The sequence below is a fragment of the Zeugodacus cucurbitae genome, chromosome 5, assembly GCF_028554725.1.
Source record: "Zeugodacus cucurbitae isolate PBARC_wt_2022May chromosome 5, idZeuCucr1.2, whole genome shotgun sequence".
NCBI classification, from domain to species: Eukaryota; Metazoa; Arthropoda; class Insecta; order Diptera; family Tephritidae; genus Zeugodacus; species Zeugodacus cucurbitae.
Window position 1 is genome coordinate 20,940,646 of NC_071670.1, and position 144,179 is coordinate 21,084,824.

The 144,179-nt window shown below is 34.8% G+C and overlaps 3 protein-coding genes and 2 pseudogenes across 7 annotated transcripts; 1 reads left to right on the plus strand and 4 right to left on the minus strand.

The window, feature by feature from the left end:
• Positions 1–8,799: 8,799 nt before the first annotated feature.
• Positions 8,800–17,778, minus strand: Rab40c_1 (ras-related protein Rab-40C). 5 transcript variants are annotated; one of them, XM_029042141.2, is made up of 6 exons: positions 17,592–17,778; positions 17,495–17,526; positions 15,885–15,978; positions 15,631–15,824; positions 13,917–14,139; positions 8,800–9,170 (listed from the first exon to the last, which is right to left on the minus strand). In XM_029042141.2, exons 1-6 carry the CDS (start codon positions 17,614–17,616, stop codon positions 8,953–8,955), a joined length of 786 nt encoding a protein of 261 aa, XP_028897974.1. In that variant the 5' UTR covers positions 17,617–17,778; the 3' UTR covers positions 8,800–8,952. The 5 variants fall into 5 exon arrangements, with proteins under 5 accessions (XP_028897974.1, XP_011187085.1, XP_028897975.1 ...); XM_011188783.3 differs by having other exon boundaries at positions 15,885–16,008; positions 17,592–17,777; XM_029042142.2 differs by lacking the exon at positions 17,495–17,526 and having other exon boundaries at positions 17,592–17,773.
• Positions 17,779–19,906: 2,128 nt separating this feature from the next.
• LOC105215043 (ceramide synthase 5) lies at positions 19,907–90,974 on the plus strand. The gene is made up of 7 exons (XM_011188787.3): positions 19,907–20,236; positions 34,274–34,394; positions 46,635–46,856; positions 52,183–52,404; positions 66,281–66,396; positions 73,682–73,826; positions 90,729–90,974. Exons 1-7 carry the CDS (start codon positions 20,052–20,054, stop codon positions 90,849–90,851), a joined length of 1,134 nt encoding a protein of 377 aa, XP_011187089.1. The 5' UTR covers positions 19,907–20,051; the 3' UTR covers positions 90,852–90,974.
• Positions 90,975–98,610: 7,636 nt separating this feature from the next.
• Positions 98,611–105,013, minus strand: LOC128921982 (piggyBac transposable element-derived protein 4-like). Its single transcript, XM_054231095.1, has 4 exons — positions 104,432–105,013; positions 103,916–104,354; positions 103,323–103,867; positions 98,611–98,742 (listed from the first exon to the last, which is right to left on the minus strand). Exons 1-4 carry the CDS (start codon positions 105,011–105,013, stop codon positions 98,611–98,613), a joined length of 1,698 nt encoding a protein of 565 aa, XP_054087070.1.
• A 3,363-nt stretch (positions 105,014–108,376) lies between these two features.
• On the minus strand, positions 108,377–108,551 carry LOC114804320 (small nucleolar RNA U3; annotated as a pseudogene).
• Positions 108,552–109,103: 552 nt separating this feature from the next.
• Positions 109,104–109,190, minus strand: LOC128922394 (small nucleolar RNA U3; annotated as a pseudogene).
• Between the last annotated feature and the right edge of the window lie 34,989 nt (positions 109,191–144,179).

Consider the following 144,179-nt stretch of genomic DNA (forward strand, 5'->3'; position numbering starts at 1 on the left):
ATCAGCATCTCGGTATAAGGGAACTATGGGATGGCATATCAAACTCCTTACGTACAGCTGCAACCGAAACCATTGGCTTTCGGAAATGTCAAAAAACAGCTGGTATGATGAGGATTGTCGTCTCGCAGTGTAGAGAAAACAGACTGCCTACCTCGCAATATTGCGATCGACCGCAACACGTGTTGGATGGGATAGATACCGGGAGCTGAAGAGGAAAGCGAGACGCATTTGCAGACAAAAAAGAAAAAGGCCGAAATGCGTGAGTATGAAGAGCTTAACAAGCTGGCCGACAGGGGTAATGCTCGAAAATTTTACGAAAAGATCCGACGACTAACTGAAGGTTTCAAGACCGGAGCACACTCCTGTAGGACCCCCAGAGGTGATCTAGTTGTTGATGACCAGAGTATACTGTGTTTGTGGAGGGAACACTTATCCAGCCTGCTGAATGGCAGTGTAAGTACAACACCAGGAGATGGCGAACCCGATTCCCCAATCGACGACGATGGAACAGATGTTCCATTGCCCGACCGTGAGGAAATTGGATGGATTTCCGAACTATTCAAATACGGTGGCGAAGAGCTGATAAGGTGCATGCATCAGCTTCTTTGCGAAATATGGTCGGAAGAAAGCATGTCCGACAATTGGAATCTCAGTGTACTCTGCCCAATCCACAAAAAGGAGGACCCAACAATCTGCGCCAACTATCGTGGGATAAGCCTCCTTAACATCGCTTATAAGGTTCTATCAAGCGCACTGTGTGAAAGACTAAAGCCCACCGTCAACAAACTGATTGGACCTTATCAGTGTGGCTTTAGGCCTGGAAAATCAACAATTGACCATATATTCACCATGCGCCAAATCTTGGAGAAGACCCGTGAAAAGAGGATCGACACACACCATCACTTTGTCAACTTTGAAGCTGCTTTCGACAGCACGGAAAGGAGCTGCCTTTATGCCGCGATGTCAGAATTTGGTATCCCCGCAAAACTAATACGGCTGTGTTAGCTGACGTTGAGCAACACCAAAAGTTCCGTCAGTTTCGGGAAGGACCTCTCCGAGCCGTTCGATACCAAACGAGGTTTCAGGCAAGGCGACTCGCTATTGTGTGACTTCTTTAACCTGATGCTTGAAAAAATAGTTCAAGCCGCAGAGCTAAACAGAGAAGGTAAAATTTTGTATAAGAGTGTACAGCTACTGGCGTACGCCGATGATATCGATATCATAGGAAACAACACCCGTGCCGTTAGTTCTGCTTGTTCCAGACTGAATAAGGAAGCGAATGGGTCTGGTGGTGAACAAGGACAAGACGAAATATCTCCAGTCATCAAACAAACAGTCAGCACGTTCGCGTCTTGGCTCCCACGTCACTGTTGACAGTCATAACTTTGAAGTTGTAGATAAGTTCGTTTACCTGGGCACCAGCATCAACACCGATAATAATGTCAGCCTTGAAATCCAACGCAGAATCACTCTTGCCAACAGCTGCTACTATGGACTGAGTAGGCAATTGAAAAGTAAAGTCCTCTCTCGACGAACAAAAACTAAACTCTACAAGTCCCTCATCACCTACACCTACATGCAGAAGCGTGGACTCGGCTATAATCGCGTAAGCGGTGTCTACGTCAGTCAAGAAGAAGAAGAACATTTGGTTTTGTGATTTGATCAAATCTTGAATCATGTTTTGCACCGTAGACATAAATTGTGTCATCATTGAGTGAGGTTTAGAATCATATTTTCAGTACCTCCATTTGGTAGATTTGGCGGTTGTCGCATTTGCACAGCGCCGCCCTTTACGACATTTGCATAGCTTCCTTGGATAAGACTGAAATCTGGTCTGTGGTTTCTATATTTTCGCTACGAGGGATATTCATCATTTGATCACGGTGAGCTTGAATTCCCAGCGACAATTTTGATTCCAAACCTTTATTCACAGGACAGCCCCTGTAGTTAGCAGTGTGATTTCCTCCACAATTACTAAACTTTTTATTTGTATCCTCTTTTTTAAGAGTACGTTTTGATGTAGGGTGTAAATGACCACATGCCACACAAACACAGCGTAGAGTGCAATAAGATTTGGTATGCCCATACTCTTGGCAGTTGGTGCACTGTACCGGACCATTTCTTTTATGAGGTTCTTCAATAGTTACTCTACGGTGAAGCAAATATTTTAAGTTGTATATGGGTTTCGTTTTTTGTTTAGTTGGTTAGAATTCGGCATCAATTCAATTTTAAACATTGCTTGTGGTATTTTATTTCTGTTGAAGATATTTACCATATTTTTAATTCCAAAGCCGCATTCTTCAAGTGCTTCTTACAATCTATTACATCCAAATATGCCCCCTTCTAGTGAGATCCTTTATACCAAACTTTCATAACTTTATTTATGGCTTAGTTATAACGCTTTATAAGTTTTCGGTTTTCGCAGGGTGCCAAGGAATATGTGTTCCAAGTTTCATTAATATATCATATTTTTACTCAAGTTACCGCTTGCACGGACAGACGGACAGACAGACATCCGGATTTCAACTCGTCTCGTCATGAGATATGGGGTTATATATATATAAATGATCAGGATGACGAGTGTAGTTGAAATCCGGATGTCTGTCCGTCCGTCTGTCCGTGCAAGCGATAACTCGAGTAAAAATTAGGATATCTTAACCCTCAAATTCATGAATTTTTTTAATGTGAGATCTTTTGCAAAAATGTCGGAGTATGTGTTTTACATCATTTTAGTTCTCATGTTCGTTATAATTTTCGAGCGTGTTCATGCAGTGATCGATCTCCGTAGACGAAAATAAAAAAAAATAAATTTCGAAAAAAGTGCATATGGGAAAAGTTCCCAAAAACTTAAAAAACACTATTTCGTCATAAAGTAACGTTGATAATATAAATAAAGAAAGGTAAGTGAGTAATTTACAAAAAAAGAAAGTGGAAAAAGTTATTTCGTTTCTGTGCAATAATTTTATAAAAGTTAAGTTGCCTATAGGCAACATCGGTCAATTGTGTGTAATAAAGTTTTGCATATACTTGTTTACATACTAAGATGCGTCCAAAAGGTTTGACACAAGCTGAAATTGAAGAGTTCGCTAATTTTGACTGGGACGAGTCTGAGGATGAGGGTTGCTACAACAAACACATGGGAGGGGTTGATCTTGCTGACATGCTGTTGGAATTGTACAGAATCAACCACCGTTCGAATAAATGGTACATGAGCTTAGTGTACTGGTGTATAAATAACTAGTCAATAGCTAGCTGCTATACCGCAGAGAACTGGAAAATACGAACGGCGAGTTGAAGCATATGTCTCTTATAAAATTCCAGTTGGATATTGCGATTGAACTTTTGAATGCAAGTCAAACAGCAGTTGTATCAAGGAAAAGAGGACGCCCTTCACTTCTTGCAACAATGAGCTCAACTACTTCATCACCTATGTCATCGTCTCAGTCCTCGCCGGCTCCTTCAATGGCCTCTGAAGAAACCCCATCTAAAAGAGCGTATGTTGCAGAACCTTCAAGAGCAACGCGTTTCGATACATCTAATCACTGGGTGCAATGGGGATCAAAAGGCAGATGCAGGCTATGCCACACTGGACACTTATTTGTGCTACAATCCACAAAAAAATTGCTTCGTATCATACCATACAAAATTTGTAATGTGTTTGTGTCCTATCATGCACAATTTTCAATAAAAGAAGTCAATTAAAAAAAAAAATTATTATACACTGTTGCCCAATGTTGCCTATAGGCAATATCCTGTAACTCCCAAACCAGTACACCTAGGACTATGAAATTTTGGTCAGTTCATATTCAGGTCGAATTAAAACATATCTGTACTCAAATATTTTTTAGCAGTGTCATAACTAAGCCATAAATAAAGTTATGATCGCATTAGGGAGGAGCATATTTGGATGTAATTTTTTTGGAGAAGTGGGCGTAATCCCGCTCCCAAATAGGTTTTATGTATATATCTTAACCAATAAAGCTATATAAACCAAACTTTCTGCAGTCGTTTCTTTTAGCCCTTTCCTTATACAGTCCAAAAATGAAACAAATCGGATAATAACCACGCCCACCTCCCATACAAAGGTTAGGTTGAAAATGACTAAAAGTGGGTTAACTCACTAACGAGAAACGTCAGAAACGCCAAATTTTACATAAGAAATGGCAGAAGGAAGCTGCACTGAGATTTTGTTTACTAAATGGAAAATGGGCGTGGCGTCGCCCACTTATGTGTCAAAAACCATATCTGAAGAACTACTCGACCGATTTCAATGAAATTCGGTATATAACACTTTCTTGACGCCCTGATGACACGGGTGGAATATGGGCGAACTCGGTTCACAACTACCCCTACTTCCCATATAACTAAATTTTGAATTCTTCTGATTCGTTCACTTTATAATACATATATACATAAGGAACCAATGAAGATAGCGAAATAAAACTTTACACAAATACTGTATATGATCCGTGGCATCACTTGTGGAATATAGGTAAATCTCTCAGATATTTTAATGTCATTCATTACCTCTGAATTTTTACTTATAACAGTTCGTCTCTGTACCAAAAATGGTTAAAACCGGGTCATAACTTCCTCCAGATCCCATATACCTAATCATAAAATTAAGTGAGCGTATAGTCTTCGATATTTTGTATCTTGGTGGTGAAAACGAGTGAAATCGGTTCAGGAATTACATCAGTCCCGTTATACAATTTATGATGATTTTCGTTATTCTATTGAACTTTATGCCGAATACATGGGACGAATTGCGTTATCTTTATAAAACTACGTCAATAAATTGCGAAAGAATAAAATGTTCGGTTGCACCCGAACTTAGCCTTTCCTTACTTGTTTATTTGTATTTTTAGGTCTTTTAAACTGTTGAACCGTTCTTTCATTAATCCAAAGCAATGTTCAATTTTAATTCGATACTGGCTAAAAGTTCTGTTGAACAGATTTCGTTGTTGTAAAGTGTCTTCCGTAGCATTTGTTCTAAAGGGAGTTATAAGACTCGCAGTCAATTTATAAGCACTGTCACCTGCAAACCACTCTGCTCCTGTCAATAGTTCAGTAGCATTTATAGAAAACTCGCAATTATTATATATTCTTGCATCATGTACACTGCCAGGATACTCCAATACCATATGACGAATCAGTAGATTGTGGCCCCGGACACGTTGAGCTTTTAGTGAGTATACATGTTTACGGGAAAAAATATGCTTCTGGGTCTTCAGTAAGTTTCTCAGCCAATTTTATTTCCGTGCCGTCTCCATAGCCAACATAATGTGGCAGCTCATTGAGTGTTTTAGCCACTAAATTCCCTCGCTCTGCTGCATCTGGCCAGTACATGAACTTATATTTTCACTTCACAACTGCACAAAATATTTTATTGGTTATGACCTCTGTTATAGAGAAATATAAGATCTAGCATAATTGCGCAATTTAATAGTAAATATCACATTTATTACTCCTCCGACGCTAAAACCAAACAAACTTGCGATTTTCGAAAATTGTGCTCCTTCCAAACTTGAACCCAGTCGGTAAAGAACTAATATAAGTTGTATTTGGACGGGAAATTGCTTACACCAACGCGGTCCAATAAACACGTCATCATATTTTATTAACTTAATGATAAAATCAAACGTTGTTCGGCTGACTCTTGCCTATACCTGTTTTTATCCAAATGCGGCAAAACGTTTATTAAAAATTCTTGCGATTTGGACCAGAATGTTGAACAAAAGGGCATCCATATCTAAAATATCTAGCAGTTGCAATTGCAAGGGCAAAGTCTTTTTTATATTTGTTATCTGGGTTATGATATGATTTTAGTATTGAATACCCAAAATAAACGCAATTATATTAACGTCATTTTTCCCAAAAAGCTCCAACATTAGTAAATCATTTGTAAGGAACTTTTCACAAAATATAAGAAATCTCACTTTATCGCTTACTTTGGGTATTTTAGATTTATGATTTTGACAAATAAACAAGTGATCTATAAAAAGCATTTGCAGAAATAATAATGGATATTGATATCATCGGAAGGGGGCGGTTGCCCTTAGTTCAGCTTTTTCCGCCTGTAAAAGGAAGCGAAGTGAATGGGTCTGGAGGTGGACGAGGACAAGACGAAATATCTCCTGTCATCAAACAAAAAGTCAGCGTATTCGCGTCTTGGCTCCCAAGTCACTGTTGACAGTCATAACTTCGAAGTCGTAGATAATTTCGCATACCTGGGAAGCAGCATCAACAATTCCAACAATGTCAGCCTCGAAAATCCAGCGCAGAATCACTCTTGCCAAAAGGTGCTACTTTGGACTGAGTAGGCAATTGAAAAGTAAAGTTCTCTCTCGACGAAACCAAAATCAAACCCTACAAGTCGCTTATCATTCCCGTCCTGATTTATCGTGCAGAAGCGTGGTCCGTGAGCGAATGACGCAGACGATGTACGAGTTATACCACGACATTGACATAGTTCAACGAATAAAAAAAAATGACAGCAGCTACGCAGGCTAGGTCATGTTGTCCGAATGGACGAAAACACTCTAGCTCTGAAAGTGTTCGATGCAGTACCCACCGGAGAAATCCGAGGAAGGGGAAGGCCTCCACTCCGTTGGAGGGACCAAGTGGAGAGCGAACTGACAACCCCTTTGTCATTGTGTGAATTGAATAAAATTCAAAATGCTTATTTAAAGCCAATTTCTAAATCTATATATATGTATATAAGAAAGTCGTGTTAGTTCAAGTCTTTATAACTGAAGAACGGCTGAACCGATTTGGCTTGGGGGTAGCTTAGCACCGGGGGCAGGACATAGGATAAATTTTTTTCATTTTTCGTGACGAGAACGTGAATAAACTGTGGAATAAAAAACGCAATTGACATTCCATATAAAACACAAACTTATTGTTCAATACATCTGAGTAGGCTTTCTTTTCATAAAAATGAAAACAAAACTGAAAAACAAAACAAATTTCAATCACAACATAAATTTGATAAATAAACAAAAAACAAAAAAATGTATATCACGATGAAAATAAAAATAAGCGCAAATGACAACAAACTCAATGTTGTCTCTGATTGTATATCATGATTCAATTATACAAGGTTTGGTAAGTAAACAGATTTCTCACTCTTTTTGGGTGCTAATGTTTTTCTCGAAATAGTATATTCAGAAAACCGTTCAAAAAGTTTTATATAGTAGCAGATTTACCAAGATATTTTTATAAATTTTAATTAAAAATACGTGAATAGAAAATAGTTCGCTGAAATTAAATGTTTGTGTAAAAACCTTGAAACCGCTTTTTAATTATCTTATTCAGTTGCATATATTGAGATGCTGATCTCTTTACTTCACCGTAATGGATTTCAAACATCTACGATTGAAGCAAACTAAACTACAGTTCAAAAGAAATTGCAAGAACGTGTTTAAAGACACCAAATAAAACTGTTGTAGTAGATAATCGGTCCAAGTCATCCTAAATGTAATCAGTCAAGATGTTGACATTTTGTATCCATTGACCGAACATTCCTTGCCCTTTAATTGTAGCGAAAGCATAATTTTTAGACCAACTTCTGAAAGACCAATTAGTTTGTAATTGTCTGATAATTTATTATAAAAGAAATAATAAAATTAAATGTTTGGTCCATGGAGAAAAAGGTTAAGTATTCCATTCTCTATAATTATTATTATAAATAGATATGAACTCATAGTACTGGACGTGACTCATGTATTAAAAAATTACAATTCAAACCATTATTAGAAGATGATCGATTAGGCTTTCATGCTACTTATTAATTTTGGTTGGAGAGTAGTAATATATTTTATACTACACAAAAATAATGAAGCAAGTCTAAGAATAAAAATTAACCTAAAATACATAATTTAGAATGAGATAATTGGTACACTTCATTCATTCAAATCTATTAAGTGTGTAATAAAAGTCACTAACTGTCATCCAATTGTTTTTTTTTTTGATTCTTGGACGTGTCTGGCTTGCCATCGCACAATTTACGACTATTGGCTCCGTAGTAGTCATGCTTCGAAACTTAAACCAAATAAAACTGGCTAACTGAACGCGTTTAGTGGTAAAGAAAATTTATGAACAATGTGATCTATGCCATGATACTCAAAGGAAAGTTCGAAGGTGAAGAAGTTCTCATTCGGAGGATTCCGGTGATAGTAACCGATTTGCCGTTGGAGTTTAAACGACTTCAATTTGCGATCTGTCTTACATTCTCTATGACTGTTAACAAATGGTCAATTATGTGTATGTGGCATGTTCACGGGACAGACGACCATCTGCGTTATTTGTTCTTGCCTGATTATAAAATGAAAAACGTCTGATTGTAAATTACAAGGTGCTTCACTGAAGAGTGCAACCCATGCACCAAAATACATAGCTAATAAAGAATCATTAAAATACTTATTTTTTTTATTATCATAATCAATGCATGAAAATGAACTCAATAAAATCAAAAATCTTCTCATTTATCGCCTCTAAGGCGGAAGAAACTTCTCCGCTGGGCCAGCTAGTAATTAATATAAAATAAATATGTGGAACGTATGTAGTGATATGTGAGTGTATAATAAGTGCAAAATATGTATGAAAAATTCACTATATAGCGAGAAATTACGTGTTAAAATTTGCCAATTTTGAAACTTTAAACGCGAATATCTCGAAAACAATAACTATACAACCATACACACTCTATCCCCGTAATCGTGGGATGCTATACTAAAGTTTTTCCCAAGTATCGAAGTGTAAAACCCTATTATGATAGCAAAGAATATCCATCCGTAGTTAGATTTACTCATACATTTCTTATTTAAAACTTAATTTATTCATGACGCAAATTCAGAATAAATTAAACATAATAACAAGACTCAGTTTTTTTAATACAATACCAACTTATACAATAAAGGTGAAAACAGATATTTCTATTAACATATTTAATCATGAAATAGCACAACTATTTCGATTATGATTCAATGGATATTTACATTGATATTTAAATCGGGAACCATGACTGATGTTATGAATGCTCTGAGATGTTGTTAGTGCATATGATTTTAGTGTAGACTTCACAGATGATGGTAAACTTAAAGAATCAATCGCATATACAGTTGTGCATCTAACAATTGTCCGGCAGCAAAGCTCTTGTAAAGACAAAACTATAAATAGAAAAATATTTTCAAATATTAAAATCTATTTTTAAGTTAAAAATAAAAATGTAAACTTTTGTAATTTTAATTAAATTAGTTGTATATTCAAACTAGTACATCCGCAACGCCCTGCTGTGGATAATTTATATTTTGTTTAATTTTTTAATACATTTAAATTATTACATAGTCATGCAACATATATTTAGTTGCCCATGAGAAAAATATGGACTATCAAATCTAAACCACAAACGGATAGTTTTTGACCTTGGGGCTTATTAATAGGAATAGAGAATGATAAACACATTAGAAGCTGTAGCCTTCTCAAGGGTATCGTAGATTCTGACGGTATTCTTCTTTATACTTTCCGGTCAAAAATATTCCTCAATAATATTTCTAATGATTTCCGTTGCATAATTGGGGTGGATTCAAATTACCCAGAAGAATAATAGGTGCCCGACTTAACTTAATATTATGTGGTGGCATTACAGCTATAGCAATAGCATTTAGAAATTCCCATGAAAATGTTACACTTTAATTTTCATCATCAATAGTGTCGATTGATTTAAAATACATCACACCTCTTGGCAATAACCGCTGTCTCTTTACGATAATTTCGAAAACATGAACATTTTTTTCTGTCAAAATGGCCCGGTCACTGAATCAGTTATGCTCAGGCATGGGCAAAGCCAGAGATAAAGAGATGTACAACTCTCATATCACTGGAAGTGAGAGCGCAATATTAAACGTCAAAACCACCTAAACTTTGACAGTTTGTCGAGATGAGGAGGTTTTGACGTTTCGCAATTGGGAAACTGGAAAGACCAGATTGAAATGTTGCCAAAAAAATAATGCGACGGAGACATTTTTAGCCGCCTTGCAAGATCACTAATAAGAACTTAAAACAATGAATATAAATGAAAACGCGTAATTTAATTAACCTTATTTATTACTGAAACTTCGAAAACCGGCTATTTTAATATACCATTTTATCGTTAAATGAAATTGAAATATGTTATTTTATATTAAACATTCAGTATATAATAATTTTTAACCATAATAAATGTTGGGTATTTTAATTTAAATGCCCAAAAATTAGTATTTTGTCTGATCTGGTAATAATGCAAAATGTTATAAAAAACGCAAATTTTGAGGCGCTCTCACACTGGAATAAGTTGGACATCCCTTTATCCCTGGACAAAGCCTTAGACCGTTTTCACACGGGCAATTTTTGTCGCGGCAATTCTTAGTTTTATAGGGAAGCGAGAGAGAGAGAAATTCTCCTCTCTTCGTCGCCCCCTCTCCTATAAAACTAAGCTTTTAGCACATGCTAAGACCGTTTTCACACGGGCAATTTTTGTCGCGGCAATTCTTAGTTTTATAGGAGAGGGGGCGACCAAGGGAAGCGAGAGAGAGAGAAATTCTCCTCTCTTCGTCGCCCCCTCTCCTATAAAACTAAGAATTGCCGCGACAAAAATTGCCCGTGTGAAAACGGTCTTAGCATGTGCTAAAAGAGCGTAAGTGATCGTATACGTACACTCACCGATTGACACAAGCGAAGAGGGTAAATCGAGCACCTACGATGGGCGATAAATAATCGACGATAAAATCAGTCTGCAGTCAGCAGTTGACGGAGCAGGTTGATGCGGACAAAGTTATATATTTTACTTATGAAATGAAAACAATTAATTCATTGTAAAATAGCATAACTAAACAATGATTTATATTAAATATAAAAGATTATTATTTTTTACATTCTTTAGTACGTGCACTTATTCGTATTGTGCAATCCTGCGGCATAGACCTGCTCAGTCAACCTCTGCAACCTCTCTTCCCATTGTAAATTTCTGTTACTAAGTCGTCGGCTGCCCGATCAGGTGATGGCATTTCATAATGATTTTGATATTATAAATAAATTTGATATTATAATGTATAATTCCTCAATTAACAATAAGGCTTACATCTTTGTACATCTATTCTGTGTAATCTATGTTTGGACATTGGGGCCCATATAAAATCTTAGCTAAGTATTGTTGTAAAGTGAGTAGTCGGTTGCGTTTCACAGTCAATACTTACTTTCCATAAAAATTTATTATGAAATAGGGTAACACAATGGAAAACATATGTTTTAAAAATGCCATGTATAAAAATATGTTTGTTACAAATTGAAATTTTAATTGATGCAAAATAACTTTGCGTTGAAGGTAAACAATAAAAGAACACCAAATTTGACGCGTCGGGGCGCATATTACTCGTTGAAAAACATAAAACCGTAATCATATTCAAGCGATTCGACATGTCTGTTTTTTTATACTCTCGCAACCTGTTGCACAGAGTATTATAGTTTTGTTCACATAACGGTTGTTTGTGTCACCAAGAAATAAAAGAGTTAGATATGGGGTTATATGTATATAAATGATCAGGATGACGAGTGCAGTTGATATCCGGATGTCTGTCCGTCTGTCCGTCCGTGCAAGCGATAACTTGAGTAAAAATTGAGATATCTTAATGAAACTTGGAACACATGTTCCTTGGGACCGTGAGAGGGTTGCAAAATCGGTCCACTGCCACGCCCACAAAATGGCGAAAACCAAAAACACATAAAGTGTCATAACTAAGCCATAAATAAAGTAATAACAGTAAAATTTGGAATAAAGGATCGCACTAGGAAGGGGCATATTTGGATGTAATTTTTTTGGGGTAGTGGGCGTGGTCCCGCACCCAAATCGGTTATTTGTATAATCTCGCAAACCAATAAAGCTATATAAACCAAACTTTCTGCAGTCGTTTTTTTTAGCCACTTCTTAATACTGTCCAAAAATGAAAGAAAAAATAGGTTGAAACTTACTAAAAGTGAGTTAACTCAGTAACGAAAAACGCCAGAAACACTAAATTTCACATAAGAAATGGCATATAGATGGTTTCCAACTTTCAATGGACTTTATACAATATATATGACGAATATGTGGGTCAAATTGTGTATTATATAATATAAATAAAGTTAAATAAATAAATTGCGAGAGTATAAAATATTCGGTTACACCCGAACTTAACCCTTCCTTACTTGTTCTGTCTTATTTTAAGCACAACCTAAGTACGAACTGTGAAACCGGGCATAACTATTCGCAACATTAATATGAGCCTCATATGGTTTTGAAAATAATTGTCAGTATGGCACCACTGACTGTTTGTGAATAACTAATTTTAATTCCATTCTCAGCATTTCTACGGCATTACATTAGATAACCGTCAATATCCGTGATATCATTTGTATACTTACTTTAAAGTATGTATGTCCTTCCGTGTTGTGATTATCGTTTACAAATATCTTAATATTTTTCTTTATTGATTTTTATAATTGCTGCATTTGTCCGGTTTTGCAATCTCATATTGCTAATTGTAGCGTGTACCAAGTTTCATTAAGATATCTAGATTTCAATTCACATTATCGCTTGACCGAATGGCCAAATGGACCGACGGATGGACATTGTCACTAAAATTTGAAATATAAACTATCCTATCTTTTAAGTTGGACCAAACAGCAGACGTTTATAAAAATTATTATTAGATTACATGAATCAATTATATAAGAGGATATTCACAGCTCTCCTTACATACGATAAATCAGTTATTTATACCAAATTATTGCAATAAAAATATCGATACATTAATGAACTCTCTCTTTAACAAAAAACGAAAATAAAGGAAGATAATTAGACAATTCACAAGATTTGTTGTATGTCTTATGTCATATTTTAATATTCTTAAAAAATACGACACTTGTGAGCACCCTTAACTGTTGTATGTCATATTTTGTCATATTTCTACACTTATAGCGTTTTCTTTTCTCGATGAAAATGCTGCGTTTTTATATTTCAACATTATACAAATGCTGTACTACCTTTTTGAATGTTTTCCATTTTTTACGTGATAAAAGAACAGAGAAATGTCTTACTATTATGCTAGTCAACTCTCATCCACATTTTGAAAATCCGAATACAGGGCAGAATAAATGTTACATTTTTTGAGAAAAGAAAACGTATAAAGCAGCTGATAGTGAAAAATTAAGAAGACAGAAATGCTATATATCCGCGATCCGCGATAAAAAATCATCAATATATATATGCGATCATCCGATTTTGGCCTTAGCAAAAAAAAAACAGCGATTTTTTCTGAGGCCAAAACCAGATATATGTCCGTATTTTCCAGATATATACAATGTGCGGTATAAATCGGTTGAGAAGTGTTCAGGCAGAACGGCACGAGCAAAACCGACCACTGACCGACCCAAAAAAACCGGTTCTTCACAGAAAACCGACTACCCACTCGTCGCCCTCGTTTGCCCCAAAGCCCCACCCACCGCACGCCCACACTGCCACGAGTTTGTCCCAAAAAGTAACCGGTTACTGCAGTACTAGGCATATGCCGCAAAAAACCGAAAAAATTCGGCAGCAAGTGGGTAGGGGTATAGAATAACGAACTCAAGAAACATACCACGCAGTGTTATATAAGTCATATTTTAATTTTTCATGTGAAACAACAACAGTGTTGATATGACAGTCATAAAAAAATATGACAATATGACGATATGGCAAAATATGACACCTTGTGAATACCCTAAATTTAAATTTTTAATAAGACATAGTTTAACTGTTCCTATAAAACTTAAAAATAAAATAGATTTTTATTATAATCTTGCAAACAAGAAAATCAAATAAAAAATAAGAATTATATAAGTATAGATTAATACTAATTTACCTTTATTATTGCGCCAGATCCGTTCCATACCATTTCTATGCAATGCCATTCGGGCGAGTTCGCAAAAAGACTCTCTAATGTTAAAATCACAAAGTGGCGATATTTCAAAACATGACATATTATTACGAGAAGCATAAAGCTCTGCGTGTTTAGATAAAACTTGTCTTTTAAAAGCAAGGTGTAGTCTGTTACCAACTAATACTTTCGGAATACCTGGAGCATGCTGGAACAATACAAAATATTTGAAAGATTAATGTCGTCGAACACTTAATAACAACAGTCATTAAGTTCAAGATAAAAACTAAAATCATATTAATAGTTTTTATAATAGCTGTTACTTCTCGGAGATCGCGATTAAAATGTAGAATTACAAATCGTTTGGTGGTGCTTAACACAATGGCGAGTCATATTAACCTAATACCCAATTAATATGTCTAAAAAAGGCTTAACATAAAAATATCTTGACATCATCTTATTTTTTCTACGCTAACCGGTCGTCCCGGGGCAATAACCATCACAAAAATATATACTAACTCTCTTCCCATCCACCTTTTCAAACTGTCATTGTAGGCATATTAGCATATATGTATATTTTGGGGTTTTTCGTAATGTATTTTTTCTTTCTTTGTCAATAAAATTGCAGTGAGGGAGGGAGAGAAAAAGTATCAATGCCCGGTTTCACAGTTCGTACTCAGGTTGTGCTTAAGATAAGTCAGAAAAATAATGTTTTACAATTCATACTTAAGTTATGCTTAAGTACTGAAAATGGGAGTCTTAAGTAGTGCTTAAGTAATAGCTGATTTTTGTTTTGAAATTCGTAGAATTTTGAATTATTTGTCAAAAATATAAAATAAAAAATTATTTACTGAATAAGAAAATATGGAATCGCTTGAAATCTATGGCGGCTTTATGATTTTCAACGAGTTGTAATAGGTGCCCCGAATCGCATGCGGTCAATATCGGTGTCCTTTTATTGTTTACCTTCATTTTCAATATTCATTTTAATATTTTTTCAACCCAATTTTATTTTTTATCAATAGAAATTTCCATTTGTCAAACATAATTTTATACATGGCATTCGTAAAACATATGTTTTCCATTGTGCTACCATATTTAATAATAAAATTTTATTGAAAATAAGCATCGACTGTGAAACGCAAACGACTACTCAGTATACAACAAGCTTTTAGCTAAGATTTTAATTGGGCAGAACTTAAGCACGAACTGTGACACCGGGCACAAGAGTCCTCACTCTTTGTGAAAGGGATAATTTAGACAATTTATTATCTTTTATTAATAAAATTGACTTAGAACATAGAGTAGACAAACAAGATGATCACCGAAATAAAACCTCTGGTGCTGGAACGGAAAGCATAAGTCTAGTTGTCAGTTGTCAGGAAACATGATGTTTCGATGGGGTCGGACCAAAGGGAAAGGGGTGTTAGATGAGTTGGGTTCCTGTGCATGTTTTGATCGAATTTTATTTATATTCGTTTATTTGTAGAATTATATATATGGATTATATATTATATGCATTTATAATTATCATATATGGCGCAAAAAATATGTTTATACATATAATTGAGAGTACCCGAGATTATGAAAGAAAATATTCAAAACTTATATTACCAAGAAATATTTTCTTCAAGAAAATCATAATATGTGATTAATATTTTGAACATTTGTTACAACATTTTTTAAATAATATCTTTACCTCTTCCACTTCTTTTAACCACCTATCAATTCCATCGAAGCTCCATTTATTAGTAATGTCGTAAACTAATATAATTCCTTGTGCCCCTCTTGAATAGGACCTTATAATGGTGCAAAATCGACCTTGTCCAGATGTATCCCAAATTTGCAACTTAACACGTTTTCCTTCCAAAAGAATAGTCGTAGTTTTATAAGCTAAAAATGGTAAAAAAAATTTAATAAATTACTTTAATACTTTACTTCATTAAACGTTACCGTTTCCGCTACAAAAAGGACTTTCTGATGATGCATCTTCAAGGCAGGATAATATTTCGTGTTTACCAACATCGCTATCTCCCACTAAAAGCACCTTTAATAAGTAGTCGTAGTCTTTTGTCATCTTTATATATTACACAAAGAAGCGATACATGTTTTATGCTGTCGTTATAATAGTTATAAAATACAGTAAATCATTTATAATATTTAATATTAATCTTAACTAGCTTAGTTTAAAATCATATTGGAAAAAGCTACGTGCGAAAGGAAAGGAATAACTAAGACTCGAAAACCTAGACTATGCAAATATTATCCATATATGTAACAACACACATCTTTGATAACATGGCACAAAACCATTACGGTACAAGAAACTGAATCGAAAGTCGAAGAATTAATATCGACAACACCAAAAAAATTTGAAGCTACATCACCTATAGAACTGGAAAATGTGAAATATTTTAGTTACTTTGGCAGTATTATATCTACAAATTGAAGATCAAAGGAAGACAAGTTATCACGGGAAACGCATTTGGGTTTAGAATTACCCAAAACTGTTGCGAGTGGCCTGACTCAGTAGGTTCCACGCTACTTGTTGCGGACGAAAAGCAAATATCCAAATTAAAAAAGTTGCGAGTGCACTAAATCCGCACTTCTGCAATCTCACGTCTGCAGTTGTAATTTGATACAACTGACTGTTTAGCGACTGCACTGCCTGCAGCATCGTTTTAATAGCTTGCAGGGTAGGCTAAGTGATTACAGTTTTGTATTTCTTTAATCAGAATTATTTAGAGTTCTCACCAGTGCAGACGAGCTGCAGAAAAAAATACAAATGTAATTTAATAATGAAATTAAACAAGAAGCAAACTGTATAATAACAGCACGATTTTAGTTACTGGGCGCCATAATTCGAGGCCATTTTTATGTTAATTAACCCAAAATAAACAATTTTTAATAAATAAAAAAACATTATTTAAAAAACATTTATTTTAATAAATAAAAAAATGGATATGGGCGGATAGTGGATCTCCATGTTACGAATATATATAATTATAGCCACCGTAAAATTATTGTTTCCGAAATATTTGCAATTTTTTACATATATTTTGCATTTTTTATTCGATTGTATGTGGCAACACTTATCTTCTGTCATCTTGCAACTCTTTTGTTATTTTACAAATAAACACAATTGTACAAAAAGTTAAATGTTTATTTACAGCAAATTTTGATATACTATGTTAAAAATAAATATGTAGAAACAAATTAGTGAAGTGTAAATATATTTAAAGTGCAAAATATATGTGAAAAATTCAATATACAGTGAGAAACTATAAGTTTGCGGCGGCTATAATTGTTACTATATTCGTAATCTGGAGATCCTCCTCTATCCGCCCATATCCTTTTTAACCCCTAAATCGTGGAACGGTATACTAAAGTTTTCCCGGAGAATGTATTATATATATTTTAAATAAAAAATTCAATGACAAAATAATCAAGTGCAACACTTTTTGAATAAGACACTTTCACGAAAACCTCGTTAAATATGTACTTTGTATTAAATAATACGTAATATCAATATAACATAAATCAGCTTATAAAACAATACCCACATATTTCACTTCACTCAACCACAATAATCCCACTGTTTAAATATTAATATTTGGTGTAAACAGGAAAATTAAAATACAATATTTTCACATCACTTACAATGGATATTGTCATAATATAACATGTTCCTTTAAAGAAAACTTAAATTTAACAAGTTAAGTATATGGTACGAAGCAACCACATAGTTCTAGCATTACAATCGCGAAGAACATAAACAAAACTTCGCCCAAATTATAAGTCAACATAAATTCTTATAGCGATGAGAGTATATTATTTTTGAAACAAAATCAATTGCATATATAATCGATTAATTTTTATTAACATTATTCTGGGATTTCGATTAATTATTTTAACCTGCTTACAGCTTTTTCAGACGGGTCAATTCCTGTTACGTCAGTTCTTAGTTTTAAAAGGGGGGCGACGAGGAGAGGAGAATCGCGCCGAGTCTGCTGTGTTCGTCAACACGCTTTGTGTTCTTATTCGTAACAGTTCGCTGCTACGTGTTGAATTTGCGCACCTTTTATTATTATTATATTATAATTAATGTATCAATATATTTTTTAAGAATTTATTTTTTGTATGTAATTTGCAAATACATATAAATATATGCATAATATAATTAAAATATGTTGGAAAATGAAGAATAACAATACCAATTAAAAGTTGAGGAAATGATATGAGAGAATAACCCGAACAGAGTTTTCGCCTCACGTTGTGGATTTGTGAGAAGTATGGCGAAAACTGTGCAATTTTCAGTTTTGACACTGTCATATATACATCGTACCGTGAATAATGAAAAATACCACAGAAAATGATAAACATTGTGGACGGAGTTTGAAAATCAAAATTTTCGAAGTATTCAAAGTAAGTCAAAGTATTCGATGCAGTACCCACTGGTGGAAGCCGGATAGGAGGGAGACTTCCACTCCGATGGAAGGACCAGGTGGAGAGGGACCTGGCTTCGCTTGGTTTAACCAATTGGCTCCAAACTGCCAGAAGGAGGGATACGTGGCGCGCTGTTGTGGATTCGGCTATAACCGCGTAAGCGCTGTCTACGCCAGTCAAGAAAAAGAAGTATTAATCTTATAATCTTAAGGTATTCTTTCAAGAAATGTGTATGAATGTCAATTTGAAACACCTCAATATTGGTTGATATATCTATATTATCTGTACTACTATTATAAAGAGGAAAGATTTCTATGTATGTTGGTATTGAATAAACTCGAAAACTAATGTGCCGATTTCAAAAATCCTTTGACCATTGGAAAGCTACCCTGCACGACGAGTAAAGTTACTTATCTTATGGTGTATTGGTTACCAGTAAAAAAAAGCTGGTATTATATTAGTGCCCTGCAAGATAGGTACCGGCGAATTCTTCGGTGAAAAGCCATGGAGCGGAACTTGCAGTTTCAATGAAAGTTTCTATGCGATTCTTAAGGGCGAATTGACAAAAGTATACGAAACTCTTGTGTACGTGTGATCGCCCATCCCTTTCTTGCACATTACATTCATCATTTAGCAATGTATATATACCTCTTGCACAATTCTGTGAATGATCTTGGTACAATCACGGATGAAAGACCGAAAACTGCGAACCAAAACTATATGTGCACTTTCAGTACTGTTCTTGGTACTATTACGGATGAAAGTCCCAAAATTGCGAACCGAAAACTCCACGTGCACTTTCAGTACTGCGGCCCACAAAAGCCCTGAAACTATACCCGCTATTTTTGGTTAGTTCTATCTATTCAATCGCTTCGAAAGTTTTACGCTGCTACCATAAGTGACACCAATAAGTTTGCGTACCATGACGCGCCATATGAGGTTTAAAATATCTGTATGGAAAATTAATTCGAATTTAAGGCAAGATAATATTATTATATTCAAAAATTATTTATGTATTCAATGGTTTCGCCCTTGATGTTGGCCATTGTTGGCGTAGCTTCTATTGCGTTCTTCGATTTGACGGTGCAATGAAGTATTACTGTATCACCCTCTTCAATTCCATATTTTGGCTTTAGAAAACTTTTATTTTACCTTTTACTTGTTTAAAAATGCGTGCTTCAATAGTTTAAACTTTAATTAGGCTGCACACGCAAAATAATACTTCACAAGCAGCCATGATATAGCTCAAAACAAAACTTGTTCAAACACGACAACTTTGGTTGTTTCTTGCTATCATTCAGGGTGCTGTACGAGAGAAGAGTTGAGGTAAATGTTTATGCACATTTTGCTCTTTGTTGCATATGTGTGTATGTAGTGGTGTTATTAAAATTTCTTTGAATGTGTTGGAGTTTCTGTACCCATGACTTGCTGGGTATTGACTACCCTAATAGAATGTCAAGTGAGTACTAGAATCGATTGCTTTAAAATTATCATGATATCAGCAAGGGCTTATAGAGACTGTATTTAAGCTAATAGAATCGACAATAAATCGAAAATAGTTAATGATTCTAGATATCATTTTATTTTCAATGACAGTTCTCTTGTAATTTTTTATTAATGAATGATCTGTGTGTAGAAATTTTTTGATTTTCGTGTTAAGTTTTCAAAAGAGATATGGATATTATAAAGGTGGCTGGAGAATCATTTTGGTCAACTCATATATGGTTACCTCCAAATACTACATGGGAGGACATAGCTCCAGGTTCACGCCCGGATGTGACGCATGCTGATTACAGGGATCTTATATGGCCCATACCAATGGCAGTAGTAATTATGCTACTTCGATATGCAGTTGAAAGGTACATGTGTGTAATATATCGTTTACTTTCTTTCAATAAATATGTTTTGTATCCCCCAAATAATGCCGGCGTCTAGCATCATTAGCCTAGCACAAATGCTATGCTAAATTAGGGTTGGTCGATTTTTAAGTAGGTTTATAACCTTAAATAACTGTTCGAATTCTACTCGACGAAAATTTATACCTCAAAGATAATAGTTATCTGACCTGTATGTGTCAAACTTATCATTCAGTTATTCTGTATATGTAAAAAGAAGTAATAATTCTATGTTTTGTCAAATGGCCACTCCCTTTTCGTTATTGAGTGTTTGGGTGTTTACTTTAGTAATATTTTTAAATCGCGTTCTTTACTTTCGTTTTTACTTAATATTGTTAGTTTAATAAGCAACTTAGAAAATGTTTATAAAAACTAAATGATAAACAATTATATACTTATGTATGTGTATAAAATTGAGTCCCATTCTTTACTGGATCAGATACCCATTGGTATGAAGGACAATCTATAGACACATTTAATTAAGTACATGTGTTCCGGTGAAGTATGGAGATTGTAGTGTGCACATGTGAGCTTGAAAAAAGCCCTTACGTATACGCATGTATGTATGTACGCAACGCTCTTATGTTAATTATTTGATTGTTGAAATTGGAGTATAATTATGGCCGAATATGAGCCTCATTAAACTTATGGTTTTAAAGATATTGGCATTTAATATTTATAGGTAAAAAAATATTTTAGCAATTTTTATTGAATACTAACAGACCCGGCCACACGTTTTTATGGTCAAGGTATACATTAAATTTTTCAATATAGTGAAAAAATTCTTACGCATAAAGACGAAAACGTTATTGTCGGAAAATTTGAAAATGATTGTTACACATTATTGTAGATCTGTATTAAGCGTAAATCATCTTAATTTGTTAAACTTTTAATTTTTTAATCGTATTTTGAAGTATATAACAAATGAGCAAATTTCAAAGTTGGCTCAATCTTGGCATCGGTGACGATATTGATTACATTCTTCACAGTCAGTCTTTTTTTATGGCAAAGTCGAGATTGATTTATGTTACGCAGCATGATGACAACTACAACTACTACTACTACTTTTAATTGCAAAGTGAGTGGTGATAGTCCAGGAAATTTTAAATAGTCTGTTGGAAAAGTTATAAATCCCTCGAGGTGTCAACTACGACCCTACTATTATACCTTGGTGGTAAAAATGAGTGAAATCGGTTCAGGAATTTCCTTAGCCCTCGTACACTATATATGACGATTTTCGTTATTCTCTAGGACTTTATGCCGAATATATGGGTCAAATTGTGTGTTATCTTAATAAAACTATACCAATATATTGCTTGAATATAAAATGTTCGGTTGCACCCGAACTTCGTCTTTTCTTACATGTTACAAATTGTTTTGGGCTATTGACACAACCTTATACAATTGCATGATTCAATTGTAAAAGGTTTGGTAAGTAGTGACAGCTTAGATTTGACACTGCTTTACAAAAGGTTGTTTTGCGAAGGAAAGAAAAACGGGAAAAAATCGCTTTTTTTGTGAACGTAGTTAAAAATATATTTTAAATAGTGTAAAATATACTACTATTCTAGATCCAAAATTAATAAGTAGCATGAAAATATGTCCGATTTTCTTCTAATAATGGTTTGAATTTTTTGTACAGGTAAGTCACGTCCAGTGCAGAGAGTTAATATCTATTTTATATTAAGTTATAGAGAATATAAAATTTGAAACTGTTCTCCATGAAACAAACATCTAATTTTATTTTCGGAAAGTAGTATTAAAATTTTATAATAAATAATCAGACACCTACGTACATATTAGTCTGGCAGAAGTTGACCTACACAATCTGCTTTCGCTTCAATTGAAGCGCTAGGAAGATTCTAACAATGGATAAATAACGTTGATTGATTACATAGAGTTACAAAAAGACCTAGAGTTGAGGATATAGTCCCAATTTCCTTCTGTGAAATAAACAATTGTGAAAACAAAAAAGCACGATTGGAAAGTTAGTAGTTAAATAGCAAACATTAAGGTTGACTTGGGCCTATTTAACTATATTAATTATCTCCTACAAACACTATTTTCAAACACGTTCTTGCTATAGTATGCCCTTTTAACTTTCTTATAATTGCATTCATCAGTTTTCTGCCGTCTATTTGAAATTAACCCGCTGTCACATTGGTCTTTGTCACAGTCCATATACTGGAATTTCTTTGGACTATAGATTAGTTTTTCTGCAATCGTACGTGTTTTAAATTCATTAAGTCAAGTAAAGAGATGAGCGTCTCGATATATGCAATTGAATAAGAATAATACCGAAAAAAAGATTTTTTACTAAAACATTTCATTTTATCAAACAATTTTTTCCGTTTGCTCAATGTAAAAATCAAATGTCAATAAAAAAAAATTGAAAAAAAAAACAAAAATGAAACAGTATGCCTACCCCTTGTATTGGTAAATATCTGCTACTATTTACAGATTTTTGAACAATTTTCTGGATAGATTTCCAAAAAAATATTATTGTTTTGCTAACGAAGAAGGGGCGTAAAAAAAGAGTGAGAAAGCTGCTTACTTATCAAACCTTTTACAATTGAACAATGACAAAAATATTTCAACTATGACAATCTTCAAAATATTATTATTTTTCGTTTTCTTATTTTTATATTTTTGTTGTCAACTCAAATAAAATTCTTTAATTATTATCTTCCTCGCGTTTTTTCATATTTACATACTTTCTAATCCTTTTCTGGCCTTCCACGAATATTTCAAGACTAAAATTAACCCGATCGGTTTGGCCGTTCTCGACTTGTTGCGAGACTAACGATAACGCCATTCATTTTTATATCTATAGATAACATTGTTTGTATGGGAGATTAGAAAAAGGTGGATTTTAGACTTTTTCAGGTAATTTTTTTTCTCTACGTAAGAACCATTTTTGTACTTCAAGGAATATTCTAAAAAAGAATTAGAGAAATCGGTTCAGCTGTTCTCGAGTTATGCGCTTAGCAACACATTTAGCGATTCATTTTAATATTATGGATTACATTTCATCCGTTTGGTTTAGTTTATATCACATATGTCTAGCAGGTATCTTAATTTCTTTAAGTGATTTGCATTATGTAATTTGGTACTACAAACTTATGGGTTTTATGGCACGATTCCGATTACTTTGGCGGTTTGACAATTAATTCCGTTATAATTGGGGTATCCGGTGAAAGAGATGGAATATATATAAATACTGTTGATCGGACTTATAGTTATTGAAATATTTGTAATATGGTATTTCACACACTTTAACGCAATTTTCTCACATTTTTCACAATACATATTGAAAATTACAATATTAACATTCAATTTAATTTAAATTCTAGATTTATTTAAGGTTTTTAAGCAAAAATTACTTATTTTAAAAATCATTTAGCACACTAATAGCTGAAAAGGTTTCTGTGTTTACAATTATCTGGAAACCGAGCGATGACACATCTTAGAAGCTATATGTGAAGGATTTTGCAACACTGCGTTTTATTTATTTGCATATCATAGTTTTTTGTCGTAGAACTTTCTTCTGCATCAAGTATGCATATAAAAAATCTTTCCAGGGATGTCTGAATTTTTTTCGCGTAGAACTCCTTTCAGCATTAGCGGCCTTTGGCCGCGTTTTAAAAAAAGAACCCTGGCCGAGCCAAAACTAGGGGTGTCCGAAGATTTTTCGCGTAAAACTCCTTTCTGCATTGACGGCCTTCGGCCGAGCTTTTTAAAAATGAATTTTATTGAATGTTAGTAATGTAATTTTAGATATTGGAAGTGAAAAAAGAGTGTAAAGTGTATTAAAGTGTGTGAAATTGCTTGATGAAAATTTTGATTTTTTGAACTTTAAAGCCGAATATCTCGAAAACTAGGCGTCTGCGGTACCTTTAATCTATATATTTTTTAATCAGGATGATTTCCTCTTTCCAACGGTACCTTCAGATCGAGGCTTTTCTAATTTCGAGAGAATAAAATGTTCGTTTGCAGAAGAAATTATTTCTACATATATTGTATGCATATAATATGAATTGAAACAGTATTCGCGTGTCCGTCTATCAAGTTTTTACGGTGGCAGTATAACTGTCTTTTCAGAATCGGATGGTTATTGTTTGTAAAGAGTGGTTCAGTTAAAACGTCAAGCGAAAAAGGTTGTAGTCGATACGCGGTTAGCCGACGCAAACGGTATCTCAGTAAATATTGGCTGTCATTGGCACAGTGATTTACATTTACTACTTGGGTGTGTGCGTTTTTTTAATAAGCCGTGCTTAGGTTGTGCTTAAGATAAAACAGAAAAATATTGTTTTACAGTTCAAACTTACGTAATGCTTAAGTACTAAAAATTTATTTTTCATCAATAATTATTTCAATTTGCCAAACACATTTTCATAGATGTCATTAGAAAAACATGTTTTAAATTGGGTTACTTTTTATCATAATGAAATTTTATAGAAAAAAAACATCGATTGTGGAACACAAATGACTACTCAGTCTACATCAATGCTTAGCTAAGTTTTCATTTGGTCTTAACTTAAGTCACTGCTTAAGTCTCCCATTTTCAGTACTAAAGCATAACTTAAGTATGAACTGTAAAACACTATTCTCTGTAGTATCTGAAGCACAACCTAAGTACGCACAGTAAAACCGGCCAATAAAGTTTTAATTGTGTTCGCTGTACGGAAATTTGCTGATGTATTTGTAATCGTCAAAATACTGATGCTTCTGAATTCACTTTTTTCGGAACCACTTATAGCTGGTCAAACGAATTTTGCCCGGTTTCACAGTCCGTACTTAGGTTGTGCTTCAGATAAGACAGAAAAATAGTGTTTTACAGTTCATACTTAAGTTAGGCTTAAGTACTGAAAATGAGAGGCTTAAGCAGTGCTTAAGTAACAGCTAATTTTTGTTTTAAATATTGAATTATTTGTCAAAGGAATGAAATAAACAAAAGTTTGCTTAAAAAATAGAAATTCTTGCATTTGATGATGGTTATATGCTTTTCGGCGAGTTGCAATATGTACCCGACTCGTTTGCGAAGAAATACGGAGTCCTCTTATTGTTTTCATCCATTCCCAATACTACAATACCTCAAACTTCTTATTTGCAAACCGGGTTTTCCTAAAAATCTAACGGTACTTTCTAATTGTTAAGGTTAACAAATTAAAATTATTCTTAAAGGATTTTGAAGTTAAAAGTATAATTTTTAACTTGTGAAATTATTTATGTGATTTATGTTTTTTGTGAAATTAGCATTTTATATCACCCATTTTTTACCTTTTTTTGCGTCTTCAATTTGCTTACATAAAGTTTTAATTGTGTTCCCCCGATCCCAATTTGGGTTTATTTTATATTGTTATTATCAGAGTCTTAAGGTAATAACAGTGTTAACGGTATTAAATTCGTTGATAATTTTCTTTTTTCCTACCTAATTTTTTTATATGATATTATTCTTATAGGTGGAATATGGGGGTTAGATAGGGGAAACTATAACGACAAATCATATTCAGCTTTTTTATCCAAATCGCTTCACAACCACGCCTACTTCCTATATACCAGAATTTTCAGACGATCTGAATCGTTTACTTTACAATACATATATAAAGTAAGCACTAGTAAAGATATCGATGCAGAACTTTGCACAAATACTACGTTTATAGTGTGGCAGCCCCATTCTAAAAATCACCGAAATCGGACCCTAGGTTGTCAAGGCCCCATATATCGAATATGAGGACCTCGGTGCTTCTAACCTAATATTAGGGTTTCCAACTTTCAATGGACTTTATACAATATATATGACGAATATGTGGGTCAAATTGTGTATTATATATTATTAATAAAGTTAAATAAATAAATTGCGAGAGTATAAAATGTTCGGTTACACCCGAACTTAGCCCTTCCTTACTTGTTTTACTATATATTTAATTTGTTTTTTTAGATTTTTGGTGAAAATTTCATAGCGATATTTCAATGGGAAGTATTTATGACTGCGCTTTCATACAACCCGAACCACTGTGTCATAAGACCACACCATATGTGATTATAGGTCTCACTGTCATGTTGTACATCCATCTGATGATGTATGGGCTGCAGCCCCATGTTCTACTCGTCAGACATTTGTACACCATGAGTGCTTTGGTTGTCTTCGCAGCCGTACTGTCTACAAGTCTGTTTCATCGTAGCGAAGAGTTCAATGTAAGGGCCAAGTATTTCCCCTCGGCGGAACAGCCAATGTCAATGCCTTAAAGCCGACAGGGATATTTATCTTGGTGATGTTTTAAGCGGGTAAATGTTAGCCCCACTTCGTTACACTATTTTGTTAAGCTAAGTTCTTTGGGGTTATATTGCCAAGGGTATTTTTAAGTTTACGGATACGTTTTTACGTTAACAGCTTTTTCCAATGCGTTGATAATGATGGTAGTGGAGGCGTTGTCGAACGTTCCTGCGATATCCAGAATGGCACATATTGCCACTTCCCCGTTTTCTATCTCTATATGTGTTAACCAACAAATGAAATAAAAAAATGCTATTTACACAATATTTGATCGAAATTCCCAAGGAAAAACTAAAATATTTCTGTCTTTTGTATGATGAATTTATTTTCACACGAAATAAAATTTGGTATCAAAAATTTCATGTGAATGAAAACTTATATTCGAATTAATTCAACTGCACATTTGGTACCAGCTTAATAACCTTGTTCTATCCTAAAATCGATTTTGATGATGGCTCCATAATATCCAGGAATCATGTTACTATTGCAAAATACATTCACCTTTTCCACCAAAAACTTTAACTGTGTTTTGTTTATAGACCCATAAAAGGAGGAATACACGTAGACTATAATGCCAGTACTTTGGCAAGTCAGAAAACCCCCAATTAGATATTACGGCTCAAAAAAGCGCAGTGAATCTCCTACAAATGTTCATATGGTTTTTACTTCTAAATTGGCCAGACACCCAAAATAGTCTAATCGTGAATATATAACTGGTATCGACTGAAAGTGAGGGTAGACTTTTTTATTAGCCTCGCGAGCGTAGTCAGCGAGCACTTACTACCAGAGTGAATGGTCACATCACTGAAGAATGCTACGCTTCGAAGAAATAGATCTACTGATACTTTTTTGGCAGCCACTTTTGCTTTAAAAACACTAAAATAGTCGTGAAGCATTTTGAAGCCTCCAGTACACAAGGATCCCACCGAATATTAATTTAACTTTGGGTTCATGTAGCTAAAGAACTACTTAATATATATATTAAAAATTTTTTGAAATTAATTGAATTATTTCTATTGATACTTGTTCCTGTTTCATAAGATGTGAGATTTTCCCCATGTAAAATTCATGATACGAAAAACACAAATGTATGAGTTTATTCAATGTGTCGTTAATGTGAAGTCTGATGAAATGTTTACATGTTTATCATAAGACTGAATATGAATTAAGGTATGCTAGTTCTTTGAATATATGAAACCATAGTTAAATTAATATTCGGTATGATCCTTGTGTGGGGGAGGGCGCTTCAAAAGTCTTCAAAACTATTTTAGAGTTTTTAAATTGCAAGAGGCTGCTATAAAGGTAGCAGCGTATCTTCGAAGCGTAGCATCTTAGATTAATGACAATTCAGGAAATTGTAGGACTACACTTGCCAGTCTTATCGAATGGAGGATGAAAACAATAAGGAGCACTACCCTATTATATTGTATTGCTTCAGCTGAGCTGCACAAGCGCTAGTAAATAGTAAGATCCTTCTGACCCAAGGAAAATCTCGACATCTTGGAAGTTTAGGAGACGATGTGAAAACTTCTCAACACTTGGAATGATAATTTATGCTTTATGGTAAAACAGTCGCGTAATAGGTTTGATAAAAGAAATCTTAATTTTTAGACCCAATTCGCTGTTCATTATTTCTTTTCTTTTCTGTCTCTCCAATAGCAACAATACGATCCTTCCTGTTAGTGATTGTGATTTTTCAAACAAGTGTTGAATTACTTCATTGCTTACATACTGTTGATGTAAAATAGATGACCCTGATTTCTTGTTGTACAACAAGAGTACTATCATCATCTCGTATCATAAGAATTTCAAAAATGGCGTATGGGTGAAAACTGCAGAAATTTCTAAGAACGTTTTGCTAAGAAACAATGGGTCTAAAATTAATTTCCAGTTCGCGCAGAGCGTCTTTAGATTTTGAGGCCTTACTTATTAAATTGTACTCAAAAACCTACACTTTCATAAGAAGCGATCCGGAAAATTGTTCTATTGCTTCTATGTATGCAGCATACAGATATTCCCATGTTTTTTTTTAATTCTAAAACTGTGGCAAATACGGTGGATCGAAAATAAAATTTTATTATTGGAATTAAGTTTTCAAAAAATTATATGTTTTTGTGGTGCAAGTTACAGATAGTGTTTTTTTTTACTGATGACTGGGAATCTTTTCTAGTTTTAGTTTTTTTAGGTTTTAAAGTCTTTTTTGGATTCCATGCGTGGTATTGTAGTACGACTTTTTATAGTTACGGCCATGATATCGTCTTTATTCTTTACAATAGCGTGTCGGGAAACTGTTGTCAGAAGCTGTACACAACGCTCAGTTTTTTGGGGATATGGAATCCCTGGGTCAGGAACAGAGAACTGCAATTATTCCCTTTTTTGAGTCGTTGCTTGAGTAACAAAAAAAATAGTATTAGTGCATATAAGTCAGAAATCATCAAACACTAATATCCACTAACACATTTACGCGCAGCACTCAAAGCGAGAGTTTGAATAATGAGTAAGTTTCTCTTGATACAAATCGTTGAAGTGCGCAATTGTCTCATGAGCCAATAATTCAGTCAAGTTAAACCAAAATGAGCTATACCTCAAAAAACACCCAGGGTATAGCTGAATGAATAAAGTAATACGAATCTGATCAAAGTAAAACTGACGAAGGCTGTGCCGCCGCTAGGCAAAGGTGCCCTGCGGAAAATTACTAACGATGTGTTTTGTTCTTTGATGTCGTGTATTACATTTAATGTTTTAAGTTATTTAATGACAGTAAAGTTGATGCTTTTAGGTTCTAATATATTTCTCTTAATAGTAATATACAGTATACTCTCGAAAAGTAAATCGATTGGTATTTTGGGTAATTTACTTTTTCGAATAATTTACTTTTCCAAATATATACATAAATTATCTGTTTTTATAATATTAAATGCATTTTTAAACTTAAAAAATTCATTCATTTATTTGCTTCAATAAAACATATGGATTTACATGAAAAACATATTTACATTTACATATGTATTTACTATGTATTTACTATGAAGAGAAAAATCTTGAATATTCTTTTGTTTTTTTCTTTTGCAATATATTTTCTGACCATTTTTGTACCACAATTCAAAAAGTCTGACACCTGATTTGCATCGTTTTCATTTTTAAACCAGTGGACCAAGTAGGAGAGTTTATTTACTAAAAAGACGCGATAAACAAGAGAGTAAGTGTTTTTGCAACATCGTAAAAAACGCTGCTTGCTTCGTTTCGAATTTTTTATCACACTCTCTGAAAAGTAAATTAAAAAATTTACTTTTACGAGGTGCATGTGTAATCTTAAAGGTGATTAACTTTTCCGCGATTATTTACTTTCTGAGAATTTACTTTTCGAGAGTATACTGTATTGAAAATGAATAAAGACGCCCGAAAAGGGATGTTCAATGAAATAATGAAAACTGTAATGTGACAAAGTTCTCGCTGGGTATCTCGTACTCGTACCGATCAGTGTACCGAACTCATTCAAGTTTATTTTCATCGTGACCAATGAACAAGTGAGTAAAATCAAATTGTTCCTATACTCTCGTTTGAGTCATAAATTGACGACACATATAAGTGTAGAAATACTATGAGTTTTTTTTGGTTTGATGGAAATGAGTCTTATACTACGTTCGGACCGACATTGAAAACGTGTTTTCATTGGAAAAAATGGGTTTTCGTACGAAAACTTGTGTTTTCATCCATGCAAAATCTGTCAAACGAAATCACAGTTTTCGCTGAAAACTACTTGAAAACTTACATTCCACTCATTATAATGAGCCTGCTCTAGTTTAGTCGATATTATTGGAAGACATATTTTGCCATCTCTAAATTGTCATTTGATATTGTAAACAAATTCCACTACTTTGTCAAAACAATGGAGAAACAGAAATAAAAATAAGAAAGGAAGAGTTAAGTTCGCGTGTGACCGAACATTTTATACTCTCGCAATTTATTTGTTTAATGTTATTAAGCGCTTTTTTTTCGAATGGTGACTTTTTATATTTCAACATTATACACATGCTGCATTACCTTTTTGAATGTGCTCCATTTTTTAAATGATTAAAGAACAATAAAAACGTCACCCTACTATGCTGGTCACCTCTGACTGACAATTTGATAATTAGAGTACAGGGCAGAATAAATTCAAAATTTTTTTGCGAAAAAGGCGCTTTAAAATTACATGCAACTCGACTCATGTATCGGGCACAAAGTCCACTAGAAAACAAAAATCATTATATGAAAGATGGTGTAATTCCTGAAGTTTCATTAATAGATCAGAAGTTTTACTCAAGTAAACGCTTGTGCGGACAGACGGATTTTAACTCGTCTCGTCATCCTTATCATTTTGATATTTATAACCCTATATCGTTTAGTTTTATGTCTTACAACCAACATGAGAACAAAACTTTGATACTTTCTTAGCAACACGTTGCAGGAGTATAAAAATGCTCAAATGTAAACAAACAAATAAATTTGTGAATTGTCAATGAAAACTCATCGAAAACACAAAATGTCGGTCAGAACGTCTTTGGTTCCACAATCCACAAATTGTATTTTCAAGAGGTTTTCAATGACGGTCCGAACGTAGTATTAGTCATTTTAGATATTAGTATTAGTACTCATTTGCACCAATTTGTTTGGCTTATGAGTTAGTGCACTAATTTCATTAGTACTCAATGCAGATCTCTGTTACCGACTGCGCCAGATATAATATGAGTCTTTATTCGGTCAATTCCAAATAAGAACTGTTTTACAGTTACATGAAAAGCTTACATTCTAGATCTTACAAGCGAATGGAGGATGGAGTAGGAGAGAAAATAAGTGTAGAGTTAAGGATTCGGTATTGTAAATCGTAGGAATATGATAATAAGATGTGGTGAATATCTTGAAACGTAACAATATAAAAATGAATTGCTTTTCGTTAGTCTCGCTAAAAGTGAAGAACGGCCAAACCGATGTGGCTAATTGTAGTCTTAAAATATTCGTGGAAGCCACAAATAGATAAGTATGTAAATATGGAAAAATCGCGAGGAAGATAATAATAAGAGAATTTTTTCAATTGATAACAAAAATATAAAAAAGAAAACAAAAAATAATAATGTTTTGAAGGTTGTCATTGTTAAAATATTTTTGCCATTGTTCAATTGTATAAGGTTGTGTTGATAACTCAAAACAATTTGTAACAAGTAAGGAAAGGCAACCGAATGATTTTCTACTTTCGCATTTTATTGATGTAATTTTATGAAGATAACCGATATATTCGGCATAAAGTCTTAGAGAATCATCATATAAATAGTATATAAGGGCAGAGGTAATTCCTGAACCTAACGGGTGATTTTTTTGAGGTTAGGATTTTCATGCATTAGTATTTGACAGATCACGTGGGATTTCAGACATGGTGTCAAAGAGAAAGATGCTCAGTATGCTTTGACATTTCATCATGAATAGACTTACTAACGAGCAACGCTTGCAAATCATTGAATTTTATTACCAAAATCAGTGTTCGGTTCGAAATGTTTTTTATCGACAAGTTTTGTTCAGCGATGAGGCTCATTTCTGGTTGAATGGCTACGTAAATAAGCAAAATTGCCGCATTTGGGGTGAAGAGCAACCAGAAGCCGTTCAAGAACTGCCCATGCATCCCGAAAAATGCACTGTTTGGTGTGGTTTGTACGCTGGTGGAATCATTGGACCGTATTTTTTCAAAGATGCTGTTGGACGCAACGTTACGGTGAATGGCGATCGCTATCGTTCGATGCTAACAAACTTTTTGTTGCCAAAAATGGAAGAACTGAACTTGGTTGACATGTGGTTTCAACAAGATGGCGCTACATGCCACACAGCTCGCGATTCTATGGCCATTTTGAGGGAAAACTTCGGAGAACAATTCATCTCAAGAAATGGACCCGTAAGTTGGCCACCAAGATCATGCGATTTAACGCCTTTAGACTATTTTTTGTGGGGCTACGTCAAGTCTAAAGTCTACAGAAATAAGCCAGCAACTATTCCAGCTTTGGAAGACAACATTTCCGAAGAAATTCGGGCTATTCCGGCCGAAATGCTCGAAAAAGTTGCCCAAAATTGGACTTTCCGAATGGACCACCTAAGACGCAGCCGCGGTCAACATTTAAATGAAATTATCTTCAAAAAGTAAATGTCATGAACCAATCTAACGTTTCAAATAAAGAACCGATGAGATTTTGCAAATTTTATGCGTTTTTTTTTTTAAAAAAGTTATCAAGCTCTTAAAAAATCACCCTTTATTTCACTTATTTTCACCACCAAAGTATAACGTGAATAGGGGCAACTTGGCCCATGTTAGTAGACAGATAAACGGTACATTCGGCCTTGAAATTACTCCTGGATTGCAAAGCTGACGAACTAATCGCATTTCTAAAATAATCTAATTTGTGGTGACACATAAAGAATTGCCAATTAACATTAACAGACGAATGTTTTCGCAACAATATCAAACTGCGATTGTAGAAGCAGTTACTAGATATTGGAAATGGTAGGGTCGCAGTTGACACCACGACGGATTAATAACATTTCCAACAGATTTCTGTCACTTCATGGACTCGAAAGAGGAGCTTATTCATCGTGTTTTTCCTGACATGAAACCACAGTATAATAACCATAAATGGCTGATTGAATGACCTATATTGGTTGTAAAAAACAAAGATGTCGATGATCTCAATGCGACAATTTAGAATTTAGTTCCAGGAGAGTTGACACAGCTACAAACCAGTATGACGTAGTCAATTATCTCACAGACTATTTAAAATGCATGCTGCGTAACATAAATCAACCTTGACTATGCAATAGAACAAGAGTGGCTGTGAAGAAGGTAATCTATATCGTCACCGAAGCCAAGATTGAGTCAACTTTGAAATTTGCTGATTTGTTACATACTTCAATATACGATTAAAAAAATTCAAAGTTTAACAAATTATGATGATTTATCTTAATACAGATCTACAATAATATATATCAATAATTTTAAAATTTACTACTTAGCCATAAAAACGTGTGGTCGGGTCTGGTAGTTTTATGTAAATTTAGAAGAGATGTTTCCTTTCTCTGTGCTGGAATTTGGAAAAATATGGTGAATACTGCCTCTAGCCCCCATATAACTGATATACGGCTTTTCAAACTTCCGGTGGAATTTATATTGCAAAATTAAGTGAGCGTATAATATTGGATATGAAGAAGCTTGGTGACAAAAGTAATTTAAATCGGTCCAGGATATGCTATATATAACGATTTTCGCTATTCTAGAGGACTTTAAGTTATGTATGTGGGTTAAATTGTGTGTAATCTCAAAAAATTAAGTAAATTAATTGCGACAGTATGAAATGTTCGATTACACTCGAACCTACCCCTTACTAGTTTCAAGTGGAACCAGTATAAAAATTTACTTTAAAAAAAGGCCAATAATTCTACACTTTCACACCGTTTATTTTGGTTACTTCCAAATTTGTAAATTTTTTCGTATTTCTGTATGATATTCCCAAGATTATAATACAAATAACACAATTGTATTGGTGGCATAGGAATCGTTACTGAAATCTAATGTTTAACAGTCCCGATATTATTTTGAATTTAATGTTCAAAATAATTTTTTTTAGCGAATTCATAAAAAGTTATCGATTGTTACTTCTCAAATAATACTAATTTAGAATTTAAAGTTTAACATTGTAATTTTTCAGATTCTGGATAATGCCTATCGGGAAATCATTAGGTATTAAATCGTCTCGATCAAAAAAAGCTTCCAATGTCCCTATTTTGGAAAAAGCTTACCAAAAGTGTAATCGGTTGAATTACAAACTGGTAAGTAAAAGTTGTTAGAATAATAACTGATATATTATGCTTTTGTTACCGAAAATTTATTTATCATTAAACTTGTTTTGTCTAAAATCCAAAGAAATTGCGACCTTTCTATTCTGCTAGCTGTTTATATTTGTATTTACACTGTCTTCAGGCCTTAACTCCTGGCCTCCTCTTTGACTTTAATCCCAAAATCTGAAATAAGTCTTGGTGATCAAACCCACTTTGACATTCAGTTTCCAAAAAGAAAATCGGCATCGCCATAACGTCTTAAAGAATATTTGGCTTCAGGAAGAATTAAAGACTTGTTATCCAAATACGTGGATTTGTCTTGTACTGATTAGATGAAACACAGTCGCAAAAAACGTGCTTTCCTAACAATATATAAACTGTACCTATAAACGTGGCTCCTCCGAAGCTGTATTTTTATTATTTAAGGGTGGCCATAAGTAAATTGCTAAATTTAGTTCGTTAGCTTGGAATCGTCAAAATCTTCATGTTCGAAGGTCAAGAGTTCAACGGTCTTTAGTAAATAACGATTCACTTGTTATAGCCGTTAAGTGGAAAGAGCTGCTAAACAAAAAACAATGTTTGAATTTCGATATTGGGCTTGAAAGGCAATGCAAACAAATCCTTTCTTAGTAGTTATTCCTTTTTCCATATATCAGAATCTGATGGACCAATTTCAAGGAAATTCATTTCATAATATATCCTTGGTATCCTATCCAATGCTATAGTGAAAATGGGAAAAATCGGTTGACAATCACGCCAACTTCTCATATACCACTATTTTGAAGTCACACTGATTCGTTCACTTAACAATCTATAAATTAAGCAGCAGTGAAGATATCATAAAAAAAATTTGCACAAATATAGCGTTTCGAATAAGCAAAAACAACAAAAACCCACTGTAAATTAATTGTTTGCAAACACAAGTCAAATAAAAATTCGTAAGAAATGAAGGTGAACTTATACTACCGAACTATTCGGGGTTAAAATGGATATGGTCGGAAACAGAAGGTTCTCCAGATTAACCCTTCATTAGAGTTCTACCGATAACTACCGATGGCACTATCGATACTATCGATGGTATTGAACAATCGCGACTATCGTTGGAATATGATATTACACTTTTGAACTGCATAAAGGGTATGGAATACAGACGTCAAGGGCCAAACAATAGCAAACTGCAGCAACAAAAATTACAGAATTCATGTTTTAAAGTATGTACATATAAGTTTATGCGAAGTAAATAAATATAACTGTGTATAAATCTATATTTTACAGCATTTTGAAAAGGTTAATGTTTTAATGAAAACTTCTATAACTAGAAGTCTTTCTAACTCGAAGTGTTTTGTGAATTAAAGTGATTCGAGTTAGCAAAGTTAAAATGTAATTACCCTGAAGAAACGAAAGCATAACAGGATCAATATACTTCATTTTTCTTTAAACTTTTTGGACCCACGCTCCAACAGGAGTTAAATAAAATTATATATGTCTCTTTAAAATGTTTTTTTTTTTTGCTGTAATATGCTTAATAACTTAAATTTTAATTTCATTGATTTCCATTGTAATACTATTTTTACATATAACGAGATTATCTCCATTAACGAGCTTAACTCGATAATCTGTAATTAAGAAACGAGATTTCTCATACAAAATTTCTCTTGATAATCCGAAGTTATAAAATTATCTCGTTTTGTACAACTAGATTTTCGGAGTTAGATGTGCAATACAACACATTTGACATTTTATGAAATACAGGATTTTTCGAAATTTGTATAACGCTCATGTTGTCGCCTTTCAACAAAATAGGATCTTCGGAACCGCAAGCTATTTCCTTCAGTAAGCGACGAAGATACTATATAATTAAAGCGACGACATCTTGCTTCTTGGATTGCCAAGAAAATGCGCTGCCGGTTAGAAAGAACGAATAGCCGATGTATGACTTCCTATCTGTAGTGTTGCTTGCCCAATTTGCATTCCTTGGCCTTTCATACTACGTTCGGACCGACATTCAAAACATCTTGAAAACACAATTTGTGGATTCTGGAACCAAAGTCGTTCTGACCGACAAGAAAATTTTAATAATGAAGGTATTGGAACGATGATTCTTCAAGAGAATTGTTAGAGGCTCTTACTACCCAGCATCTTAGTCTTGCAAAAAAGATAGAAGAGTTTATCAAAGAACTGTTAATGCTTAGTTTAATGGCTATTTTTTCTGGGCCCGCGTAGAGCACACACAATTATTTTGCCACAATTCAATTACATAGGAGCGCTTCCTCCCACTCACCACACGATTTTTTTTTTTGTACTTTTGTTTTTCTCCATTCTTTTGAAAATGTAAATAAATATTAACTGACAATTTGGGGATGGCAAAATATGTCTTCTAATTATATCGACTAAACTAGAACAGGCATCGATTATAATGAGTGGAATGTAAGTTTTTAAGTAGTTTTCAGCGAAAACTGTGATTTCGTTTGACAGATTTTGCATGGATGACATGTTTTCAATGTCGGTCCCAACATAGTATTACCGGTTTACCACTGTTGAAATAATGATAATATAATAATGCTTTTAATCTACGGTTTTTTATAAGTACCGCAGAACATGCTTTGCACCAGCTTCATGTTTGATAGTTTGCGTTTTATATTTGTAATCTCTTCTTCACGAGGACATGTTTATATTAAGTCAACAATATTAACTGCTATGTAGCTATACAATGTGCATCTCTCTTTGACATACACACATGGCTCGCTTTTGGACGGATTGAAATCCGAACTCTTCGATACTAAATCGAGTGTATTATTCCACTTTACCACTATTTAAAGCTATAAATAGCTTTGTTTAATTTTAGCACCTTGCCCGGACTTTTAGTGCCTATAAAACCTTCTGTCTTATATAAACTTCTTCAGTTAGATTGCTATTTAGATATGCATTTGAAGTAAATGCAATTCTTTCTCCACAGTAATTGCTAGTAGCATATGAATCGTTTCGTATCGAATTACTGGCGAAAATGTTTCCCAATAATTTAAACTCAGCTGCTGACTACAGCCTTTCGCTACTAATATCGACTTGAATATTTCGATATTTCCATCTGGATTAAGTTTCATACCAAAAACCCACTTTGACCCAATCGGCTTTTGGCCCTTCGGCAGGTCTACTGCTGACCAAGTGTTGTTTGCTACTAACGCCGCATACTCATTTTTCATATCTTATTGTACCATAATGAGCTAGCATGTACCAATAAGCTTTTAGCTATCTCAACGATTTTGCTGTTAACTCTTTCTGCCACCCCATTTTGTTGTATGTAGTACAGTCAATTGTCTTTTAATGCCGCATTTAAATATTTATTAAATTTACATTGATCGTTGCACAAACGTCTGTGTGCACAAGTTCAAATATTTGTTTGGTTACATGGGTTTTGTCGGTTAAAAAAGGCATATTTTCAATATTTGTTTTCTATGTAAAAAATCATTCAAATTTTTTTCTGTCAGACATATTTGAAGAATAAAATCTGAAATTTAAAAAAAAAAAATAAAACTCCTCCATTGTGACGTCATTTCCGGTAACTCCTCGGAAAAAAGGTGCGTCTTCGTTGTCAGCATGACTCCTGACAGGATCATCTAAAATTAAAAAAACAAAAATAAGTGTTTTAGTTAAGGACATAAACTCTTGCTTGAACGAAGGAAAGACAAAAAAGTAAAAATTGGAATTTTGGCAGACATTTTACCAAAAAAATCCTTCATCCAAACACGAGTAAATTCTATCTAGAACATCTGTGCAAAATTTCATCAAGATCGGTTGAGTAGTTTTCGAGAATATTTGACAACCGACTTTGAAAACACGGTTCCGAGAAAAACGCGTTTAAAGTATTGAGGAACAATAATATCTGACTTGAGCGCACACCTTCCAAAGGCTGTATCTCCGAAACTATTATTCGGATCGACTTGAAAATTTAGGATAATATTCTTGAGAATTATAGAACTAAATCAAAAAAAGTCGCCAGGACATGATAATGCTAATAATGTAATACCAGCGCATCAATTCGGGTTTCGTGCAAAACATTGCACGATAGAGCAAGTAAATAGAATAACTAACGAAATAAGAAAAGCATTTGAGCACAGAGAGTTCTGTTCAGCTATATTTCTAGATGTTGCTCAGGCATTTGATAAGGTGTGGCATGAAGGGCTTTTATATAAGATTAAAAACATTCTACCTTTAGAATTGTATAAAATATTGGAGTGTTATTTAAATAATAGACAATTTATGGTTAAAGTAGGAGGCTTCATATCTGATGAACGACAAATAAGGGCTGGTGTACCACAAGGCAGTGTTTTAGGGCCAACTCAGTACATCATATATACTGCTGATCTTCCAACAGCTAATAATGTTTTGACATCAACTTTGGCGGATGACACAGCTTTAGTGAGCCGTAACAAATGCCACATTATAGCATCAAGAATATTAGCGGCGCACTTAAGATCTGTCGAAGAATGGCTAGCCAACTGGCGTATAAATGTGAATGAACAAAAATGTATGCACGTTGCATTTTCTCTAAGACTAAAAATGTGTCCGGCAGTAAAAATGAACAATATTTTGGTGCCCCAAGCGAATGAAGTTACCTATCCTGGTATTCACCTAGATAGAAGGCTTACGTGGAGAAAACATATATCTAGTAAAATAACATGCATGAAGATAAGAGCTGCAAATTTAAATTGACTTCTAAATAAAAACTCTTAACTTAGCCTAGACAACAAAGTGCTTTTATACAATGTGGTCATAAAGCCGATTTGGATGTACGGCAATCAACTGTGGGGTACGACCTGTGCAATTAATATCGATATAATACAAAGGTTCCAATCGAAAATGCTTAGAAAAATCACGTGCTCACCATGGTACATGCGCAATGATAATATCTATAAAGATCTTGGTATCCCTATGGTAAAGAAAGAAGTAGAGGACAGCAGATTAAAATATATATCTAAACTCCTTGATCACTCAAACCCATTGTCTAATGCTTTAGTACAATCCTGTTATAAATCACGTCTAAAAAGAAGAGATATGCCTGCATACTAAAGAGCAACGTTTCACCAAAACAACTCAATCACCTGGTTGAGCTTGTCTAGTTTTAATTAGTTTTAAGATTCTATAACTTATTCTTAGGCTTTAAAGAGCAGATTCAGTAAATAAATGTATTTGCAAAATAAGTAAGGAAGGGCTAAGTTCGAGTGTAACCGAACATTTCATACTCTCGCAATTTATTTATTTAACTTAATTAATATTATATAATACACAATTTGACCTACATATTCGTCATATATATTGTATAAAGTCCATTGAAAGTTGGAAACCCTAATATTAGGTTAGAAGCACCGAGGTCCTCATGTTCAATATATGGGGCCTTGAAAACCTATGGTCCCATTTCGGCGGTTTTTAGAAATGGGCTGCCACACTATAAATACAGTATTTGTGCAAAGTTTTGCACCGATATCTTCACTAGTGCTTACTTTATATATTGTAAAGTAAACGATTCAGATCATCTTCTAAGTTCTGGTATATAGGAAGTAGGCGTGGTTGTGAAGCGATTTGGCCAATTTTCACAACATATTATTGGGAGGTAAGGAAACTATTACAAACCAAGTTTCATTGAAATCGGTCAAGTAGTTCCTGAGATATGGTTTTTGACCCATAAGTGGGCGACGCCACGCCCATTTTCCATTTTGTAAAAAAATCTGAGTGCAGCTTTCATCTGCCATTTCTTATGTGAAATTTACTGTTTCTGACGTTTTTCGTTAGTGAGTTAACTTACTTTTAGTAGTTTTCAACTAAACTTTTGTATGGGAGGTGGGCGTGGTTATGATCCGATTTCTTTCATTTTTGGACTGTATTGGGATGTGGCTAAAAAAAACGACTGCAGAAAGTTTGGTTTATATTGCCCTATTAGTTTGCGAGATATGTACAAAAAACTTAGTAGGGGGCGGGGCCACGCCCACTTCCCCAAAAAAATTACATCCACATATGCCTCTTCATAGTGCGATCCTTCATACCAAATTTTATTTCCATAGCTTAATTTATGGCTTAGTTATGGCACTTTATGTGTTTTCGGTTTTCGCCATTTTGTGGGCGTGGCAGTGGTCCGATTTTGCTCATTTTCGAAAGCAACCTTCCTATGGTGCCAAGAAATAAGTGTGCCAAGTTTTATCAAGATATCTCAATTTTTACTCAAGTTACAGCTTGCACAGACGGACGGACGGACGGACAGACAGACATTCGGATTTGAACTCCACTCTTCACCCTGATCACTTTGGTATATATAACCCTATATCTAACTCGTTTAGTTTTGGGTGTTACAAACAACCGTTATGTGAACAAAACTATAATACTCTCTTTAGCAACATTTGTTGCGAGAGTATAAAAAAAATTACAAGTTAAATAACGTCACATTCTTATTTCACGGGTAATTTTTCTACGCATCAGAATGCAATTTTTATACAATATGGACGATGAAAGTGCGCACATTTCTACATACTCAACTCCAAAATCGCGTTTTTAAGTTACGACACTATTCATGTTAAGGAGCGATATAATTTCAACAATATCTAGTAATATAAAAAACAGCAACAAGTAAAAACAAAAGCATAAGATGGGCTTCAAATAAGCAAGAATAACTAAAATCCGATTGTCAATTAATTGTTTGCAAAATGCAAACACAAGTGAAGGAGAGATTCGGATAATAACCACGCCCACCTCCCATACAAAGGTTAGGTTGAAAATTACTAAAAGTGCGTTAACTGACTAACGAAAAATGTCAGAAACACCAAATTGTACATAAGAAATGGCAGAAGGAAGCTGCACTGAGACTTTTTTACAAAATGTAAAATGGGCGTGGCGTCGCCCACTTATGGGTCAAAAACAATATCTCAAGAACTACTCGACCGATTTCAATGAAATTCGGTATACTTATAACACTTTCTTGACACCCTGATGACACGGGCGAAATCGGTTCACAACTACTTCTACTTCCCATATAACTCAATTTTGAATTCTTTTGATTCGTTCACTTTATAATACATGTATACATTAGGAACAAATGAAGATAGCGGAATAAAACATTACACAAATACTGTATTTGAGCTGTGACATCACTTGTGGAAAAATTGTCAAAATCGAACCATGACTTTTCAAGGCCCACAAAAGCTTTGTGACATCACATTTCAAAATTTAGGGCAATATCGTTTCCCGCTCTGCTGCGCTCCTGGGTGCTAGACGACTGGACGCTCTGCACCTCGCCGATCACGCAGCAGCATAATTAAGGATCTATTATTTCTTGACTAGTTATTCGTTGTTTCTGTACTTTTATATTTAACTAAATGTTGATTTTATTAAAGATTATTCAATAAATATAAGAATAAATAGAATAACCTGTTTTTTATTTTATGATAAATCCATAAAATTGGAAAATGGGTGACGTCACGTCAAGGGGGGTGAGTTCAAAATGTGACAACTTGTGACAAGGAGGGGGTGGGGAGGGGTTAAAAAGTCCTTAAATTCGTGTGACGTAATTAATGGATGGCCCCATATACCTAATTATAAGTAATATTAAATTAGGGGAGCGTATAGTCTTCGATACATTGTATCTTGGTGGTGAAAACGAGTGAAATCGGTTTAGGAATTACCTCAGTCCCCATATACTATTTATGGTGATTTTCGTTATTCTATTGAACTTTATACCGAATATATGGATGGAATTGTGTTATCTTTATAAAATTACAGCAATAAATTGCGAGAGTATAAAATGTTCGGTTACACCCGAACTTAGCCCTTCCTTACTTGTTTAACTATTCTTTTAATATGAACTAATGTATATTAAATAGTTATTTGGCTGTTTAAACCATAGTTAAGTCTATAATAATCTATGGGATTCTTGCGTGGTGGAGAACGCTTGAATATAATTCTCTCGCGAAAAAACTAATAAGCGTTCAAATAACGCTTCGGACCACACCGACCTTGGTAATTAATTTGTAACAGAATAATACATCCGTGGACATAGTTGGAAGGTGTATGGCCGCGAGTTACTATCACACGGACAATAAGGACAGTCTATGTGTACTCTTCTCTTGTGGAGAACAGCCATAGTTTGTAATCCAAGATCTATTATAAAAACATCGTTGATGTTTTTGGACAACACTAAAGTGAAAAATCCCAACATAGTAAAGAGCTTTAAAAAAAATAATGAGAAAGTACATCCATTTTGGAATAGTAACATGATTCCTTGAATATCATAGGGCCACAATCGAAATCGATTTCAGAAATAACGCTTCGGACCACACCGACCTTGGTAATTAATTTGTAACAGAATAATACATCCGTGGACATAGTTGGAAGGTGTATGGCCGCGAGTTACTATCACACGGACAATAAGGACAGTCTATGTGTACTCTTCTCTTGTGGAGAACAGCCATAGTTTGTAATCCAAGATCTATTATAAAAACATCGTTGATGTTTTTGGACAACACTAAAGTGAAAAATCCCAACATAGTAAAGAGCTTTAAAAAAAATAATGAGAAAGTACATCCATTTTGGAATAGTAACATGATTCCTTGAATATCATAGGGCCACAATCGAAATCGATTTCAGAATATAAAAATATTGTCAAGTGGCTCCCCAAGGTGCGTCCGCAAGTTGTTTTATTACATTATTTCTTCAAATGGCACTTCATCTTTTACCGTGGTGGAGAATGCAAGTCCCGCCAACCAGCAATGTATTTTGTAGATAATTTATGTAACATGGCACGGGTATTAAAATGCTAAAAAATTCATTATTTTATGCTAAAAGATTCGCATGATTTGCTTTATAAATTTTCAAAAATTAATTTTCATGTATAGTTCCAATACGAATAAAAAAAAACATGTGGGACAGAATGATGAAATTCAAATATAGGATTTCATTCACATGAAATTCATGATAAAAACTTTTCTTTCGTGTGGAAATAATTGGAATGATTTATTCACGTGAAGTTTACAATAATACTGAACATGTCCCATTGGTTTATTTACATCGGAACTTCATATTTCTTCAGTATTATATATTTTGGTGTTTCTTGGCACCATAAGAATTTTGGTGTCGTTGATGGACGAAATTGGCTCACTGCCACGCCCACAAAATAGCGAGAACCGAAAACATATAAAGTGCCATAACTAAGTCATAAAAGTAAAGTTTGGTACAAAGAATTACACTAGGAAAGGGCATTTGGATGCAGTTTTTTTTTTTTTTTGATAAGAGACGTGGTCCCGCCCCTATTAAATTTTTTGTATCTCGAAAACTGTTAAAGTTATATAACGCATACTTTCTAGAATCAATTTAAACATGTAGGAAATCAACCAATTTCAAGGAAATTTGGTACGTAACATTTCTTTGGCAACCCAATGTTATACAGTAATCCCTACTTAAGAGCCACTGCTAAAAATTTAACACTAGTTAAAAGGCAATTTAAAGAGGAGAATTCCAAACATTTTTTTATTTTTGGCTTAAATTTTACAGGCATTTAAACGGGAAGTTTAAGGGGGAAGTTTATATGCAAATTTAGACTATACCGCAAAATATGGGCACTTAGAGGAAAAGGCACTAAAGCGTAGATCCTGTACATAGTTTGAAAACGGGCAAAATCGATTCGAAACCACGCCTTCTTTCATTATACCTTAGTTGATATCGGTCCAGGGACTACCCCAGCCGGTTCATATAATCTATAATGATGTTCACTATTCAAGTGGACTTTATGCTGAATATGTGAAACAAATTGTGTGTTATCTTAATAAAATTACATGATTACATTACTAGTGTATAAAATGTTCGGTTAACCCTGAACTTACTTGTTTTTTTATTTTATTTTTAATTTAGGTATTTCTTTTATTAATTGAATCTTCTCGTTTGGAACCTAACATTAAGTAAAAAACAAAATTATAATCCATTTGCAAACTAATCACGTTCAAAGAAGTGATTAAACTGTTTTGGTATTATGTTGCACTTTAGTAGGCTGGTAGATATTTTATTTTCAAGCGGATTTCATTACATGAATTTTGGCTACTGGGGTTTAATGATCACGGAGTTTTGACATATATGTTTTTCTGCTGCCTTATACTTATTTTTTCACTTTGATTGAAACCTCTGTATTATGTATGATATGAAATAACTTTGACTTTAGACTAAGTTTGGAATTTGGGGAACATCATAAGCCGGGCTCCTCATTCAGGTTCGCCGGCTGCATCTAAGTTTTCTTTTCCATTATATACCTATATACATATACATATGTATGTATATCACGCTTTTATTGAAAAAATTTCTTCATCTACAGGCAAATGCTCTTTGAATAAAACTAAAGTTATTGTTGAGTGGTAGAAGATTTTATACAATCGATCAGAACAGATATAATTTGACTATTGTCGTTGAAGCGTAATAACTAAGTAATTTGAATTGTTTCGATATAATTATCCATTCGGACAACATGACCTAGCCAGCGTAGCCGCTGTCTTTTTATTCGCTGAGCTATGTCAATGTCGTCGTATAACTCGCCGTTGCCAATGTTCTGAGGACTGTAAATCTTGCGCAAAATTTTCTTCTCGAAAACTCCTAGTGTCGCCTCTCGGGAATGATAAGCGCTTTGTGGAGTTTGATTTTGGTTCGTCGAGAGAGGACTTTACTTTTCAAATGCCAACTCAGACCAAAGTAGCTCCTGTTGGCAAGAGTGATTCTGCGCTGAATTTTGAGGCTGACATTGTTTGTGTTGTTGATGTTGGTTCCCAGGTTTACGAAATTATCTACGACTGCAAAGTTCTGACTGTCAACAGTGACGTGGGAGCCAAGTCGCGAGTGCTGTTTGTTTGATGACAGGAGATATTACGTCTTGTTCTCCTTCTCCTCCAGACCCATTCGATTTGCTTCCTAATCCAGACGAAAAAAACAGAATTAACGACGCGGTTGCTGCTTCCGATGATATCAATTTCATAGGCGTACACGAGCCGCTGTACACTCTTATAGAAGATTGTCCTTCTCTATTTAGTTCTGCGGCTCGTATTATTTTTTCCAGCATAAAGTTAAAGAAGTCACACGATAGTGAGTCACCTTGTCTGAAACCTCGTTTGGTATCGAACGGCTCGGAAATGTCCATGGTGAATATCTGGTTAGTTGTTGTTACATGGATAAGGCAGCCAAGCAGCTTGTTAACAGTGGGCTTTAGTCTTTCACACATTACGCTCGATAGAACCTTATAAGTGATATTTAGGATACTTATCCCAAATAAGCTGATGCATGCACCTTATCAGTTCTTCGCCACCGTATTTGAATAGCTCGGTAATCCATCGGCCCCCGCTTTGCTCTTCTTCAAACGTGTAATTTCTATTCGAATTTCTTCATGGTCAGGTGATGGAACATTTGTTCCATTGTTATCGATTGGGGTAAAAAAAATTTGGTTAAAAATGGTTAAAATCGGGTCATAACTTCCCTAGCTCCTATATAGGGTACTAGCAAATTATTTATTGAATGCAACTTGTTTGCGCTTTTGCTCATTGACATTTATTCAGTAGATTGGTTAGTCATTCTCCGACATATGTAGGTATGTAAGTTATCCTGAAATATTCTTGATGCTTACTAGAGCTGTGTTATTCGCAAAAGTACATGATAATACGTTATTAGCTATAGCTATTGCTAAATATCTGCTGTATACATTATATATTGCGATATGTCTAACACCCTGCACTGTGATAAATAAAATATTTTACTTTAACAGTAAATTTACTATTTTTTTTTTAAATAAGACAATGTTGTATTCAATGCTAAAGGTATTACGTTTTTAATCTTATATAAGAGGCCTTAGGCAACACCTAAGCAACATCTAGAAATATAGCTGAACAGTACCTACTCTCTGTACTTTTTTTATTTCGTTAGTAATTCGATTTACTTGCTCTACTGTGCTATTTGTTAACCGAAAACCAAATTAGGGAGTATAATACCACCAATTATAGCATTTTTGGGGTATTATCGTGTCCTGACGCTTTTTTCGAGTTTAACTGTAAAGTGGAAGTCTTAATAGATACAATAGCCTTTAAAATTTTAGAAATTTAATTTCATTGGAATAAATTACGTTTAAAACTATGTGTAAATATTTTTTTTAATATATCGACAACCAGCATATGTCAGTTACTAGTTTTTTAATTTATTTAATTTAAAACTACAAAATATTTTAAGGTACCGTCTTTAAAAAAACAAACTGATATGTCTGAGCGACAAATTCAACGTTGGTGGCGATTGAGAAGAGCTGCAGATAGACCAACAACTATAGTAAAATTTTGCGAAAATACGTGGCGCTGCATATATTATTCCTACAGCTTTATTTTTGGAATTATCGTCCTTTGGGATAAGCCTTGGTTTTGGGACATAAAGAATTGTTGGTATGGTTATCCACATCAGGTTTGTAAACTAATTCTTAATATCGTATATTTTGCATAGTAATATTAAAAGTTTATTTATAAATTACTTTATATGTAACATTAATTATAAAAAATAGTGAAATGCAAAACCAGGCGACAAAAAAGTCTTGAACGCACTAAATTCTTTTGATTTAGGTCAAAATCATGTATATACAGTATCCCACAAAATTATGTATACCCTATGAATGTTAATACCAAAATGAGTATATCTTTTAAGCAGTGAAATTTATCGCTTTGTTTGTTTTTCTATTTTGCTTATGGGTATATTGCATTAAAGAATTAAATTTATATATTGTACATTTGAACTATTTGTTGCAAAACACGCGATCATCTGAAAAAGGCAAATATTTAATAACGACAAAAGTATGGATACCCCTATATATTATAAAAAAAATAGTGCTTCAATATTTACTGTTGGTATCTTTAGCGTTAATTACATCCAAAAGACTTTGAGACATGCTGTCTACCAAGTTCAGAGAAAGTGATTCTGGTATGTTTTCCCAGGAGTCCTTCAATCTTTTAAAAATGTCTCATTTGGACACACTCCATTCACTGGTATTCAGCATCGAAAAAGCCTTGGAATATAAGGATTCTGAACAGTATCGAGTCAATAGGCGTTGAGACTGCAATACAACGGCGGGTCAAAAGCCTCTTGACTTCAAGAAGGATAATAGCAGAATGGAACGATTCCAGAATGACCAAGGAGGTCCGCAGGGGTACCACACAAGGTGGTGTGTTATCTCCGCTCCTATGGACATTAGTGGTGAATTAATTATTAAAGGAGTTGGACGGCAAAGCCCCTAAGATAATAACTGGGCAACTCATGCAGGCTTGGGGCTGAATGCGGAGAAAACTGACTTGCTTGTTTTTACGAGGAAGTACAAAATTCCCACATTTAGACACCCCTCGCTAAATGGGACAGAACTCCCTCTCAAGGATCGCACCAAGTACCTGGGGATAGTCTTGGACAGCAAACTGCTGTGGAAGTACAATGTAGAGGAGAGAGTAAGAAAGGTCAGCAATGCTTTATATGCGTGCAAGCAGATGCTTGGTACTACCTGGGGGCTTCCTCCCTCTCTTATGCACTGGTGCTACACAGCAGTGGTAAGTGGTGGACAGGCGCACGGAAATCAACGTATCGAAAGCCAATGGAAACAATTACACTCTACATCAAAATGCGCTCTTAAAAAGAGAATACAAATAAAAAATACAATAATTGTGGAGGAAATCACACTGCTAAATTGTCACTGGGAATTCAAACTCGCCTTAACCAAATGATAAATATCCCTTGTAGTGATAATATAGAAATCACAGACCAGATTTCAGTCTTATCCAAGGAAGCTATGCAAATGTGGTAAAGCGCGGCGCTGTGCAAATGCAACAACCGCCAAATCTACCAAATGGAGGTACTGAAAATATGATTCTAAACCTCACTCAATGTATGACACAATTTATGTCTACGATGCAAAACATGATTCAAGATTTGATCAAATCACAAAACAAAATGTTACAAACCTTATTATCTAAAAAGTGAGTATACTAAATATTTGTATATGGAATGCCAAAGTGTAAACCAACACAAACTAGAGATAATACGATTTCTGACTAAAAAAAACATAGATGTTATGCTACTGCCAGAAACTCATTTAACAAATAAAAACAATTTCTTTATACCGGGATATAGACTTTATGTTACAAATCACCCAAATGGAAAGGCGCACGGAGGAACAGCAGTATTGGTTAGAAATCGGTTAAATCACCATGCTTTAAATGCTTCTGCCCAATTGCAAGCTTCAACAATATCCTTAAAACTCGAGGTTCGGACCTAACTCTAACGACTATATACTGTCCATCTCGTTTTAACATTACAGATTGCGAATTTAAATACTTTTTTGGAACACTAGGTCCAAGATTTCTAGCAGGTGGAGATTACAATGCAAAACACATCTACGGGGGCTCACGTCTTATTAATCCGAAAGGACGACAGCTGTACTACACTATTATGAATAAGCACAATAACCTTGATATAATTTCTCCTCGTAAGCCGACATACTGACCCACTGATAGACACAAAATACCAGACTTTATAGATTTTGCTGTAGTCAGAAATACAGATAAATCGCTTATAAACGCAGACACATGTACTGTCTTATCTTCTGAATATTCTCCTGTATTAATAAAGCTCTATTTTAAAGATCTCGAGAGTACATTAAAAATTATGAAAACTGATGGGATGACGTAATTTTTCTTACCGAAGGTAAGTTTAATTTATTTGGCAGCGATATATGGACAATGGTGTGGCGTAAACCCAACACAGAACTTACAAATCGAAACTTACTACCGACGGTGAATTACGCAGGTGGACATGTTATGGTGTGGGGGTGCATATTATCCAAAAGCGTCGGAAATTTTGGTTTTTTGTTGATGGGATTAAGTCTAACCAACACATAATGTTCATAAACACACACGCTTCGTTTTTTATACTCTCGCAACAAATGTTGCTCAAGAGAGTATTATAGTTTTGTTCACATAACGGTTGTTTGTAACACCCAAAACTTAACGAGTTAGATATAGGGTTTTATATACCAAAGTGATCAGGGTGAAGAGTGGAGTTCAAATCCGAATGTCTGTCTGTCCGTCCGTCTGTGCAAGCTGTAACTTGGGTAAAAATTAAGATATCTTAATGAAACTTGGCACACTTATTTCTTGGCACCATAGGAAGGTTGCTTTCGAAATGGAGCAAAATCGGACCACTGCCACGCCCACAAAATGGCGAAAACCGAAAACACATATAGTGCCATAACTAAGCCATAAATAAAGCTATGGAAATAAAATTTGGTATGAAGGATCGTACTATGAAGGGGCATATTTGGATGTAATTTTTTTGGGGAAGTGGGCGTGGCCCCGCCCCCTACTAAGTTTTTTATACATATCTCGCAAACCGACAGAGCTATATAAACCAAACTTTCTGCAGTCGTTTTTTTTAGCCACTTCCCAATACAGTCCAAAAATGAAAGAAATCGGATCATAACCACGCCCACCTCCCATACAAAAGTTAGGTTGAAAATTACTAAAAGTGGGTTAACTCACTAACGAAAAACGTCAGAAACACTAAATTTCACATAAGAAATGGCAGATGGAAGCTGCACTCAGATTTTTTTACAAAATCGTGGCGTCGTCCACTTATGGGTCAAAAATCATATCTCAGGAACTACTCGACCGATTTCAATCAAACTTGGTTTGTAATAGTTTCCTTACATCCCAATGATATGTTGTGAAAATAGGCCAAATCGCTTCACAACCACGCCTACTTCCTATATACCAGAACTTTGAAGACAATCTGAATCGTTTACAATATATAAAGTAAGTACTAGTGAAGATATCGGTGCAGAACTATGCACAAATACTATGTTAATAGTGTGGCAGCCCCATTCTAAAAATCGCCGAAATCGGACCATAGATTTTTAAGGCCCCATATATCGAACACGAGGACCTCGGCACTTCTAACCTAATATTATGGTTTCCAACTTTCAATGGACTTTATACAATATATATGACGAATATGTGGGTCAAATTGTGTATTATATAATATAAATAAAGTTAAATAAATAAATTGCGAGAGTATAAAATGTTCGGTTACACCCGAACTTAGCCCTTCCTTACTTGTTTATTTTGCTTAGCACTTGTTACTCAGTTAACCGTACTTTATAGTTATCTATTCCTCCTAATGGCGGTTAGAATGATGTGCTGAACACAAAGACGACACGACGTAGCGACGGCTGACTACAAATGTCTTGAACATTTTGAAAACGGCAGTGACATATAAAACATATAAAACAGCAATTTCATTATTGCCGTAGTAAAATCTTTCACTTCAATAAAATTTACATATTTAGTTTAAAGTGAAATTATTTGTGCAAAAAATTTAAAAATTGGCAATTTATTTGTTTTCAATAATCCATTGTTATTATAAATTATATATCAAAGCTATTTTACGTTTCTGCTAGCAAAATAACGTCATACTTGTGAGAACTTTGAATAATTTTACATTTCACATATTAGAGGCAGCTCTACAGCGGCCATTGTCGTCGGCAAAATTAGAAACATTTCTAATTTGGTGACAGCGAAGACTTCAACCCTTTTGTGGTGAAGTCGTGCTGTTCTCTAAAAATCTGTGCCCATAAGGACGCGTGTATTTTAATATTTGACAGATGTCGCTTGTCGCATGTCGTCGTTTATGTGTTCAGCACTTAAATTTGTCAATTAGTTAGTGATTCAATTTGGCATTTTTCATATTACAAGGTACCCAATATTACATTTTTAAAATTCCGGGCAAAGGGTTATAGTTTAAGTGGCTCAACTAATGCCCCATAATCACCAATTGGACAAAAACGTTTATGAGCTATCATTTCTCTATTCTATTCTGTTACCACGCATACCAATCATACCGTCAGAATCTACGATACTCTTCAGAAGGCTATAGTTTCCAATTCGTTTAGCAATTGCTAAGTCTATAAAGAAGTCCCAAAACTGTGCGTCTACGGATTTGATTTACAGAATTCATTTTTTTTTCATGGGAATCTATTTGTATTAGCTAGAGACAGGATAACCAAGAATATTATGAACCGATTAGTACTGAATTAAATTAAAATGTTTATAAAAAATATTACTCATTAGGCAACAAAATATATAATATACCATAAATGAAAGGGAAATATGTAACAAATACTTTTTTAAATTAGCGAATATGATTGCTTTTTTATTAACGATAACTAACTTAACTTGCGAAACAATGACAACAAACTAACAACTGTTGAAATTGAATACACAGTAACACAAATATGACAAATATCACGACTTGTAAATTATAGGAAGGAATAAATTGTTTTTGCACTGGAAATAATTCACAATTATATAAAAAATGTATGTTATAAAAATCTAAAGTATAAATAATACTCTTTATTTTTTATCCCATTGCAACATGTGGCACAAATAGATAGGAAATAAATAACTTAACAAGTTTGTTATCATTGAAACTATTAAAGTATTTGAAGAATGGCCAAAAAATCCAGTAACTTATTTTTGACTAAAGTATCCGTTTACGAAGATCTTTAATATCAGTTAAACAAATGATTGATTACGTTTGATATATCCTACCAGAATATAAGTATATGAATAAAGTATACTTAAAAAACCTTTTATAATATGTGTTCTAATCTAATCTAATTGTAAAAATTTGTATTTATTTCTGTAAGTTATGTATAGAAGTTACTATGTTACGTACATTTATTTAATGTTTTTTCTAGTCTATTTCTAGCGATATATGGTGGTACTATATGATATCAATGGCCTTTTATTGGTCCCTTACCGTAACACAGTTTATTGATGTTAAGCGGAAAGATTTTTGGCAAATGTTTGTCCACCATATGGTCACGCTACTACTTATGGCATTGAGCTGGGTCTGTAATTTACATCGTGTCGGTTCCTTAGTTCTTGTTGTACATGACTGTGCCGACATATTTTTAGAGGTAAGTTAAAATTTCTCTAACATTTTTATATTATTATATGGTAAATATTTTTAACAATTAATCAAAATGGTAAATGCCACTTCGATTACTTCACACTTATTCAATCTCTAAGGGACAAAGATGATTCAAAGTTGTTGTGCACCACAAGTTCTATTTGGGTTAATTTCTCAGAATATGTACCGTGTTTCGTCTTTTCGAATGTAAGCAAATCAGCTTTCACATAGTAACCACTTGTGCAGTAAAACTCTCAAATACCAACACTGAACTATATTTTTATACTCTCGCAGGATGTCGCTCAGTGTTTGTTCACCTAACACTAAAAGTTCTTTATTATATATATCAGCATGATCAGGATGACGAGACTACTTGAAATCTAGATGTCTTGAATAAAAATTTAGTTATCTTATGCCCCTATTACGGGGTACAACCTAACTGCTAGATAGCAGTTCTAATTAAGGGGTTATATACAGTTAGAATTTTCAAAAAATCTATTTTTTTTTTATTTCATTTTCTTATGCCCGGTTTCACAGTCAGTGCTTAGGTTGTGCTTAAGAAAAAACAGAAATATTGCGTTTTACCGTTCATACTTAAGTTCTGCTTAAGTACTGAAAATGGGAGACTTAAGCAGTGCTTAAGTAACAGCTGATTTTTGTTTTGAATATTGACTTATTTGTCAAAAAAATAAAATAAAAATTATTTGCTGAAAACATTTTTGGCATTTCTTGCATTCAATGACGGTTATATGCTTTCCTGCGAGTTGCAATAGGTGCCCCCACTCGCTTGCGGTGAAATTCGGTGTCTTTTTATTGTTTCCATCCATTTCCCAGATTCTAAATTTATTTGTCGCAAAGTTATTTTTCATCAACAATAATTTCAATTTGTCAGATGGTATTTGTAAACAAATGTTTTTCATTGTGCTGCCATATATCATAATAGAATTTTATAGAAAATAAGCATCGACTGTGAAACGCAAATGACTACTCAGTCAACAACAATGCTTAGCTAAGATTTTATTTGGGCACAACTTAAGTACGAACTGTGAAACCGGGCATTAATGTACATATACTTAAGAATACACACAGAAAATTTCATATCGTTCCGGTGAATATTTTCAAAGTTACAAGCAAATGAAAAATTTGAAAAGGCGTTTCAGAGTGCTTTTAAGTACAAGATCCAAACTTTAAACGCGTTTTTCTCAAAATGGTGTTTTCAAAGTCGGTGACCAACATTACTCGAAAACGACCTTCTTAAATATATTTTTTAGTAATTAATCGTAGATTTTTTCTCTCCGATAAATATTTTTTTTTATAAACAATTTAAGGCCGAAATTTCGGTTAAAAATCGATTTTTTTTTTTTTGAGAAACCGCCATTTTGTCAAAAAATTTTATTTTGCTTTTTCCTTCGATTAATTACTAAATTTAACATTATTTTAACGAAATCTGTTTGGTTTTTTAATTTCGGATGATCCAGTTCCGAGATATAGTGGTCACCGCAAAACGTCTTTTTTGAGAGGAGCTCCTGGAGATCAGCTGTAGCTCTTTTTCAAATAAATATTTTTACTAAAACTAAGTCTTAAAATACAGTTAAAAGATACCATAATATGTGTATAAATTTTTGGATCAATAAATTAAAAAGTTTTATCGGAAAAAATTCTGGAAAATTCACTTTTTTCGGCCGTCTGACTGTATATAACCCCTTAAACATTGGTGTAGAAGATTTGAAAAATTTTTAACTTAAAATGGAAGGCGAATAAAAAAAATTTAATTATTTCCAAAGCTTGGCAAGAGTCGGCGCAATTCTCAAGCAAAATCAAACTGAGCATTTGGGAGAATAACCCTAAAATGATGATCGATAAGGCAACTCCGGCAAATTTGCATTTTAAAAAAGCAAAGTAAAATGTTACATTTGACGCGATTTATACCCTTTCACTTCGCTCAAAACGCTTTAGCATATTATTTAAAAGCTCCTACGTAGATTTCCCCAGTCTAACGTTAAAATCATTCTCACTGGATTTGTGATAATTACCCTCAACAAAGAAACGAAGAGTGGTCCATAATTTCAATATTGATCATCTTCTTGATTTCCAGTTGCTAAATCCGGTATTATTGTTTAATCTCTCCTGCTATTCGCGCATGCTTCCGCAGTGTGAATTTACCGTTCAGCAAGTTCAGATATTCGAGCAATAGTGAAGTTTCTAAAATTTTGGATATACAGAGGTAGTCAAAATTATTTACACATCGGACGTTTTTTTACATATTTCGCACAAAAAGCTTTTGCTTGTTGTTGTTGTTGTCGCAGGGTAACAAAGTGCTATGTTCTTGTAAACCTTGATCTATTCCTGAGCGAATGAAATCAGTTTGGCTAGAATAGCTAGAAATATTGCGGATATATAAAAAATAAATGAACTACCGACTCACAGTAGTCAAAAGTATTTACACACAACTTGAACTGTATTATCCTGTTATTTTTTCATGATAATTTTTTAATATTAATGTTTATTCTAAGGCGGTAAATTCATAATTGGTTAGATCGCATTTGGCATCAATAACAGCCTGCTTTATGGTCCGAATTGATTCAACACAATTGAGCGCTAAGTTAACTGTTAAATTAGCCAAATGTCGGTAATTTCGCCGTTTTCGGTTATTATATCAATTGTCCTCTGATATTTAACGAAACCACAAATATTTTCAATAAAGTTTAGATCGGGGTACTGCGCAGGTCAACTTTATTTGCTTCACTTAAAAGTTTTGTTGGTAACGATCCTTTTTGAAATGGAGCATTGTACTGTTGTAAAATGGAGTCAATAGGTGGAAAAGGCGACGGACCCCTACAATGGCATGGTCACGTGAATTCTGAAATATCCGGATGATTTAGGGTCCTTAAATTAGTACCAAATCTCCAAAACAGAAGTAAGGAAAATTTCCCCAAAAAATCATAATGTCACTCCCGACTCTATTTAGCACCTAAACTGCATATTTCTTATTTTCTCATGATAAATGTCTTTCAATTGTTCGTTACCTTCTTTTTAATAACATTATAAACAGTATTTCATCAAATTCTATACATTTTAACTAACTCGAAGCCGATCTCCGATCTAGTTATATTCGATAATTCCTTTGTTTTCGGCATTTTATTTACCAATTTTTATACATATATTAAAGCTGAATTAGTTAGTTATGAATGCAATAGAAGCCAATCACTACTCTTTCCTAAACCATATCCAAGAATAAACGCTAAATCGCGGTGTGTAAATACATTTAACGCAAAAAAATGTGTGTAAATACTTTTGACTACTGCGAGTCTGTAGTTCATTTGCTTATATCTCCGCCATATTTCTAGCTATTCTAGCCATAGCACTTTGTTACCTTGCATTGTGTACCTCTGTATAGTTCAGATAAAAATCAAACTCAATTATGTCGGCAGTACATGTTGAGTGTAATATGGACCACCACGGTAGAGGCTAATATGAACTAGTGGATATTAAGTACTTAGCCTATTAACTGACTGAAAAAAATACTATTGTACACCCATGCGCTGCGCTAGTTTTTAAAGAGGAACCAAAATTTGGCGTTTCGCTCTCCAAAGGAAACTTCACTGGCAAAAGCACGCGGTTTCACAAAATATTATATGAATACCTTTTTTTGATATCCTTGAAAAGGAAATGGACCATTTTTCAGCCAACAATGTGTTGATGAAGCAGGCATATGTGTTGTTCCATCAAAATTACCTCAAATATTGTCAAGGAAGGGTAAAAGGGAGATTGGTAGCCTTTCAACTAACTGGTCCACATTACCCTCAAAATAAATTTGATTGTATTATTGCACGTATTTGGTGAAGTATACAACAAACATAGATTGCTCAGTGGTTTGGCTTGTATGAAGGGGCGAACCATAAATACGTCCCGTTGAGATATCGCTGAAATTTACACCAAAAATCTAGAAAAATATTTTAAATATATAGTAAAAAAATTATACTCTCGCAATTTATTTATTTATTTAACTTTATTTATATTATATAATACACAATTTGACCTACATATATGTTGTATAAAGTCCATTGAGAGTTGGAAACCATAATATTAGGTTAGAAGCACCGAGGTCCTCGTGTTCGATATATGGGGCCTTAAAAACCTATGGTCCGATTTCGGCGATTTTTAGATTGGGGCTGCCACACTATAAACATAGTATTTGTGCAAAGTTCTGCACCGATATCTTCACTAGTGCTCACTTTATATATTGTAAAGTAAACGATTCAGATCGTCATCAAAGTTCTGGTATATAGGAAGTAGGCGTTGTTGTGAGGCGATTTGGCATATTTTCACAACATATCATTAGGATGTAAGGAAACTATTACAAACCAAGTTTCATTGAAATCGGTCGAGTAGTTCCTGAGATATGGTTTTTTACCCATAAGTGGTCGACGCCACGCCCATTTTCCATTTTGTAAAAAAAATCTGAGTGCAGCTTCCATCTGCCATTTCTTATTTGAAATTTGGTGTTTCTGACGTTTTTCGTTAGTGAGTTAACCCACTTTTAGTAATTTTCAACCTAACCTTTGTATGGGAGGTAGGCGTGGTTATTATCCGATTTCTTTCATTTTTGGACTGTATAAGAAGTGGCTAAAAAAACGACTGCAGCAAGTTTGGTTTATATAGTTCTATTGGTTTCCGAGAAATATACAAAAAACCTATTTGGGGGCGGGGTCACGCCCACCTCCTCAAAAAAATTACATCCACAAATGCCCCTTCCTTGTGCGATCCTTCATACCAAATTTTATTTCCATAGCTTTATTTATGGCTTAGTTATGGCACTTTATGTGTTTTCGGTTTTCGCCATTTTGTGGGCGTGGCAGTGGTCCGATTTTGCTGATTTGCCGATTTTCGAAAGCAACCTTCCTATGGTGCCAAGAAATAAGTGTGCCAAGTTTCATCAGTATATCTTAATTTTTACTTAAGTTACAGCTTGCACAGACGGACGGACGGACAGACAGACATACGGATTTGAACTACACTCTTAACCCTGATCACTTTGGTATATATAACCGTATATCTAACTCATTGAGTTTTGGGTGTTACAAACAACCGTTATGTGAACAAAACTATAATACTCTCTAGCAACTTTGTTGCGAGAGTATAAAAATTATGTAGGAAAAAAATTATCAACGAATTTAATACAGTTAAACAACAACAATTAAAACTTTATGTAAACAAATTGAAGACGCAAAAAATTTACAAACAAATAGGTCACATTATACATTAATTTCACAGAAACCACGAAGCAAGTTATTCTTAATTATCCTCACAATATAACATGTATACCTTTAACTTCGAAATCCATTAAAAGTAATCTCCATTCCATAACCTGAATAATTACCAGAATAATTTGAAGTGCGTAGTTGCTGTCAAATTTTTCAAAAAAGTTCTGATGTGTTTTGAAAATGTATTTGCATGCATTTAACACAATTTTTAGAAAGTACCGTTAGATTTTTAGGAAAACCTGGTTTGCAAATAAGAAGTTTGGACAATTTAGAGACCATCGGTTTAAATTTTGACAAAAAAACGTCAGATAGATGTTCCTTCATCCAATTTAGTAAAAACCAACAGAATTGCTTATTTAAAGGAATATAACTTATGAATCTGCAATCACATAAAAAGACACAATATTACAACATTGGCATTCTAAGGGCTTGGAAGTTCCAATGGAATCGATTGTATACGAAGACTTTGTGTATTTTGCAGCACGTCAGCTTTGGTCATAACATCTTCGTCGTTTGTTGTGAATGAAATGGAGTTACTTTTAACATTTATTCATACATTCATAAAATTAATGTTTAAAATTTTAATATAAAATGTATCAGATAGTTAATTACCTGTCAACTCTTCAAATTTTTAAGTGGGCAATGTAAATCAACCTTAAACTAAAATTTTTTTGAAGTTCATAATAACAAACTTTAGGTTGGTTGATCTGCAGTTGATATGCCCTAACTTCTAACTAATACCATAAATAAATCCATAAAAATGCAATTTGGTACAAACGATTACATTAAGGGTGTGCATATTTGGTTTGCATTTTTTTAAATGGTGGACGTGTCCCCACCCCCTAATACATATACCTTCAATCTACTAAAGCTAAATATCTTCCAAACTTTCAAAGCTATATAAGCCAAATTTAGTGGACACATTTCATTTCAGTACCATAAAAATGAAAGAAATTTGATAATAACCTCGCATATAGCAACAGCAATCCATTTTTGTAAATAGCAATGTATTACAATCCCAATGGCAGTTCAATAATTTGAGTTCTCCCACAGTAGCTATAGAGAAGTTCAGTCAAAGAACGTATATTAATAATAAGGTGCAAATCAGAGAACGGCATCGGCTGAATGAAAAACATTCGTACGCGCTCAACAGCCGAATAATCACACTGTTCGGATCAGCCGATCAAACTTTCATGCGCTCACATTTTCGTTGTTCATTTTAAATGGGGTGTGTGGGGTCATTTCAATCGGATGTGTGCGATTTTTTGTTTCACTCCGAGTTTGTTCGGCTCGTGTTCAATATAATGATTTGGGGCGCTTGCTCATTTGGTTCAACAATCATTGTTTTGAACAAGAACAACATTCAACTCGTACTGATTTTACTCATGCGCGCAGCAAGCTGCACTTTTTCTGCACAGATGAAATACGCGAAGAAGAACAAGACAAGCTACAACAACAAACTGCATACAATAGTAACGCTCACATCGTGTCGTCTTGTCGCTAATCGTTTACTCATAACCGATCAACTCAAATTGAACCGAATGATGCTTTCGTCAACACATGCTCATTTTATTGAACGCTGACTTTTGTTCAGTGAGTTGAATTAGGTGAAAAATTTTGAACCGAGGACTCAAAATCCTTGGAATGATGTGTACGGCAAAATGAGTTGATTTTTACTCATCACTCTGTGTTTTTCAGTGAGTTGAGTTGAATGAAAAAGTGCGCGTATGAGTAAATCAAGAAAATGGTGATTTTTGCAGTTCTCTGGTGCAAATGTTAGCTATGCCCAATTATATTAAATGACATTAGGGAACATCGAAAAAATTTCGCACACTATAAAGGAACACACCACTCTAAAGGGGAAGAAAGCAAATGTTTACCACTCTATAAGGGAACCAACCAAGTGTTTACCACAATAAAAAGGAACATGGGAGCAGAAATTGCTCGCGCAGCTATCTTGCACATGCGTATTAGGAAATATTAGAAAAACAAGTAAGGAAAGGCTAAGTTCGGGTGCAAACGCACATTTTATACTACCGCAATTTATTACTATAGTTTTATTAAGGTATCACACTTTGACCTATATATTCGGCACAAAATCGAATAGAATAACGAAAATCATCATACTGAGGCTGAGGTAATTCCTGAACCAATTTCACTAATTTTCACCACCAACATTTACTTTTAGAAGAAAAAAGTCCTCTGAATTACATTAAAATATCTAAGAGATTTACCGATATTTTCGGTGAAAAATTACTATTATGCACTCAGTTCTTCATGTTCGATATCCAGTGCCTTGAAAATTTATAGTCCGATTTTTTCACAAGTAGTGCCACAGATCATATACAGTATTTGTGCAAAGTTTTTGTCCGCTATCTCCATTGGTTACTTATGTATATATTATAAAATGAAGGAATGAGATGGAATTCAAAATTGAGTTATATGGGAAGTAGTCGTGGTTGTGAGCCGATTTTGCCCATTTTTGATGTGTGTCAGGGTATCAAGAAAATATTATATACCAAATTTCATTGAAATTGGTCGTGTAGTTCCTGAGATATGGTTTTTGACCCATAAGTGGGCGACGCCACGCCCATTTTCCTTTTCTGAAATCTGAGCGCAACTTCTTTCTGCCATTTCTCAGGTAAAATTTAGTGTTTCTGATGATTTCCTTTTGCGAGTTAGCGCACTTAATATTTTCAATTTTCAACCTAACCTTTGTATGGGAGGTGGGCGTGGTTATTACCCGATTTCAATTATTTTCATGGTGTATGGGTACCCCACCAAGGGAACCGACTGCAGAAAGTTTGGTTTATATAGCTTTGTTGGTTTTCATAACTTTATTTATGGCTTAATTATGGCACTTTATAGGTTTTCGGCAATTTGTGGGCGTGGCAGTGTACCAATTTCGCCCATTTTCAATACCAACCTCCTTAGAATGCCAAGGAATTTGTGTAGCAAGTTTCATTAAGATATCTAAATTTTTACTCAAGTTATCGCTTACACGGACAGGCATCCGGATTTCGAATCATCTCAACCGTTATGTAAACAAAACTATTATACTCTCTTTAGCAACTTTGTTGCGAGAGTATAAAAAGAAATGGCCTTATATGTAAATATTATACTGAATCCGTTCTTTTTTTCTTACGCCCAAAGAGATGTACACACATGAAAACATACACGCATATATTTCTCACAATGCCTTCAAACGATCACTTGCAAAAAATGAAACATTCGCGCAAGGGACACAAACAACAACCAATCGTCTGCGCAATGCTTTATGATTGGTCAATATTCGCGGCTGCTCTACATATGTGTTCTAATTCCTCTTCTTCTTCTTCTTGACTGGCGTAGCCACCGCTTACGCGGTTATAGCCGAGTCCAAAACAGCGCGCCACGCATCTCTCCTTCTGGCAGTTTGGCGCCAATTGGTTATTCCAAGGTTATTCTAATTAGAACATTTAAATGTTTCATGCTACAACAAAAATAATTTTATTCATAAGAAACGCGCGTCTTCGACAAAGCAAGTGCGTGGATTCGCACTCAGCGTCGCACTCTTTTTTCCTTGCATCCATTCCATCTACACGAACTTGCTAAATATCAAGAGTTGAACAATTTCTAATGTTCACTTCAGAAGTGAAGAGTGGCAACATAGCCCTTTCCAGACTCATAAGATTCTTTTATCAATTCTGTATGTGCTCGCATTTCAATGTCCATATACAGTTTGTCAACTAATTCTTTGCAAAATGCAAATTGATACAAAAAATCAACTTTGACAATAAATTTCTATAACAAAGGTTCAGTTTTTTATGATTTTTTTCTTTTACAGTAATACTATAAGATATGTGTATCTAGTAATAGATTATGTTAAAAAAACAACAAAATTTCACAGATCTATATGGAAATCAGAATTGTCATGCAAATGAGTTCACGAGAAATTTAACGAATTGGTATATTTTTATTGTTGCAAAGAAATAAATAAAAAAATTTTAATATAACAGAAGGCAAATGAGCTTTTTTTCGTCAAGCATGAATGGATTTTCATCAAGCAGAAAATCAAGCTCGAAAATTTTACGAAAAGATCCGGCGACTAACTGAAGGTTTCAAGACCGGAGCACACTCCTGTAGGACCCCCAAAGGTGATCTAGTTGTAGATGACCAGAATATGCAGCGTTTGTGGAGGGAACACTTCTCCAGCCTGCTGAATGGCAGTGAAAGTACAACACCAGGATATGGCGAACCCGATTCCCCAATGGATGACGATGGAACAGTTGTTCCATTGTCCGACCGTAAAGAAATTAGAATAGCAATTACCAGCTTGGAAAACAACAAGGCGGCGGGGGCCGATGGATTGCCGGCCGAGCTATTCAAATACGGCGGCGAAGAGCTGATAAGGTGCCTGCATCAGCTTCTTTGTGGAATATGGTCGGAAGAAAGCATGTCCGCCGATTGGAATCTCAGTGTACTATGCTCAATCAACAAAAAGGGAGACCCCATAATCTTCACCAATTACCGTGGGATAAGCCTCCTTAACATCGCTTATAAGGTTCCATCGAGCGTACTGTGTGAAAGACTAAAGCCCATCGTCAACAAACTGATTGGACATTATCAGTGTGTCTTTAGACCTGGAAAATCTTCATCTGACCAGATATTCACCATGCGCCAAATCCTGGAAAAGACACGTGAAAAGAGGATCGACACACACCATCCGTTTGTCGATTTAAAACCCGCTTTCGACAGCACGAAAAGCAGTTGCCTCTATGTCTGAATTTGGTATCCCTGCAAAATTAATGCGGCTGTGTAAGCTGACGTTGAGAAACACCAAAAGCTCCGACAGGATCGGTGAGGACCTCTCCGAGCCGTTCGATACCAAACGAGGTTTCAGACAAGGTGACTCACTATCGTGTGACTTCTTTAACTTTATGCTGGAAAACGTAATACGAACCGCAGAGCAAAATAGAGAAGGTACAATCTACTATAACAGCGGCTGTACAGCGGCTGGTGTAAACCTATGATATTGATATCATCGGAAGCAGCAACCGCGTCGTTAGTTCTGCTTTTTCCAGACTGGATAAGGAAGTGAAACTATGGGTCTGGTGGTGAACGAGGACAAGACGAAATATCTCCAGTCAACAAACAAACAGTCCGTGAAGAAAAAAAAATGACAATAGTATATTGTGGATTATGGATATTCTTTCATCTGTACTCACACTAAAGCAAAAGTTACGGCAAGCATATGGGTATTTATGAATCTGTGCGTGAATATGATTTGCTTTCATAGGCAAAACGTGTTGATGAATTTTTGGCAGATAAGCAAATATATACATGACGTATTATAATTATTAATATTTCGTAAACTACTTCGCGCTTACTACCCGTGCCATGTCGAAAGCAGTGTTTAAAAAACTGCAGTCGAAAAAACTATCATTTTCAGAGATAAGAAGTACTACCATGTCTACTTCGATTTTATTATCATAATTTTTAGCAATGTATTTATTTTGTAGGTGGAGACGTATTCTCCCCCCCAAAAACCATGTTGAGTCGTTAATTCGTTGGCGAATATTTTGGTGCGATTGCTACCCGGATCGACAAAAGCATATATATCGTGTCCATTTATATATATTATTTTTACTATACCCTTTTTACCATTTTCTTTATGTGCATTCTTTTCATTAGTTTCATATATATGATTATCCGAGATTTTATTTACATTCAAGTTTTCCTTTTCGGGACACTCGTCTGTTTTATGTGTCGTACGTTGGCATATAGTACACTTTGGGTTTTTCCGTGGTTCAGAGCAAATAATCGCGTAATAACCGAATTTAGCACAATTGTAACATTTTATATCATTGGACGAACGTTGACTATTGTTATTTGTGGACAATGGAACACTTTTCGTATTTAGAGTTTGAGGTTTTACTGTGGGCGATACGTTTCTCGATTTAAATTACCAATTTGTATCATTATATACACTATAACTCATGATATTTTTTAATAAGTATTGGCACCGATTGTATTCATTAGATACTAGCTTTTTACCCGCGGCTTCGCCCGCAGTGGAGGTATTAAATAAGTATGAGAGATAAAGGGTAAGGGTATAATAATAGAAATGAGTCAATATGATAACTAAATTTGATTGTTTGGCTGAGATCAACAATTTTTAAAAATTACTACAGACAGAAGTTTCAACACTTTAATATATGCTTAGTTTCAATTTAAGTTTATGTGACGGTACACCCGATAGTTCAAGTGAATTTAAAAACTCCACAGGATATGAAGTACTTAGTTCCGTATCCATAATTGTATCCATTGACAAATATTCCTTCATTTCTCCCTGAACCTCCTTTAAAATGTCAGTGTTGATCCTATTAACGATTTCATTTCTTGGTGCTAATATTGCTCCTGCACACAACCACTGATCACTATACAAATTTTGTTGCTAAAAGCTTGCATTCTCGCAGCACTCTACCTCGTGAACTATTTTTACTAAAATTACAAATGGGCGAATCTTCCTATGCCAAATTCAATGGTAATTTTAAAACGGAATGTGCCGAACGACCGCCGTTTAATAGCATCACGGCAATACCTGACCCTTTAATAATAAGTTAAGTAAAAACGTTTTTCCAGTTACTCCTGGTGCATCGAGAAAGAAGAGTCCACCACTACCGATTGTTCTGGTGTTTCTATCGCTCTTCTAGTTGTCTGCAGTGCAGCTTGTCTTTCTAAACGAACTCGTGCCTGAAGAGGCGTTTCAGCTGCTCTCAAAACTCTTTGTCGCTCTGCTTGTTGTTGTCTTCTCAGCTCTGCGTGAGCCGAAGTTTCTTGATTTGAATGAATTTTTGGATAGACCAGATTTCCGCTTTCGAGGCATTTAAAAAAAAAGCAGAGTAAAAATTAACATCAGCGAGTAAGATCTAAAATAATAAAGTAACAGCTAACCACAAAAATTACGGATAACCTCAAAAATTGGAATAGTTTTATACTGCATGTAACGACAGAAGAAAGTCACAATAAATATAGAAATATTATAAACAGTTGAAACTATATTCAATTAAATTAGACATTTTCGTTACCGCCATACAATGGGACGGTATTACAGTATTCAGGGTTGAAACTTCATGACTGTAAAACTTCATTACTGAAGTAGCTACATTTGACCAAAGTGTATTCAACAAAGTGAACTAAGTATTTGACATACCCGCTTTTGACAATAAAATAGTAAACAATACATGTATTTGTTTACATTAACCCGCCTTTTTTAACTTTAACAATATAATATATATTGATAAAATTGTTTTCAATTTGTCAGTTGGAGCACAAAACCTTAGTAAATTGCTTCCATGAGTTGTTTTGCCTAAGCAGAAAGTATTCGGCATTTTCTTTTATTCATTTAAAAAATATTTTTTTTTTGGTTTGAAATTTGTTTACTTTTGAATTTCGAAATTTGAATTTTTGAATAAATGTATGGGTTAAATCAATGGCAACAAACATGTCACATTCGGGTAAAAAATTGTGATATGTCATATACCTGGTTCACTTTGTTGAATACACTTTGCATTTGACGATTTTTTGAGAAACAATTGTTTTACCTTTCGTAAATTTTTTTTTTAATTTAAAGTACCCTATGTTGCTTCTAGTACCTTCAAGAGTATATGTACAAAGTTTCATGATGATCGGTTTAGTAGTTTTTGCGTGAAAGCGTAACAAACAAACTTACATTCGCATTTATAATATTAGTAGGGATTTTACGCTTCAAATCGTTGTCGTTTCACAATATGTCGCGCGATACTATTTTCTGTAAAACCGCCTTTGTTACCAAGTGCTAGCATTCTATAGAAGTATTCGACCGGTGATTCAGTTTGAGATTGTTTTGTTCGCCATAGTTTAATATGCGAATCTTCTTCGTGTAACATACTCGGAAAGTCAGATAAAAATTTATTCACAACCAATTTACAAAAATTCTTTGTTACGAATAAATCAACATTTTTGTGGATCCTCGTAATTTCTGTTTGGGATCTCCCATTGTGGCATGAAGTTCACTCGGAAGACAGTTTTACACCATTCTTGGTAATTTCGTCCACAATCTCGTTGCCTTCAATGTCTTTATGTCCTGGCAACCAGTAGAAGTAAAGACATGTGTTCCTAGCAACACTAGTCGCCCGCCGATTTTGCCGCATAGGTTTCGGCAAAGAGATCTATCGGTGGCACTTTATTTTAATATGGATACAAAAGTTAATTTAATTAGATATAAAAATAATAATAATATACACAGAAAAGACAACTGAACTTGTTGAATGAGTCACGCCGAGTAATGTAGTTATGAGAGATTTCAGAGCAGCCTTTCTGTGGCGTGACAATACGTTTTTTGGGTTCAGTAGCAATAGCAGTTGGGTACGGTGATTACGTTAAATCTACTCTATTAGTTAATTGTAATTACAAAAGCTTTTGGATATTGTTAAAATTAAAAAAAGAAAATGCAAAAATTTAAATTAATGTGGAGTACAATTTTTCATAAATTCGTTATTGCACAATGTCATAACAAACCAAATTATAGAATTATATCAAAAATATAGAACACTCGAAATATAAATTGTATTTATTTATAAACATTTCTATTTCTAGGCTGCAAAATTGACAAAGTACGCGAAATATCAAAAATTATGTGACTTTATATTCGCGATATTTACTGTTGTATGGATTATAACAAGGCTGGGTTTCTTTCCTCGCATAATTTATAGGTAAGTTTATATACAGAGATGCATTGTAGTGTCTTAATTTAAAAAGGTCCTGTCGATAAAATATAATTATAATTGTATATAAAATGATACGTACTTTCATTTTATAATAAATGTATTGTATACAATTTTTATTCTTGCGATAAAAGTTCAATTTAGACCTTTCCGTTTAGGTTACATTTCCTTTGTTCTGACACTGCGTTTATTAGACATAAATTAGAGTATTTAATAATAACAAATATAGTATGGGCATTCACAAGTTGTGAAAACGCGACGTAAAGTCATAGTCACATATTTTTACACTGATGTATTATTTGTTGAATTGTATGCCAAAATAAGTTAAAAAGATACAACTCTGAGCATCAATTCTTTAACAAGTACATGCGATGAGCGTAAAATTAGTATTTAAGATGGGGCAAAGCGACGCTTATTGTGAAGCTACATAACTCGAGTCAACGGCTACGCTGATTAGGTCATGTTGTTCAAATGAATGGAAGTGTGGTGATGCGAAGAAAAAATCAGGTGGACAGCAAATTGTAGAAAAAAAGACTATTATTCATTCGTCTATAATCGCGTAATTGGTGTCTGCCAGTTGTATACACACATACATAACTCGCGTATGTGGAAATCAGTGTTGTCCAACGTGACTGTGTGCACATTATGCTTGTGTTGGTTATTAGCGTACATTCGGAAAGCTACGAGCAGACAACACGAATACGGAACAGTTCGTACAAATAAGTAAACGTACTTTTTAAAAATTACGGTCAACTAAATTATCTATATTTATTTCTTTATTATATTGCTTAATTCTAATGAGATCAGAAATGTGATTGTTTGATAGTATAGCTGAGAATTTAATTTTAATACAATTTTCTTTTGTAATTATCAATAAGACTTTTTCGGGCGTCTCCCTCGATATTCACAAGATTTTTGTGACAACGTTCGTAATGTCTTTTTATATCATGTTTGCTACAACGCTTTATTTTTTTATAACAAATTAAGTATTCTGCATGCTTTTCATTGTTCTCAATAAAAAAATAACATTTTCCAAATTTTTTGGAACATTTTTAGTGCGTTCTGTTTTCTAGCGTCAACTGATCGTAAAATTCTGCTTTGTTTGCCTACGAAGTTGAATACAGTAGCACAACCGTGCTTTCACAGACACTTGTCGCGACATGTTGGTGTGAGGTGCCTGGCTTGTCCGTGCGCTATTGTGCGCATAGGCCGTGGACAACGCTGGTGTAAATGTAAAAGAGGCAATGCGCTCGACAGAGTGAATTATTCGATATGGTGCATCGAAACTTGACATCGATGATATGCTATGCATCGAATAAAAAAATCAATGAATCGAAAGTAAAACTTTAAAACTACAAATTTATTTACATTTTTTGTTTGCTTATATATATATATATATATGTATACAAAATATCACTTCTGCAAGTACATAAATTTAAAGTGTAACAGTTTTGATTAAAGGATTTAAAAATAATCTTATTCAATAGTTTCAATTTATAAAAACAGTATAATATAATGATGTAGCAACAATTGTTAAGTATTTGAAGGCTGATTTATATAATTTAGCAAATTGTGTTTGTAAATCGTTCCAAATTTCCAGCAGATTTCCTACTAGCCTTCCAATTAGATTGTGCTAATTTATAAGGATAACTCGCCTAACATATCTAACAAATTGTTTCTGTTCATCTTCCAATTTATTTGGACTAACTCATGATGACCAGTCCAAATACTAAATGAGTTTTCAGCTTTATCCATCCCTTCTTATTATTCATGGAGGTACAAAAATACTATGTGAACCATCTAAAAGGACTTTAACCCTTTCGACCCCGACGTTGCCTGTGAGCAATTTCACCAGTTTGATGATTTAAAGCAAAAGCTGTGTTCAATGTTTTAACTTGATTTGAATGAAAATCAAAAGAGTTACCAACATTCTTTACCGTTATTCTTATAGTTTTTTTTAACACAGTGCATTGTTGATAATTTGTGAACGGAAATTTTTAAACGTTTGTTAGAATAGATCCAATTATTATAATAATTTAATTTAACGAAAAAATGAGTATGCATTTTTGTTCGAAATGTATTATAGCATTTTTTCATGAATGCAAAATCTTCGGTTTATGATTTTTGCATACCATCATGCCCCAATGTTACTCACAAGCAACCTTCTGTAGCGCCCATAATAAAAGGCGTGGCTAGGTAAAATTTTGTTTGTAATCTCTTTTTGGCATTTTTTTATGGAGAAAAATATTTTAATACCACAGGAAAAAAGTCGGGGTCGGAAGGGTTAATATTTCATAAAACGGTTTATAATTCTTGGAATCCTTATGCTGATTTTGCAACTGAATTTAACGTTGCACACACAAACACAGAATGTTACATCTTTTTCCAAAGACTAAGGTTAATGTTTATAACATATTGGTAGTATTATCAGTACCAATAACTGATATTTTAGTTTCATTAATACTCCAATTTTCGCATATCTTCAAAATTTGCTCGCTTATATGTATATTCAAATGTATGCCTTTGAACTAGTTCAATAGACCAATAGTTAAAGATTTGTGTTTCAGACGATTTTTGATTACTGGCGTTTGTCATTTTAAAACATGTTCCCAACGAGACGAATTCAAAAAAAATCATTGATGTATAGGATAAAAATATTTAAACTTCATCCACCATTATCCTCAAATACTACATTAAAGATGTGATGAAAACGTAATTATTAAATAAAAAATATAACATTTTACCAAATATGTTATTCCATCATATTCATAACTTATAACTTTCTTATGTCATTGGAGTACCTTTGTACTCCTAAAGATGGCTTTTTATCGTTCTCTTCTTTTAAGTAAAACACTTTATTTTAATATGGATACAAAAGTTAATTTTAATTCGATAGAAGAATAATAATATACACAGAAAGAGACAATTGAACTGAACTGTTGAACGCGTCGCGGCGAGTAATGTAATTTCGAGAACATTCAAGTACAAGTGTTCACGCGTCACCCCACACAGGGCAATATTTTTGGTGTTCAGCAACACTTTGCCTGTGGCGTGACCACTCGGCCCTTCCTGAGCTAAATCATCTTCGATTTCGTCGTCGGGTTCTAGTTCAGGACAATTTCTACACCAAGGCTTCATTTTGTCGACAGCCACAACTTCAAATTCATAACTGTGATATCGGCTTTCTGTATTAGTGTAATGACGACTGTAATAGCACACTGGACGCCATGCACTTTCGTCAGTTGATTGTAGAAGTACGCCCGCTAAACCACTGCTACTGCCATCAGTATGTACTTCATGTTGCGCATTGACATCGTATAATGTAAAGAAGTTAACGCTTTGATGAGGGTTTCGAAAGAGTGTTGCTGTTCGCTGCCCGATACAAATTTGTTTTCATTCGACTTAATCAGTAAAATGGGAATAGGTTTCGAAATCAGTGAGTATTCTGGGACAAATTTTCTGAAAAACCCCGTAAGGCCTAAAAGTCTTCTAACCTCTGTCGTATTAGTTGGTGTTTTTAATTTTTTTATAGCTGCTGCCTTCTGCAAACCCGGTGTAATACCATTTTCGTCGATGATATGCCTGAGGTATTCTATTCTTTTTTTGAGGCGTAAAAGTCCTTCGCACACAGTTTTGCCTGGAATAATTATGTCGTCTAAGTACACTAACACTTCACCATTGTTGATTTTTTGTTCATTATGGCTTGGAAAGGCATACGGTTCATCAACCGAATGCGGTATATTGTTTCGATGATTCTTCAATTTCGATTTGGTGATAACACATCCGAAGGTCAAGAGTAGTAAAATATTTATTACCCGCGAGTTGTGCGAATTTGTCTTCCATGTTCGGCATGGGCAATGGTTGTTTAACCGTAATTTTATTTAAACACCGATAATATATACAAAGATGTTCTTTTTTCGATTAAGACGACTGGAGACGAGTACGACGATTCACTCGATCTGATTATATTATTTTCTAGTAACTCACTTAAGATTTGCGATACGATAGGTCATTTTGAGAATGGCCTTAATTGAATTGGATTACCGTTACTTTAGACATTAAGTCATTTTCATTTTTGAGATTGTACACTTTCCAATATTTTCGATACTGTTGGTGAAAAGTCCACGATATTCACGCATTATATTTTCAAAATGTTGGTTTTCGGTTTTATTTAAGCTTTCAATAGCAATAATTTGACAACCACAAAAAAAATCGATAAAAGGTTCCTTTGACCAAACATTGTGTATTATATGTATTTTGGGCCGCTGAAACCGAATCTGAAGTCCGTTTTGCTCCATCACGTCAGGATTTCTTCCTAACCTCAAAATACATTCCAATTTTGGGATCGAGGGGTTTTTAGGGTCGCTGATCACTTATTTAAAGTCAGATTTTCAAAATACAAAATAGAAAATCCAATATAGATTTTTACAAAACTTATTATCTGTGAGTTTTGGAGCTCGCTAACTATGATTTTGAAATCAGATTTTCAAAAGCAATTGCTAATATTAGTTCAGGACTTCCTTTATTTTACAATTACCTGCATTCAGCTATATACCCAGATCATTGGAGAAGCAAACGTTAGTTTCTTGCGTTTCTTCAGTTGCAATGGCATGCATCTCAGGCATATCTCTTTTGGAGTCCAAACATTGACGATGTCACTAGTTTCTATGCCGAAAACTTTCGTATAGCTAGATTTTAGTGTATCTGTAAATTTTTTCCGGATCTTACTTATAACGTATTCCCCACAAACGACACAGATATTGTCTTTCATTTTGCAAAATAATTTTCTTGTAGCATTATACTCATCAAAGGCCAAGTCACCCACCAATGTAGAGCTGCGGTTGCTTGATGACGACGCCTGCGGGCCCGCTTTCTTACCCTGTCCAGCCGCCGATACTGGGGTTCCGACTCCCTGCATCGTACTTATTTTTTTTGTGCCTATCATGACGGCGTAAAGGTGAGTCTAAAATGGGATTAGGGTCACGTACACGTACAACTAAACCCATTGCAGACTCACCTTAAGGAGCGTGATCCAGGGACTCTGCCGGATCACGGAACATCTCCGTTGCCGGCGTCACCACGTGGAGGTGCCCTGGATGCAGGTACACGATTAATTTGTGGGCAGCGGCCCTAAAAACTTCTAGATATATACTAAGTTTTGTGAACATTAAAGAAATTGTTATACATCCGACAGCCATATTGGATCCGCCATTTTGTATTTTGAAAATTTGTCTTTAATTTCGTAATCTGGGACCGACATGTATTTTGAGGTCAGGAAAAAATCCTGACGTGATTTAGCAAAACGGACTTCAGATTCGGTTTCAACGGCCCAAAATACATGTAATACACCATGTTTGGTCAAAGGAACCTTTCATCGATTTTTTTTCTTGGACCTCTGTTATGAGTCGCGTATTCGAATCACATAGTACATCTTTACCTAGAAATACATTTTCAGAGATAACTGACTACTACCATGTCTACTTCGATTTTATTATCATAAATTTTTAGCATTGTATTTATTTTGTAGGTAGAGACGTATTCTCCCCCATCAAAACCATGTAGAGTAGTTAATTCGTTTTTCATGTTACCGATTTTGTTAGCGAATTTTTTTTCGAGTGCTACCCGGATCGACAAAAGCATATGTATCGTGTCCATTTACATTTATTATTTTTACTATACTCTTGTTACCATTTTCTTTATGTGCATTCTTTTCATTAGTTTCATAAGTATGATTATCCGAGATTTTATTTACTTTGAAGTTTTCCTTTTCGGGACACTCTGTTTTATGTGTCGTACGTTGGCATATAGTACACTTTGGCTTTTTCTGTCGTTCAGAGCAATTAATCGCGTAATAACCGAATTTAGCACAATTTTAACATTTTATATCATTGGACGAATGTTGACTATTGTTATTTGTTGACAATGAAACACTTTTCGTATTTAGAGTTTGAGGTTTTACTTAGGGCGATGCATTTCTCGATTCAAATGACCAATTCGTATCAGTATGCACAATATAACTCATGATATCTTTTAATAGTCTTGGCACCGATTGTATTCATTAGATATTTTACGCTTCAAATCGTTGTCGTTTCACAATATGTCGCGCGATACTATTTTCTGTAAAACCGCCTTTGTTACCAAGTGCTAGCATTCTATAGAAGTATTCGACCGGTGATTCAGTTTGAGATTGTTTTGTTTGCGATAGTTAAATATGCGTATCTGCTTCGTTTAACATACAGGGAAAGTCAGTTAAAAATTTATTCACAAACTGTGGCCAATTTACAAAAATACTCTGTTGCGAATCAATCCACAATTTTGCGAATCCTCGTAATTTCTGTTGCACCGCACAAATCAATATGTGTTCTTCCCAATTTTAGGCACTTTTTAACATTTAGATATGTTTTATAAATTGAAACGAATTTAACGACGATACGGTTGTTGGGTTATATTCTGGCAACAGCTCGACAATATCCCTCATGTTAAAACAAGTGTAAAACAAACTCATTTGTTCATACGGATTTAACATTTGTTTTGTCATAATATATAATTTTGTCGTATTTCTTGAAACGTCTTTGTACATAAGCCAATCAAACGACGCTTAGTAGTCAGTTTCATTATAACAGCTTACTTTGATTTAATAATTTGAATAATCAAATATAATCGAATTAAATATTGGGTCTCTAACTAGTATATTCGTGTGGTTTTCAAAGAATTGGCGAAGATTGTCATTTCAAAAGGTTTCAAAAGCAAGGGAATCTGGTGACTTATGAGTTGAAGCCAAGAGATGTTGAAATACTATGCCAAATATATGCTGTTTTTTGGTAGGATCAAAAGGGCGTGTTGTATTATGAGTTTATAAAACCATTAATTGATAACCCTACCGACAACAATTCATCTCATAGTTCAAGACTTCGGAAAACAACGGTTGGGAAGTTTTGCCTCTCCGCCTTATAACTGAGACCGTATCACTTTTCACTACCATTTCTTCTGGTCAAAGCAAAACACCTCGTTGGAATGCGGTTCATATCAGAATGCATAAATTTAGTTATATACCCAATACTTAGAATGCTACTTGTGAAAATATTACAAAGTATGCACTTAAGTTTTTAATGTCTGTAATGCAAACGCAATATCACATATACATATATGTATGTATGTAATATAAATATTAGTTGATAATTCTTGAAAAAATACCTATATTTTAATTTTTCTATTATATTATCTTCTTACATATAATATATATCTACTATATATATATATTTTTTTTTTGCAGCTCATCTGTTGAGGCTCCAAAAATTTTACCAATGTTCCCGGCGTACTACATTTTCAACACACTTTTAATCTCGCTACTGTTTCTACATGTAGTTTGGACATATTTGATTTTAAAAATTGTTGTTGATTCTTTACAGAAAGGATTGGTGAGTGTCTGAATTTGACCATCCGTTATCATATTAATTTATTTTAACACATTAAGTTATGTTTTAAAATATTAAAATATATAAAAGAGACGAAGAAATTATTTATTCAGTAACTGAAATTCTACTTTCCACAAATTGATCAACTTTCATCCCAATAAGCATTAAAAAACATTTGGTTTCCGATTAACTCTTCATTCGTTTTTTCCTCTTCCTCTGGTTCCCCGGAGGGCACTGCGTCGTCTATACGTATTCTCAGAGCTGGTGTGTTCTCATCCATCCAGACAATATGACCTAGACAGCACATACACTGTTTCTTGATCCCATGAACTACATATGTCAATGTTGCCGTATATCACATATAGCTTATCATTCCATCGTCATCGCAAATGCTCAAAGGATTGTAAATCCTCCGCAAAACCTTACTTAGGGACTTATAGAGTTTGGTCTTTATTCATAATAAAATTGAATAAAAAATGTTCTTGATTTTTATTTTACACACAACGTCATAATTAAAAGTGTCCCCTTATGTTCAGCATTTTATTTAATATATTACATGCAACTCGTTTATTCAATATACTTATGGCTTTTTCCTATATTTGAGTTGAACGCTTGATTTCGAATAGAATGAAGCAAACAACAAGTTCGAATGAAAACTTAAAAGTATTACCAACCTATTCATGACGTAGTGTTGTGTAATGTAACTATCGTATCTCGAATAGGGATATTCGAACATGCAGTGTTGTATAATGCTATTTTTGTATGAAGGAGTAGGGATATTCTAACACGTCTCCTCAAAAATAACATTTATTATAAAAATATAACTTTAAATAGTATTCATTAATTATTGTATTTGTCTTTTGTGGTTGGTGTGCATTCGGGGATGTATAATGTGATCCAGAATTTGCAGAAAGGATAAGGGAAAAACCCAGAAAACCCCGATCAGATCATTTACAAATATCTTAACATTAACATTTCATTTAACAAAACAGTAACATTAGTGTTTAAATAAGTATGGCTTAATTCTACAAATTCATAAGTTAATTTTTTTTTATTAAATAATAAAAGAAACGCCAATATTCAGCAAAGTAGATCATATACGTATATTAGTCATCTTTGCGCTTTAAGTTTGGTGTTTACACTATTTAGAAGAGATGTTAACCATAACGCTTCCCTAACAGCTACCGAATTTTGTCTTTTAGTGTTCCAACAAATTAAATTTGAACCGAATACTTTAAACAAAAAACCCGTTGTACTCTTCCTATCAATCTCGTTACCACCCCAGTCAGAATCTACATAACCAACTAATATACATATTTTCAAAATTATTTTTGTTTCAAAAATCAATTTCATATCAATGGTTCCCTTCAAGTACCTAAGAACCCCTTTTAAGCATTGCCATAACTCAATATTATTTTTTCTACTATATCTACTTACGATATTTACAACAGTTGCTAAATCTGGACCCTATGTACACATAGCATCATGTGCATCAAACAACCAATAAGATTCCGACATTGTGCATTACAATTTTCATCTGAATTAAGCAATTAATAATTTAGTTTGTTCGGTAAAGGTGTACTAACTGAATTGCAATCATACATATTAAATTCATTTCAAATCCTTTTTACATAAGCAGACTGGCTTAAACAGACTTTATCTTCAAACATTTCTATTCTTATTCCAATAAAATGTCGTATTTCATTTAAGTCAGTCATTCGAAACTTTTCCATTAAATACTTCTTGAAACTATTCATTCTTGTCATATCCCCTGTAGCTATTACCACATCATCGACATATAACAGTACATATATGTTTTCCTTGATATCACCTCTGTCAAGGATATATATACAGCGATCAACTGGAGAGTTAGAAAATTTGCATTCTTTTAATGCTTTTTCAAATACTTCAAACCAGCATCTGGCTGCTTGTTTGAGCCCGTAAATTGCCTTATTCAATTTACATACATTTTCACAATTGCATGATACACCTTGAGGAAGTTGCATATATATTTCGCATTAAGGAAAGCTGTTTTTACATCCATTTGATCGACCTTCAAATTATATTGGACTGATAATGCTAATATGAATCGAAAACTTGAAATCCTAGCAACAGGAGCAAATGTTTCATCATAGTCGACTTGATATTTTTGAGTAAATCCTCGTGCCACTAGTCGTGCTTTGTATTTTATGGGATCCCCGAGTTCATTATATTTAATAGAAAACACCCATCTACTGTCAACAATGTTATTATTCCAGCCTCTTGCAGTCGCTTAACTGACATTAAGTTTCCTGATACCTTCTTACAATAGAGAACATCCTCCAGTGTAATTTTATGACCATTGTGCATCCGCACAATACCACGTTTTGTTGCGAATGTAAACTCGCCTTGTTTGGCAACAGCAATCTTAAGTGGATGTTGCAATTTTATACTATCAGTATATAATGATTCATCGTTTATTAAATGGTTTGTCGCGCCCGAATCAAGAACCAAAAGAGTCTGTTTTGAATGTCTTTAACATAAGTGCAAATCCTTGTTGTGATGTTGCGATTTGAGCTTGCTTGTTTTCATTATTATTTTCGTTTATAATGATGGCAATCTTTTTTTATGTACCCCTCTTTACCACAAAGATGGCATTTTCAATTAAAATGACATTAAAATTTTTACATTAAAATAATCCACAAAAACTTCGAGTTGGAGAGACTTCGAGTTATAGAAATTTTCATTAAAATATACATTTTTCAAAAAGCTGTAAAATATAGATTTATATACAATGTTAGTTATTTACTTCGGATAAAGTTTTATTCAAATAAGTTAAAACATGTATTCTGTAATGTAATTGTTTGTTGCACTTCGCTATTGTTTGGCTCTCGACGTCTCCCATGCTTTTGTTATGCCTAAGACAGACATATGGTTTCAGCACTACGATGTGCACTACAATAAAAGCTCAAGAAACCATATACCAGCATAGTGACACACATGTAGTATTGTACTATGTTTACATCCATCAGCTGATACAAATAAATTCAAGCAAAATATAATTATGAATAACAGGCAGGAAAATTGATCCTGACTTAGTTATAACTTCAAGCAATCTTAAAATATCATTGCCCTATATAATTATTCTTCTCTTCTTAACTGGCGTAGAAACCGCTTACGCGGTTATAGCCGAGTCCACAACAGTGCGCCACGCATCTCTCCTTTTGGCGGTTTGGCGCCAATTGGTAATACCAAGTGAAGACAGGTCCTTCTCCACCTGGTCCTTCCACCGGAGTGGAGGTCTCCCTCTTCCTCGGCTTCCACCAGCGGGTACTGCATCGAAAACTTTCAGAGCTGGGGCACTTTCATCCATTCGAACAACATGACCCAGCCAGCGTAGCCGCTGTCTTTTTATTCGCTGGACTATGTCTATGTCGTCGAACAACACATACAGCTCATCATTCCATCTTCTGCGGTATTCGCCGTTGCCAATGTTTAGGGGACCGTAAATCTTCCGCAAAACCTTTCTCTCGAAAACTCCTAGTGCCGTCTCATCGGATGTTGACACCGTCCACGCTTCTGCACCATAAAGTAGGACGGGAATGATGAGGGACTTGTAGAGTTTAGTTTTTGTTCGTCGAGAGAGGACTTTACTTTTCAATTGCCTACTCAGTCCATAGTAGCACCTGTTGGCAAGAGTGATTCTGCGTTGGATTTCAAGGCTGACATTATTATCGGTGTTAATGTTGGTTCCTAGGTATACGAAATTATCTACAACTTCAAAGTTATGACTGTCAACAGTGACGTGGGAGCCAAGACGCGAATGCGCTGACTGTTTGTTTGATGACAGGAGATATTTCGTCTTGTCCTCGTTCACCACCAGACCCATTCGCTTCGCTTCCTTATCCAGGCGGGAAAAAGCAGAACTAACGGCGCGGGTGTTGTTTCCGATGATATCAATATCATCGGCGTACGCCAGGAGCTGTACACTCTTGTAGAAGATTGTACCATCTCTATTTAGCTCTGCAGCTCTTATAATTTTCTCCAGCATCAAGTTAAAGAAGTCGCACGATAGCGAGTCACTTTGTCTGAAACCTCGTTTGGTATCGAACGGCTCGGAGAGGTCCTTCCCGATCCTGACGGAGCTTTTGGTGTTGCTCAACGTCAACTTACACAGCCGTATTAGTTTTGCGGGGTTACCAAATTCAGACATCGCGGCATAAAGGCAGCTCCTTTTCGTGCTGTCGAAAGCAGCTTTAAAGTCGACAAACAGATGGTGTGTGTCGATCCTTTTTTCACGGGTCTTCTCCAAGATTTGGCGCATGGTGAATATCTGGTCAGTTGTTGATTTTCCAGGTCTAAAGCCACACTGGTAAGGTCCAATCAGTTTGTTGACGGTGGGCTTTAGTCTTTCACACAGTACGCTCGATAGAACCTTATAAGCGATGTTAAGGAGGCTTATCCCACGATAGTTGGCGCAGATTGTGGGGTCTCCCTTTTTGTAGATTGGGCAGAGTACACTGAGATTCCAATCGTCGGGCATGCTTTCTTCCGACCATATTTCGCAAAGAAGCTGATGCATGCACCTTATCAGCTCTTCGCCGCCGTATTTGAATAGCTCGGCCGGCAATCCATCGGCCCCCGCCGCCTTGTTGTTCTTCAAGCGGGTAATTGCTATTCTAATTTCTTCACGGTCGGGCAATGGAACATCTGTTCCATCGTCGTCGATTGGGGAATCGGGTTCGCCATCTCCTGGTGTTGTACTTTCACTGCCATTCAGCAGGCTGGAGAAGTGTTCCCTCCACAAACACAGTATACTCTGGTCATCAACCACTAGATCCCCGCTGGGGGTCCTACAGGAGTGTGCTCCGGTCTTGAAACCTTCAGTTAGTCGCCGGATCTTTTCGTAAAATTTTCGAGCATTACCCCTGTCGGCCAGCTTGTCAAGCTCTTCATACTCACGCATTTCTGCCTCTTTCTTTCTTTTTCTGCAAATGCGTCTCGCTTCCCTCTTCAGCTCTCGGTATCTTTCCCATCCCGCTCGTGTTGCGGTCGATCGCAACATTGCGAGGTAGGCAGTCTGTTTTCTCTCCACTGCGAGACGACAATCCTCATCATACCAGCTGTTTTTTTGGCTTTTCCGAAAGCCAATGGTTTCGGTTGCAGCTGTACGTAAGGAGTTTGATATGCCGTCCCACAGCTCCCTTATACCGAGATGCTGATGAGTGCTCTCAGAGAGCAGGAGTGCAAGTCGAGTAGAAAATCGTTCGGCTGTCGGTTGTGATTGCAGCTTCTCGATGTCGAACCTTCCTTGTGTTTGTTGACGTGTGCGCTTTTCTACACAGAGGCGGGTGCGTATCTTAGCTGCTACAAGATAGTGGTCCGAGTCGATGTTGGGACCACGAAGCGTACGCACATCAAAAACACTGGAGACATGTCGTCCATCTATCACAACATGATCGATCTGGTTGCGAGTGATTCGATCCGGGGACAGCCAAGTAGCTTGATGGATTTTCTTATGCTGGAATCTAGTGCTACAGATGACCATATTTCGGGCCCCGGCGAAGTCGATCAGCCTCAGACCGTTTGGTGATGTTTCGTCATGGAGGCTGAATTTTCCGACGGTTGTGCCAAAGACACCTTCTTTACCCACCCTAGCGTTGAAATCGCCAAGCACGATTTTGACATCGTGGCGGGGGCAGCGCTCATAGGTACGTTCTAGGCGCTCATAGAAGGTATCTTTGGTCACATCGTCCTTCTCTTCCGTCGGGGCGTGGGCGCAAATCAGCGATATGTTGAAGAACCTCGCTTTGATGCGGATTGTGGCTAGACGTTCATCCACCGGAGTGAATGCCAGAACTCGACGACGGAGTCTCTCTCCCACCACGAATCCCACACCGAATTTGCGCTCCTTTATATGGCCGCTGTAGTAGATGTCACAAGGACCCACCTTCTTCCGTCCTTGTCCCGTCCATTGCATTTCTTGGATTGCGGTGATGTCAGCCTTTACTCTTACGAGGACATCAACCAGCTGGGCAGAGGCACCTTCCCAATTAAGGGTCCGGACATTCCAGGTGCATGCCCTTAAATCATAGTCCTTTATACGTTTGCCGTGGTCGTCATCAAAAGGGGGGTTTCTCATCCGAGGCCTGTGTTTCTTATTCACTGGTTATTCGTTTTTATGTGGTGGGTCCCAAGCCCTACGCACAACCGCATAAGCGGGATTCGCCTTCTCACTTTAGCTCGCTTCCAGACGGATGTCTGTTGGCTACCCAGAGGATACTTGGTCTAAGACCGGAAGTTGTGAGCTGCTTGAGCCACATGTAAAAGAATCGTTCCTGGCCACTCCCAAGTGAATGGCAGTCAGAAACTTTCCTCACTTACGTGAACTTCTACATATGACTCCATCCTCCAATATAATTATTACATATTACATATTTTTCACATCATTTTTTTTTTCAAATTTTGTTTTTTGATTTCAACTAATTTTGAATTTTATTTATTTTCTGTATGTCAAAATGTCAGAAAACATATGATTGTGACATAAGAGCTTTCACATATGGTTTCTGAAGCATATTTGATTTATGAAATCCATTAGAGTAATATCATATCTTTTGTTCTCCTCCATACGATATAGAGAAACTCTTTTGAAATTGTGCCTCGATAGTAAAAATTTAAATTTCGTATTATACCCTGGTCGAAAAGTTCGATTAATGGAAGGAAATTTGAATGAAATTTTACTGATATTACCAATTTAAGAGTTCGCGTTATGGAGAATTTCGAGGTAAAGAAGTTTGATTTGTAGAAGGAAATTTGTATGAAAGTTGATTTCTAAACGCTATTGTCATTACCAAAGTTCGAGTTATGGTATTCACTGTATATGCTTATTTTTATACTCTCGCAACAAAAGTTGCTAAGAGAGTATTATAGTTTTGTCCACATAACGGTTGTTTGTAAGTCCTAAAACTAAACGAGTTAGATATAAGGTTATATATACCAAAGTGATCAGGGTGACGAGTAAAGTTCAAATCCGGCCGTCTGTCTGTCCGTCCGTGCAAGCTGTAACTTGAGTAAAAATTGCGATATCTTAATAAAACTTGGAACACTTGTTCATTGGCACCATAAGAATGTTAAGTTCGAAGATGGGCGGAATCGGACCACTGCCACGTCCACAAAATAGCGATAACCAAAAACACATAAAGAGCTATAACTAAGCCATAAATAAAGTTATGAAAATAAAATTTGGAACATAGGATCGCATTAGGGAAGGGCACATTTGAATGTAATTGTTTTCAAAAAGTGGGCGTGACCCCCCAAATAGGTTTTTTGTATATATCTTGCAAACCAAAAAAGCTATATAAACCAAACTTTCTGCAGTCGTTTCTTTAAACCGTTTCTTTAAACAGTCCAAAAATGAAAGAAATCGGATAATAATCACGCCCACCTCCCATACAAAGGTTAGGTTGAAAATGACTAAAAGTGCGTAAACTCACTAACGAGAAACGTCAGAAACACCAAATTTTACATAAGAAATGGCAGAAGGAAGCTGCACTGAGATTTTTTTACAAAATGGGAAATGGCGTCGCCCACTTATGGGTCAAAAACCATATCTCAAGAACTACTCGACAGATTTCAATGAAATTCGTTATATAATATTTTCTTGACACCCTGATGACACTGGTGGAATATGGGCGAAATCGGTTCACAACAACGCCTACTTCCCATATAACTCAATTTTGAATCCTTCTGATTCGTTCACTTTATAATGTATACATAAGGAACCGATAAAGATAGCGAAATAAAACTTTACACAAATACTGTATATTATCTCTTGCTTCACTTGTGAAAAAAATTTTCGAAAACGGACTATAACTTATCAAAGCCCCAGATATCGAAAAATATGGGTAAATCTCTCAGGTAATTTAATGTAATTCAGAGGAAATTGTTTTCTTCTAACATAACATCTCTCAGCTCCCATATACATAGTTATAGGCTTTTCAAACAAATCATCTCCTAGCTCCCATATACCTAATTATAGGTTTTTTTAAAATACAGTGGGCTTTATTCCGCTTATATGTATTGGTTAATATGTGAGATATCTTAGTATCAAAATTAAGTGAGCGTATATTGGATATAGCTGCTGGTGAAAATGAATGAAATCGGTTCAGGAATTACCTCAGCCCTCATATATGCTGATTTTCGTTATTCTATTAAACTTTATGCCGAATTTATGTGTAAATTGGTGTGTTATCTAAATAAAATTTCTTTAATAAAGTGCGAGAGTATAAAATGTTCGGTTGCAACCGAACTTAGCCTTTCCTTACTTGTTTTATAATACGCAATTTTACTCATATAGAACCATTATATATAAATATGGAAGCTTAGGTAATTCCTGAATATTTTTCTACTATTTTCACCAACCTGCATTGTATTAAAAATTAACCGCTCACTTAGTTTTGCTAATATACATATCTCATATATTAAGTGAATATATAGGGTATAAAGCTCGCCGGAAGTTTGAAAATAATAGTACAGTAAAACCTGTCTAAGTTGGACACCGGCTCAGCCCTTTTTGTCCAAGTTACGCGAGTGTCCATGTTATATGAAATGCTTTTTGAAAAACTGGGTTAAAAACGCATATAGAATTCAATAAATAATAAAAAAACATTAAAAATTAACACAAATCAAAATTACGCGTCATCGCTAAACCATGAAATTTTTTTACATAAAAAATTCGCAAAAGTAACGGTATTGCAACGTATGAAAAATTCTATTGATGCCGAAATACAAATACATTTGTGCGTAATATAATTAAATTTCATACATATTAAATGTATTGTCCAAGATGGCTCAGAGCACAGTCGTGGTCACGATTATTTGTCACAATGTATACCAAGGACCTCAAAATTGTCAAAACTTTGTATTTGCAAACCGGGTTTTCCTAAAAATCGAACGGCACATTCTGAAAATAGGGTTAAATGCCTGATGCACATTTCTAAAGCACATCAGAACCTTTTTGAAATTTTCACATCAACAACGTACTTCAAATTGTTATGGTAATTGCTTCAGGTTAACGAATCAATATTATTTTTAATTGATTAAAACTGAGATAATTTGTGTTTTTTGTGAAACAAGTGTTGTATACCACTTTTTGGTCCTTTTTTTGTGCGTCTTCAATTTGTGTACATACAATTTTAATTGTGTTCCCCCGCGAACCACCTTTAGATTTATTTTATTGTCTTTAGCAGAGTCTTAAGGTAATAAAAGTGTTAATGTTAGGTGCGGAAATTTGCGGATATATTTGAAATGGTCAAAATATTAATGCCTTATGAATTCTCTATTATTGGGCATTAATTCACTGGGCTAAGGAAGCTATGAAAGAAGGATATATTAGATGTAATTTCAATCTGTGTACGATTTACTAGAAGAGACGTTATAAGTTTTTGTTCTAATTATAATGGCTGTGAAAACATGAACTGCATTAAATTGGTTGAATATTTGATTTTTATACTCTCGCAACATGTTGCTCAGAGTATTATAGATTTGTTCACATAACGCAGAAATAAAAGTGTTAGATATGGGGTTATATATATACAAATGTATATGGATGACGAGTGGAGTTGAAATCTGGATGTCTGTCCGTCCGTCTGTCCGTGGAAGCGATAACTTGAGTAAAAATTGAGATATCTTAATGAAACTTGAAACATATATTCCTTAGCACTCTGATGAGGTTGGTATTGAAAATGGGCGAAATCGGACCATTGCCACGCCCACAAAATGGCGGAAACCGAAAACATATAAAGTGCCATAACTAAGTCATAAATAAAGTTATAAAAGTAAAACTTCGTACAATGGATAGTACTAGGAAGAAGCATCTCCGGATGTATTTTTTTAGGGAAGTGGCGTGGCCCCGCCGCAAAATAGGGTTTCTTGTAAACTATTAAAGCTATAGCAACCAAGTTCAGTCTTTCTACAGTCGTTTCTTTTAGGTATTACCTTATACAGCGTGTCTCCGCCCAAAAATCAGGAAATCGGATTTTAACCACTCCCACCTCCCATACAAAGGTTATGTTGAAAACTACTGAAAATGCTTTAACTCAGCAATGAAAACCACCAGAAACCTTAAATTTCATTATGAATATGGTACGGAAGAGCTGCACTCAAAATGATATACAAAATTTTAAGTGGGCATGGTTCCGCCCACTTATGGGTCAAAAACGATATCTTCGAAACTACTCGACCAATTTCAATGAAATGCGGTTCATAATATCTTCCTGACTTCCCAATGATATAGTCCAAATCGGTTCACAACCATGCCTACTTCCCATTTACCATAACTTTGACGTATACTTTATACCATATACATACATATGTATATGCGGAATATGTGAGTCAAATTGTTTGCTATATTAATAAAATTAAATAAGTATAAAATGCTCGGTAACACCCGAACTTAGCCCTTCCTTACTGGTTTCAGTTTGTTTTATTTATTAAATACGTTCACTCTCCTTAAGTGCTTAAATGAAAGTGATGCTAACTGCTAAATACTCATATCTCTAAGTATAGAAGACGAAATGCGGGAGAGATTTTTGGGATAAGATTAACATACGCATATGTACATATGCAAAGTACATATGGGCATTTCCGTCATGTCGAAAGTGACAATCGCACACATTTCAACTAAATAAATTATGAACTAAAATTTTAAAATTATAATTTGACAGTAGGATTTTTTAATAGCTCTTTATTAACCCTACATTTAGTGTTAATGATGATTTTTCAACTATTTTCATTTTCAAAATAATTACAAAAAACCAAGGCATTCTCATGGGACAAAAAATGTAAGTCGTTTTTCCAACAACGATTCAAAGCCGATTTCAGCGAATTGTGAGGCAATATTCAAATGTTTTTGATTGCAGAACGTTGTGCATGGATGCCTTTAAAATTTGTGTGAATTTCTCCCAAAAATAATTTATAGTTTTTTTTAATTAAATATTTTATTAAGTTGCATTTTCTATGTTTTGTACGAACATCGGGGAAGATTGGAAACGTTCTTTCCGAGTCTGAATTGGTATGGGGCAAACATAAAACAAATTTGTCTAACTGTACTAAATTAGAAAAACAATAGTCATGATTGAAATTCTAAAGCGCAACCGAACATTTTATACTCTCGCAATTTATTGCTACATTTTTATTAAGATAACACACAATTTTACCCATACATTGGGCATAATATCCAATAGAATAACGAAAATCCTCATACATATATAGTAAATAGGCTGAGGTAATTCCTGAACCGATTTCCCTCATTTTCACCACCAGCATACATTACATTAAGATTATATGCTCACTTAATTTTACTAAGGTATTTCACATATTAACCGATTTATAAGGTATTAGCCCATCGTATTTTTGAAAAACCTATAATTAGGTATATGGGAACTAGAAGAAGTTATGACCTGATTTTAACCATTTTTGGTACAGAGACACACTATGAGAAGAAAAAGATTTCCTTTGAATTAAATTAAGATATCTGAGAGGTTTATCGATATTTTCGGTGAAAAATTTCTCTAAGGCACTGAGTTCTCCACGCCCATTTTCCATTTTATAAAAAAATCTGAGTGCAGTTTCCTTCTGCTATTTCTTCTCTAAAATTTAGTGTTTCAGATGATTTTCGTTAGTGAGTTAGCACACTTTTAGTAATTTTCAACCTAACATTTGTATGGAATGTGGGCGTGGTTATTATCCGATTTCAACTATTTACATGGTGTGTGCAGAAGGTTTGGTTTATATAGCTTTATTGGTTTGCGAGATGTACATCTTCGAAAGGAACTCTCTCACGGTTCCAAGCATCATGTGTACCAAGTTTCATCAAGATATCTCAATTTTTACTAGCATATCCCGGATATCTAGCACCCTCTCAATACACTTTTTAATGTAAAAGCCATCAATTTGTATAGGTTCGTTCATCTTCTTTCCGTTAAGCAATTTCTGTAGAGTTTCTAGCTTTGCATAGTTCTTGGAACAACCTGACAAATACGAACCTATCTGGCGCAAGAGATCTTGAGGTGCTCTGGCGATAATTGCTCCATATATTTTATGACTAAAGCATCTGGAGCGTTACTAATTTTGATGCAAAATATTTATATTGTACGAATATGGAATACTAACTATCTTAACCAACATAAACTAAGGATTATTAGATTTCTGTCAGAAAAAAATAGTTGTAATGATATTGTCAGAAATTTATCTCACAAATAAAAACAATTTCTCTATACCGCGATTTAGACACTGTGTTACAAATCATCAGGATGGAAAAAGGATCGACAGTGTTGATTAGGAATTGGTTAAACCACTATGTTCTAGAATCTCATGCTACAGCCCAGTTACAAGCAACAATAATATCCTTTAAAAACATCGGAGCTGTGATTTAAATCAGTATGTTATCAAAATCAAACTATAACACTTCTGGATATGATGGGCGACTGTAAGTGTGAAGGAAGCCAAACGACGAGTTAAAGCCAAAAAATACAATTAAGACGGTCAAGCATGGAGGTGGAGGTGTCCTGGTTTGGGGTTGCATGTCCACATCAGGTGTTGACAATCTTGTTTTTATCGATGAAATTATGAATAAGAAGAGTTTTTGAAAATTCTCAAGAAAATTTGTAACAAAGTGCGGAAAAAATGGGACTGCCTAGCGGATTTTACTTCCAGCAAGACAACGAACCCAAACATACCGCACATATAGTGAAGATGTGGTTAACACACAAAGTACCTCATTTGTTACTAACACCTCCACAGAGCCTAGATGTCCAATCGATCATTTATGGGATCATTTACAAAAACGCTTAAAGAAACACCATATTACTTCAAAATATCAGTGCAGCTTACCCAAAAAATTTATTCATCCCATGACTGACCGACTAAAATGAGTTGTTCGATTACGAGAATAGGTGTGGTTGATAAAATTTGGCATGAAGGCATATATTAGATTAGAAACATTCTACCTTTAGAATTGTAAAAACATTGAAGTCTTTTTTAAAAATGGAAAATTTATTGTTAATGTAGGAAGTTTTATATCTGATGAACGACCGGTATAGGATGGTATATCCCTCTGCAGAGTTAGACCCAACTCAATACATAATTATAGATCGTCGAACAGCTAATAATGTATTGACATAAACTTTTGCGGATGACACAGCTTTAGTGAGCCGTATCAAATGCCTCTTTATAGCATCAAGAGTATTGAAAGAGCATTTAATTTTTGTCGGAGTATGACTAGCCCACTAGCGAATATATAATATGTGAATGAACTAAAGTGAAAATGAATTTCAATTTCTCTTTACGGAATATTTGCCAAAACAAATATTCTAAACAACTTACCTACGCGCAGAACCGAGTTCACCATTTGATATCCGGAGTATACTCGCCCCTAATATAAATAAGTATATACAGTGATCAAAAAAGTTTACGTACAAATCTTTCAAACATTCATGGTCTGAAAATCCAACTAAAACAAACAAAAAAAAAACTGAAAATCACACCAAAAAATCTTTCTGCGTTTACGTGATTTTGCAACTTCGCTGAATGTTTCAATACCGTTTCGTGAATAACTTCCCGGACCATTTTAATATGAAGATCACAGTGCAATCTGAACTACGCATATACCACGGGGAATTTACAAATTCGCGTAGGACTTTATTTTGGAACCGTTGTATCGCTTGAATGTATATCGGTGCAGAGCTTCCCCACAGTTAAATTCCGTATGTCCAAATAGGTTTCAACGTTTGATTATATACGAGGATTTTATTTGATGTTGTTAGCTGCGATTTGTTAAAGATTAACCAGCTTATTTTGTTATTTCTTAGATTTAGTTCTACAACTTTTTTTGTATGTGCTCTTTCCATTTCAACTTTGCATCTAGCGTTATGCCTAGATATTTCCCAGAGGTGGAGTATGGGATTACCACATTACCAATATGTAAGAGAATATATCTAGCACTTTTGTTCGTGTAGTTTACGTGTATTGATTTCGTCTCGTTTAAAGTAATGAAGCATCTCTGCGTCCATTCCACTATTTTGTTATTTGATTGCATTTTTGATTGCATTCTGTTGGCCGATTCCTCTTCGTTTTTGCCTGTCGTTATGATGCAGGTATCATCAGCAAATGTGGCAATTGTACAGTTTGTCGGCGTAGGCATATCGCAAGTGAACAAGATATATAAAAGTGATCGCAGGATACTACCTTGGGGTACTCCTGTTTTTATTGGTTGCAATGTGGTATGCGATTGTCCCTGCTTGATTCTTAAGTAGCGGTTGCTCAAGTAAGAGTCAAGTAAGTCAGTTAGTTAGATATTGTGGTAAGAAACGTCTTAATTTATAAAGTAAGCCATGGTGCCATACTCTATCGAATGCCTGAGATACGTCTAGAAATACAGCTGTGCAAATTAGTTTATTTTCCATCGCATCTTCTATTATGTTTGTTATGCGATGTACTTGATCGATTGTGGAATGTTGAGTCCTAAAACCGAATTGATGAATTGGTATGATACCTTTTTCTTCAATTATGTTCTCAAGTCTTTTGATAATGACAGCTTCAAGTAGCTTAGACAAAATACGCAACATTGAGTTTGGACGATATGACGAGGCTTCATTTGTACTTTTCCCTGGTTTTTGTACCATAATGATTTCGGATATCTTCCATGACATTGGGACGTATTTAAGATTTAAGCAGGCGTTTATTATCGATGTAAACTTTGTTAATACTCTGGGTGTTGGATTTTTCAATACATCATTTCCATATTGCGTTGCTTCTAGCTATGGTAAGGTATTATGGAACGAAAATGGACTAAACGTTTTAGTTAGTTTCTCTGAAAAAACTTCCGCTTTTTCTTCGTCACTTTTAGATCAGGATCCGTTGGGCTTTCTGAGAGGAGTATTAGACAATATCGGTTTCCTGGCATTTTTTACAGCTTTCCAAAGAGTATAGTCTGTATTTTTGTTTGGCGTTAATTTCTTAATATAGCTCGAAATGGTTTGATTTTTAATTTATTTTATTATGAAACTGAGAAGTTTGGTTAAATTGTTCAGCTCTTTTTTATATTGAGGAAATCGCGTGGTTTGCCATTTTTTACGCATTTTTCTCTTTTTTACTTATGAGATCCAAAATATCTGCAGGGTATTCAGTATAAAAGTTTTTTTTTGCTTTAGAACAAGAGTGCTTTTCCATGCCGATTCTTGTAAAGCTTTTGTAGACTTCATATTCCAGGATATTAGGTGTTGTTATATTTTCTGTAGGATCAATATGTTTGTCAATCATATCTTTAAAATACTCTCAATCCATATGTTTATTAGAGAGATATGGTGGTAGCTCGATTTCTTTTAGATGGTTATTTAGAATGAAATACACTTGTGAGTGGTCCGAATTTCAGTCTAAGCCATTGTCTATGGTAATAAAGTCCTTCGACATTTGACGAATGATAAAAAAGTCGATGAAGTCAGGTAATTTTCTTGTATCGGTAGGCCAGTAGGTCGGTTTACCAGTGGCCATAGCGGCTTTAAAAAGCTCTCCGCCCTTTGATGTCGTAATTATTGAACCCCATTGCAAGTGTTTTGCGTTAAAGTCACCACCCATAATGAATTTTCCATGATGCTTTAAAATAAGCTCTGTATATAAATCATATTTAATATTATGCCTAGGAGGGCTATGTATTGCGGTAACATGTATTTTTCCAATCCCAGAGTTAACCGATATAGTCGTAGTTTGGAATTCAGGAATGCTTACATTCATTTCTTCGAAGTGGGGAATGTTACCTCGAACAATTATTGCACTCCCCCCTCTAGCGTTGTTATTTGGGTGATTAGAGCAATACGTCTTGTAGATTTTAAACTTAAAAGTCTGATTTGTGAAATGAGTTTCAGATATAAGACATATATGAATCTTTTCAAGATGAAGCAATGTCTCTAATTAGTCCCTATGTTTGAGTAAGCCATTAACATTCCAGGTTATAATTTTTAGAGGTTTCATTTTTGCTTCCTATTTCCATTTTGCAGTCGCTCTAGTTGTTTAAGACGTTCGTGAATAAGTTTGTTTTGCTCTTCCAGCTTATTAAGCTTGTTGAGAATCAACGAAAGATTGTCGGTTACATCATCAATTACTTTCGGATTTATTTGATTTTCAGACATTTGTAGTTGCAATTTGTTGCCATCTTTTACTATGCTGCAAATGATGGTTCACCAGATTCCTGGCTTGTATTCGTAACTTCCTTCTGTGGGGCAGTAGATACTCTTGTGCTTATTTTTTTTTTTGATTGTTGAGGCTCTTTATGTTTCACAGCCGCGTTTTTAATTTTTTGTAATTTTTTTGCCACTTCACATCCCCTATAGTTCGCAGGGTGGTTTTTATTGCAGTTACAGCATTTCGGCGGTAGATCGGCAGGTTTTGTACAGCTTACAACACGTCAAAGTGTAAGTCTTAAAAATTATCTTAGGCTTGTATTTAAATGGGAATGGAGCATAATTTTCGAATTATTAACAAACCGCCTTTGAGTGCATTTCCAAGAAAATAAGCTGATGAACCTGACTCGTTTTGGGATGACGTAGTATATCAAAATACAATCATTTTCATGATAGATGTAATTTAGTTTCTTCCAAAACTCAACATGTACGTAAACTTTTTTGACCACTGTAATTCTTATTGCGAAGTTTGTTTTAGAACATTAAGCAAGAACAATATTTCTCTTTCGTTTAACATTTGAATTTTATTTTTGTTACAATATAAATGACTATAAAATATTATCATGCTCTCATTTGTATTTATTTTCTCAAGATTAATTAGTTTTAAGAAATGTACTATCAGTTATTCCTTAACCAAATTTTCAAAATAAATATAAAATTAACATTGTAATATGTTTTTTAATATTTTTAGATGTCAGGTGACATACGTTCAAGTGATAGCGAAGACGTTTCTGATAGTTCTGAAAGCGCAAATATTCCCAATGGGATTGGAGCACCTACAAGTGAGGTTAACAATATGAATCGATCGCGTTAATTAAATAAGTGGAATAACATTTTATGCACATTTGTATAATATGTAAATAAATAGCAAGCTTGATTATTTAATCAAGAAAACCAAAAATGTTATGTAATAAAAGTGATCATAGTAAAATTTCAACTGAAGTATTATGATTTAAAAAAATATATGTGTGTATATGGCACTATTGCTACGGAAAATTAAATAGTATTAGTAGTAACTAATAGTATAGGGAAAAAAATGTTCGCATGTGAAAGCAACTAGAAAGTTATCCAGTTAAATTCATACAAGTGAGTATACCAATACCTCCTTAAAAATAATATCGCCGCTTGCATTGGTGATACAAAATTTTGTTTTCCACATTAGGACTCTTCACAATGGTAAAAACGACTCAAAAGGACAATGCCAATATATATTTATACTCTCGCAACAAAAGTTGCTAAGAGTAGTTTTGTTCACATAACGGTTGTTTGTAAGTCATAAAACTTAACGAGTTAGATATATGGTTATACATACCAAAGTGATAAGGATGAAGAGTGGAGTAGGGGTATGAAGGGGCATATTTGGATGTAATCCTTTTTGGGAAGTGGGCGTGGCCCCGCGTGTTTTTTGTACAAATCTCGCAAACCAATAGAGCTATATAAACCAAACTTTCTTGGGTCGTTTTTTTTAGCCACTTCTTAATACAGTCCAAAAATGAAAGAAATCGGATAATAACCACGCCCACCAGCCATACAAAAGTTAGGTTGAAAATTACTAAAAGTGGGTTAACTCACTAACGAAAAACGTCAGAAACACTAAATTTCACATAAGAAATGACAGATGGAAGCTGCACTCAGATTTTTTTACAAAATGGAAAATGGACGTGGCGTCGCCCACTTATGGGTCAAAAACCATATCTCAGGAACTACTCGACCGATTTCAATGAAACTTGGTTTGTAATAGTTTCCTTACATCCCAATGGTATGTTGTGAAAATAAGCCAAATCGTTCACAACCACGCCTACTTCCTATATACCAGAACTTTGAAGATGATCTGAATCGTTTACTTTACAATATATAAAGTAAGAACTGTTAATAGTGTGGCCCCATTCTAAAAATCATGGGTTTTTAAGGCCCCATATATCGAACATGAGGACCTCGGTGCTTCTAACCTAATATTAGGGTTTCCAACTTTCAATGGACTTTATACAATATATATGACGAATATGTGGGCCAAATTGTGTATTATATAATATAAATAAAGTTAAATAAATAAATTGCGAGAGTATAAAGTGTACGCTTACACCCGAACTTAGCCATTCCTTACTTGTTTTATAATATATTTAGAATATTTTTTTGTTTTTGGTGAAAATTTTATAGCGATATCTCAACTGGAAGTATGTGCGGAGATTACAAAAGCAGTTAAATGAACCAAAAATTTATTAAATAGTTAATTGTGATTTCGAAAGCAGGTACATTTTGGATATTGTTTAAATTAATAAAAATGAAAATGTAAAAAAATATAAAAATGTGGAGCACAAATTCTCGTAAATTCGTTTTTTTTTGTTGCGATCGCAGTAGCAATGTAAAATCACAATCATTTAAAAATAGAAATCACAGTGATTCAGAAATAGCAATATCCAGTCCATCGAAATATGGAACTCATGGGATTGTCTGATTTTTTTGTGTTAAGTACAGAAGCAACTAGGAAGCAAACGATCTCACAAGTCTGTATACGAACATATAATATATGAAAATGAGAGAGTAAATCAATCAGGCAGAGAGCGCAAAACCACGAAAATTGGGTTATACTATTTGGGAGCGACATAGAAACGACGCGGTTGTTTGAAGGAATATTTGAAGTGAAGATGAAAGTTCCAAATCGGAAACAGTTTGAAATTTTAATTTGTTAAACGCAAAAATGTCCTCCATATTCCAAAGATTTTAGTAAAGTGATATAACCTTTAAAGTTCGATTTTTTTGGACGGATATTTCTAAAAAACTATATCCATTCGCACCGCCATCTCGCGTCAGAGCTGGTGGGCATTAATAAAATTGCATTTTTGTATCTAAGGCTTTAAGATAACGAAGATAAAAATGTTACACAACAAGTCAGAAGCTAGAGAAAAAAGAGGAGGAGTTAATAAAACAGATGCCACTGTATCCTTTGGAAGAAGCTGTTGCGAATTCAATGCAGTTCGGTAATTAGCTGGACTACCTGGTAGAGTAGTTGGATTAGCGGGAAGCGAGGAGCATAATATGCTGGAAGTATTACATATTTTAGAAGAATGAAGTGCAGGACGCAAATGTCACCACTACGTCTTTTGGTATACACGACAGTACTCATATACCAAACTTTCCAACATATCACCAAAAAAAAAAACAAATAAAGGTGGAAGACTAAAATTGTTGGGCAGATAAACGTAAGTGCAACAAATACAGTGATGCCGTTGTTTAGAGTCAATAGAGAATAGTATAAAACCCATAAAGGACTGATTTAAAGATATGTCTCGTTAAATCAGAAAGAATAAGAGCGCCTTAAGGTATACCATATAAAATATATATATACAAAATTATGTATATATTATGCCGCATGTGTTTTCGATGCATTTTCATTGACAGTTAACAAATTTATTTGTTTGTTTACATTTTGAGCAAGGATAATGGTAAGTTTTAGAATATTTAATATTTGCTATAATTATTATTAATGATCGTGTTTTATATTAGGTTTACAACTTTGCTTCCGCCGTTTTCTTTGTAAATTTAAGGCTATTTTTGTATAAAAACGGTTACAAAAATGTTTTTCAAAATATTGGCCTACTACTTTTGACCATCTTTCTGGCAGCATTCCGTGGAAATGTCGAGAATTTGGCTCAAAAAGTGACATTTTTTTTAATAGAATCACGACAAGAAAATTTTAATAAAGACTGGCTTTGAAAAGCCAGATATATATCTTGGGCAGTGATGATTCTTTAAGATAATTGATAGAGACTCTTACTATCCAGCACCTTGGCCTTGCAAAAAAAAAATAGAAGAGTTGAACAAACAACGTCGATTAAATCATGTTGGACAAAAGTTTGTATAGGTTTCTACCGATGCAAAAGCTTTCAATTAAATATCATTAATTCCGATTGTCAACGAAATGGATCTGTGCTTTTTAAATAAAACTTTTGAATGAACCGAAGTTCATTTCATCCATCGGCCTCTACAAAAAATGGATACGAACAAATATTAATAATGTGGTGAATGCAAAATATGTCTTTCAATTATATCGCAGGCATCGATTATAATAAGAGGAATGTAAGTTTCAAGTATTATAGCTTTCAGCGAAAACTGGTTTTCATTTCGTTCGACAGATTTTGCATGGATGAAAACACAAGTTTTAGAATGAAAACCCAGTTTTTTACGAAAACATGTTTTCAATGTCCGTCCGAATATAGTATTCGTTTGATTCTTCTTTTTTGAATCATGTTTTCAGTAGAAAATTTAATTTAAAAACGTACATAAACTTCTTAGCCTCCGCTTAAGTGCCTTTCACGCAAATTTCCTCTTTTAAATGCCTTTTAATTTTTTTGACATTGGCTATCGTCAAAAGTAAAAAATCTACATAGTTTTGTAATGTTTTTTTATATTTATTGTTATTAATAAGTATTTTTGTTAATAATAAGAAATAAATGTGACTTTCATTCTAAAAGAAAAATAATAGATCGAAATATTGAAGAAAAAACTTGGTAAATGCCTCGTGGCATTTAAGCGGGATTCATTTAAGTGCCTTTCCCACTTAAGTGTCTCAAAATTATTGCATGTTAAGAGGGAGCACTTAAGCGGGGATTACTGTACTAAAAAAATATACATAAATACGTTATTATTAGAACTTTAATTTACATTTACATTTAATTGAAAAACTGTCAGTATTGCATATATGTATTCATTCACAATAGGTTAAAAGCGGCCATGTTTAACAATGTCACTAACTCTCTAAAATTTTGAGGATTAAATGGGAGTTAGCAAGCAGTTAATCAGATTAACACCGCCGTCTGTCAGGGGTATAATTCTTCCATACAAACTAAGCTAAAAGCTTAATTTGCTGGTCAATGAAAACACCCCCATATTTTATATATCTAATACAAAAATCAAATTATAATATCGTACTAAGTAGTAAATAATAATAAAATCAATATAGCAATGGTGCTGAGGAAGATAGCTTTCCTCAAAGCTGAAAATCAGTACCTTAATCAAAAAATATAAATAAGACAAATAATGTCACAAATGCTGAACGTTTTGAAACAGATGAGAAGGGTTTCCCCCCGAAACATATTGGATCTTGCAAAGAAGACCCAGCAAAAAAGGAACAGCTGAACTCTCTCCTCAGCTTATTGTGTCAACTATGTACGTCAAATACCCCAAAAATAGGCGTAAGTGATCAAAAAGAAAAGAAAATCTCATGGTCTCCACCAATAATGATATCGGGGGAATGTGAATACCAAAAAAATTATAATATTGCGAATAATCAAGTTAAAAAGGATTTTCTATTAAACTTATTAATTTGTGTATTAAATGATGATTAACGAAAGTTAACCAAGATGTTATCAAAAGAGAGTTTACCATGGAGATCTGCCAACATAGGTTATGGGCCCAGGGCATTGCGTCCCAGCTCACGATTTCGGGAACATTTCGCATTAAAACATTATGCAGTTTCATGTCCCGCAAAAATAGAACGTTGTGAGAATGCATGTGTCGCACTAAAACGTTATATGGCTCCAGAATACAGTTCGAAAAAAAAAACATAACTTTGAGAGAATGCGTGTGTCGCATTAAAACGTTATATAGTTCAACATTACGGTTTCGAATAAAAACAGCAACTCAGTTCTTTATAGCAAGTGCGTGTGTCGCAATAAACAGTTTTTTGAATATAAAAGTACAATTGCGTGTATCGCACTCTAAATTAAACACATTTTTTTTTACAAAATAACACTGAAACAAGTGTATATCATTCTTTTTCATATACGAGAAATCGTTACTATGAACTCATTATTTCAAATTGAAAAACTTGATGAAAAGAACTTCGACTCGTGGCGTGTTCAAATGAAAAGTGTCCTCACCCACGGTGGATTATGGCAAATAGTGAGTGAAAAATATTTAAAAGACGAGAATAACGAAGCTGAGTGGAATGCGTTGGATGAAAAGGCATTGGCCACAATCACCACATAAAGCAATGTGGATCATCCATAGAAGCGTGGAAAGTTCTAGAACAGGTGCATGAGCCAAGTGGATCGGTTCATAAAGTTTCCTTATATAAGAAACTATTGAACATGAGATTTAGTGAAAATGAAAGTATGTCAAAATATTTGAATGATTTCACATCAATCGAAATCAAAGGGGACTTAATAACCATTATTTTACTTTCAAGTCTTCCAAAGCGATATGAACATTTCGTAGTGGCTATGAAGACTCGAGATAGTTTACCAACCTTAAGGGTACTTAAAATTAAGCTCCTCGAAGAATCCGAAAGAAAACGGCAAACGAAAAATGGTTCCGTTGAATCGCAGGCTTTTGCGGTATGGGCAAATAAAGGTGAAAATTCCAATAAGGGAAATAAATATACAAACATAAGATGTTTTAAGTGCGGGCAGCGCGGTCATATCGCCGCCAATTGTTATTCAAAGTGCAAGAAGAGAGTCAACAAACCATCCAAAAGAGACGAAAATTCTTTCACAACGCTAGCAGCAGCAGACGTAAAGGAGTTCGACAACACAACCTGGCTTCTCGATAGTGGAGCAACAGCACATGTATGCATTAATCGAAATTTGTTCATTTCGTTAAAAACGCATAAAGAGGGAATCTCATTGGCGGGAAATAATTATATTACCGCGGAAGGTGTTGGAGAAGTGAGAATACAATCACTAGAATGTGACATTATTCAAAATAGTGTTTTGTTTGTGCCAAATATGAACAGTAATTTTATATCGGTTGCAAGAGCTGCTGAAAATGAAGTTAAAGTAATGTTTGATAGAAATTATGCAAAAATAATGTGCAAAAACAATACCGTTTTGAAAGCAAGAAAGATTAATAAACTTTTTATATTTCGGTGTGAAAACCATAAGTGTTTTTTATTATACAAATGAAAAAGCCGTATCATGGCATGAACGTTACGGTCATTTAAATTATAGTAGCCTACAAGAATTGATAAATAAAGACATGGTCCGTGGTATAGACAAAGTGAATTTTGCTAAAAACATTACATGCGAAGTGTGTGCGAGATGCAAAATAAGTGTAAAACCATTTCCAAAGTGTACGAAAAATAGAGCCAAAGACATTTAGACATTCTTTCGTACAAAGTCCTTAGGAGGTTCGCGTTATTTCTTAAGTTTTATAGATGATAAAACAAGACGTATATTTGTGTATTTTCTAAAATCAAAAGAAGAAGTTCTAGATAAATTCAAAATATCTAAAAGTCAAGTGCAGAGACAAACTGAAAGAAGAATTAAATCGATTCGCACTGATAATGGTCGTGAATTCGTAAATAAACAATTTGATAACCTTTTAAGTAAGTGTGGCATAAAAAGACAGTTAACGGTCCCGTATACTCCACAGCATAATGGAGTTGCCGAAAGAGCAATTCGAACAATTCTTGAAATGGCACGTAGCATGTTGCTACAAAGTGGACTCAATGAATCTTTTTGGGCAGAAGCAGCCGCCACTGCAGTGTTTTTACGTAATAGGTCGCCCACAAAAGCATTGAACGAGATAACACCATATAAGACATGGTCCGGTAGAAAACCATATGTGAAATTTCTTAAAATATTCGGTACGGAAGCTATTGCACTAAGTAAAGTTAATAATAGCAAATTACAACCAAAAGGCAAAAAATATATTATGGTAGGTTATTCGCAAACGCGATGTAGTGTTTCTACCATTCAAAAGAAACGAGATAATCGATTTTTCGGACATGATGTCTATCGAATCTGAAGCCTTCGAGAACGGAGAAAGAGCATCTGAGGTACAAAGCGACAAAGAAGCAGATGACAGTGATGACGCGTTTGAAGAAGCGATCGAAGAATCGTTAGAGACAGAACCTGAGAGTGATTTTCATGAAAGTCTTGGTGAATCTTCGATTCAGGAAGAGAGTCCTGCTCAAATAGGACGAGGAAGACCCAGAGTAATACGTAGTGGAAAGCCAGGTCGTCCACGAAAGATGTTTAATACAATAAATATATTGCAACATGTTTGTTGTGAGATGAAGATCCCCCAAAGTGCCGAAGAAGCTAAAAGTAACAAATATGCAAATGAATGGGTGAGAGCAAGAAGACAGAATACGATGCCCTAGTACGAAATAAAACGTGGAACTTAGTTGACTTACCAGATAACCAGAAAGCAATTGGATCTAAATGGGTGTTTACAGTCAAACATGATAAGAATGGTGAAGTAGAGCGATTTAAAGCACGTTTAGTCGCAAAAGGATGTAGCCAAAGATTTGGAGTAAATTATACAGAGACATTTTTTCCAGTAGTGCGTTATGCAACTATACGCATGGTATTAGCATTAGCAGCAGAGTTCAAGATGCATACACATGTATGTAGCGCATATCTTAACAGTGAATTATCCGATGTCGTGTACATGCAACAACCTAAAAATATCATCGACAAGAGATATCCTGAACGAGTATTGAAGCTCAATAAAGCAATATATGGGCTGAAACAATCAGGAAGAGAATGGAACCAGAAATTGGATGAAGTCATTAAAGGAATTGGCTTCAGAGCATGCAACAACGAACAATGTTTATACAGAATGAGCAATCAGGGTAACTTATCGCTGTATATGTTGATGATCTCATTATAAGTTGTCAAACCAGAGAAGACCTCCTTGCAATCAAAGCAAAAATTGCAAACAATTTCAAATGTGTCGATAAGGGTCCAATCTCTTATTTTCTGGGAAATTACAAGAGACGGTGAAACCGGTAGCATTGAAATTGGTCAAGAATTATACGTTAAAGAGATCTTAGAAAAATATAAGATGACAAATTGTCGAACGACGAAAACCCCATTAGACATAGGTTTTCAAATTTCGTGCACTAATGAATCGTGTACCAAAGTAGACGTGAAGAAATATCAGTCAGCCATAGGTCCATTAATGTACTTAGCTATTTGCCCGAGGCCTGACATACTACATTCAGTCGCGAAGTTAGCTCAAAAGGAATCAAGATCCTCATAAAGAACACGAAGCAGGTATCAAGCATATTTTACGATATCTATTCATGACAGCGAACTACAAACTAGTATATCGTCGTACTGGCCAATCTATTGAAGGATTTGTAGAAGCCGATTGGGGCAGTAACAATTCGTACACATGATATGTAAATGAAATGAAAATACAATGAATTAGTGATAATAACATTAAAAAAAAAAATATTATAAAATATTTTATGAATTTCTTAAAAATGACAATTTTTTGTTTTAGCTTAATTTTTTTTTAATACTTTTAATATTACAAAATTTATTCGTTTAATCAACAGTTAAACACCCATGTAAGACATTTACAAAAAGAAGTGGTAAGTTTGATAGCCACATTTGAGAATACTTGTATTTTAATGGGGTGCCTAATACTTTTGGCCAAGACTGTATGTACTAATGAAATGATAGCTGATGTTCTAAATAAGAATTTATGTAAATTAAGGTATGAGAAATTTGTAAAACTATTAGGTTTTAAACAGTCATGATGTAAACGACCTACTCGTGTTGAGGAAGGGTGTTAAAGGTAATCGGTGTTTCCCTAAGCAACACGATTAGTTCATACTATAGAAAGCAACTCTAAACCATACGCCCTTTCTGTACATAGCATTACGTCTTCATGAAAAAGGATTCAATGAATGATATAAATGCCGTTAACAAATTGAAATGAAAATGAAGAAGCCTATAAATATGTTTCTTCTTACTTTCGAAGCAACTGAAAACCTTATCAACATATGTGGAATAAAAACAATAGTGCATTCTGTTCTTTTTTTAGTAATTTTCAACCTAACCTTTGTATGGGAGGTGACTATATTAAGAAGTGGCTAAAAGAAACGACTGCGGAAAGTTTGACTTATATAGCTTTATTTTGTTTGCGAGACATATACAAAAAACCTATTTGAGGGAGGGGCAGACTTCTCCAAAAAAATTACATCCAAATATGCCCCGCTTAAGTGCCCCCCTGAATATGCAAGACTTTTGAGACACTTAAGCAGGAAAAACACTTAAATGAATCCCGCTTAATTGCCTCAAGGTACTTACCAAGCTCTTTCTCAAATATTTCGATATAATATTTTTTCTTTTCGAATGAAAATAACATTTATTTAGTATTAATAACAAAAATACTTATTAATAACAATATTAAAAGGCACTTAAAAGAGGTAATTTGCAAACAGTTTTTGTGGCTTAAATATAACAGGCATTTAAGCGGGAAAGGCCCTTAGACGGACACTCTTAAGCGGGGAATTTTATATGTAAATGCCGCAAAATATGGTCACTTAAGCGGGGATCACTGTATATGGGAATCGTCAATATCCGTGTTCTTCTATCATTTAATGCGCACAAGCTCAAAAGACTATTTAATTTCTTTTTGGCTGCTAGAAGTAAAATCAATTGTTGCAATCTTTTTTATTTCCATTTCCATTTTTAAATTTCAATTAATTTATTTACTGTAATCAGCTCATTGTAAAAATTTACTGCACATGTATTTTCTGCGATTTCGGCTATAATCGCTTAAAGCGGTTCCTATGCCAAATATATATACAGAGTAAGTGCCTTTACCGCTTAAGTGACGATATTTTGCGGCATCTTTGTTTTTTCTCTAAATTTCCATATAAATTAAGAGCATCCGCTTAAGTGACTATATTACCGCGAGCTGAAAGCCTCTGCAGCTAGTGCTCCTTAAATTTTGTATAATAATAATTGTATTATTATTTTTCATTTAATAAATAAATAAATAAATTACAGTCACAAATACAAAATTATTTGCATTTTTTCTCCTTTTAGTGCCTTTTAATACTTTTGACATTAAATGCACTGAGAATTGTCAAAAGGAAAACACATACATATTTTTCTAATGTTTTTTCTTCCATATTTATGTGATTTTCATTCTAAAAGAAAAAATATTAGATCGAAATATTTGAAAAAAAACCTCGAGGCTCTTAAGCGGGATTCATTTAAGTGCCTTTCCCGCTTAAGTGTCTCAAAAGTCTTGCATGTCCAGAGGGGGCACTTAAGCGGAGATTATTGTATATATCTTTTCACTGGAAAAATTTGTGCAGATCTGCATGTAGGGATGCAAACATCGTGAAATGAAACAACGATGGTTCGATGTATCGATTTTTCTCCAAAACCCATCGAAATCAAAAACATCGGGCATTAAAACATCGATACATCAATGTATGTTTGAACTTTTTTAACTTATTTTAAATTAAGTGTAAAAAGCTAAGGGATACAGAACCAGAAATAAATAGCATAAATAAATGAAATGTAGTACGTCTACAGTTATGTCTGTTAAAGTTTTTTCTCAATAAATAACAGAATTTCAAAACAACGACGTGGAAAGTTTTTTCACTGTCAATTCTTTTCGATTTTATTTTTGCGTGATTATTGCCCTGGGTTTAGAAAACGGTCGTTTACTCGGCACTGAAGTGGCCACAATGTGTAAATATTAATAAGCATATTTATACAACTCCGGAAACACAGTATTCATATCAACCCAAACTCTATTGGCTTTTGATTGGTAGGGGTAACAGCCGAGATACATTTTCTCTTCAACCTTCCGTCCCTGTAAGTGTAGATAAATTTGACAGCTTACATTTCACCTTTTGGTGGACCAAATGTTTATTCTGGTTCCAAATATCAAACGAGTATTCTGTTTCACACTCATCCGAATATTCCGTTGTACGATTCTTTGAATTTTTGTGAAAAAAGTTTTTCTTTTAGCCGTAACATCCATAAAATGCAGTAATTTGAATCTCTGATCTAACGCAGTAGAATACGCCAGAATTAAATTGTATAAATAAATCATAAAAGTAACCGCAGTATTGTCCAAGCGCACATTCCCTTAATGAATTCTCCGTATTTTACAAACATCGAATTCCAATGTAATAAAGCGTATTCAAATAGAGGGTTTCGAGTTAATACTCGAAAAAGTGTGAAGTCAAATTTTTATATAAAACATCGGCATAAAACATCGTTGAAAGTGACATCGATGCATCGATGTTTTTAGATTCGAGACATCGATGCTTTTTGACGAAAACATCGATACATCATTTGCGTCCCTATCTACATGCAGAATATCTACACATGTAATTCAGGCATAACGCAATAACACACATGAGATTGATTAATGCGCTTAAAAATATAAAAGTTGAGTACGATAGTGAAATAGAATGGGAGAATTAGTGCAGAGTTGTCAGCCAAGTTTTGACGCATTAAGAGATTACAAACCCAACTCTTCGAAATGAGGGAGAAAGTAAAAAACTTATGCATTGAAACATCTCAAATTGGGACTTATAGTAAAATTTCAGTGAACCCAGATATCGTGTGCAAGATCCCACTCTATATAAATAAATCAGCCCCTGAATATAATGGGGGATCAGATGACTACGTGGCCTGGAGGCAGTCGGCCACGGGCGTGTACGTACTATTCAAACATTAGTTACCAACAGAATTGTAATGACATATGAAACGGGGCTACACTACTCAATGAAGAGGTCAGAGCTTTCGGACTTCATGTCTTCATATCTGGCTTAATTGTAGGACATGCTTAAGCAAGATCTTTTGTCTTTCCAGCACAGCCGAACAAGTTACCACCTGCTTTACCATTGTCCAGAGAAGCAGAAGTTAGGATTGAATGCAGTCTGATTTCGACCTCATAAGCCAAAGCCTTGCAGAAAGGGAACAGACCAAAGAAGAGTATAGAACCGTGGTCGGCACTGCTTGGCACATTTTTGCTTACTCACATCACACGTACGCTTAATCTCCAGTTATGCATACTTGACTTGACTTAGCTACATGTGATAACTGTCACATAGAGGATCTGTTTAACCTTCCGATGTTCGGTGCCTTATGATGCGGTAAGTGCATCATAAGGGTCTGCCCAGACCCATAAAAATAATGTAAGAAATACGGTTTTAAAAATAATTTTATTTATTTATTTGAACGGATTAGTATTAATTATGAAGAGCAATTGGGTTTACAACTATATAGTTGCATGGAATGTTCATTAAGACATATGGGACGATTACATTTGCTGCAGTTATAACGAGTTTTACGTCGCTTTTTCGAAGAAGAAGCAGCACAATGGTAGCACGATGGCCGTTTTGAAGCAACTTGAGCATATGATTGTTGCTGTGTTGCATCTGATGTCGATGGACAAGATTCCGGTACTTAAAAGTTGCGAAATAATTTATTTTAAATTAGTAAATATGAATACATGCATACACATATCTTTATACGCGGAGATATATGTAGGTGTGTATATAATTCATACTCACCTTGATATTGAAAAGATTCATTGCTTGTCTTATATGATCAAACCTCCATACTAATGGGTTAGTCGCCCGTTTCGTCATATGTGGAATAACTAGCTGCCGTGCCAATTCAATGATAAATGAGCGCCTCTTATCACTCTGCTTTGCCGGATTCAGCTCGTCATAGATGATGAATGAGGCCAAACCGGCAATATCCAGCATATTATAAAACATTGCTAGTGGCCAACGGTTTGTCGAGCGTTTGCACGAATAGCCCGTCAACATTTGATCCATTGTATCTACCCCCGCTTTAAATTTATTGTAGTCCAAAATTTTATCTGGCTTGAATCCTTTAAATGGATCGGTGCTTTGACGGTAATGGGCAGTGGATAACATAATTACTGGCTTTTTCGGCTTTGCCATATACGAGCACAGACCGATATTATTATTGTGATAACAAAATAAAGTGCTTTTAACATCACGCTTCGGGTTAAGCAATTCATGCGGAATGAAGGTCTTATTTTTTCTTACGGTACCGACAAAAGCCACTCTACGATTCATCAACATTTCTGCCAAGTTGTATGTTGAAAAAAAATTGTCAGCATAAACAGTCCTACCGCTGTCCATATAATTTTGCATCAATTTCATGGCGACCCGTTCACCTTGATACGTTTCTCGCTGGCCACCTGGTGGTTTTCCAGTATAAATTATATCTTTCAAAGGGTAGTTTGAAACAGAGTCACAAATCCACCACACTTTCATGCCATATTTTGCCGGTTTACTCGGAATATTTTGGGTGAATCGAGTGCGCCCACGATATGGAAATAACTGTTCATCGACGGTTACATGACAATCCGGAGTGTATGCTTTCTCTAAATTGGCCATCAGCATTAGCCATACATCGTCCAGGGCAGCAGTTTTGCTTTGCTTCAACCTCTCAGCACGAGTACCACTGTTATCGAAACGGGTGAAAGTAGTTAAGCTCTTGAACCGATTCAATGACATAGTGGCCTTATAAATTGGCATATTGTAGCTGGCCCACAATTCTTTCGCTGGCTGAGAATTCGAGTGGAATACACCAGCAATAAGTAGCATCCCAAAAAAAGCATACATTCGTCATCGTCAGTCATTACCCAAGAACGCTGTTTATTACTGGGATGCTTTTCATTCCATAGACGAAACGCTTCAACGGCTTTTCTGTTGGTTTCCCGCACAATGATACTAACGATTTCAGGAGACAGCAATAGCTTGAAAAGAGCTTTATGACTCGGTGACGCTCCTCGTAGTGGCCCTTTACGAGTAAAAGTTGTAACATTGTGGCAACGAGGCCTTCCAGGTGGTGGAGGATTTGAATTCCACATTCTACCATCTTTCGACCTGTATATAAGGCCCTGGGTAATAGATGTGCTGCATGATTCCATTGTAGTTGAAGCCTCAAGGGCGATAGCTTCTCTATACAAATCCTCAATATCATCATGGTTTTCATCCAGAACAGCCTCTAACTCGATTTCCTGTTCTATATCTGATGCTTCACCGAAGTCATCTTCATCTGGAAAATATTCATCATCTTCTACGTCGCCACTTGTTTCAAATGGATCGGACTTCTGTCCCATAATTTCTTCAATTTGTGCCTGAAGTCGCTGACGTTCTTCCGGACTCACATTTGCTGCGTTTAGCTTACGAAGCAAACGCGTCAACACATCAACTTCATCCATATTTACTTGTTCCATTTTATTTTAAAAAACACTTCCCACTAATTAAAAAACACGTGTTCACTTCAATTATCAAATGTCAACTAAAAAATTATCTCTGCCGCTGCCTCCGCTAACAGTTTAGTTGTTTACACCTAACGGTTAACCAATTTACATGAGAAGCTTATATGGGTCTGCACAGACCCAAGTGAGCTTAATAAACGAAATTAGTTTAAAATTATTATTTTTACAACAAATATAGCAAAAATCTTAATTTTGCTACTTCATTGTGTTTAGCACACTACATTTTAGGAAGTCATGGACTAAGAAGCCTCAGATATTAAAAATAAAAGATCTACATACATTTAAAGATCGAATGGGTCTGGCCAGACCCATATGAACATCGAAGGGTTAATAGGCTTTGCATGTACTTGATTATCGAACACTTGACTTGACTTGAAAGCCTCTGGAATTTAGAACTCTATGTTGCGTTGATATTTGAACTGCTCTCTCTCTCTCACTGTTTCTCTTTCCATCCTCATTATGACACTATTCCTATGTTGCCTGAATGGTTCGATTGGAAATAAATATGTTAGAATTCTTAGCTTTATAAATCTTCAAAAATAGAAAAAAGTTAAGAAAATTCAGCAAAAAAATACTTTTTCACAACAATTTTTTTAAAGGGTTTAATAAAAAAATCTTCTATTTTATTTATAACTGTATATAACTAATGTAAACAGAAATATAACTATTACAAATCTCTACAAAAATTTGTGTTGATCTGCTCAGAAAAAACTTAATTTGCGAATTTATGTATGTACATATAATAACAAACACTCATCTATACTAATATTATAAAGCTGGAAAGTTTGTTTGTTTGTTTGAACGCGCTAATCTCAGAAACTACTGGTTCGAATTGAATAATTCTTTTTGTGTTGGATAGTCCATTTCTCGAGGAAGGCTATAGGCGACCAATAGGAGCGAAACAGTGGTAAATGTGTAAAAAACGGGGGAAATTATTTATCTTTGAGGGCTTCCGTTCCTTGCGCTGCGAAAGCGGTTCAAGATACACAAAAGTTATGTATGAAAGAATTATTTCTCTTTTAATGATCTAAAAAAAAATCCGTGAGTACCGTTTTTGTGATAATTAATTTGGTCGAAATTATTTGTTAGAGTCTTATTAACATAATAATATTAATCTTTATCCAATATAGTATGAATTTGAAAATGCTAGAATTTATATTTTATATTCCTGTTGTTATCCTTCCTGTTGTACCCTCTGCGAGGACTTTCAAAAACGATGAAATGTGACAAGTGCTCTGGGAAAGTGAAGATGGGCTAGATTTTGATGATGGTAATAGTCTATCGGAGCCAGATTATGATGTAAACATGGAAGATATTTGGTCTTAGCGGGATATGATGATATTTTATATACAGTTATTATATATTTTATTAATATTTCTTTTATACATTTTGTATATATTTTATAGTAATAAAGAGGAATGATTTGTATCTATGTTTGTAATGAATAAACTCAAAAACTCCTGTGTCGACTTTAAAAATTCTTTCACCATTGGAAAGCTACATTCATCCCGAGTAACATAGGCTATATTTATTGCTAGAATCTCAACTTTCTTTCTTGAAATAGTTCCCATGTGAGGGCAACAAAAAGACTCCGTGATGGAGAATCTTAACCTGAAACTGAAAATCGTCTTGCAAGTCATTCTCTTCGTTTCGCAATCGCGTACCAGAGAGTCGAGTAACGAGTGTTCGCAGCTGCTTGCGTATGCAGGGGCTTGAAGAACAATATATTAGAAATATACAAGTTCACAATAGGGAGTCGAACTCTGTGCGTTCCCAACGCCTTCAAAATCAGAGAGAAAGACAATCGTCATCAAAGCCTTGAGGTCATAATCAAATTTTAGCTCATTGCAAATAAAATATAATTTGATGTTCGAATTTTCCTCATTTTTTTTTAACTCACGAATGAAACTGCAAAGTACAAACATATGTATATATATATATGAGATATATATATATATATATGAGAGTATGTATAAATGCGTAAAAACTTATAACTTTTGAATTATTTGATTAAGCCCGTGCGAAGCCGGAGTGGTCTGCTAGTATGTAGATAAGTACGTTGTTGGTATCTTATTTCTAAAAAATCATATAGTTTGTTTATCTTATGCCGAGTCGTTGATGATGACAAGTCAGCACAACAGCTTTAAGTAGTTTTAACCTAAGTATAGTTTAAGAATGTAAAGAAATTTTAATAATAAACTAGACGGAAAGCCGCACAGAACGGTATTTTTCCGTAGTTTTTATTCAAAGATACGTATGTATATCCCGTCATTTATTCAATTCAAATAAATTATGCGATTAAAATAATATATCTACTTAATGTTTATATTTTTATATTAAATGCATTTCTTACAATACTAAAATTGACTACATATTTCATTATACATGTGTATATCTACATATATACAAAAGCCCTTACGTACATATGTAGACATATGGACATCTTCCAAAATTCCAATTGTCTCGTTATCTCTTATCAGTGAAGGACATATGCACGCATTGCATAAAACCAACACCATACACACCGCCCCGCGTATGGCATGTCAACAAACGCCTTTTCGCGACGATGACAAAAATCATAAATTGAAGATTTTTCTTTTCCACAAGGAAAAGTTCCAACACCGCAAAAACCTAGGTACAAAAGTGGCAACAAAGCCTTTGAGTCGATTTAAAATATTTTCAGCACAAATTCTCAGGTTCGCAAAAATTTATGTCGATATGTTTGCATACTCATACATATTCATACATATTTACCGATTTTCTACTAACAACGCAATGCTGTGTCGTTTTGACGTTGCGCAGGCGGCCATTAAACCTTCGATACATCGAGCTATACAGAGCCGTTTTAAGTGATCCCTCCCGAATTATAAATGCGCTAATTATGTATTGTATAATATTGACCCACAATTAGCATATATATAAAAAAAATGGTGCGTGGAGTCCCTACGCGCGGAAGAAGTTATACTTCTTAGTGATATCCCAAGAAATGCATATCATTTTACTATTATAATTATCGCTAGGGTTCATTTTGCATTCTACCGCACACAAATCGCCAAGTGAGTGAGAATATGACATTTGTCTTGCTCATTGTGATAAATAGCAACGACTGAATTTCTTGTTTCATTTCATTGTAATCTTACAACGAAATCAAAATTTGGTACAGATTTCAGGAGGCTCGTTGCCGTTCATAAATGTTTCTGATAAATCAAGATGTTTGACTGTTTAAACACTCTATCTGAGAAATCATCAACATGATTAATTATTATTATTTGTATAAAACCTTGGAATTTATTCATTAAAATAACCACTCAGAAGTTGTTTTATCCGTTGTAACCGAGACATCATTGCTAATATGCCACAAGACAAAATTAGAAATGAAGTTCATAAACCTCACGCTGTCAGATAAAACGATATACCTCCTCATCGCGGGTGCTAATACTTTCGACAGAGATAAAGAGATGTACAACTCTCATATCTCTGGAAGTGAGAGCGCAATTGTAAACGTCAAAACCACCTAAACATTGACAGTTTGTCGAGATGAGGAGGTTTTGACGTTTCGCAATTGGGAAACTGGAAAGGCCAGATTGAAATGTTGCCAAAAAAATAATGCGATGGAGACATTTTTAGCCGCCTTGCAAGATCACTAATAAGAACTTAAAACAATAAATATCAATGAAAACGCGTAATTTAAAAGTGGTTTAAGAATATTTTTGTGAATTGCAGCATCGAGAAACTAATTTTTCATGGAAAATTATAAAAGAAATTGATTTATTTTCAGTTGACACTTAATAATTGACCATATTTATTACTGAAACTTCGAAAACCGGCTATTTTAATATACCATTTTATCGCTAAATGAAATTGAAATAAGTTATTTTATATTAAACATTCAGTATATAATAATTTTTAACCATAATAAATGTTGGGTATTTTTATTTAAATGCCCAAAAATTAGTATTTTGTCTGATCTGGCGATATTGCAAAATGTTATAAAAAACGCAAATTTTGAGGTGCTCTCACACTGGAATAAGCTGGACATCCCTTTATCCCTGCTTTCGATTTGCAATGAAAGTAAATGAAGACTGACTACAGAAATGATCCTGTGAAGTATAGTCTTAACTTTTCAACGGCCAACGCAAAGTATTTCAACCAAAAGTCACACAAAATAGTTGAGAATTCGCAGAAATGAAACAGAAACGAAAGAAAAACAAATAATACACAAGCATACGAACATACATATGCGTACACATGTGAACATGTCACCAACCAAAAATTTAAACATTGTTCTACAAAAACAAGAATTGCTCAAATAGCATAAGCATGGCAAGTGCTTTAAGTTCTCTGCTTTACTCTGCTTTACTCTCATTCACTCTCTCTCTCTCTCTCGCGTTAATTGTTCAACGCTATTCCCTCTCCACTGAAGCGTTAAACAATTATCGCAATCTTTTCCGAAGTCGTATAAGAAGTATAACTTCAATAATTGAATGTATTGAAATATTCTACCAATATATTATGCCATATTTTAATATACTACGATTGATTATTGTAAGAATCAAGACATAAAAATATAAACGATAATATGAGTTGGGGACCTGGAGCTTCCCTATGAACGGGCGACACTGTTTACAAGTCTTTGATTTGAGAACAAAAAATCACAATTTGCAGCCATTCATTGTCCGTGGCAACGAAGATTTTACAACAAACCATGAGGCACATATTTACGCACATATGTATGCATGTAAACAAATTTACAAACATTATGCGTATGGTTCTTTCGATTTTGTTTACAATTACAAATTATGCGCGAAAGTTTAATCTTTTGGTATATTATAGAAAATTTTAATAACCAAAGAAACTAAATATATATATGTACATATATATATAGTATATAATTACATTGTATTTTAGTATATGTATATAATAATTAATTAATTAATTGGATACTTCAAAGCATTTTATAGAATAATTCATGAATTTTTGCATATGTACGTAAGTATGTATATTGATATCAAATATAAAAGAAATTCTATACAGAGTCGATTGTGCATTGTATATAAGCGAAACTGTAAGGGTACAGTAATTAACATTGAAATTAACATAATTTTTCACATTTAACACAGAAAATGCTAATTTCTGCTATTTTCGAGCGCGCCGATGTTTTTGGTGAAACTGGCTTATAGATTTCTGTGGTGAGACTGGCTTATAGCGGCGAGTACCCCTGCGAAAAGAGGACCATTTTGACTTATTCCAGAGAACGTTAAATATAGAGAAGGTCCAATTGCGGACCAGCGTGTGAATTGTCAAAATCTAACAAAACACGATGAGCGTGTTTCACCTCAGCCAGCTCGGAAGGAGAAATTTTAACAGCGTCACGTTAACATTGCTGAGCATTAAATATAAAATATGCTCAGAGATTTACATTTCTATTATATCGGAATGTTAGCCCGTTTGCTTATATATTGATACATTTATATGCAATCATATGTGCTAATATGATATTTATTTATGACTGCAATTTATTCAATTCAAATAAATTATGCGATTTCAGGGGCATATTTGTCGGCATGTTTAAACGGACCTACATATGTATGTAATGTTTTAAAATAATATACCTACTTTCATAAAAAATGTTTTTATTTTTATATTAAATGCATTTCTTACAATACTAAAATTAACTACATATTTCATTATATGAGACTTGTATATAAATACATGTGTATACCTAGATATATACAAAAGCGCTTACGTACATACATACATATGTAGATGCATATGTATGGACATCTTCCAAAATTCATATTGTCTCGTTATCACTTATCAGTGAAGGTCATATGCACACATTGTTACATATGCATATACATAAATATGTTTGTATGTCATTGACGAACAAGTAATGCATACACAAACTTACATTCGCATATGCGTACACGTAAGTTTGTCACCATCACAAAAAATCAAAAGTATTTTCTACAAAAACAACAAGCGCCTCAAACGCATAAGCAGCATCACAAGTCAATATGGCAGCCAAATATAAGCGAATCTGTAAGCGTACAGTTATTAACATTCAAATTAACACAATTTTTCTCATTTAACACTGAAACCGCTCAATTCTGCTATTTTCGAGTGCGCTGATGTTAAACCTGTGGTGAAACACGCTAATAATTTTCTGTGGTGAAACACGCTCATCTTGGCGAGTACCCCTGCGAAAAGAGGACCACTTGGACAATCGGCACACCATGAACCTTCTCTATATTTAACGTTCTCTGCTTATTCATTGGTCACGATGAAAATAAACTTGAATGAGTTCGGTACACTGATCGGAACGAGTGGAATTGTGAGATCGTAGCTGAGCACGAAAGTTGAGATACCCAGTGAGAATTTTGTCACATTAAATTGTTCATTATTTCATTGAATACAATGCGCAAACGACTCTGTATATGATTTCGTTTCGTGCAAAAATGCATTAATTATTCTATAAAATGCTTTGACGTATCTAATAAATTAATTATTTTATATACATATGCTAAAATATAATGTAATTATATACTACATACTAGCAGACCCGGCCACATGTTTTTGTGGCTAAGGTATACATTAAATTAAGTTGGTCCAATCTTGGCTTCGGCGACGATATTGATTACTGGAGGTTGATTTATGTTACGCAGCATGATTACAACTCACACTACTTTTAATTGCAAAGTGAATGGTGATAGTACAGGCAATTTTATATAGTTTGGGATAATTGACTACGTCATCCTGGTTTGTAGCTGTGTCAACTCTCTTGGACCGAAATTCTAAATTGTCGCATTAAGATTATCAATATATTTTTTTACCACCAATATAGGTCATTCAATCAGTCATTTATGGTTATCATATTGAGGTTTCATGGGAGGAAAACTTCTCTTTCGAGTCAATGAAGTGACGGAAATCTGTTGGAAATGCTATTAATCCATCGAGGTGTCAACTGCGACCTTACCATTTCCAACTGATTCTACAATCGCAATTTGATATTGTTGCAAAAACACTCATATGTTAGTTGTTAATTGGCGATTCTTTATGTGTCGCCACAAATTAAATGATTTTAGGCATGCGAATAGCCCGTCAGTAACAGTTGATCCAGGAATAATTGGAAGAGTCTGGCGTAAATCACCCGCTAACAGAATCCTGGCTCCACCAAAAACGTTCATCGACAATCAAGAACTTTTAAAGTCCTGTGCAGTACCTCCAGCGACTTCTTGAATATTTGGAAAATCTTCGTTATAGCGCTATTTTTGGCGATTTTGCCAACTGGTGTTTCGTTCATTTGCAATTTAGGAGTAATTTCAAGGCCGAATGTGCCGTTTGTTTGCCTACTAACAGGTGCCAAGTTGCCCCTATTCCCGTTAACCTTGGCCGTCATATAATATATATGATGATTTTCTATTGGACTTTATGCCGAATATATAGGTCAAATTGTGTGTTATCTCAATAAAATTACATCAATAAATTGCGAGAGTATAAAATGTTCGGTTGGACCCAAACTTAGCCTTTCCTTATTTGTTACAAATTTTATGTGTCGCCACAAATTAATCGACTCAACCTTATACAATTGAACAATAACAAAAATATTTTAACAAAGCAACAATGATAACACTGTGATAGTAAAAAAAAAGACAAGACTAAATTCGACGGTTTCCCCCTATTTCGGGTCCTACGAATAGAACTGCATCATTACTTTTTTGAGTTACAATCATGGTTTCATACAAAAATTTTTGTTGAAGTTTTTCATCTATGCTTAAATTTTGACTCTTAGGCAAGCATTTAACGTTTCTTTCAAACGTTACTTGTTGTTATTTCTTATCAGTGCAGTGGTTAAAATCTTGACTCGTTGCTTGCTGATTTGTGTTGGACATTGATAGATGAGTCTTATTATTGAAAGAAACGTTAAATGCTTGCCTAAGAGTCAAAATTTAAGCATAGATTACAGAGAATAGAGATAGAGGGAAAAAAACATTAAAAAAATTGATTAAATTTCAGTTTTTTCGACATATTGGCTATAAGGACACAAAAAACATTGATTTTGGGGTTTACAGTCATCTAAGAACTTAAAGACGGACTTATTCTGAGAAGCTTTGCCAAAGAAAGTTTACAAAAAAAGTCAACATTAAAAAAGTTAGAGACCGAAGAAAAATGTGCCTTTCTCTTACAATGGGCCACTTTGATGAAAAACTTCAAAAAAAAATTTTGTATGAAACCATGATTGTAACTGAAAAAAGTAATGATGCAGTTCGACTCGTAGGACCCGAAATAGGGGGAAACCGTCGAATTTGTTCTTGTCTTTTTTTTTTTTTGAAAAATACTATCACAGTGTAATCTTCAAAATATTATTTTTTAGTTTTCTCCTTTTATATTTTTCTTGTCAACTCGAATAAAATTGTCTTATTATTATCTACCTCGCAATTTTTTCATATTTACTCACTTTCTAATCTTTTTCTGGCTTTCCACGAATATTTCAAGACTAAAATTAGCCAGATCGGTTTGGCCGTTCTCATTTTTTTGCGGCACAAACGAACAGCAATTCATTTTTTATACTCTCGCAACAAATGTTGCTAAAGAGAGTATTATAGTTTTGTTTGTAACACCAAAAACTAAACGTGTTAGATATTGGGTTATATATACCAAAGTGATCAGGGTGAAGAGTGGAGTTCAAATCCGAATGTCTGTCTGTCCGTCCGTCCGTCCGTCTGTGCAAGCTGTAACTTGAGTAAAAATTAAGATATCTTGATGAAACTTGGCACACTTATTTCTTGGCACCATACGAAGGTTGCTTTCGAAAATGAGCAAAATCGGACCACTGCCACGCCCACAAAAAGGGCGAAAACCGAAAACACATAAAGTGCCATAACTAAGCCATAAATAAAGCTATGGAAATAAAATTTGGTATGAAGGATCGCACTATGAAGAGGCATATTTGGATGTAATGTTTTTGGGGAAGTGGGCGTGGTAAGTTTTATGTACATATCTCGCAAACCAATAGAGCTATATAAACCAAACTTTCTGCAGTCGTTTTTTTAGCCACTTCCTAATACAGTCCAAAAATGAAAGAAATCGGATAATAACCACGCCCACCTCCCATACAAAAGTTAGGTTGAAAATTACTAAAAGTAAGTTAACTCACTAACGAAAAACGTCAGAAACACAAAATTTCACATAAGAAATGGCAGATGAAAGCTGCACTCAGATTTTTTTACAAAATGCAAAATGGACGTGGCGTCGCCCACTTATGGGTCAAAAACCATATCTGAGGAACTACTCGACCGATTTCAATGAAACTTGGTTTGTAATAGTTTCCTTACATCCCAATGATATGTTGTGAAGATAGTCCAAATCGGATCACAACCACTCCTACTTCCCATATACGAGAACTCTGAAGACGATCTGAATCATTTACTTTACAATATATAAAGTAAGCACTAGTGAAGATATCGGTGCAGAACATTGCACAAATACTATGTTAATAGTGTGGCAGCTCCATTCTAAAAATCGCCGAAATCGGACCATAGGTTTTTAAGGCCCCATATATCGAACACGAGGACCTCGGTGCTTCTAACCTAATATTATGGTTTCCAACTTTCAATGGACTTTATGCACTATATATGACGAATATGTGGGTCAAATTATGTATTATATAATATAAATAAAGTTAAATAAATAAATTGCGAGAGTATAAAATGTTCGGTTACACCCGAACTTAGCCCTTCCTTACTTGTTTTTATATTATATTATTATCAAGCGACAATTTTTTTTTAATTCCGCACACAACCATTCAGTAGGGAGCCGACCGCGCGAGTGATCTTTACCCCCCTCCCGTACCTCCGTGCCCCAGTGACGCCTACAACTCTACAACGCATAGTTAGCCGCCGAGCGGCTTTTCAAAATTTTTAACCCGTGATATCTTTTGAATGGAATGTCAGAATCTAATAATTCAAAAAGTTATATAAAGGTTTTGAAGCGATCTGAAATAATAAATGATTTATTTCGATAAGGATTAATACTATGGTACAAATAAAGAGCCTTTTCAAGTAGTGATATTTTAATTATTTTTTTTTATAGAAAATCGCTTATTGTGACAGAACTATAATAGTTAGAGATATGATGTCCCGACGTTTTTTGTAGATAATGATAAGTTCTACAAAATTGTAGTACATCACTTTGTTATATCTTCAATCGTTTTCGCAGCATTCGCGATTAAAGAAAGTTTTTTGGTATTTTTTTTACATTATCGGAGTTTTGGTAAGGAACCCTATTTATTTTGTTAACTAAATATAGCCTATGTCACTCAGGGGTAGTATAGCTTTCCAACGGTGAAAGAATTTTTCAAATCGGTTCAGTAGTTTCGGAGCCTATTCGAGACAAACAAACAAAACAACAAACCTTTCCTCTTTATAATATTAGTATAGATGTACATATGTATATTTATTTTCTTTGGTTATTAAAATTTTCTAAAGGGTGATTTTTTAAGAGCTTGATAACTTTTTTTAAAAAAAAATTGAAAAAAAAAAAATTTAAAATTTGCAAAATCTCATCGGTTCTTTATTTGAAACGTTAGATTGGTTCATGACATTTACTTTTTGAAGATAATTTCATTTAAATGTTGACCGCATATACATACATATACTAAAATACAATGTAATTATATACTATATATATATGTACATATATATATTTAGTTTCTTTGGTTATTAAAATTTTCTATAATATACCAAAAGAATAAACTTTCGCGCATAATTTGTAATTGTAAACAAAATCGAAAGAACCATACGCATAATGTTTGTAAATTTGTTTATATGCATACATATGTGCGTAAATATGTGCCTCATGGTTTGTTGTAAAATCTTCGTTGCCACGTTCATAGGGAAGAGCTCCAGGTCCCCAACTCATATTATCGTTTATATTTTTATGTCTTTATTCTTACAATAATCAATCGTAGTACATTAAAATATGGCATAATATATTGGTAGAATTATTTAATATTTGCTAATTGTGGGTCAATACTATACAATAGATAATTAGCGCATTTATAATTAAGGAGGGATCACTTGAGACGGCTCTGTAAAGCTCGATGTGTCGAAGGTTTGATGGCCGCCTGCGCGACGTCAAAACGACGCAACGTTGCGTTGTTGATAGAAAATCGGCTTGTCGTAAATATGTATGAATATATATGAGCATGCAAACATATCGACATAATTTTTTGCGATCCTCAGAATTTGTGCTGAAAATATTTTAAATCGACTCAAGAGATATGTTGCCACTTTTGTACCTAGGTTTTTGCGGTATTGCAACTTTTCTTTCTGGAGGGAACATTAGAAAAATCTTCTATTTATGATTTTTGTCATCGTCGCGAAAAGGCGTTTGTGGACATGGCATACGCGGGGGATGTGTATGGTGTTGGTTTTATGAATGAAGCAACTTTGCCAAGTGAATGTGCGCTTGCGTTCATGAATGAAAATGTTTTTGTTGTGTTTACTACAAAATTGGCTTCGTTGATTAGCTGCCATATTCACTTGTGATGCTGCTATGCGTTTGAGGCCCTTGTTGTTTTTGTAGAAAATGCTTTTGATTTTTTGTGATGGTGACAAACTTACGTGTACGCATATGCGAATGTAAGTTTGTGTATGCATTACTTGTTCGTCAATGACATACACACATATTTGTGTATATGCATATGTAGCAATGCGTGCATATGTCCTTCACTGATAAGTGATAACGAGACAATTCGAATTTTGGAAGATGTCCATACATATGCATCTACATATGTACGTAAGCGCTTTTGTTTACATGTAGATATATACAAGACTCACATAATGAAATATGTAGTTAATTTTAGTATTGTAAGAAATGCGTTTAATATAAAAATATAAACATTAAGTAGGTATATTATTTTAAAACATTACATATGTAAGTCCGTTTAAACATTTTGATGACAAACATGCCTCTGAAATCTCATAATTTATTTGAATTGAATAAATTTTGCATGCAGTCATAAATAAATATCATATTAACACATATGATTGCATATAAATGTATCAATATATATATAAGCAAACGGGCTAACATTCCACTATAATAGAAATGTAAATCTCTGAGCATGTTTTTCGTTTAATGCTCAGCACTGTTAACGCGACACTGTTAAAATTTCTCCTTCCGCGTTGGCTGTGGTGAGACTGGCTCATAGTGTTTTGTTAGATTTTGACAATTCACACGCTGGTCCGCAATTGGACCTTCTCTATATTAAACGTTCTCTGTAATTGGCGCAGTCGATTCGTTCTAACGACTTTCAAATTTATAAGAAATTCAATTTAAATCGTTCGTGTAAATTTATACAAATTTAAAAACTTGGCATAAAAGTATTAACACATTCACTTTAAAATAAGTCAAGTATTAAATTAATTTTATAAAAATCGTATTTTATCTTGGTGATAATATATATTGGTGATATAATAAACTTATAAAAATTTAAAAAAAATAATAAACCAAAAAGTAAAAACAATTCCGGTAAAAAAAAATTAAATTAAATATGAAATTTTTTTGTAATATTAATATAAGTAATAATATGTAATATTAATATATTAAAAGTAATATTAATATATAAAATAAATAATTAGTAAATAAAAATAATATAATGTAAGATAAGTATAAAAAAAGGGAGGAGATAGAATATAATATTCGTAGAAAATAAGGAAATAAATTAAAAACAAATATTTGTACATGAATTAAATAAATATATTTCATAAACATTTGTTTTATTTTTTGTAAAAGTGTTGTTTTCAAAAGTTTTTCTCAGGCGTAGAACCACAAGCGTTAATGGACCAGCAGAATCGCTAGCGATTTTAAATTAATGAAACCTCTAGCGTGTTCGAATTAGTCAAATCACTAGCAATTTTGAATTAACGAAAACGCTAGTGATTCTGACTAGCGATTCACTAACGATTTTGGAACTAGTCATTTCACCGATGACTGGTAATGCAATGTAAAAATCGTTAGTCAAATAACATTGCATGTAATCTGGAATCCGGTGTTACAGATTCGGAATAAGTTATATCGTTAGCTCTTCTCCGATGGTACCGAACTACAGGGTAATTAATCTTAAATTCACCATACAAAAGCAAATTGCAGAAAAACAATTATTTTATATGCTTTTATATATACTACAAAACAAAATTAAAAAACACATTGTTGCATAAAAGAAAATTAATTAAAAACATCCATTTTTAACGCAAATAACTGAACAAAATGCAACAAATAATCAATTGACAATTAGGCAAAGAATAGAAAAAGATTTCAAATACAGTGATCCCCGCTTAAGTGCCCCACCGTTTAAATACCTTTCTCGCTTAAGTGACCATATTTTGCGACAACGTTGTTTTTTTCTCTAAATTTACATACAAAATTCCCCGCTTAAATGCCTCTAATATATAAGTCACAAATACAAAATTGTTTGCAATTTTAAATTTTAAGTGCGTTTTCATATTTTTGACATTTAATGCGCTGAGAATTGTCAAAAGGAAAAAATATACAGAAGTATTCCGAAATAACGAACACATTAATTGTCAGATCAGTTCGGTATAACGATTTTTTCGTTAATTCGAGAACTCACTTAAGTGCTGAACAAATAGACGACGACAATCAACGAGCGACATCTGTCAAATATTAAAATACACGCGTTCTTATGGGCACAGATTTTTTGACAACAACTCGACTACGCGACAACAGGCTTGTTGTTGTCGCTAACTTAAAAATGTTTCTAATTTTGGCGACGACAATGGGCAGCTGAAGAGTTGCCACTAATATGAGAAACGTAAAATTATTAAAAGTTATAACAAATATGACGTTATTTTGTCATCAGAAACGTAAAATAGCTTTGATATATCATTTATAACAATTAAAACAAATATTTGTATATGGAATGCCAACGGTGTAAACCAACACAAACTGGAGTTAATACGATTTCTGACTGAAAAAAACATAGATGTTATGCTGATATCAGAAACTCATTTAACAAATAAAAACAATTTCTTTATAGAGGGATATAGACTTCATGTTACAAATCATCCAGATGGAAAGGCGCACGGTGGAACAGCAGTATTGGTTAGAAATCGGCTAAACCACCATGCTTTAGAACCACATGCTACAGCGCAGCTACAAGCTACAACAATATCATTGAAAAATCGAGGCTCTGACCTCAATCTGACGGCTATATACTGTCCACCTCGTTTTAAAATTACAGACTGCGAATTTAAAGATATTTTTGGAACGCTAGGTCCAAGATTTCTAGCAGGTGGTGTTTATAATGCAAAACACATGTACTGGGGCTCACGTCTTATTAATCCGAAAGGACGACAGCTGTACTACACTATTATAAATAAGCACAATAACCTTGATATAATATCTCCTGGTAAGCCGACATACTGGCCTAGTGATAGAAACAAAATACCAGACTTAATAGATTTTGCTGTAGTCAAAAATATAGATCGCTAATAACAGCAGATACATGTACAGACTTATCTTCAGATCATTCTCCTGTACTAATAAAGTTATGCGAACAGCCCATGATAGTTGAGCCAAAAGTATCTCTAACATCTTTTAAAACTAACTGGTTGAAATATAGAAAATATATCAGTAGCCACATTAACATAGATTTAAAAATAAATACAGGAAAAGATATTGATAACAGTATAGAATTTAATGATGTAGTAACTAATGCAGCTGTCTTGGCAACACCAAAAAGAAACATTAAGGTTTTTAGAAACGTGACTAATATTGAAATAGAAAAGCTTGTGAACGAAAAAAGGCGAGCTAGACGCGAATGGCAGTTAAGTCGTTCCCCTTCAACTCTGCGTCAACTGAAATCGGCTGCACGTAAGTTAAAAAAAGCACTTAAACACGATGAAGAATACAATACTGAAAATTATATAAAGCACCTGTGTCCAAATTCTAGCAAGAAAAACTCCCTTTGGAAAGACCAAAAGTATTTTAAGCCTCCAGTAGATTCCAAGATGCCTATAAGACAGTCGAATGGTAATTGGGCGCGCAGTAATGAGGAAAAGGCAAATTGCTTTGCAAATCACCTAGAAAAGGTATTTCAACCCAATGGACCAAAAAACAACTTTAAGTTGCCAACTTTGCCCAATAATGCAAACGAGTCAAGCGTGTCTATTAGGACGTCTACTTATGAAATTATCAAGATCCTAAAAGAGCTAAATCCGAAAAAGTCTTCAGGACACGATAATATTACTCCAAAAATGTTAATTGAGTTGCCAAATATTGCTATATCAGTGCTCTCTTTGCTCTTTAATGCAATTCTTGGTTTCGGGTACTACCCAATTTCGTGGAAAAAGTCGCAGATCATCATGATAGATAAACCGGGAAAAGACCTGGCACAGCCGTCTTCCTACAGACCAATAAGTCTCTTACCATGTCTTTCCAAAATATTCGAAAAAGTTTTACTATCAAAAATGTCTCCTTTCCTCCACGAAAATAATATAATACCAACCCATCAATTCGGGTTTCGTGCTAAACATGGCACAGTAGAGCAAGTGAATAGAATTACAAACGAAATCAGGAAAGCATTCGAGCACAGAGAGTACTGTTCAGCTCGATGTAGCTCAGGCGTTCGATAAGGTCTGGCATGAAGGCCTTTTATGGAAAATCAAAAACGTTTTACCTTACGATTTGCATAAAACATTGGAGTCATATTTAAGAAATAGGAAATTTACGGTTAAAGTAGCAGATTTTATATCAGAAGAACGAGCAATAAGGGCCGGTGTACCTCAGGGCAGTGTATTAGGCCCCACTCTGTACATAATATATACAGCAGACATTCCAATAGCTAATAACGTATTGACATCCACTTTTGCGGATGACACAGCCATAGTAAGCCGAAACAAATGCCCCATTAGAGCATCAAGAGTATTAGAGGAGCACTTAACTTGTGTCGAAGAATGGCTAGCCAACTGGCGTATAAAAATTAATGAGCAAAAATGCAAGCATGTTACATTTTCTCTAAGGCCAGAAACATGTCGGACAGTTAAAATAAACAATGTATTAGTACCCCAAGCGAATGAAGTAACTTATCTTGGGATTTACCTGGATCGAAGGCTTACGTGGCGGAAACATATAGCGAGTAAAGTAACTTGCATGAAGTTAAGAGCAGCAAATTTAAATTGGCTTCTAAACAAAAAATCTAAACTTAGCCTAGACAACAAAGTCCTGTTATACAATGCAATCATAAAACCGATTTGGATGTATGGTATTCAACTGTGGGGTACGACCTGTGCAACCAACATTGATATAATTCAGAGATTCCAATCTAAAATGCTTAGAACAATAACGGGTTCACCATGGTACATGCGTAATGAAAATATCCATAAGGATCTTGATATTCCTATGGTAAAGAAGGAAATAGAGGACAGCAGAAAGAAATATATTTCTAAACTTCGTGAACATCCAAACCCATTGGCAAACGCCTTGGTACATTTCAATCAAACTCGTTTAAAAAGAAGAGATCTACCTGCCTACTAAAGAGCAACGTTCTGCCGAAAAGCTCAAACACATTCTTGAGCTTACTTAGTTGTAAATAGATTTAAGATTTTAATACTTATTGTTAGGCTTTAAACAAAGCAGATTCAATAAATAAACAAATATTGAAAAAAAAAAATTATAACAACAATCGATTATTTAAAACAAATAAATCGACCAGTTTTACATTTTTTGCACAGATCATTTCACTTTAAACTAACAGCCCTATTCTGAAAAAACCTCATAACTGAGTTGTGAGGAAAAATTTGTGAGGTTTCTTGTGACGTATATTTTGTGAGTCTATTCTGACTCGAACCTCATAAGAAAAAAGCTTAAAAAAGTCACCAATTGAGGTGAAAAGCATTTTGCTGTCAAAGAGTTGTTTCAAAAGAAATAAATTCAAAATAAATACAAATTGATGTAAAATTTGTAAACAAATGAAAGAAATGAAATTGCGTATTTACAGTCGAAAAGTCAAAAAACAGAAGAAATATAAAACAAGTAAGGAAGATATGGTTTTTGACCCATAAGTGGGCGGAACAACGCCTATTTAAAATTTTGTATACCATTTTGAGGGCAGCTCTTTACAATGAAATTCCATCTTTACAATGAAACTTAAGGTTTCTGGTGGTTTTCCTTACTGAACTTACTGCATTTTTAGTAATTTTCAATATTACCTTTGTAAGGGAGGTGGGCGTGGTTATGACCCGATTTCCTTCATTTTTGGACGGTATAAGGTAGTACCTAAAAGAAACGACTCTAGAAAGTTTCCTTGATATAGCTTAATTAGTTTGCGGGATATGTACAAAAAATATGCGTGGCAGTGGTCCGATTACGCACATTTTCGAACTTAACCTTCTTATGGTGCCAAGAAATACGTCTTCCAAGTTTCATCAAGATATCGCAATTTTTACTCAAGTTACAGCTTGCACGGACGGATGGACAGACGGACGGACAGACGTCCGGATTTGAACTTTTTTCGTCACCCTGATCATTTACATATATATAAACCAGTATCTAACTCGTTTAGTTTTGGACTTGCAAAACTATAATACTCTCGTAGCAACTTTGTTGCGAGAGTATAAAAATAACCTGGGTGTAAATCATCGTCTATAGAGGCTGTGCGTCAGTGTCCTTTGCTTTACAAAAATAATGCGTCCTTAACGGATCGTAGATGTGGTTGTGGTTGCTCCAGATTCGGTTAAACACAATTATTCGATATAGAGGCCATTTTTTTCAAAGAACAATTCCTCCATGCTCGTTATAGTACGCAAATATTTACACATTTGTTTACAAATATTGCTAAAAACCAAAACAAACACAAATATTTTTGTATTGTGAGGACAAGACGAAATATCTCCTGCCATCAAGCAAACAGTCGGCGCATTCGCGTCTTGGCTCCCACGTCACTGTTGACAGTCATAACTTCGAAGTCGTAGATAATTTCGTATACCTGGGAACCAGTATCAACAACACCAACAATGTCAGCCTCGAAATCCAGCGCAGAATAACTCTTGCCAACAGGTGCTACTTTGGACTGAGTAGGTAATTGAAAAGTAAAGTCCAATGTCGTCTTATAACTCCTACAGCTCATCGTTCCATCGTCTGCGGTATTCGCCGTTGCCAATGTTCTGAGGACCATAAATCTTGAGCAAAATTTTCCTCTCGAAAACTCCTAGTGTCTATTCATCTGATATTGACATCGTCGAAGCTTCTGCACCATAAAGCAGGACGGGAATGATAAGCGACTTGTAGAGTTTGATTTTGGTTCGTCGAGAGAGGACTTTACTGTTCAATTGCCTACTCAGTCCAAAGTAGCACCTGTTGGCAAGAGTTATTGTTATTGAGTTATTGTTAGTTGTTGATGCTGGTTCCCAGGTATACAAAATTATCTACGACCTCGAAGTTATGACTGTCAACAGTGACGTGGGAGCCAAGACGAGAATGCACCGACTGTTTGCTTGATGACAGGAGATATTTCGTCTTGTCCTCATTCACCTCCAGACCCATTCGCTTCGCCTCCTTACCCATGCGGGAAAAAGCAGAACAAACGGCGCGGTTGTTGCTTCCGATGATATCAATATCATCGGCGTACGCCAGGAGCTGTACACTCTTGTAGAAGATTGTACCTTCTCGGTTTAGCTCTGCAGCTCTTATAATTTTTTCCAGCGTCAGGTTAAAGAAGTCGCACGATAGTGAGTCACTTTGTCTGAAACCTCGTTTGGTATCGAACGGCTCGGAGAGGTCCTTCCCGATCCTGACGGAGCTTTTGGTGTTGCTCAACGTCAACTTACACAGCCGTATTAGTTTTGCGGGGTTACCAAATTCAGACATCACGGCGTAAAGGCAGCTCCTTTTCGTACTGTCGAAAGTAGCTTTAAAATCGACAAAAAGGTGGTGTGTGTCGATCCTCTTTTCACGGGTCTTCTCCAAGATTTGGCGCATGGTGAATATCTGGTCAGTTGTCGATTTTCCAGGTCTAAAGCCACACTGATAAGGTCCAATCAGTTTGTTGACGGTGGGCTTTAGTCTTTCACACAGTACGCTCGATAGAACCTTGTATGCGATATTTAGGAGGCTTATCCCACGGTAATTGGCGCAGATTGTGGGATCTCCCTTTTATGGATTGGGCAGAACACACTGAGATTCCAATCGTCATGCATGCTTTCGCTTTGTTGTTCTTTAGGCGGGTAATTGCTATTGGAATTTCTTCATGGTCGGGTAATGGAACATCTGTTCCATTGTCATCGATTGGGGAATCGGGTTCACCATTTCCTGGAGGACACACGAAGACTGCAAAGACTATTCGTTCATTTGCAATTTAGGAGTAATTTCAAGGCCGAAAGTGCCGTTTGTTTTCCTATTAACAGGTGCCAAGTTTCCCCTATTCCCGTTAACCTTGGTGGTGAAAATTAGTGAAATTGGTGCTGGAATTACATCAGCCTCATATACTATATATGATGATTTTCTATTGGACTTTATGCCGAATATATAGGTCAAATTGTGTGTTATCTTAATAAAATTGCGAGGGTATAAAATGCCTTTCGTTATTTGTTACAAATTGTTTTGAACTATCAACACAACCTTATACAATTGAACAATAACAAAGATATTTTAACAAAGCAACAATGACGACCTTCAAAATATTATTTTTTTATTTATATTATTATCAAGCGACAATTTTTTTAATTCCGCACACGACCATTCAGTAGGGAGCCGACCGCGCGAGGGATCTTAACCCCCCTCCCGTACCTCCGTGCCCGAGTGACGCCTACAACTCTACAACGCATAGTTAGCCGCCGAGCGGATATTTTTCAAAATTTTTAACTCGTGATATCTTTTGAATGGATTGTCAGAATCTAATAATTCAAAAAGTTATATAAAGGTTTTGAATCTTAAATAATAAATCAATTACTTCAATAAGGATAAATATTAAGGTACAAATAAAGAGTCTTTTCAAGTAGTGGTATTTTGATTAATTTTTTTACATAAAATCGCTTATTGTGACAAAACTATAATAGGTAGAGATATGATGTCGTTTTTTGTAGATAATGATAAGTTCTAAAAAATTGTAGTACATCACTTTGTTATATCTTCAATCGTTTTCGCAGCATTCGGGATTAAAGAAAGTTTTTTGGTATTTTTTTACATTATCGGAGTTTTTTTTTAATTAAATATAGCCAATGTCACTCAGGGATAGTATAGCTTTCCAACGGTGAAAGAATTTTTCAAATCGGTACAGTAGTTTCGGAGCCTATTCGAGACAAACAAACAAAAAATCAAACCTTTCCTCTTTATAATAGGCGTGTTTTATTTAACCAGCAAATTAAGCTATTAGCTTATTTTGTATGGAAGACTTAGCCAACATAATTATGTTGGCTTGTCATAAGCTATCATAGCTTGTATATTGAACTAGAGGCATTGCCAGTTCATCACTTTTTTTGTTTGGTTCTTTCCAAAAAAAAGTGTAAAAGTAAGTAAAAATGTAAACAAACAAAAATTTTAAATTCTATCTAACTTTATCCATATTTATTTTGACCATCGATTTTTTTTTATTTTATTTTGATCGAATAATGCTTGTAGATTCCTTAAAAAGTCAGAATATTATAGAAAAGCGGTAAACAAAAGGAAATTTGATTTATAAATTCAACTTTTTTTTCAAATAAATTACATTTCAGCTGTGAGTTCGGGACCGCATTGCCAATGCAATTCATTTTTAAGCGAAGATATGAAATAAGCTAAATGCGGTTTATTTGTCCATGATTTAGCTATTAGCTTGTGGTGGTCAAATAAAACACGCCTAATATTAGTATAAATAATTAATGGGTCTAATTATTGAATCCGTTTCGATCGAAAAATGGTTCGATTCGGTCGAAAAATTTTACGTCGGAATTATTGAAACGGTATCGAAAATAAAATTTACGATCACAATGAACTGAAGAATATATTTCATTGAATCGGGACGATTCAATTTAGAGGTGAGGGAGTTAATACCACCATCCATGTATTTTAATAGACAAATATGTCCGATGTCCTTGGCACAGTCACTATTAAGGATCGAGGGTCACGCGTGTTGTACATATGTTATGGTAACATACATATAAGATAAACATTATAAGATAAACATTTTCAAGTGGACATTTGTCACACACATTAGAATGTAAGAAGAACCTTAACTCTTACCACCTGTGGTGCGTCTCAAGTGGAACATATGTTTATAAGATGAATATTAGATTGTAAGAGTATTTGTATTTAGTCTTAAGAATTAGAATATGTATAAAAAGAAGCTAAAATAAAGAATAGTCAGTCAGTCCTTTGGCTGACTCAACCATAACACCCAAAAAATGTAGTTTCTACTACACGACATTCCGGTCGAGTTCGGGAAGTTAATTGGTAATTCTGCCAAGAGACTTCCCCGAACAATCCTCGAATGATTAATTTGCACTTCTATATGATCTGTAGGAAATGTGGCCATAGTATCATCGGACCGATGATAAATAGCCACCCCACCTGCTGGACGATTGTCTCTTTTGAAACTTGCTATAAAGTTGAAATTTTAAATGTCAATGGTTTCTTCGTTACTCACATGAGTTTCTGATAATATTAATACCTTAGACAGACATGTAGTATCTATTGTAGTATGCTTCAGAAACCATATGTGTATCACCGATTTTCCGAATTTTGTTTGAAAGCAAATGGTGTTCCGTACTACAATAGAGTTCTAGAAACCATTGAAATTTTGTGGTGTTGTGAAATGTACTACAATGGATTGCATTGAACACACCGAAAGCTTTAAGCACTTCTGTCACAATCATATGTTTTCTGACATTTTGACATACAGAAAATAAATTAAATTCAAAATTAATTGAAATATCAATATTTGAAATAAAAAAATTATGTGAAAAATATGTAATATGTAATAATTATATTGGATAATAATATTTTAAGATTGCTTGAAGTTATAACTAAGTCAGGATCAATTTTCCTGCCTGTTATTCATAATTACATTTTGCTTGAATTTATTTGTATCAGCTGATGAATGTAAACATAGTATAATATACTACATGTGTGTCACTATGCTGGTTCATGGTTTCTGAGCTTTTATTGTAGTACCTATTATAGTATGGAAACCATATGTCTGTCTTAGGTATAAACAAGGACATTTCTCAGTTAAAAGAACAATAGATTCAGTTGAAAAAAAAAAACATTTTATATCCCAAGTCTAGCGGCAAAAGCCGAAAAGGTTGTGAAGAGTTGCATAGAATGCATAATATCTGAAAACAAAACTGGTAGGAAGGAAGGATTTTTGTCACCAATCCACAAAGAGGATAGGCCTCTTGGGACCTACCACGTAGATCACGTTGGGCCCATGGAAACCACAAGTAAATCTTATAATTATATTTTCGCAGTATTCGATGGATTTTCAAATTTTGTGTGGCTGTACCCCACGCGAAACACATGCACCGATAGCGTAGTGGCAAACCTTAAAAAACAGTCAGCCCTGTTTGGTAACCCCAAGCGAATCATATGAGATAGGGGAATGGCATTTACGTCAAATATATTCAAGGATTATTGATTGAAGAAATAGAGCATTTACTAATCGCCACCGGTGTGCCGAGGGGAAATGGTCAGGTGGAACGCAACGAAAGGAGGCACAGCAAAATATTGCAAAAATTCAAGAAGAAAGAAGATCTTTTAACAAAAACAGAAAAGAAAGTGTACAGTATAAGATTAACGATCACGGGTCTTCTCCAAGATTTGGCGCATGGTGAATATCTGGTCAGTTGTCGATTTTCCAGGTCTAAAGCCACACTGATAAGGTCCAATCAGTTTGTTGACGGTGGGCTTTAGTCTTTCACACAGTACGCTCGATAGAACCTTGTATGCGATATTTAGGAGGCTTATCCCACGGTAATTGGCGCAGATTGTGGGATCTCCCTTTTATGGATTGGGCAGAACACACTGAGATTCCAATCGTCATGCATGCTTTCGCTTTGTTGTTCTTTAGGCGGGTAATTGCTATTCGAATTTCTTCATGGTCGGGTAATGGAACATCTGTTCCATCGTCATCGATTGGGGAATCGGGTTCACCATTTCCTGGAGGACACACGAAGACTGCAAAGACTATTCGTTCATTTGCAATTTAGGAGTAATTTCAAGGCCGAAAGTGCCGTTTGTTTTCCTATTAACAGGTGCCAAGTTTCCCCTATTCCCGTTAACCTTGGTGGTGAAAATTAGTGAAATTGGTGCTGGAATTACATCAGCCTCATATACTATATATGATGATTTTCTATTGGACTTTATGCCGAATATATAGGTCAAATTGTGTGTTATCTTAATAAAATTGCGAGGGTATAAAATGCCTTTCGTTATTTGTTACAAATTGTTTTGAACTATCAACACAACCTTATACAATTGAACAATAACAAAGATATTTTAACAAAGCAACAATGACGACCTTCAAAATATTATTTTTTTATTTATATTATTATCAAGCGACAATTTTTTTAATTCCGCACACGACCATTCAGTAGGGAGCCGACCGCGCGAGGGATCTTAACCCCCCTCCCGTACCTCCGTGCCCGAGTGACGCCTACAACTCTACAACGCATAGTTAGCCGCCGAGCGGATATTTTTCAAAATTTTTAACTCGTGATATCTTTTGAATGGATTGTCAGAATCTAATAATTCAAAAAGTTATATAAAGGTTTTGAATCTTAAATAATAAATCAATTACTTCAATAAGGATAAATATTAAGGTACAAATAAAGAGTCTTTTCAAGTAGTGGTATTTTGATTAATTTTTTTACATAAAATCGCTTATTGTGACAAAACTATAATAGGTAGAGATATGATGTCGTTTTTTGTAGATAATGATAAGTTCTAAAAAATTGTAGTACATCACTTTGTTATATCTTCAATCGTTTTCGCAGCATTCGGGATTAAAGAAAGTTTTTTGGTATTTTTTTACATTATCGGAGTTTTTTTTAATTAAATATAGCCTATGTCACTCAGGGATAGTATAGCTTTCCAACTTTCCAAGAATTTTTCAAATCGGTACAGTAGTTTCGGAGCCTATTCGAGACAAACAAACAAAAAATCAAACCTTTCCTCTTTATAATAGGCGTGTTTTATTTAACCAGCAAATTAAGCTATTAGCTTATTTTGTATGGAAGACTTAGCCAACATAATTATGTTGGCTTGTCATAAGCTATCATAGCTTGTATATTGAACTAGAGGCATTGCCAGTTCATCACTTTTTTTGTTTGGTTCTTTCCAAAAAAAAGTGTAAAAGTAAGTAAAAATGTAAACAAACAAAAATTTTAAATTCTATCTAACTTTATCCATATTTATTTTGACCATCGATTTTTTTTTTATTTTATTTTGATCGAATAATGCTTGTAGATTCCTTAAAAAGTCAGAATATTATAGAAAAGCGGTAAACAAAAGGAAATTTGATTTATAAATTCAACTTTTTTTTCAAATAAATTACATTTCAGCTGTGAGTTCGGGACCGCATTGCCAATGCAATTCATTTTTAAGCGAAGATATGAAATAAGCTAAATGCGGTTTATTTGTCCATGATTTAGCTATTAGCTTGTGGTGGTCAAATAAAACACGCCTAATATTAGTATAAATAATTAATGGGTCTAATTATTGAATCCGTTTCGATCGAAAAATGGTTCGATTCGGTCGAAAAATTTTACGTCGGAATTATTGAAACGGTATCGAAAATAAAATTTACGATCACAATGAACTGAAGAATATATTTCATTGAATCGGGACGATTCAATTTAGAGGTGAGGGAGTTAATACCACCATCCATGTATTTTAATAGACAAATATGTCCGATGTCCTTGGCACAGTCACTATTAAGGATCGAGGGTCACGCGTGTTGTACATATGTTATGGTAACATACATATAAGATAAACATTATAAGATAAACATTTTCAAGTGGACATTTGTCACACACATTAGAATGTAAGAAGAACCTTAACTCTTACCACCTGTGGTGCGTCTCAAGTGGAACATATGTTTATAAGATGAATATTAGATTGTAAGAGTATTTGTATTTAGTCTTAAGAATTAGAATATGTATAAAAAGAAGCTAAAATAAAGAATAGTCAGTCAGTCCTTTGGCTGACTCAACCATAACACCCAAAAAATGTGGTTTCTACTACACGACATTCCGGTCGAGTTCGGGAAGTTAATTGGTAATTCTGCCAAGAGACTTCCCCGAACAATCCTCGACCCCACCTGCTGGACGATTGTCTCTTTTGAAACTTGCTATAAAGTTGAAATTTTAAATGTCAATGGTTTCTTCGTTACTCACATGAGTTTCTGATAATATTAATACCTTAGACAGACATGTAGTATCTATTGTAGTATGCTTCAGAAACCATATGTGTATCACCGATTTTCCGAATTTTGTTTGAAAGCAAATGGTGTTCCGTACTACAATAGAGTTCTAGAAACCATTGAAATTTTGTGGTGTTGTGAAATGTACTACAATGGATTGCATTGAACACACCGAAAGCTTTAAGCACTTCTGTCACAATCATATGTTTTCTGACATTTTGACATACAGAAAATAAATTAAATTCAAAATTAATTGAAATATCAATATTTGAAATAAAAAAATTATGTGAAAAATATGTAATATGTAATAATTATATTGGATAATAATATTTTAAGATTTTCCTGCCTGTTATTCATAATTACATTTTGCTTGAATTTATTTGTATCAGCTGATGAATGTAAACATAGTATAATATACTACATGTGTGTCACTATGCTGGTTCATGGTTTCTGAGCTTTTATTGTAGTACCTATTATAGTATGGAAACCATATGTCTGTCTTAGGTATAAACAAGGACATTTCTCAGTTAAAAGAACAATAGATTCAGTTGAAAAAAAAACATTTTATATCCCAAGTCTAGCGGCAAAAGCCGAAAAGGTTGTGAAGAGTTGCATAGAATGCATAATATCTGAAAACAAAACTGGTAGGAAGGAAGGATTTTTGTCACCAATCTACAAAGAGGATAGGCCTCTTGGGACCTACCACGTAGATCACGTTGGGCCCATGGAAACCACAAGTAAATCTTATAATTATATTTTCGCAGTATTCGATGGATTTTCAAATTTTGTGTGGCTGTACCCCACGCGAAACACATGCACCGATAGCGTAGTGGCAAACCTTAAAAAACAGTCAGCCCTGTTTGGTAACCCCAAGCGAATCATATGAGATAGGGGAATGGCATTTACGTCAAATATGTTCAAGGATTATTGATTGAAGAAATAGAGCATTTACTAATCGCCACCGGTGTTCCGAGGGGAAATGGTCAGGTGGAACGCAACGAAAGGAGGCACAGCAAAATATTGCAAAAATTCAAGAAGAAAGAAGATCTTTTAACAAAAACAGAAAAGAAAGTGTACAGTATAAGATTAACGAGCTAGTCGCAATGAAACGTACTCAATACGGCACAACTTTAAATTTGAGACCTAAGTTTTTCGGTCCGTACAAAATAAAACACACTTTAGGACGTGACAGGTACGAAGTGGAAAAGGTAGGCGACCACGAGGGCTCAGGACACACTACGACTGTCGCTGAAAATATGAAAAGGTGGGAACTTTCATTCGAGGGCGAATGCAGAGTCAGAATGGCCGAATGTGGGATGGCATCCCTGACAATATTAGAATAGGGATATTTAGAAAAAGGGACAATACTAAAACACATAGCGTGGGTTGCTTCTATTTTTGCCAGCTAACATCGCGTCGCGCGCAGCAAAAGTTGAAAATTATAACTTAATGTAAATTAAAAAAAGGAGAAGCAAAAGTTGAAAATTATAACTTAATGTAAACTAAAAAAGAGAGAAGCGAAACTTGAGAATTATAACTTAATGTAAACTAAAAAAGAGAGAATTGCTTCTTGAAAACTTGAAAATTATAATTTAATGTAAACTAAAAGAAAGAGAAACAAAAGTGAAATAAATAAAACCAAAAAACAATAACTGAAGTTTAAGATAGTGTGGCTACCGTGTATGGCATGTATTTATCTTCGCTGAAATTGTCTGTCATTTCGCAACGAAGTCGCGTACTTTTGCGATGCATTTTGCCACGCGAATGGATAATCGTACCTTTCGTAGGGTTAGTGTGTTTTTATTAAAGCCTCGGGCAATCTCAATCAGATTTATCGGCATTCTAATCTCTTCCCTTTTAAAATTAACATATTTCAAGAAACAATAATTATTAATTATACTATTAGGGCCTTTTCAAATATTTTTGGTGCATAATTTAATCACTTTAATTTGTTGAAATGTGGGCGCGCACCAAATTCACACATCTGAATTAAAGTGATTTGTTTCCGAATATTTTCCTGCGAATTCGTTTTTTAGAACAAGCATTTTCACTCGGAATTCATTGGAATTTGAAAAGAAAGGTGAAATTCAGAACATTAAATATAGGATTGAAAGTGAATTTGCTTGAGTTTTACTTGAAAGTGAATTGCAGAACCTGCCTGATAACTTTGAAAAATGGAACAATGATTCCGTTCCATAGGAAAACTGTTCTGGAACAGGTTTATTCATTTGAAGTGCGTGAACAAAAAACAAATAAGGAAGGGCTAAGTTCGGGTGTATGCATGTGATTGGCGTTGAACCGTTTAGCCGGTTATAGCCGAATCGATGAGAGCGCGCCACTCGTCTCTTTTCTTCGCAGTTCGGCGCCAGTTGGAGATTCCAAGTGTAACCAGGTCGCTCTCTACTTGGTCCCTCCAACTGAGTGGAGGCCTTCCCCTTCCTCGGCTTCCTCTGGCGGGAACTGCATCGATTCCAAGTGTAACCAGGTCGCTCTTCACCTGATCCCTCCAACGGAGTGGAGGCCTTCCCCTTCCTCGGCTTCCTCCGGCGGAACTGCATCGAACACTTTCAGAGCTGGAGTGTTTTCGTCCATTCGGACAACATGACCTAGCCAGCCTAGCCTGCGATATTCGCCGTTGCCAATGTTCTGAGGACCATAAATCTTGCGAAAAATTTTCCTCTCGAAAACTCCTAGAGTCGTCTCATCTGATGTTGACATCGTCCAAGCTTCTGCACCATAAAGCAGGACGGGAATGATAAGCGACTTGTAGAGTTTGATTTTGGTTCGTCGAGAGAGGACTTTACTGTTCAATTGCATACTCAGTCCAAAGTAGCACCTGTTGGCAAGAGTGATTCTGCGCTGGATTTCGAGGCTGACATTGTTGGTGTTGTTGATACTGGTTCCCAGGTATACGAAATTATCTACGACTTCGAAGTTAAGACTTTCAACAGTGACGTGGGAGCCAAGACGCGAATGCGCCGACTGTTTGCTTGATGGCAGGAGATATTTCGTCTTGTCCTCATTCACCTCCAGACCCATTCGCTTCGCTTCCTTATCCAGGCGGGAAAAAGCAGAACTAATGGCACGGTTGTTGCCTCCGATGATATCAATATCATCGGCGTACGCCAGCAGCTGTACACTCTTATAGAAGATTGTACCTTCTCTATTTAGCTCTGAAGCTCGTATTATTTTTTTCCAGCATCAAGTTAAAGAAGACGCACGATAGTGAGTCACCTTGTCTGAAACCTCGTTTGGTATCGAACGGCTCGGAGAGGTCCTTCCCAATCATGATAGAGCTTTTGGTGTTGCTCAGCGTCAACTTGCACAGCCGTATTAGTTTTGCGGGGATACCAAATTCAGACATCACGGCGTAAAGGCAGCTCCTTTTCGTGCTATCGAAAGCAGCTTTAAAATCGACAAAAAGGTGGTGTGTGTCGATCCTCTTTTCACGGGTCTTCTCCAAGATTTGGCGCATGGTGAATATCTGGTCAGTTGTCGATTTTCCAGGTCTAAAGCCACACTGATAAGGTCCAATCAGTTTGTTGACGGTGGGCTTTAGTCTTTCACACAGTACGCTCGATAGAACCTTGTATGCGATATTTAGGAGGCTTATCCCACGGTAATTGGCGCAGATTGTGGGATCTCCCTTTTATGGATTGGGCAGAACACACTGAGATTCCAATCGTCATGCATGCTTTCGCTTTGTTGTTCTTTAGGCGGGTAATTGCTATTGGAATTTCTTCATGGTCGGGTAATGGAACATCTGTTCCATTGTCATCGATTGGGGAATCGGGTTCACCATTTCCTGGAGGACACACGAAGACTGCAAAGACTATTCGTTCATTTGCAATTTAGGAGTAATTTCAAGGCCGAAAGTGCCGTTTGTTTTCCTATTAACAGGTGCCAAGTTTCCCCTATTCCCGTTAACCTTGGTGGTGAAAATTAGTGAAATTGGTGCTGGAATTACATCAGCCTCATATACTATATATGATGATTTTCTATTGGACTTTATGCCGAATATATAGGTCAAATTGTGTGTTATCTTAATAAAATTGCGAGGGTATAAAATGCCTTTCGTTATTTGTTACAAATTGTTTTGAACTATCAACACAACCTTATACAATTGAACAATAACAAAGATATTTTAACAAAGCAACAATGACGACCTTCAAAATATTATTTTTTTATTTATTATTATCAAGCGACAATTTTTTGAATTCCGCACACGACCATTCAGTAGGGAGCCGACCGCGCGAGGGATCTTAACCCCCCTCCCGTACCTCCGTGCCCGAGTGACGCCTACAACTCTACAACGCATAGTTAGCCGCCGAGCGGATATTTTTCAAAATTTTTAACTCGTGATATCTTTTGAATGGATTGTCAGAATCTAATAATTCAAAAAGTTATATAAAGGTTTTGAATCTTAAATAATAAATCAATTACTTCAATAAGGATAAATATTAAGGTACAAATAAAGAGTCTTTTCAAGTAGTGGTATTTTGATTAATTTTTTTACATAAAATCGCTTATTGTGACAAAACTATAATAGGTAGAGATATGATGTCGTTTTTTGTAGATAATGATAAGTTCTAAAAAATTGTAGTACATCACTTTGTTATATCTTCAATCGTTTTCGCAGCATTCGGGATTAAAGAAAGTTTTTTGGTATTTTTTTACATTATCGGAGTTTTTTTTTTAATTAAATATATGCTATGTCACTCAGGGATAGTATAGCTTTCCAACGGTGAAAGAATTTTTCAAATCGGTACAGTAGTTTCGGAGCCTATTCGAGACAAACAAACAAAAAATCAAACCTTTCCTCTTTATAATAGGCGTGTTTTATTTAACCAGCAAATTAAGCTATTAGCTTATTTTGTATGGAAGACTTAGCCAACATAATTATGTTGGCTTGTCGTAAGCTATCATAGCTTGTATATTGAACTAGAGGCATTGCCAGTTCATCACTTTTTTTGTTTGGTTCTTTCCAAAAAAAAGTGTAAAAGTAAGTAAAAATGTAAACAAACAAAAATTTTAAATTCTATCTAACTTTATCCATATTTATTTTGACCATCGATTTTTTTTTTATTTTATTTTGATCGAATAATGCTTGTAGATTCCTTAAAAAGTCAGAATATTATAGAAAAGCGGTAAACAAAAGGAAATTTGATTTATAAATTCAACTTTTTTTTCAAATAAATTACATTTCAGCTGTGAGTTCGGGACCGCATTGCCAATGCAATTCATTTTTAAGCGAAGATATGAAATAAGCTAAATGCGGTTTATTTGTCCATGATTTAGCTATTAGCTTGTGGTGGTCAAATAAAACACGCCTAATATTAGTATAAATAATTAATGGGTCTAATTATTGAATCCGTTTCGATCGAAAAATGGTTCGATTCGGTCGAAAAATTTTACGTCGGAATTATTGAAACGGTATCGAAAATAAAATTTACGATCACAATGAACTGAAGAATATATTTCATTGAATCGGGACGATTCAATTTAGAGGTGAGGGAGTTAATACCACCATCCATGTATTTTAATAGACAAATATGTCCGATGTCCTTGGCACAGTCACTATTAAGGATCGAGGGTCACGCGTGTTGTACATATGTTATGGTAACATACATATAAGATAAACATTATAAGATAAACATTTTCAAGTGGACATTTGTCACACACATTAGAATGTAAGAAGAACCTTAACTCTTACCACCTGTGGTGCGTCTCAAGTGGAACATATGTTTATAAGATGAATATTAGATTGTAAGAGTATTTGTATTTAGTCTTAAGAATTAGAATATGTATAAAAAGAAGCTAAAATAAAGAATAGTCAGTCAGTCCTTTGGCTGACTCAACCATAACACCCAAAAAATGTAGTTTCTACTACACGACATTCCGGTCGAGTTCGGGAAGTTAATTGGTAATTCTGCCAAGAGACTTCCCCGAACAATCCTCGAATGATTAATTTGCACTTCTATATGATCTGTAGGAAATGTGGCCATAGTATCATCGGACCGATGATAAATAGCCACCCCACCTGCTGGACGATTGTCTCTTTTGAAACTTGCTATAAAGTTGAAATTTTAAATGTCAATGGTTTCTTCGTTACTCACATGAGTTTCTGATAATATTAATACCTTAGACAGACATGTAGTATCTATTGTAGTATGCTTCAGAAACCATATGTGTATCACCGATTTTCCGAATTTTGTTTGAAAGCAAATGGTGTTCCGTACTACAATAGAGTTCTAGAAACCATTGAAATTTTGTGGTGTTGTGAAATGTACTACAATGGATTGCATTGAACACACCGAAAGCTTTAAGCACTTCTGTCACAATCATATGTTTTCTGACATTTTGACATACAGAAAATAAATTAAATTCAAAATTAATTGAAATATCAATATTTGAAATAAAAAAATTATGTGAAAAATATGTAATATGTAATAATTATATTGGATAATAATATTTTAAGATTGCTTGAAGTTATAACTAAGTCAGGATCAATTTTCCTGCCTGTTATTCATAATTACATTTTGCTTGAATTTATTTGTATCAGCTGATGAATGTAAACATAGTATAATATACTACATGTGTGTCACTATGCTGGTTCATGGTTTCTGAGCTTTTATTGTAGTACCTATTATAGTATGGAAACCATATGTCTGTCTTAGGTATAAACAAGGACATTTCTCAGTTAAAAGAACAATAGATTCAGTTGAAAAAAAAAAAACATTTTATATCCCAAGTCCAGCGGCAAAAGCCGAAAAGGGTGTGAAGAGTTGCATAGAATGCATAATATCTGAAAACAAAACTGGTAGGAAGGAAGGATTTTTGTCACCAATCCACAAAGAGGATAGGCCTCTTGGGACCTACCACGTAGATCACGTTGGGCCCATGGAAACCACAAGTAAATCTTATAATTATATTTTCGCAGTATTCGATGGATTTTCAAATTTTGTGTGGCTGTACCCCACGCGAAACACATGCACCGATAGCGTAGTGGCAAACCTTAAAAAACAGTCAGCCCTGTTTGGTAACCCCAAGCGAATCATATGAGATAGGGGAATGGCATTTACGTCAAATATGTTCAAGGATTATTGATTGAAGAAATAGAGCATTTACTAATCGCCACCGGTGTTCCGAGGGGAAATGGTCAGGTGGAACGCAACGAAAGGAGGCACAGCAAAATATTGCAAAAATTCAAGAAGAAAGAAGATCTTTTAACAAAAACAGAAAAGAAAGTGTACAGTATAAGATTAACGAGCTAGTCGCAATGAAACGTACTCAATACGGCACAACTTTAAATTTGAGACCTAAGTTTTTCGGTCCGTACAAAATAAAACACACTTTAGGACGTGACAGGTACGAAGTGGAAAAGGTAGGCGACCACGAGGGCTCAGGACACACTACGACTGTCGCTGAAAATATGAAAAGGTGGGAACTTTCATTCGAGGGCGAATGCAGAGTCAGAATGGCCGAATGTGGGATGGCATCCCTGACAATATTAGAATAGGGATATTTAGAAAAAGGGACAATACTAAAACACATAGCGTGGGTTGCTTCTATTTTTGCCAGCTAACATCGCGTCGCGCGCAGCAAAAGTTGAAAATTATAACTTAATGTAAATTAAAAAAAGGAGAAGCAAAAGTTGAAAATTATAACTTAATGTAAACTAAAAAAGAGAGAAGCGAAACTTGAGAATTATAACTTAATGTAAACTAAAAAAGAGAGAATTGCTTCTTGAAAACTTGAAAATTATAATTTAATGTAAACTAAAAGAAAGAGAAACAAAAGTGAAATAAATAAAACCAAAAAACAATAACTGAAGTTTAAGATAGTGTGGCTACCGTGTATGGCATGTATTTATCTTCGCTGAAATTGTCTGTCATTTCGCAACGAAGTCGCGTACTTTTGCGATGCATTTTGCCACGCGAATGGATAATCGTACCTTTCGTAGGGTTAGTGTGTTTTTATTAAAGCCTCGGGCAATCTCAATCAGATTTATCGGCATTCTAATCTCTTCCCTTTTAAAATTAACATATTTCAAGAAACAATAATTATTAATTATACTATTAGGGCCTTTTCAAATATTTTTGGTGCATAATTTAATCACTTTAATTTGTTGAAATGTGGGCGCGCACCAAATTCACACATCTGAATTAAAGTGATTTGTTTCCGAATATTTTCCTGCGAATTCGTTTTTTAGAACAAGCATTTTCACTCGGAATTCATTGGAATTTGAAAAGAAAGGTGAAATTCAGAACATTAAATATAGGATTGAAAGTGAATTTGCTTGAGTTTTACTTGAAAGTGAATTGCAGAACCTGCCTGATAACTTTGAAAAATGGAACAATGATTCCGTTCCATAGGAAAACTGTTCTGGAACAGGTTTATTCATTTGAAGTGCGTGAACAAAAAACAAATAAGGAAGGGCTAAGTTCGGGTGTATGCATGTGATTGGCGTTGAACCGTTTAGCCGGTTATAGCCGAATCGATGAGAGCGCGCCACTCGTCTCTTTTCTTCGCAGTTCGGCGCCAGTTGGAGATTCCAAGTGTAACCAGGTCGCTCTCTACTTGGTCCCTCCAACTGAGTGGAGGCCTTCCCCTTCCTCGGCTTCCTCTGGCGGGTACTGCATCGATTCCAAGTGTAACCAGGTCGCTCTTCACCTGATCCCTCCAACGGAGTGGAGGCCTTCCCCTTCCTCGGCTTCCTCCGGCGGGTACTGCATCGAACACTTTCAGAGCTGGAGTGTTTTCGTCCATTCGGACAACATGACCTAGCCAGCCTAGCCTGCGATATTCGCCGTTGCCAATGTTCTGAGGACCATAAATCTTGCGAAAAATTTTCCTCTCGAAAACTCCTAGTGTCGTCTCATCTGATGTTGACATCGTCCAAGCTTCTGCACCATAAAGCAGGACGGGAATGATAAGCGACTTGTAGAGTTTGATTTTGGTTCGTCGAGAGAGGACTTTACTGTTCAATTGCATACTCAGTCCAAAGTAGCACCTGTTGGCAAGAGTGATTCTGCGCTGGATTTCGAGGCTGACATTGTTGGTGTTGTTGATACTGGTTCCCAGGTATACGAAATTATCTACGACTTCGAAGTTATGACTTTCAACAGTGACGTGGGAGCCAAGACGCGAATGCGCCGACTGTTTGCTTGATGGCAGGAGATATTTCGTCTTGTCCTCATTCACCTCCAGACCCATTCGCTTCGCTTCCTTATCCAGGCGGGAAAAAGCAGAACTAATGGCACGGTTGTTGCCTCCGATGATATCAATATCATCGGCGTACGCCAGCAGCTGTACACTCTTATAGAAGATTGTACCTTCTCTATTTAGCTCTGAAGCTCGTATTATTTTTTTCCAGCATCAAGTTAAAGAAGACGCACGATAGTGAGTCACCTTGTCTGAAACCTCGTTTGGTATCGAACGGCTCGGAGAGGTCCTTCCCAATCATGATAGAGCTTTTGGTGTTGCTCAGCGTCAACTTGCACAGCCGTATTAGTTTTGCGGGGATACCAAATTCAGACATCACGGCGTAAAGGCAGCTCCTTTTCGTGCTATCGAAAGCAGCTTTAAAATCGACAAAAAGGTGGTGTGTGTCGATCCTCTTTTCACGGGTCTTCTCCAAGATTTGGCGCATGGTGAATATCTGGTCAGTTGTCGATTTTCCAGGTCTAAAGCCACACTGATAAGGTCCAATCAGTTTGTTGACGGTGGGCTTTAGTCTTTCACACAGTACGCTCGATAGAACCTTGTATGCGATATTTAGGAGGCTTATCCCACGGTAATTGGCGCAGATTGTGGGATCTCCCTTTTATGGATTGGGCAGAACACACTGAGATTCCAATCGTCATGCATGCTTTCGCTTTGTTGTTCTTTAGGCGGGTAATTGCTATTGGAATTTCTTCATGGTCGGGTAATGGAACATCTGTTCCATTGTCATCGATTGGGGAATCGGGTTCACCATTTCCTGGAGGACACACGAAGACTGCAAAGACTATTCGTTCATTTGCAATTTAGGAGTAATTTCAAGGCCGAAAGTGCCGTTTGTTTTCCTATTAACAGGTGCCAAGTTTCCCCTATTCCCGTTAACCTTGGTGGTGAAAATTAGTGAAATTGGTGCTGGAATTACATCAGCCTCATATACTATATATGATGATTTTCTATTGGACTTTATGCCGAATATATAGGTCAAATTGTGTGTTATCTTAATAAAATTGCGAGGGTATAAAATGCCTTTCGTTATTTGTTACAAATTGTTTTGAACTATCAACACAACCTTATACAATTGAACAATAACAAAGATATTTTAACAAAGCAACAATGACGACCTTCAAAATATTATTTTTTTATTTATTATTATCAAGCGACAATTTTTTGAATTCCGCACACGACCATTCAGTAGGGAGCCGACCGCGCGAGGGATCTTAACCCCCCTCCCGTACCTCCGTGCCCGAGTGACGCCTACAACTCTACAACGCATAGTTAGCCGCCGAGCGGATATTTTTCAAAATTTTTAACTCGTGATATCTTTTGAATGGATTGTCAGAATCTAATAATTCAAAAAGTTATATAAAGGTTTTGAATCTTAAATAATAAATCAATTACTTCAATAAGGATAAATATTAAGGTACAAATAAAGAGTCTTTTCAAGTAGTGGTATTTTGATTAATTTTTTTACATAAAATCGCTTATTGTGACAAAACTATAATAGGTAGAGATATGATGTCGTTTTTTGTAGATAATGATAAGTTCTAAAAAATTGTAGTACATCACTTTGTTATATCTTCAATCGTTTTCGCAGCATTCGGGATTAAAGAAAGTTTTTTGGTATTTTTTTACATTATCGGAGTTTTTTTTTTTAATTAAATATAGCCTATGTCACTCAGGGATAGTATAGCTTTCCAACGGTGAAAGAATTTTTCAAATCGGTACAGTAGTTTCGGAGCCTATTCGAGACAAACAAACAAAAAATCAAACCTTTCCTCTTTATAATAGGCGTGTTTTATTTAACCAGCAAATTAAGCTATTAGCTTATTTTGTATGGAAGACTTAGCCAACATAATTATGTTGGCTTGTCGTAAGCTATCATAGCTTGTATATTGAACTAGAGGCATTGCCAGTTCATCACTTTTTTTGTTTGGTTCTTTCCAAAAAAAAGTGTAAAAGTAAGTAAAAATGTAAACAAACAAAAATTTTAAATTCTATCTAACTTTATCCATATTTATTTTGACCATCGATTTTTTTTTTATTTTATTTTGATCGAATAATGCTTGTAGATTCCTTAAAAAGTCAGAATATTATAGAAAAGCGGTAAACAAAAGGAAATTTGATTTATAAATTCAACTTTTTTTTCAAATAAATTACATTTCAGCTGTGAGTTCGGGACCGCATTGCCAATGCAATTCATTTTTAAGCGAAGATATGAAATAAGCTAAATGCGGTTTATTTGTCCATGATTTAGCTATTAGCTTGTGGTGGTCAAATAAAACACGCCTAATATTAGTATAAATAATTAATGGGTCTAATTATTGAATCCGTTTCGATCGAAAAATGGTTCGATTCGGTCGAAAAATTTTACGTCGGAATTATTGAAACGGTATCGAAAATAAAATTTACGATCACAATGAACTGAAGAATATATTTCATTGAATCGGGACGATTCAATTTAGAGGTGAGGGAGTTAATACCACCATCCATGTATTTTAATAGACAAATATGTCCGATGTCCTTGGCACAGTCACTATTAAGGATCGAGGGTCACGCGTGTTGTACATATGTTATGGTAACATACATATAAGATAAACATTATAAGATAAACATTTTCAAGTGGACATTTGTCACACACATTAGAATGTAAGAAGAACCTTAACTCTTACCACCTGTGGTGCGTCTCAAGTGGAACATATGTTTATAAGATGAATATTAGATTGTAAGAGTATTTGTATTTAGTCTTAAGAATTAGAATATGTATAAAAAGAAGCTAAAATAAAGAATAGTCAGTCAGTCCTTTGGCTGACTCAACCATAACACCCAAAAAATGTAGTTTCTACTACACGACATTCCGGTCGAGTTCGGGAAGTTAATTGGTAATTCTGCCAAGAGACTTCCCCGAACAATCCTCGAATGATTAATTTGCACTTCTATATGATCTGTAGGAAATGTGGCCATAGTATCATCGGACCGATGATAAATAGCCACCCCACCTGCTGGACGATTGTCTCTTTTGAAACTTGCTATAAAGTTGAAATTTTAAATGTCAATGGTTTCTTCGTTACTCACATGAGTTTCTGATAATATTAATACCTTAGACAGACATGTAGTATCTATTGTAGTATGCTTCAGAAACCATATGTGTATCACCGATTTTCCGAATTTTGTTTGAAAGCAAATGGTGTTCCGTACTACAATAGAGTTCTAGAAACCATTGAAATTTTGTGGTGTTGTGAAATGTACTACAATGGATTGCATTGAACACACCGAAAGCTTTAAGCACTTCTGTCACAATCATATGTTTTCTGACATTTTGACATACAGAAAATAAATTAAATTCAAAATTAATTGAAATATCAATATTTGAAATAAAAAAATTATGTGAAAAATATGTAATATGTAATAATTATATTGGATAATAATATTTTAAGATTGCTTGAAGTTATAACTAAGTCAGGATCAATTTTCCTGCCTGTTATTCATAATTACATTTTGCTTGAATTTATTTGTATCAGCTGATGAATGTAAACATAGTATAATATACTACATGTGTGTCACTATGCTGGTTCATGGTTTCTGAGCTTTTATTGTAGTACCTATTATAGTATGGAAACCATATGTCTGTCTTAGGTATAAACAAGGACATTTCTCAGTTAAAAGAACAATAGATTCAGTTGAAAAAAAAAAAACATTTTATATCCCAAGTCCAGCGGCAAAAGCCGAAAAGGGTGTGAAGAGTTGCATAGAATGCATAATATCTGAAAACAAAACTGGTAGGAAGGAAGGATTTTTGTCACCAATCCACAAAGAGGATAGGCCTCTTGGGACCTACCACGTAGATCACGTTGGGCCCATGGAAACCACAAGTAAATCTTATAATTATATTTTCGCAGTATTCGATGGATTTTCAAATTTTGTGTGGCTGTACCCCACGCGAAACACATGCACCGATAGCGTAGTGGCAAACCTTAAAAAACAGTCAGCCCTGTTTGGTAACCCCAAGCGAATCATATGAGATAGGGGAATGGCATTTACGTCAAATATGTTCAAGGATTATTGATTGAAGAAATAGAGCATTTACTAATCGCCACCGGTGTTCCGAGGGGAAATGGTCAGGTGGAACGCAACGAAAGGAGGCACAGCAAAATATTGCAAAAATTCAAGAAGAAAGAAGATCTTTTAACAAAAACAGAAAAGAAAGTGTACAGTATAAGATAAACGAGCTAGTCACAATGAAACGTACTCAATACGGCACAACTTTAAATTTGAGACCTAAGTTTTTCGGTCCGTACAAAATAAAACACACTTTAGGACGTGACAGGTACGAAGTGGAAAAGGTAGGCGACCACGAGGGCTCAGGACACACTACGACTGTCGCTGAAAATATGAAAAGGTGGGAACTTTCATTCGAGGGCGAATGCAGAGTCAGAATGGCCGAATGTGGGATGGCATCCCTGACAATAT

What these genes read in the sequence shown, in the direction of transcription:
- LOC128921982 (XM_054231095.1), bottom strand. Translation starts at nt 105,013, where the DNA reads ATGGATGAAGTTGATGTGTTGACGCGTTTGCTTCGTAAGCTAAACGCA. An exon ending in GCAAAATTATATGGACAGCG is followed by an intron (nt 103,868 to 103,915) that starts GTAGGACTGTTT and finishes ACAACTTGGCAG; the next exon opens with AAATGTTGATGAATCGTAGA. An exon ending in TGAATCTTTTCAATATCAAG is followed by an intron (nt 98,743 to 103,322) that starts GTGAGTATGAAT and finishes GTAATTTCCCAG; the next exon opens with AAAATAAGAGATTGGACCCT.
- LOC105215043 (XM_011188787.3), top strand. Translation starts at nt 20,052, where the DNA reads ATGGATATTATAAAGGTGGCTGGAGAATCATTTTGGTCAACTCATATA. An exon ending in CTTCGATATGCAGTTGAAAG is followed by an intron (nt 20,237 to 34,273) that starts GTACATGTGTGT and finishes GTAATTTTTCAG; the next exon opens with ATTCTGGATAATGCCTATCG. An exon ending in GTGCCGACATATTTTTAGAG is followed by an intron (nt 52,405 to 66,280) that starts GTAAGTTAAAAT and finishes TTCTATTTCTAG; the next exon opens with GCTGCAAAATTGACAAAGTA.
- Rab40c_1 (XM_011188783.3), bottom strand. Translation starts at nt 17,616, where the DNA reads ATGTTATATTATGACAATATCCATT. An exon ending in TCCTTTTTGTAGCGGAAACG is followed by an intron (nt 15,825 to 15,884) that starts GTAACGTTTAAT and finishes TACCATTTTTAG; the next exon opens with CTTATAAAACTACGACTATT. An exon ending in GATCTGGCGCAATAATAAAG is followed by an intron (nt 9,171 to 13,916) that starts GTAAATTAGTAT and finishes TTCTATTTATAG; the next exon opens with TTTTGTCTTTACAAGAGCTT.